This window comes from Diplotaxodon limnothrissa, linkage group LG17 (assembly GCF_057381915.1).
Source record: "Diplotaxodon limnothrissa isolate DT_005_m linkage group LG17, D_limnothrissa_male_GT1.1, whole genome shotgun sequence".
In the NCBI taxonomy this organism is placed as follows: Eukaryota; Metazoa; Chordata; class Actinopteri; order Cichliformes; family Cichlidae; genus Diplotaxodon; species Diplotaxodon limnothrissa.
The window spans coordinates 23,566,782-23,708,049 of record NC_140612.1 but is presented as its reverse complement, the minus strand read 5'-3'; the positions used below and the strand labels follow the sequence as shown (position 1 = coordinate 23,708,049).

At 39.7% G+C, this 141,268-nt stretch overlaps 11 protein-coding genes and 4 pseudogenes across 12 annotated transcripts in view; 8 read left to right on the top strand and 7 right to left on the bottom strand.

Annotated features, from left to right (window-relative positions):
- Positions 1-44,069, top strand: part of rassf3 (Ras association domain family member 3) — a 68,320-nt gene extending 24,251 nt beyond the window's left edge. Inside the window, exons 3-7 of the mRNA XM_085375904.1 lie at positions 38,415-38,522; positions 40,150-40,308; positions 40,555-40,642; positions 42,293-42,408; positions 43,204-44,069. Coding sequence (XP_085232030.1) covers positions 38,415-38,522; positions 40,150-40,308; positions 40,555-40,642; positions 42,293-42,408; positions 43,204-43,353 — 621 coding nt within the window. The 3' untranslated portion in view covers positions 43,354-44,069. The remainder of the gene's footprint in view (positions 1-38,414; positions 38,523-40,149; positions 40,309-40,554; positions 40,643-42,292; positions 42,409-43,203) is intronic.
- Positions 44,070-53,441: 9,372 nt separating this feature from the next.
- On the top strand, positions 53,442-55,805 carry LOC146615021 (serine/threonine-protein kinase pim-1-like). The gene is made up of 9 exons (XM_085376698.1): positions 53,442-53,502; positions 53,887-54,123; positions 54,249-54,374; positions 54,498-54,592; positions 54,731-54,778; positions 54,863-55,081; positions 55,171-55,351; positions 55,438-55,608; positions 55,691-55,805. The coding sequence occupies exons 1-9, from the start codon at positions 53,442-53,444 to the stop codon at positions 55,780-55,782; spliced, it is 1,230 nt and encodes a 409-aa protein (XP_085232824.1). The 3' UTR covers positions 55,783-55,805.
- A 1,826-nt stretch (positions 55,806-57,631) lies between these two features.
- LOC146615020 (uncharacterized) lies at positions 57,632-70,915 on the bottom strand (annotated as a pseudogene).
- A 2,247-nt stretch (positions 70,916-73,162) lies between these two features.
- On the top strand, positions 73,163-75,520 carry LOC146615019 (serine/threonine-protein kinase pim-1-like). The gene is made up of 9 exons (XM_085376696.1): positions 73,163-73,223; positions 73,602-73,838; positions 73,964-74,089; positions 74,213-74,307; positions 74,446-74,493; positions 74,578-74,796; positions 74,886-75,066; positions 75,153-75,323; positions 75,406-75,520. Exons 1-9 carry the CDS (start codon positions 73,163-73,165, stop codon positions 75,495-75,497), a joined length of 1,230 nt encoding a protein of 409 aa, XP_085232822.1. The 3' UTR covers positions 75,498-75,520.
- Positions 75,521-77,479: 1,959 nt separating this feature from the next.
- LOC146615018 (uncharacterized) lies at positions 77,480-82,049 on the bottom strand. The gene is made up of 11 exons (XM_085375918.1): positions 81,937-82,049; positions 80,382-80,533; positions 80,107-80,246; positions 79,856-79,986; positions 79,658-79,751; positions 79,004-79,127; positions 78,627-78,886; positions 78,356-78,542; positions 78,065-78,192; positions 77,658-77,976; positions 77,480-77,571 (listed from the first exon to the last, which is right to left on the bottom strand). Exons 1-11 carry the CDS (start codon positions 82,047-82,049, stop codon positions 77,480-77,482), a joined length of 1,740 nt encoding a protein of 579 aa, XP_085232044.1.
- A 1,680-nt stretch (positions 82,050-83,729) lies between these two features.
- On the top strand, positions 83,730-86,087 carry LOC146615017 (serine/threonine-protein kinase pim-2-like). Its single transcript, XM_085376697.1, has 9 exons — positions 83,730-83,790; positions 84,169-84,405; positions 84,531-84,656; positions 84,780-84,874; positions 85,013-85,060; positions 85,145-85,363; positions 85,453-85,633; positions 85,720-85,890; positions 85,973-86,087. The coding sequence occupies exons 1-9, from the start codon at positions 83,730-83,732 to the stop codon at positions 86,062-86,064; spliced, it is 1,230 nt and encodes a 409-aa protein (XP_085232823.1). The 3' UTR covers positions 86,065-86,087.
- A 1,826-nt stretch (positions 86,088-87,913) lies between these two features.
- Positions 87,914-92,357, bottom strand: LOC146615016 (uncharacterized; annotated as a pseudogene).
- A 1,722-nt stretch (positions 92,358-94,079) lies between these two features.
- On the top strand, positions 94,080-96,421 carry LOC146615015 (serine/threonine-protein kinase pim-1-like). Its single transcript, XM_085376699.1, has 9 exons — positions 94,080-94,140; positions 94,519-94,755; positions 94,881-95,006; positions 95,130-95,224; positions 95,363-95,410; positions 95,495-95,713; positions 95,803-95,983; positions 96,070-96,240; positions 96,330-96,421. Exons 1-9 carry the CDS (start codon positions 94,080-94,082, stop codon positions 96,419-96,421), a joined length of 1,230 nt encoding a protein of 409 aa, XP_085232825.1.
- A 1,954-nt stretch (positions 96,422-98,375) lies between these two features.
- Positions 98,376-102,905, bottom strand: LOC146615014 (uncharacterized; annotated as a pseudogene).
- A 2,243-nt stretch (positions 102,906-105,148) lies between these two features.
- Positions 105,149-107,517, top strand: LOC146615013 (serine/threonine-protein kinase pim-2-like). The gene is made up of 9 exons (XM_085376494.1): positions 105,149-105,209; positions 105,599-105,835; positions 105,961-106,086; positions 106,210-106,304; positions 106,443-106,490; positions 106,575-106,793; positions 106,883-107,063; positions 107,150-107,320; positions 107,403-107,517. Exons 1-9 carry the CDS (start codon positions 105,149-105,151, stop codon positions 107,492-107,494), a joined length of 1,230 nt encoding a protein of 409 aa, XP_085232620.1. The 3' UTR covers positions 107,495-107,517.
- A 1,826-nt stretch (positions 107,518-109,343) lies between these two features.
- Positions 109,344-113,787, bottom strand: LOC146615012 (uncharacterized; annotated as a pseudogene).
- Positions 113,788-115,509: 1,722 nt separating this feature from the next.
- On the top strand, positions 115,510-117,867 carry LOC146615011 (serine/threonine-protein kinase pim-1-like). Its single transcript, XM_085376495.1, has 9 exons — positions 115,510-115,570; positions 115,949-116,185; positions 116,311-116,436; positions 116,560-116,654; positions 116,793-116,840; positions 116,925-117,143; positions 117,233-117,413; positions 117,500-117,670; positions 117,753-117,867. Exons 1-9 carry the CDS (start codon positions 115,510-115,512, stop codon positions 117,842-117,844), a joined length of 1,230 nt encoding a protein of 409 aa, XP_085232621.1. The 3' UTR covers positions 117,845-117,867.
- Positions 117,868-119,693: 1,826 nt separating this feature from the next.
- LOC146615010 (uncharacterized) lies at positions 119,694-124,277 on the bottom strand. The gene is made up of 11 exons (XM_085376493.1): positions 124,165-124,277; positions 122,600-122,751; positions 122,323-122,462; positions 122,070-122,200; positions 121,872-121,965; positions 121,218-121,341; positions 120,841-121,100; positions 120,570-120,756; positions 120,279-120,406; positions 119,872-120,190; positions 119,694-119,785 (listed from the first exon to the last, which is right to left on the bottom strand). The coding sequence occupies exons 1-11, from the start codon at positions 124,275-124,277 to the stop codon at positions 119,694-119,696; spliced, it is 1,740 nt and encodes a 579-aa protein (XP_085232619.1).
- A 2,199-nt stretch (positions 124,278-126,476) lies between these two features.
- Positions 126,477-128,845, top strand: LOC146615009 (serine/threonine-protein kinase pim-1-like). Its single transcript, XM_085376496.1, has 9 exons — positions 126,477-126,537; positions 126,927-127,163; positions 127,289-127,414; positions 127,538-127,632; positions 127,771-127,818; positions 127,903-128,121; positions 128,211-128,391; positions 128,478-128,648; positions 128,731-128,845. Exons 1-9 carry the CDS (start codon positions 126,477-126,479, stop codon positions 128,820-128,822), a joined length of 1,230 nt encoding a protein of 409 aa, XP_085232622.1. The 3' UTR covers positions 128,823-128,845.
- A 1,959-nt stretch (positions 128,846-130,804) lies between these two features.
- Positions 130,805-140,897, bottom strand: LOC146615008 (uncharacterized). 2 transcript variants are annotated; one of them, XM_085375643.1, is made up of 11 exons: positions 140,785-140,897; positions 138,220-138,371; positions 137,725-137,864; positions 137,474-137,604; positions 137,276-137,369; positions 137,026-137,149; positions 136,708-136,908; positions 131,858-131,916; positions 131,595-131,773; positions 131,304-131,439; positions 130,805-131,215 (listed from the first exon to the last, which is right to left on the bottom strand). In XM_085375643.1, exons 1-11 carry the CDS (start codon positions 140,895-140,897, stop codon positions 130,805-130,807), a joined length of 1,740 nt encoding a protein of 579 aa, XP_085231769.1. The 2 variants fall into 2 exon arrangements, with proteins under 2 accessions (XP_085231769.1, XP_085231770.1); XM_085375644.1 differs by having other exon boundaries at positions 137,026-137,125; positions 140,785-140,855.
- Between the last annotated feature and the right edge of the window lie 371 nt (positions 140,898-141,268).

Genomic DNA, 141,268 nt, shown 5'->3' with positions numbered 1-141,268 from the left:
AAAAACATAGCTGCTTCAGTGTTTCTTCTCCAGGCCAATGAAAGACTTGAATTTCAGGATATCCCTCAGCCACCCCGTCCTTATCTCACATCTGGATTCATGCAGTTGTCCCTGTAAACAAACATCATCACAATCCGTCTTATCATCCCACTCTTCCTCTTCGTGTATCTTTCCTAATCTTCCCTTTTCTCGGCTCCTCTCCTCTAATCAGACAACTATTGTGTTAAAGAAAACACAGACGGATCTGAAGGCTTACCTGGAAACAGATTGAGACAAGGAGATGGAGGCAGAGCCTGAGAAAAGGTCAAACCTGTTGAGATAAAATATGTTTGCATAATAAGCAACTGCCATTTCAGCTGGAAGAATGAGGCAGGCAGGGAGATGCAGGCAAGCGTGAAGACGTTAATCAAAGTCGAAAAACTTCAAAGAATCATACATTTGAACAACTGTAGGACTTAAAAATAAAATGACAGATACTGCAAACCTGTGTCGGGTGAAGAATCCAAAGATTCGACAAACCAATCCTTTGAATCACATCATCTCATTCTGAATCACATTTGACAAATTATACATTGTTTGGAAGCACAAACCCTTCAGATTCAAACAATATAAACATTTTAATGATGCTAATCCTGCAGGGACAATTGTCCCTTAATTTGTAATGGAAGTGCGTACACAGCAAAATGGCAGCTTCCTTCAGTTTCTGTCTTCTATTGGGGTCACACAGGTCCTGAATCGCTGAGCTCTGGATACCATTTTCATTATCCTACAAACACAAAACAAATTATAATGGTGGTTTGTGAAATACTCAGGACATTTAATATTTCTATACACATATTTTACATTTTTTAAATTTTTCTGAGCACAAATTTTCATCAGTACTGATTTCTGTCCAAGTGAACCTTTAACGCGTGACAAAGACATCGGGAGGCTGGAGGAGTCTGTGGTGGCATGAATCAAGTTGTTGCTTTTCCACTTATCCGATTGGGGAGCTTGGAGCAGACTGGGCGTTATTCCAACTATCATAGGCGAGGTAAACTGTGGACAGGTCATCCATAACAGCAGTATTGCTGCTCATATTAAATATCAGTAACAACTGCGCTGTGATTGGTCTGGTTTAGCTGTAAGGGAAGGTGTCAGTTAAGTGTAGGGTGCAAATCTGTTAGCGATCAAAGTGATTGAAAGGAGGTTTTGTGTAGTATTTAGAAAGAAATCACTTAGAGACAGGCAGCAACCTCCAGCAAGCACCACCAACCAGTTGGGGAATATTCACTAACCGGTCTCTAGGCCTCTGTTACTGAGGCCTGTGGATGAAATAAAGCTAATAGCTCATTTTTCTTGGAAGTCAGTGATAACATGATAACACGTGTAGACTGTTGATTATTTTTTTTAAATTCACAATTCTTAACTAACAAGTTTACAGAAAACCATCTCTCACTTATTTTTTGTAAGAATTGCTCTAATTGTTTTACATTTAAGGATAAGGGGTTTATTTTTAATGGTTGCTACTAATATTTTATTTTACCTTTTTTTTTTTTTTTCAGCCAAAGGTGATGCAAAGAAAATCAGTCTAAAAACGATGATGAGGGTTTTAGATCAATAAACACAGAGACAAAGAAACTCAGGGACAGTATGGAGGCAGTGGGGGGTGAACTGTAGCAGCCAACGTCGCTCTGTAATCTTTGTGGATTGTGCAGGATTAACTCCACAGTCGGATACTGGTCTGACAGACAAAGCTCCCCCATCATCAGCTGCCTGTTGCAGAAACAGGACACCAGTCGACAGCTTAGAGACCCAACAACAGACGAGTCCCAGAGATTTCATTCATATTTGCCTCCCAGCGTGTCCTGACATGGCCAACTGTGCAGCTCATGCATTTTAGACCAAGTTAAAGAGAACACCAGCTGAGCCCCGCGCTGCTCTGTGGGGACTGTTTCTGGTAATGCATCTCAGAGAGCTTTTAAAAGATGCGCAAAGGTGGCAAATTACAAATAACATGCTTTTCTTATAAATAAAAATCTCTGCTTTTAGTGGTTTCAACCCTTATGCAAGTGATCTTTTCAAAGTGATTTCCATCCATGAAAAAGCCCAAACTGCCCAACCCTAACATATAAACTGCTTTTTTATTTATACTGTTGCCTGGCCACTCTGATCTAATTCCAAGGGTGTCAAATATTGCTGTTTTATCCAAGCTGCAGGCATCACAGTCTGTCCTTTGGCGTTGGTGTCATCAAGTTTAAATGCACAGGCTAAGCTCATCTTTCAGTGTGCAGGGTGTGTGCTGTTCTGATCCAAACCATTATCTGTTTCTATACCGAACCAGGTCATGAAAATCTAACCCACAGCAAGAGAAAATAAAAATGAAAACGTGACGGGACATTAACCACAACCCATTCAAACTCTGTTATTGACACAGCCACCAAAGGATGTTGCTTGTGGTTTGCTTTTTCTCTTATCCTGCAGGTAAAACTTGTTTTGACAGTGAATCCATTCTCTTGTTACCCCGTGTTATGTTTGCGACTAACAGAGCACTGACCTTTTTTCCCTTTTCAAGCTATTATTTGAATACAAAGCAAGAGCTCAGCGTGCCTCTCTATGTGCTGCTTCTGCTTATGTGTTTAATGTCAGTTTTGGGATTCTTTCTTTTGCCAAGCAGACAAGTACACAAGACGGGTAAAGAAGAAAGTGAAGGCAGGGTGGAGACGAGCATCATGGGTGATTGGTGCCAGAATAATAAGAATCACTTTATTTGTATGACACTTTTCAAAACACACAGTTACCTGCTTCACAGTTTGAATACAAGTCATGGGTTAAAAATAAGTGTACATGCTCGAGCATACACACACATTCATCTACACAGACACGCACACAAATGCACGAAAATCTATCTTAACCTAAGTTCTGCTCACGTTTGTTAACCTATGAACCGTGACTTGTAGTGAGCCCGATGAGCTAACGTGTCACTGGTGTTGTGATTATTGCTTCATTCAGTGTTTGGCTGCATCTTCCTGTGTGTCTCAGTGTCTCAGTCCTCTGTTTGTCCCTCAGTCTGCCTGCAGTGTATAAATAGGTCATCTTCTTCCTTATCACTCCTTCTTGTGTATGTTCGTGTCCCTCTTTACAGCCTCCCTTTGCTCCTGTGTTTTTGTGGGTGATTCTCAGCCTTTTTTCTATGTCTGGATTTCTGTTTTACCAAATAATTTAGATCTAATGATAAATATACTCATCATGTTTTGGGTTTCATGCTTTTGAACACAGTCTTTAAATCAGCCATTAAATGTCTCACTTTTCTTATTCTTTTCTCTAAACTTCGAACCATTGGGTCCTCTCTGCATTACCAACTGTACTCTGTGACCACTTTACGTGGCTGTAGACTTTGACCTTTTATCCTCATCTCTTCTCTCTACAGCACTCTCTTTAACTCACCTGTGTATTTAGAAATTACATTAAAGTGGTTCCCACTGGTTTATAAGTTTGAGCCTGCAGCTTTTAATACGGTGCCAGGATGTTTTAACTCGGGAACAAGGTTGTTAGAATTGGAAGTGTCCAAAAAGTCGGCTTCCCAGCAGATTTCTTTATCTTCTCTTGAAGATGAAGCTGATGTTTTAATGTTCATCCAGTGGAGAGGTACAAAAAAACTACAGAATTACCAACGTTTGATAGTGTCAGCCTAGAATGAACCCAACCCAAGCCCAACACTCTATTAAGAGAGGCCTGCAGCTATTTTATCACAAAATAAACCCCAGTTTTATCTTGTGCGTGTGCGCAGAAGTCAGTGGCAGAGCATCAAGGGGTAAACCGAAGCCCATTGGAAGTAATTTTTCTGCTCAGTTTGTGGGCGTTTCAAAGGAAAACACAGATCTGCATCAGGGTGGAACTCAACGTCAGACTCCTGAGTGTGTTGGTGTGTGTTTGTTTGCATTTATCTGTCCTTATCCAGGCGGACGATCTCAAACCAAGATACCAACGGGCCGAGAGGAGAGTGCACTGTAAATGACCCACATTCAGCATTCATAGAGGCCACACAGAGCAGCGGCACGGTGACCCTCCTGCCAGCAAAAAGGAAGATATGCTGTTAATCGACCAAACTCAGATTAAAACAACAGACAGAGAAAAAGAGAAAAAGGCATTTAAAGTAAACAGAAGCGTCGTTGTTAGTGTGATCATTTAAAAAAAACCCTGAATATAGACAAATTCTAAAACTAAACAATGAATGCAAGATTATATTCGTTCATTTATTTATATGAAAAGTCTGAGTGGAGGTTATTATTTTAATCTGAGTGCCTGCTGACGTCTGTGGGAAGGAGGGATGGTGAAAAAGCAGGAGAAACATTGTGTTGGCAAAGTCAGAACTTCTTATCGTACCGATGAATCTCCTCCTATTGAATTAAACTGTGTGTGTGTGCGTGTTGGACTTGTGACTCTCACAGATCTCTTATTATGCTGCTGCTGCTGCTGAAAAGCGGCTTCTTTCCGAAGTCTGGCTTTTAGACCTTCTGTTTTTCCTTATCGTGTTAGATGTGAAGTAATTTAATTTAATATCCAGCTCAAAAATATTATTTTTTATGAAAGCTCTGTTTCCTGTGATTGAACCAATGCTATTACAGCTGCCAGCAGCATGAAAATGTTGTGATTTGTGCTGTATTAATGCTCACTTAGTGCTTACGTGTAAGGAAGAGTTCATATCGTCAGAGAGCAGCTGTGTGGTTTTTAAGCTATTGCACAGTTCACATGCACAGACTGTATAAAAAGATGGATGTTGTTACGCGCAGTCCATGTTCTTTCTCAGATAATTCAATTAATAATACCTCCAGAAAATGCAAAAATAGTCAACAGGTCCAGTCACCCACCATCCAGCTGTAATGAAGGTGGCAACAACTATTGGTCTTTAATTGAACTGAAAAGTTAGACTAAGCTTGTGATTTTACTGAAGGTGCCTGAAGCTGATGGGAATGTCATTTTTGCAGATATTTGATGAAAACTGAGTAATTAACTGGATGAAAGATGGCACTACTTGACAGCTCTGAGGAGATTTCCTTGAAAAATACATGTCATATTTGCTGGAGTCAGTACAATGAGATGTGTATTTGAATACCATGGTACTCAATACCACGTAGAGTACCATAGAACACTGTTTAGCTACAACTAGCATAGCCTGAACTTGAAGCAAATAAGCAAAAGTGTCTCCGTTTTTAGTGTCTTCCCTTCATGTCCCTTCCCAGCCTGACCTGCGTTAACCTTGCTGTGTGGTTCGGATCATCCAGCTGCAGTGTAATCTACACAGCTGCTGTGTTTCAGTTTAAGCCTGCATCCCTCCTCTCGCTGTGTGTCAGTGATTATGTGATACACCGAGAGTCTCGTGATCCTCCAGCAGCATTCCTCTGCTCTTTGATCACGAGACTCTCGGTGTTTTGTCTGTCAGGATGAAGAGCTGTGGCTGCAGGGGAAAACACACACGCATGCACACAGAAGAGGCTGGGAAACACTGAAATCCACACAAAAATATACTCAGTCTTCTCATATGTATATGCTCTATGGATGATAGTCGTGAAGTGTGCCTTACACTAAAGCTTTCATACATTTGTGAATTAGTTTCACAGTCCCTGAGGCAGCATTGAGTTTGGCTGGATATTTAACACCTTTTGACACCAAAGCAAAAAGTACCGGGAAGGCCTCACGCTATGCCACATTAATGTTAACTGTCCTGCACCCTTAAGCTGTGAATCTTCTTCCTTTCCTTCCTTTTATGTAAGACGTTTGCACCTTGAGGCTTTGGCTTGATTATATCCTGTATTTTACCAGTTTGAGCGCTCCCAGACCACAGTGGAAAACCTTTAACACAAACCCTTCCTTCTTCGGGATACTGAAGTGCACTTTTGACTCACTGCAGATCTGAGCTACTTTTCTACCTGCATGTGGGGCTTTTCTCATCATCGTGGCACATAGAGTTGCAATTAGATTCACAAAATCTTTAAAATGCTCGGCCTGCCCTTTGGTCTCATGACCACTTAACTTTTATTCTTTTGGATTTATCCCTTTCATAAGTCTCAATGTGCTCCTGGGCAACTCCTAGGTGAGGTATTTCAGGCATGTGCAACTGAGTGGAGGCCCGGGGCCGGACCCAGGACACCCCGTAGAGATCACTGGAAGGATAATTTATAGGATTAATAACCCTAAACTTTAAAATCTCAGATGGGTTTCAGCACGATTTCTGTCACGTTAAAACAAAACCTGCACATTCTCCTTAAAGAGGCTTTTTAAAATTAAAATAAGAATTTATGTAAATACTTAATTTACATAAAAATATGAGGCTTTTGTGTCACTCCTGCCTTTTAAATTTTGGGGATATAAATTAAACGTGTTAGTCTTTGATCTAGCAGTGATTTTGCCCTTTTACAGAAGTTCTCTAGTTTTACAGCAGACACGCCCACCCCCTTTAAAACTCACAGTGCCTTTAAATTAGGAAACAGCTACACACCCACCACCTGCCCAAAAATAACCAATAAGCACACACCTGGACGTTTGTGCAAATAACACAAGGTGACGACATCTTCACTCAATGAGGTCATGGGAACTTTTAACACTCCTCTCTCTTCATTTGTCTTTGTCTCTTTCCACCTTGGTTTTCTAAATATGACATACTCTTCACAGTTTGACCTATCACCTTCATCTACCTGCTGGTGCCCTGATTTCTAGCCTATGTACCAACGATCGTGCACCCTGTGAAGTCAACATTAGCAGTCAGTACCCATGCTATATTGTTCTGTACATTAGACGTAAAGGAATCCTTACTTTCCCCAGGCTCCCATGGCTATGCACATTCAATATCCAGTTTTCTGGAAGTTTTTTTTCCGGTTCAGGAAGTTGTGCTGATCTGCTTCCAAATTCCTGTCAATAGCCGTTAACTTACACTTCCACAGTATTTTATAGTGCTGCTTACTGGCAATGGAATCAATGCAGTTAAAGTTGTTGAACAGTTTTTGTTTTGTTTTCAGCAGCGAACCCGTGTGCCTCAAGGCTAACGCAGAGGCCCATGTTCAAGGCTAACCCCAAGGCAATTTACTGTGAGTTTTTCTGGTCTATGAGGCTAAAAATCCTAAAGAATTTAACATAAGAATATATATAATATTATGTAATATAATATAATATACCATTTAAAAAAAAAAAAAAAAAACCCGTAGCATTTTGTTGACCCGTCCATCCTCTCCAACCTCCTCCCTAAGGCTTGGATTGTACTCAGGTGTAGATGCCATGAAACCACTAGAAGGCGCTATCATTTCAACGTAAATGTGCTGTTTGTGGTATAAGCTGCTTGCCAAAACTCTGAGTTTATACCACCGTCATCTGGCATTGTGATTTTAACTGTCAAGGGATCAAGTGACAGCTACTCAAATGTACAAGCAAACCTTTGCTATTTAGATGAAAAGCCTTCAGTTCACCTTTGATCTTCTGGTGCTGCTTTCTATCTCAGCACCCAGGATACATGTGGGATGTGGGTACTGGGTGAAGCAGGGGTCTGCAAGAGCCTGCTCCTACTTTGGAACTGGATTAATGTTTAACTTGACATTCAGCTGCACAACAGACTTTCTCATCTTATCTTTGGAGTCATGGAGTTAAAAAAAAAAAAAGCAGGTTTCTGTATGAAACATGCAAATACAAAAGCCAAGCCTCTGCTCCAGTTACATGCTATCAACTACAGTAACAGCTTGATAAAATGGGTAATTAACCTTTTGCTGTAGATGTTTCTGGTCTAGTTCAAAAAAGAAAAGTAAAAACATCTAGAAGAGAAAACTGCACCTAAAAACATAAAATCAAGACTTTAAACTGTGTTTTAAACCAGATTTAAAGGAAATATGTGATTCTGCAACATAAGCAGCACTTCCTTAACCAGTTATTATTAAGTTAATATTTATCTATACGTTTTTAAAAAGCTTTACATGCTTTGCATTCAGACTCAAAGTCATGTGAATACATGAAAACAGAAAAAGGTAGCAGTGTTAAATGAATGTAACATGTGGAATTTGGTTGCATGGAAAGAATATTGAAGTTAATTCATCAAAGCACATGCATGAAAGAAACTTCAGAGTAGATTTAGACTTTGAGCAACATATAAAGAAGAGCTGTCCATCCCAGATTCTTCCAAATAAGATCTAAAGTGAAATGGATGCTCTGAAGAACCAACCTGGAGAAAGTAATTCATGCTTTTATTTACTCTAGACACATCTCTAGTAGGTACATCTCACCTATCCTGGCTTTTCTTCATTGGCTCCCTATGTGAACTGACCCAGTTGATCTGAAGATTTTCATACTTTTAAAGAAGTCTATGTCTGGCCACAAGCCATGCAGAGGCTTAGATCCTCAGGTGGGGTCCTGCTATTCAAAAGGATAAAATTTTAAATCTGAGGATGACAGATTTATTAATTATGTTGGAAATATGCATATTTTGTTCTCTTTTTTTAAAAAACTTTCTTTGACATTATTCTGTTATATATTTGGCCCTAATATGTAACTGTCTGTCAAAGCATTTCATAAACGCTGGTTTTAATATAAATGTAAATATTACTGTTGCTTACTTTTGAATTAATGCAGAGACAGTGAATACCTCAAATACTTCCTGACTAGTTCTGTAGGCTGTATGTAATGTAGTGTAACTACGCCTGCAGTGCTGCAGATCATCCATCTCACAGACCAGCTGATAGCACTCCTCCACCAAAACCTCTCTGCTTTATCTTGTCCATGATTATATAACTGTAACCTTTCATTCACGTCATGTATGAACATAGAAACCAGTTTAACAGACCACTGTGCACACGCAACAAATTATATTTCTCTTTCTCTCATTAATTTTTCAACACTTACATGAACTAAACATTAAATTGCTGAGAGGATGCATTTCTTTATGAAGGGTTTAGCATGGATTTAACTTGACGGCCAGAAAGGAGTACATAATCCTCTAACTTATCTAGTAATTGGTTTGACCCAGTAGTAGAGGCAGTATTATGCATGCTGCATAATAACAGCTGAATTCCCAGTTTGACTCCCAATCTGTTGTTTTTTTACCGCATGCCACTTCCTCATTTCCTGTCAATGCGCACTGCGCAATCTAAACAAAATTGCCAAAAATATATTATAAACGTATCGGGAAATCTAATATATGGACAGTTTCATGTTACTGTCATTTGCTGATATTTACGTATTTTTAAGGTATTTGAGTCCTGGAGAAATTTGTGTCTTGCGTTTTTATTCAGATTGAGTGCCGTGCCCGTTTTGGTGCTGTGGGAAAGCTTTAATCTCCTAATCGCTCCACACAGTTACAGTACAGTGACTGTATGTTAGGTAGAAGCTGCCCCTACTCCTGGAATGTCAGTAATGTGTAACCAGACTGGCTCCAGGCCAAAGTGACTGGACAGCAGATTAATACCATTCACCACACGCACACATGCACATAAACAGAGCTCTGTGAGTGTTTGTCCTGGGTGTGGCTTTCAGTTCAACTCTCGTTGTTTTATTCTATTTGTATTATAGTCAACTTTTTGCAAAGTTTTTTTTATTGTATTCTTTTTACTTTGTTAATCTTTATTTATACATTTTTAAAACTTATTTTTCTGTCTAAATAATATAATTTACCCTATTGTACTATTTATTTAATTGTGTTTTTGGGTTGGCAAGTGGTTTCTGGCCGTTGCTAGGTGTAATTAGATGCAAAGAGGAGTACATTGGTGCTTTACAAACCTCTTTGTGCATTCTGAAGAAAGAAAAAAGGACTTTGATACTTGATCTTTTTCTTAAAATGTTGTTTTTTTTATCTACTTGCCAGAACAAACCATGTTCTGATAGGGTTAAGGATTAAAGGACTTATCACTGATGGTGTTTTAGACCTCACAGGTTTTACCAAATCTCAACGCCTCAGTCTCTTTAGTTTGTTTTTTGCTGGGTAGCATATATGCATTTATTAACATATATGACTCAGTATGGAAATTGCACACCTGCTGTATGATAGTAAAACACTAAATCATCGTATGAGGAAAGAAGTGCGATAAACAATGACATGTAACAAAAATCCTTGAAATTAAATCCCTGAACCTCTAGACCGGCTCGACTAGGCTAAAACACAAGGCCGTTTGATTTGATTCATAAAGGATTAGAACACAAGTTGATCTAAAGTATGTTTTTCTTTATTTACACTCGTTCTGCACCAATACACTGAAGTAAATGGCAGCATGGTGGCAAATCTGCTTATCTGTGTGTATTTGTGTGTGTTTTGGATGATCTCTACAGAATTTGAAAGGTATTTTTGGTTTGGCTGCTCCAGATGTGCCATATTTATTTTTGGTCTCTTCTCTAACTCCGCTGGTTTTAAATTAGAGCCTGTATGTCTAAAAAATCTCCCAGCTGTCCACTGGTTTTTCCCATGTGTGAGCGGGTTAGGCTTGATTTAGTGCAGATGTACTGTAGATTTCAATCTGATGCTTAACCTGCTTTGCTGATGTTTTGCACCTTTATTGCAGCTGGGTGGGCTACAAATGTACAGCATGAAGTTAACAATCTTTAACTCTGCATGCAGCAGAGTTAAAGTACCCAGGAGGTACTCCCCAAAACAGAAGGTACATAGCCCATTAATTGCCCCGCTGCTCCATAATAGTTTCCAGTTGTAGGGTGATGAAAGCAGCTTTAACACCACCCGCTCAAAACATGAGTGAAACTCCATCCATTTAACAAGCACATAAACTCAGCTGTCGGTCAGGTTTCCTTTGAGCGGAACATAATGTATAAAACGATTTTACTCTCTGACATGTTTTATGACGCTGAATGACGGCAGCATACAGGCTGTAGCTTCATTTCTGGTGAAACTCATATTTAATTAAAAACACACAGCCAAAAAGGATGCTATAAATAGCTATACCTTAATATTGCTTGCAGGTTATAGCTGTAGAATAAACATGTTCCTACATGTGAACATGGAGAAGTTGTAGGAAAGAGGAAAGAGTTTTTTGGTGTAGGGAGCCTGTTGGTTTATAATTTACTTGTGGTCAAGCAAGCAAGCAAAACACTGGTAATCATGTGATGACCGTTCAGTAGATTCCATCCATCCATCCATCCTTTGTCTTCTGCTTATCCAATTCAGGGTCACAAAAGGGAGGGTGGAGCCTAACCTGTACAGGCTGCCAGTTTATTACCGGGCAAAAGACAGACAGACAACCATTCACACTCACTTTATACTTAAAATTACAAATTAATCTTTGGACTGTGGGAGAAATGCCAGGAGAGAACCCATGCAGTCACAAAAGGAACATACAGCCTCCACACAGAAAGGCCGGGCTGGATTTGAACCCAGGACCTTCATACAGTGTGGAGGTGCTGAACACTGGACCACAGCATGTTGCAACTTCAGATTTATCTGAATTCATAAAAAAGGAAGCCACCAAATATTGATAACTGTTGATAACTGCCTGTGGAATAAACCTACGCTATAGGTATGGTACAACCACAAATCCTTCTAAAATCCTGAGACCATGGAGTAGCTTATAACAATATAAAGTAGAAAAGTCTTTGGTGCGCTGTAATTGGACCTTTGTTAGGTTCTGGCTCCAGAAACGAACCTTCAACACTGATTGAACACAGGAACTTTTTTGCTACTTTTATTTTTCAGTGACATTTCAATCCACTCTTTTTGTGAAAGATTAAATGTCTGGCTCCATCTCTCCACCAAAGACCAAGTCTTATGGTAATACCAAGACACACCCACAGAGCCTTCTCATTTGGGTTTGGCTGATTTTATTCTGAGCCTCTCATTGTCTGGGGCAAACTTTTTCCTGACCCCAAATCACATCTTGCCTCAACAGATTTATACAATTTACATATTACAGTTATTAGTAGAGATAATACTAGAGCAACTTAGTTAGTTAGGATTCTGCCATCATAGTTGTATTTCAAGGAATTTGAAGTGAGAGTAATTGCAATGGAAAACTTAACTGATGTTGAACTGGGTTTAAAAGCTGTCAGGCAGCATCTTCTCGCCTGCAGCCTTATTTCAAGTGAATTAGAAAAAGAGCAGAAGGGATAAATGTCCTTTTAACTAGGATACCTACCCCCTGAGTTTCTAGAACATTCATCACAAGAAAAATCATCTCTGGATAATCAGTTAACCCTCTCAAGGCAGGCGTTGCAGATTTGCAACAAGTAAAAGCTAACAACCTGATTACCTCACATACATATTTTATGTATGTTTTTTTTACTCAGAAGTACCACTGTAGATATTCTTTTGTGCATTAGCAACAAAAACTTAATTTGAGCCTGAGAGGGTTAAAAGGCTGAAAAGACTGGTTCCACCCAATGACGACTGGCCTTTTATTTCTCCTGCATTTAGATACTAGCTGGTACATGAGAAGCATGCTTAGAAAGCTATTGTTAATTTTCTACCTGTTGATTGAGGTAAGACACAGGGTTTTTCTTATTTATTTTTAGTGTTTAGGTAGATTAACGAGGAAAGGAAAATGTAAAAGCTCCAGCTGCAGGAATGCAGGTAACTTTATTCTTCTCTGTAAAGGGTTTTTAAGACTTTTTTTTTGCATAGTCTGTGGGTTCACAATGACAGTTTTCCTAGGTGACATTTTCAGGAACAAATGAGAGACTGTAAAAAGGCTCTCTATCTTTGCCTTTGGGTATTTTGAATATCAGCAGGTAGTGAAGAGGCTAAAAAAATGCAAATTGGAATCTGCTCTCTGTGTTGAAGTATTTTTAGAAATATGCAGCATCCTTTCACAGATTAACTTACAACTGTCAAAAAAGGAAAATAAAATAAAAAAAAAATTACCAAGTGTAGAACAAATATGCTTGTTTTGAAATACAAGAGAGGATATATATATATATATATTTTTTTTTTTTTTTTGGCCAAATTCTTTGATCCGCGCCACTCAAACTGGGCATCGGAGCGCTGATTGGCCAACCTGTTGTATTGGGCGAGGTTTTATTAACTGTCAGGCAGGGGATTGGCTGGCTGGAGTTATCGCACCTAATGGGAGTGGTCTTACTGTAGCCTCGCCTCGCTGTCACACAGACTCATGCATTTAACAGACGGCGTGTGAGTGGAACTTGTGGGATTTCTTCATTAGCACTTTCGAAATTGGTCTATTAGTTATAGTTGCTGACATTTCTGCTTCGTAGCAGTTACTAGCTTCATTTTCTGTTTATAAATGGAGAGGTTTGATTGAGTTGTTTTGACTATGCCGGTGGAGTAAAGCGAGGAGGAGAAGAGGAAGGGAAGAACGGGAGAGAGTTGAGCGGATTTGAAAGAGGAAATCATTCATTGCTGGTCGAACAGCGAAGCCTGCGGACAGAAACAGAGGGAGGTTTGGCCATTTACTGAGGCTGGAGTTTGTTTAGAGCTGATATTTGTTTTCTTTTGGGTGGTTTTTTGATGTGGCCGGTTCTCAGTGGAGAAGTTTTTCCCGCAAATGACGTGGAATAGCACGATGAGCAGTGGCTACAGTAGCTTGGAGGAGGACTCCGAAGAGTACTTTTTCACGGCCAGGACCTCTTTCTTCAAAAAACCCTCCGGAAAAATCACAGAGAAAAAGGTAAAGATTAAGAATACACACACACACTCTGTCTACACAAACTCCCTGTACGCTGCTTTTCCTTATAAATAAGTTGTTCTGTATTAGAGAAGCTTTAAAGTCCAGCTGTCTCATTCAGATATGGGCGTCGTTCCGTACTGCATTAAAAAAATCTCTCAAACCTACATTTCCCTTATTTCTAAGAGATGCTCATATGAAGAAGAAAATAAACAAACAGATTTTTCACTTACGTAGCTTTACTTAAATCCGGCATATAGCCAAAGTAAAACTAAGTAGCCCTTCAAAGTTTATCCACCACTTTTATATTTTATTCACCTGTTGTGTCCCTTTAGCTTAAAGGAGCAGAGACCCTTTCAAACCCTGCAATCCTGTGAATTGTTCTTTATGCTGAATTTGTTAGCGGGAGCAAGTTTCCACTTTATATTTTACCATGTTGAGCTGTCCCTGTAGTGTCCCTTTAGCTCGAGCTATGAAGTTGAAAACATAAAATCATCAGAATTGTTAATGGGGTTTTGTCAGTGTACAAGCAAGTTTTCGGGATATTTGCATAACAACCTCCCATTTGTGGCTTAATCCCTTTTTGACAGTTTTAGCAGCAGGTTTAACCTACATTAGATTTCATAACAGGTGTCCTTTGTTGGTTATTATATTACAGGAGGTCATTAAAATGAAAATACATGTATAATTTCAAGGATTGTATCCATTTTAATCACTGCATATGGGAGATTATTTCAGCAAAACAACTCTTAAAATACATAAGTGTGGGACTGTAATCAGCATAGTGGTGATTAGATGGTGTCAGATGAGACCACCACACCCCCAAGTCAAGTCTTTTCCCTGCAGATTGTATAAATTAGGGCTGGGCTGAGCTCAGGATTGAAGTACAACCATAAACATTCAGCTTTATCATGTCTGGAACTTAATAAACAAGGTCGCTTTTCAGATCTTTGACTTACTGCACTCCTAAAGTCACACACAGTATCACAGACAGTCCTGCAGACACAGCTGGTTTGTTCCACACTCAGCATACTGTAACATAATAGAGCTATTCTTCTTGTCTGCCCACTTAAAGTGTGTGTGTGAGAGATGAGGAGCTTGCACATTCTCCAGCAATGCATGACCCTTCACGTTTCCATAACAGGCCTTTAACACAAGCCCTCATTCCTCATGGAAGTGTGTGTGGAGTGAGAAGAGGATGCACAATGTGGCCCACAGACCGCTGCGAGAGAGTTTGGGACCTGTGGTGTCTTAAACTGGACTCGAAAAGGGGGCGCTGGCTGCTGTGTGGCGGTTTCCCACATGCCAACAGTAATTACAACTACAGCGGGGACGTGTCCCCTGAGGAAAATGTTTGCGACCTCTGTATAAAATTGCTGGTTGTGTATCGGAGAATAGATGGTTATTGAGAGAAGATGTGTATTTGTGTTCACCGCTGAGCTGTGTGGAGGTAGTAATTGATTACTTTAAATACTGGCGATGGTTACAGCTAAAGAATCTGGGGAATGTGCTCACTGCAGTAAAGACGGTAGTGTATGAAACTGGGGTTATGTCAGTATACCCAGGGGAAGCCTGTGTGTCTGAGGTAGACCTAAAGACACTCACATAATGAAAAAAATTAAACTATGCTGGTAAATATGTCATCAAATTAAACGTGGCTGCCACCCTCTTCTAAGTTGTGGCAACTCCCTGCAAGTCCTGTTCTACAAATGCATTTATTTTGGGGAGGATGCCTAAGGCAGGGATCTTCCTCAGCCTCAGACGCAAGCGGCAGGTCATTCCTGTTAGACCTCCCTTAAGTCTGCTAGGAGGGTTCATGTGTAGTTGGTGTATTTTGCACAGTCACCTCTGATGACAAAAGCTGCTACAGCGGAGTGCCAAATTTCATTACACCGCATCTCAGGTCCTTTACTCCAAATGTTCTCCCTCAAATGCCTCAGGACAGTACTGTGATACTTGGCCCAGACCTGCACGACCTTGTAAGTGTTGCACCCGTGACTCATCATGCCTTACTTCTGTCCTGGAGGCTGCTGTTTGCTCCTAGGTTTTATTCGTAGAGCCAGCTCAAATCACCATCTAAGATGTCGTTACTTTCTGGAGACAAAATATATGAAATAATGAAAGGCTTAAAGACATAAAGTGGCCCATAAAATTGGTATCTTGGCCAAAATGATGCACAAGTATAGCTCCAATTGAGCCTAAATCTGGTTTGTTATGTTGAAAATGTTATTTATGTGTAAAAAGTACTTCTTTTGCTGGTAGCAGCAATAGAACCAATTCTGCTTTTCCTATGTTTTCTATGCCTTTTCATTTTAAAATCTGCTGTATAGCAGCTGAAATGAATGCCACATTTATGTGTGTTTGTATGAATTAGAAAACGAGGAAGTCCAGTTTGAGTGCAGTTCTATCTTCAGCTCCACCACCAAGTGTGATACTTACAGTAACAGTACAAACAGTAGCAGCACTACATAGCCTCCCCATTGATAGTGATCAATCAAGAGTGGCGTTTTTCATTTGGTTTACGACAAAGTGAAGTTTAATAAGCTTGAGTTTAAACGGAGAGGAGGACGACAAATAAAGAGTGATGGACCGATTCTGGACGGCCAACCAGGGAAATGAGATGTAGCAGTCAGGCCGGAGGAAGCTTTATCTCTACACCCACGCCTGCACACATCCACCTTTTCAGTGTGTGAATGGCGTTTCTGTCGGGAAAATGTCATGCTGACCAGTGGTTCTGTGTGTCTCATTCAAAAAACACACAAGGCTAATCCCACCCCAGCCCCCAGGACGCTGACACTGGACAGCTAAAGCAGCTCATCTTTAATTCAAATCATGCTTTCAGACTGTAGGCTCACTGTGCGCTGTTTTCCGGCAGTTTCTGACTCTTCCATAATTAGTCCGATTATGAGCTGCCGTCAAATGTTTTGTAAAACCTTTACATCACTGCAGGAATATCACTTGATTTATTGAACGTCATGTCCCTTTGAGACTGGAAATAAATACACTATGGAGCTGCAAAAAAGGTGAAAATGTGAAGAAGGGCTCCCAGTTCTTGTTGGGTGAATGGTTTTGTCATTTAGATAACTGGATTATGCTTGCTTCTGTTAGGCTGTCATATTTATTTGGAACATCTTTGGGTTTGTCTTGATGGTACGGATGATCTAATACACTTTGCTCTGACAGTGGTAGCGTTGTGCTTGAGTAATGCATGGATGGATGTCAGCAGTTGGGTCTTCACTTACCCGTTTCAGCTGACCATGAATAAGTTAATATCCTGTGGGGTCAGGTATCAGTAGGCGCTCCCACATGGAAGTTCCACATTTTTAAGAATTGGGGGGTAATTCAGAGATATGATATTTGACTAGATCAGTTATTCCCGAACTGGAAAAGGCCGGGATCCAAATGGTTTTCTGAAAATCTGCATCCATCTGAAATCTTAAAAAAACAAAGAAGGAAGTAGGTACTTGTTTTTTCACTGATTCATTTTGTTGCAGTTGATTCAGATTTCCTTTGCGTCTTTCTGCCCGATTTTTTTTTTTAACTTTTATTTTATCAAATGAATTTTCCATCCTCTACATGATATGAACACACAACAGCTTACCCAATGTGAGCAAAAGAAATCTCTAGAATCCAAGTTCAAACCTTTTTATTAAATTTTTAGACTCATTATCTGTAGTTTTTAAATCATTTCATTTAGCAGGAGCCTATTATGCTTTACCTTGTTTTCTGTGGTTTATGTATACTGGTATAATAGGTTAAACATGGCCAGAGTTTCAAATAATGAATAACTAATCATAAACAAGCAGGATGAGACAACTTTTTATACTCTTGGATCTATATGATGTCACTGAAACTGCATATCCTTGTATGGTCATGAGCACAGAAGCCCCGCCCACCCCTGAGGCTGCTCAGTTATGGCAAAAATCTTAATTACAGTTGTCTCATTCAATATTGCCCTGATTATTTAGCATGATAACTGTGTGATTAATTTAATAACATTTTAAAATATGTATTATAACTGGGGATTTCCTTGATTATTAAATGTTTATTTAAATAGAAAACAAACACAACAACATACAAACATTAATAATCTCTCCACAGATTACCCCAATCAAACTTTGTGATGGTTTATCTAGATCCTAATTACTGCTGGCTAGGGCTGCCACAAACGATTATTTTGATAGTCGACTAGTCACCGATTATTTTTGCGATTAGTCGACTAATCAGATCATCATCCATTGGACATACAGCTTATTGCACCAGCAGCATCTGCTCTTATATAACTATCATTAGCTTACAGCTTTAAGTGTTTAAGGTATGTGCTAACTAAAAATAAAGACAAGATGATAGTTTATTAAATTTTAATGAAATCTGCAGATTGTTGTGGTTTAATAAACTCCTTGCTATCTAAAATATAACAGGACACCGGAGTAAATTCTTGAGCATCTCACACTTCTGATAATCAGCTGTCTGCTTGACGTTTATTCAGCTGTGTAAAAACTTTAATCTCAGCCAAACCGATTTACTCAGGAACAAATAAAATACTAAAAAAAGCCAAACAATAACATTTTGAAGTTATCTAAGTGACTTATATATATATTTAACCTGAGTAGCGAAAGACGGCGGTCGGTTTGAAAACGATTTGCCGGGAGTCCGGTGTTCTCACGGCTCTAGTTAGCCTAGCCTAGCCTCCGGCTAGCTATCAAGCTAGTGGGTAACAGACGTCTCTGAAAACGTCGGAGCACTTTTGAAAATATGTGGTGTCTTGATAAACTGAGCAGATATTTGAGGTTTACACAGCTACATTCTCGCCTAAAAATATGTTAAACATTTATTTTGTGACCCAGAAAGAATAATAAGAGTAAAACCAACTAGCTGCCACCATTGTTGGAAACTGAGCTGGGCCGCGCTATGAATTCTGGGACACAGCTTCTTCTTCTTCGGGGTTTAACGGCAGTTGGCATCCTTGTACATGCAGTGCTGCCATCTTCTGTTTCAGTCTGTTATTACACTCTTAAATCCTGCTACTTATTCCTGCGTCTTTCAGGATCTTACAAAGCTTCAAACGACACGTCGACTATTAAATCAGTCGTCGACGATTTTGATAGTCGACGTAATCGTGACTAGTCGACTAATCGTGGCAGCCCTACTGCTGGCTCCCTGTTAGTTCAGTTAATGAACAGTGAAGGAGGATGGTTAACCATCTACTGCTGTAAAAGAAACCAAAATGGCAAATAAAGACCTTATTTTGTTCTAATAATCATTGGAACCCAGCTCTGCCCACCTGCTATTTAAACCTTTTGTTTAAGAGAGGCAGCCAATCAGCACAAGCCTGGCTTACAGAAAATTATTTGAAGCTCAGTTTTCTTGTGTAATAAAGGGGGGGGGGGGGACTTTTTGGTTTTGTAAATGTTGCACTTAAAAAAAACCTTAAAAGAGATATGAGGTATACCTTAGAGAATTAACCTCATTACTTACTCATCACCACTCCTAATGCCTGAATTCCCAGCCTATAAATCATGAGTACTACATGACAACTGCAGTGTTAGACTCAGACTCATGAGAGGAACTTGAATCTTTGAATGTGCCAGTCAGAAGCAGGAAGTTGCTATTGCTCAGCTCGTGTTGATAAATATGACACTGTTGAAGGAGGTAAAGACAACAGTGCTCAGCAGTATGAGCTACATCCAGCCTGTGTCAGCGTGTTCGCCCATCAGATGAGCCTGACGTGACTTTGTATAGCACGGTGTGAGAGAATAGTATTTGTTTGTGGATCCTCCCCCTACTGTTGATCATTCACTTCCCCTGCTGATAGATTTATGGTCCAGTATATTTTCCCGGACCGCACCCTGTAGCCTTCTCCAGGTGTTTTGTTTTTTCCCCCCTCTATCTTCTTTAGAATGGCAGGTATAGTAACAATTGCTTCATATGTCTGGTTAGACCAGTATTTGTCCTGCTGGATTTACCTTCTAATCAGATGTGATTTTTATGGGAATTTCTACAGGAATCCGAGTAAACATTAAAGTAAGGCCATTTTCTGCTATTGAGCTTAGATTTTAACCACCTTATCTCGTGTGTGCGTGTGTGTGTGTGTGTGTGTGGGGGGGGGGGGGGGGTTGAATCTCATGGTTTTTGTCTTCAAGGGTACCTGATAGACAGACTGACTGACTGTTGTAGAGGTTTACAGATAAGGATTTTATCTTTCCTGTTCGTTCTCTCTCTTACTTGCTGTGAACTCCTGCTTCATATGTCTGGTTAGACCAGTATTCCTGCTGCCACAGCCCAAATTGCAAATTATTCCCACTTTATTTTGTAGACTTCTTACATTCTTTTACCTGCAAACTGAACTTCCTTTCCTCTATTGGAGAACATTTGTGTTTTTGTTATGTCTAATAGCAGGGGTTCCTAGCATTTTTTTACTTCACCGGGCCAAATATAACTAAAATGCAGTTATGACTGGTCAAATAATTACATAGATGGAAAATTAGAATATCTGTTCAGGGATAATGGGGTTCAAAGTAGAGATGTTGCTCTCACATCTGAATGAGACATTTATATTGGTTTTAGGCCTCTGAAGCGAGATATTCTAGGCATGTCTGACAGGAAGTAGACCCCGGGGCACACCCAGGGCAAGGTGGAGAGATTTTATCTCGCAGCTGTATTGAAAACCCTTCGGTGTCCCATGGAAGAGCTGAAGGAGGTGGCTGCCTCAGATCCACATCACCCACATTTTTTGGACTGCTGGCCTTAAAGAATAGTCTCCTTTAAGATTTCAGCTTATGAGTACCTTATACATTAAACAAAGAATAATAAGATACGTTTTGTCTTAGTTAACTTTAAATATAATTTGTTATCTCTTCTAAAATCTTCCCATCAGATGAGGACGGGCAGATGTACATGCATACATGCTACAGTTGCTGTCATTTGGTTTTACATGGTCTCATGTGGGATTTGAACCCAGCTTCTCCAGATGGAATTTCACAAATCAGCCCATTATATCTTACTTGTTTGGATTCAACAGATGTGGTCTTAACACTTCTGATTGGCCAAAGATCCCAGATCTCAGGTGCAGGAGTATAGTTCCTCTTTCAGACTTCTTAAATATAGTTATATACAGAGAGGTTATTATAAACTACTGTTACACACGCATTGTTTGCCTGAATTTTCATAGAATGAAAAATGACAAACAAATGTCCAACAGACTCAAGTTTAATCAAATTAAACGGTCTTTAGCCAGCCTCCTTTGTAGTATAAGATCCATGTGATGTGAGATTGTGCCGAATTGCCCAGTTTGAGAATAGTGCAGGTAACATTCAGTTGTCATCAACCCAAGGAGAACTTTCACTTAAATTAAAAAAGAGAGAAGAAAGCTAAAGTGAACTGAAGTGGAAACTTCGGCCAATCTCCTGGCCTTATCGCTATAAAATGACTATTTCTTTCCAGTTATGCCAAAAACCTTTGCCTACTCCAGCTTTTAACATACTGATAATTAAACATGAGCATGTCTGAAATGTAGCGTCCTGTATTTCCTTGTTTGGATTTTCACAGTCAGTTGATTTGACTTTAGGGAAGAAAGTAATTCTTTGGAAATTGTTTGTTTACTTTGAAACCTGACTTGATGACCGATGGCATGTCATCCAGAAAGACTTGACGTTTGTGGTTAGAGTCAGCTGGAGCGACCAGAAGAGAGGAAGTGATTATATCATAGCCGTACTTCTCTTTCAGCGTAAAAAGTCTGAATTGTTTGCACTAATTTCAGTTTAAAGTCTTTTCACTGTGTAACCAGTGGATTTTTATAAAAACGTGTATACAGAGTCAGTGATTTCTGCTGTGGATGGCCAGCGCTGATTTATTTTTAAAACGCCACCTTTGTTTTAATCCTGTGTTGTCTTTCCTGTCTGTGTGAATCCAATCCATCTTTTCTCTCATTCCCCCTCTCTAGATTTCCTTCCTCTGTCTGTCCAACATGTTCTCACCTCCTCCAACCATTACCCCTTCCTCCATCATTGTTGTATGTCACCGTGGTCTGTTCTCAACTCTATATCCTGTTCTTTCTATAACAAGGCCACCCAAGTTTTGTTGGAGTTCACTAACTGTAGCCATATTGCAGATTTAGTCTTGACTTGTTCTGTTTGTGTCAGTCTTTCTCTCTTGACGCTGCTCCAGGATTGTTTTAAATTCTTTTCATTGGCATTGCTGTCTTGTCCACCTCTCACAAGAGTTGGTGGCATGCTGCATCATAAATAATTGTAATGTCAAATTGTTTTTTCTAGCAGAGGTCATTCTACCATCAGCAAATCCTTCTTCCTTTTTTTCTGCTGCTGTCACATTTGGTTTTGAAACAGTTGTCACAGTCCAGACAGTTGCTTGTACTAGTTCTTGGTTTTGTAGTACGAGTACCCAGTTTAAGCTTCTTGTCCAATATCATGACCATTAAGTCCTAAAGGTTTTAGTTTGAATTAGAGCTGGTTTGTCCTTGGCTGTCTTTGAACCGTGCCAAAGACTACTGGGCCACATCAATAGATGCAGATTAAACTCATGGTTAGTGTTTCCCACACAGACTTTACTTTGGCGTGCTGCCTGGCTATACATATTAAAGGCTGGCCAACTGTTTTTCAAGTCATTTTGCATTTTGTAGTTTTTATTTTTCATCTCTTCAAAAGAACAAGACAACCATATTACTAGTGAGCAATCCCCTTGCTCTTATTTTGAAACTTTAGTCATTGCTAACGATCTATTGGTGGCCGTTTCCACCCCCACCTACCAGCAGACCTCAATGTCCTGCATGTCATTAGGCTTTCTCAGAAAGTCCTTCATCCGTGGTTGTGAAAACACCAAATTATGCTCAAGTTAACACAATCTTAACTATGGAGACCAATAATGATTATGTTTACCCCACAAACAGGCAGGAATAACTCTGGATAGCAATGAGGCTGCCATTATTTTTTTTTTATCATTTATTATTTCTGTGCAAGCTGCAAAAATTATTGATTTTTTCTGATCACTAATCAATATTCAGGGCTGGGGAAATACAGTAATAAAGCAAAGCAGTGCCCTGTCCATCCTTTTATTAAAAAAAAAAAAAAAAAAAAAGACAAACAAGGACTTCAGGCGTGTCTTTCGTCAGTCTGTGATTATAACTTCCTCAGCTGCCACAGTGAGAGACCTCAGGTTGGTCATCTGGCAGATCAAGCATCATGTGATTGTGTGTGAATTGCAGTTGTGTTTAAAGTCCTCTCAGTTAACCTTTAGTGTGTTTAGACTCACAGCTTTGCCATGCCAACTGTAAACACTGAGGTGGTGTTAACAGAAGGTCTCCTTTCAGTTTTGTAAATGCTGACATTGAAGGCCTCAAAGCTTTCATACAACTTGAAAAACCAGGTGCTGAAAGTTGTTTCTAAACTGCAAATTGTGTTTCTATCTCAGTGAACTAAATCTTTTGGTAAATGAAGGCTCAACATGCCCAAGAAGAATGTCATCACCTTGATGTTTAACTTTTCAAGGCTGCTTCATGAGATCAGAATATTATTTGTGATACTTTGACAGATATTAAGATTATCACTGTAGCTGATTGTCGTAAAGTTCACAGTGAATCCTTTATATGATGTAGTTGCAGGGTAGGAAGTACCTCAATAACTTATTAGATTGCCTGGAATAATATTTTGTACAGAAATTACAAAATTACAAAATCGTGTTCCCCAGAGGATTGATCATTCTCACATTCATGATCCCCTGACCTTGTCTTTCAAGGCTATAATAATGGAAATATTCATGGTTTTGAGTGCAGTATTTTAACAGCTATTACATGGATTGCAATGCAGTTTTGTACAGGCAGTCATGTTCCCCAGAGGATTGATTCTTCTGACTTTCAGGATCTACAGACTTTGCCTTTCAGGGCATTATTGGTTTAAATTGTACAGTTTTGATTTAAACGTCCCACCAGATATTGCATTGAGTGCCATGAATTAACATGTACAGGGTTCATGTTCCCCAGAGGGTTTATCATTAGGACTTTTATGATTTCCCTCAGGACCACAGCAGGTTAATCTTTACTGTTGTGAAGCTGCAAGCTGAGCCGGGGCTTGCTGAAACTAGACGTAAAGAGCATAAAAATTCACCTTGGTGTTCTATTCAATATGACTTGAAGCAACAGATTGAGCGCATACATTTGTGTGGAAAGTGTTTGCAGAGATTATAAAGTGAGGGCAGGTTTCCCATACTTTATGGAAGCTTAGACCTGGAATCCATGTCCTTCGTTTACATGGTGAACCCTTTGAGACCTGCTAGCTATGCTATTAAACCTGTCTTCACCATGCTTCGCATTTGTCTGACTTTCTTTTTTATGTTTAAATGGCCCCTCAGGGTGAATTCTTAGCTTCAGATGCTTTTAAACACTGACAGAAATAAATTGACAAGGCCCTTCTGCATACTTTACTGCAGGAGGGCCTTGTAATTATTTTAGAGTAGTTTCAAAATTGAACACATCGACTGCTTCAACTCTAAAAACTGCCCTTTAAGATATCACTAGTTGTAGTGTTGCAGCTCATTGTTCTTTGAGATCAATCTCTGTTGATTGCCTCCAGGTTATATAAAGCTTTTTATGAGACTCTTGCCTTTGCCCTCTCTTATGTTCTGCTTTTCCAAATGAAACATAAGTGATATTGTTCTCAGCCGCGTGGCCCTCGCTATCTCTTCAAACAGAACCAGAGTGCTTTTATTCCTGGAAGCACACACACTTATATACACAGACACATGCACACACAGGTCCTCTGCACAGCAGTGTTGTATAATAAGATAAATCTGCCTTTGAATCAAACCACCTGCGTCATGGAGAATATGAGGTGTTTGTCAGGATTGCGTGCATGCTGGAGACAAAGTGGAAGAGGAAAAGGATCAGAAAAAGGTCTTCATGACTTTATATATATTTAGCATATTGGAGAGTGCAATAAAGCACATTATTTATTGCCATCTGCACTATGCAATAAAAAAAACTTCTCCCATTGTTGTCCCTCAGATGTTGTAGGGGGCATAAAGTGTCCCTTAACAAAACCGGTGTTACTGAGGTTACCATTTATCAAGCATTAATGCATCCTCTCAAATGAGGACTTTCCTCTATTCTCTATATTTAGTGCATCAGTAACTAAAATAGATGAGTCCTCTGAATTTCAAGATATGTTTTTTTTTTCATTACAAAAATAATCATTAGCTGCTGCAGCTGCACAATAACTCTTTCACCCTGCTCTTTACTTGTGAGCCTGCTCATGGCTAATGATGAATCACACAACCAGCTGCCTGAAACAGACACGTTGCTGCACGGCTATCATCCAAACTCACCGAACAGGTGGTCAAGAGGATCACAAACTATCACCGCCACCACTAATTTATCATACCTCTCTGCGAAGAGACTGGCCACCTGTAGCATCACATTACAGGGTCAAAGGGCACCAGATGGAACGTGGATCTTACAATGTAAAGGTGTATTTTTTATTTTTTTTTTCAAAAGCATTTCTTAACTCAGGGGATTGGTATGCGAGCACTTCCCCCTGAACTTAAACCTGATCCCAAAGTGTACAATCAATGTAACACGATGCAAAAGCAACAGGACAATATGTCGTTATTTATACTTGTTTGTGAGAAAGTGAGCAGTGGGCTTTCGTGCCCTGTCTGCTCTGTGTTTATATGACCAGTAATGAAGCATGCGTCGGCTGGTCCCTGCTGTTACCACCGTCTCAGATAGCACCCCTCAGTCACACAAGCTCATCTGGGAGTAGTTACGCCGGCTGCGATCTCCGGGGCACCATTATCAGCAAACCACAGCACACTTTGAGGTGGTCTGGAGCCCTCTTTGATGTGCAGAAGGAGAAAGTGAGACTCAAATAATGATAAATTGTATCAGGTCTTCAGAGAATGTGTGCTGATGTGATGAAGATGGCCTTCTCTTGCAGGTTTTGAAGGTTCTCTTGTCGACAAGGATTTATTTATTTTTTATTGTTTGCACATGTTGTGGTAAATTAACGGTTACAGTTTTGGTAAGAAGAAGCTGCTTTTGGAAAGGCGGGTAATGAATAAGGACAGGATGAGTGAGCAGTGTTGTTTCTTATATAACAGAAATAAAGGCAGCATTTTAGTTGGTTGTGATTTCAGATCAAGTGTTGTGTATAAAGCTTTGAAGTTGCTAAAGGCAAGAAATCTTTTTTTGTATTGGATTTTATTGAATTTCTCTTTGAGCCAAGCTCTGCACAGCATGGAAACAGTCCCCTGCACAAAGGAGAGTAATTACACAAAGATGTCCCTTTCAGACCAACATCATGCTCGACTTTTTAGCCAGTGAACCTACCTGACCAACTCTCCCTAATAATGACCGTAATGTATAAGGTGAACTTGTTGTTTTTATTCAGTGTGTGATAAGAAACTGGCAATTGAACCCATAAGGCCATCAGAAACATTTTGTGCAACATAAAAATGATTATGAATCATGGCTGCCTCAGAGACATTTTAGATATTGAGACAGCTGAAGCTTAGAGTGGTTTACAACTAGCTGTACTTCCTAATACGAACATGTTGTGTTGTACAACTGAAACTCACCCCCAACCTGTTGCAGCAAATGGCTGAACCTCCCTGAGCCTGATGCTGTTAAAAGGCAGTTTTTCCTTCCCACTGTCACCAAGTGCTTGGTCATAGAGGGCCATCTGAAAGGGTTTTCTCTGTATTATTGTAGGGTGTTTACTTCATAGTATAAAGCATATTGAATTTTGAATTCCATGTAAAAGTCTGGGTTTCTATTTATTATGCTGCACTGTAACATTGTTTGCATACGGTGTCTTGATTCTCTGTAATTTGCTCGTTATCATCAGAGTGAAATGCAAGACATTCATGCACAACTGTCCTTATTTTCATTTCTTTTTCCAAAACAACAGACCTGCGGCATCTGCATCTGCTGCCCTTGGTACAGTAGAAAAACAAGTTCTCCTCTTGCTGCCGTTAAAGTATTGAAGTAAATTAACGCCGTACTACTTCATCACTGATCCTTGGCAGACGAGCTACCTCACCTAAGTAATCCGTTCATTAAAAAAGACGTGTTATTGGTGTGTCTGTCAGTAAATTTCCATATGCCCCACTCATCGCTCCATAACATGCATAACGTTAGGTTTAGCCCTGATGACAGTATGAAGACTCACAGACTTGTGTGTGAAGTAACCCTTCATCCTGTGTGTCATTTGAAATAGAGTAATCTTGGATCTGTCACACTGAAAACCTCCACGGTCTGTGTTTTTTTTTTTTTTTTTTTTAATGGTCTGGTGATCATTATCTTGGTGTGTGTGGTTTCAACATTTGGGTTTTTGCTGATTATAACCGAACCTGTGTTCTAGCTGATTTAACGTTGGTGTACTCTTGTATGGAGGTGGAGAGCTATTCAGACTCTTAAAAAGGATTTTCCACCATAGTGTAATTGGTGTAGGGCTGGTCTAACTATAGGGCAACATTACACTCTTCATCCATCATAACATCCACTTGGAGTTGCATATCTCACAGGTATTGTTTGCTTTCACTATAATGCCCATCCAGACCCAGCTCATTGTTTCCATTGTATTGCCACAACAATTGTTAGCACTACTTTATGTAATTTAAGACTGTTATAATAAAACAAACTATGAATCAGTTTAATGACTATGAATATGAGTAAATGATATGATTGCAACAAGCTCCTGACCTAGGTTGTGTAACTGGTTTAAACTGGAATTATAGTGATATGCTTTTCCTTATTTTCCTTCAGATATGCACTTTTGTTGGACGCTCGTATAACATGGCCAGACTTGAATGATCAGGTCAGTGTCAGGGCAGCAAATCGCTGTGATTTCCTAAACTTTTCGAAACTGTTCGCAGGTTTGGATTGTTAGGTTTGAACCAATTTTCAGCAAAGTTGTAGTGGTGCCAAAATTGTCCAAAACTCAGCTATTCGTTGGAAATCAAATCAAACCTTTTGAAGCGTTAAAGATGGATGTAGCCTCTGCCATGGCACCTATTGGCTTAGGATGTTTTACAGTTGAAGACCCAAGCTGAGTGTTGGATGTGACCAGGGAGAGGTGAGCTTGAACGACTTGTGGTTGACATGTCTGCCAATGAGCCATTGGACATCATCATAAAATGTTTAGTAGGGTCACAGTGAAGCGAAGGTGAATGACATTTTCCTATCGATTTCTATACTATTGGAAGTCTTTGTGTAACCAGGTGAGTCACTGTGTGCTGGTATTTAAATAAATAAATAAAATAAATATATAATATATGCACAGCCATTATGGATATAGTTTAGCCTTAAGCACTAAGGATTTCAGTGGGGGTTTTATTTTTAATGTTTTGCTAGCTTTATTAGCCTGTTTTTAACCATTGTTTACAAGACTGTATACTTTTACCCTTTCACTGGCAACTATTCAACTACTCAACTACTCCTTGTTCTCATATGAGCTTAGCTGTTAGTGTTATCTGGTGGAGTCTGCCCTGGACCTTGTTATTGTTTATTATCTGAAGTAGCTCCATCGAAGACTTGCCTCGTTTCTGTCTCTAATCTAATTTCACCACAACTCGCATGTTTGATTGGCTTAATATCTGCTAGTTAGCGTCACATTTGACTTTTGTGCCATTTTAATCAAAGTCAAGGTCAGGTTTATTTATACGGCACATTTCTAACAGCTCATGCTGCACAAAGTGCTTTACAAACGAAAATGCAACTAAAATAAGTAAAATGCACAACAATGATGGAATAAAATATAAAAGAGAAGGAATAATACCATAAGAAAATAAAAACAACTAAAACAATAGCATCGTCCCAACACTGTGTCCAACATGATCAGGTTGTAGCATGCTTTCCCTGTTCCCCACCAACTCTGTTTATATTCCTGTATTTATGGTGGTCTCCAGCACACTTGCAGCACTAAAATTGAATCCAGCGAACCTACACTCTGGCTTGTGTCACTGCTTAAAAATCTCACTGTTTATTCAGCACAGCATTACTGAAAAGGCTGCTGGATCTTTATTTAACATGCTTCATTTTCACTTTAATCCATCTTATCAACAGTACAACACAAAGCTAACCACAGTTGTGGTGATGGGAATGTACCTGGTCACATGGTGCTCGTGGTGGGCGTATAAATTAGACTGACGCCTACAGTATCTTCAGAAAGTCATAAACATGTGTGCTTACACACCCAACAGGGGCTCAATATAACTTTCCTGGAGGAGGAGTGTTAGACTGCCTGAGGCTGATTTAGTGTTCATGTTTTCAGATATGACTGACTCGCTGTCCTGTTGCTTCATGTGTGACTCGACTGAGGCTGCTGTGGGGGGTTTGCCAGCAGCGAACCTTGTTCCACAAACCTTCATTGCCAGCGTTGTGTTTGTTTGCTTTTGCTTTCTTTGGCCGTGTTTGTCTAAATTATGACTGTGGCTCTCAGAGAGGTTGTAACATCTCATTAGAGGATTTAATGAGGCTGGTTTGTTTGTTTTGTTTGTTTCTTTTGCATGAGAGTTGGCGATGTAGGACTCTGGAAAACTGGTTTGGGGTTCCTGTAGTCTTCCAGCTCCTCAGTAAACTTTAAACTTTTAAGTCTTATTGGTGTCTGGGTTTTTAACTCCATCAGACATCCTCACATTAGCTTTGTTATTGTCGGTCAGTAACTTGTTTTCATGACCATCAGGATGAAAATGTTTTTTGTTTTTTGTTTTTTTTAGAAATAACACTATTTTTGGGGCCGTACTGTAACTGTTGATTCAAATCAAGGATAAGCAATGTGACAGGAGATTATATTAGTTTAACCAAAACTATCAGCTATTAAGGTCTTTCCAACCCTGGGAAAATGTGAGAGAGCCCTGAAAAAGCGCTCCGTTTGTGTTCAACATCACAAATTGTCCTCTGGTTGTTGTTTTTCGTTGTAATCAGCGTGACTTTGAAACTAATTTATTTACACAGGCAGCATATTTTGTAACTGCAGCATGGATCCAACCCTTATGCTTCATTTCTAGCACTGCGGTTTAGGACGCAAGTTTACATTTATGGGACATTTGTGGTTGGGCTGTTGATGTCGATGCGATGGTGCACATCAGGTTTAACCCACAGCGTAGGAGTACAAGTCCCCTGGAACCCTATGAAAAAGGTGATAACCATTGCATTTGAACATTTTTGAAAAAATAATTTGTTGTTTTTTTATCACCTAAACCTACCCAATTAATTTACAGTTAAAAACTCCACTAAAAAAACTGTAGCAGTGAGACCATTCACACCACTGCCAACCCTTCAGCTTCCAAATGTGGATGTTTTTTTTGGGGGGGGGGGGTTGTTTTGTTTTGTTTTTTTTCCCATTTTGCTTTTCTTTTCTTTTCTTTTTTTTTTTATGTCCTAAAACATGAAAAGTGTCCAGACGTACTAATCAATAGATGACTATTTCACAAAGTTCTGTCAGATTGGGCATTTCAGTGAATGTCTTGGCCAATAGATGACAAAAAAATAATAAAATAATCAGTAATCAGAAGTACATTTTAACAAATCAGTGAAAAAAGGACAAAAAAAACCCTCCATATTGATCAGGTTCATGGGTCAGGCGATAAATGATTTATTCAGTCATCAATAATAACTGAAAATGATATTGAAAGTAATCTGCAGTTTGTTTTCAGTGGAATAAAAGTCTCGAGGGGATCTCTCCATTATCTTTGGCTCGAACACACCTCGTTTGTTTCACTGCCTTCCTCCAAGGTCAGAACTATGAAGTTTCAAAATCTCAGCCCACACATGCTTACTCACTCCCTCCCCCCAACACACACACATGAACACACCTCTTTGGGTCTGTTGCTCAATTCTTCTTGTGCAAAGCCTCGACTTCAGCCAGTGTTCCTGGGAATCGTTACGGTCTTAAAATCAAGAATAATAAGGTCCTAAAAATATATTTTATTTGTGCTGTCATGTGTGGCAAGACCAGAATAGACCAAATTATAATGCATTATTCCAACATCAGTCTTAATTTGTATCGATCGAGGGTTTGTTATAGACACGATTGCTTGTGTGAGTCTTTCCCCAGCAGTGTGTTTTCCCCTGTATGTAGCTGTGTTAATGAAAGCCATTTTCAGGCTAATGAGAACATTTCTCAGCAGGCACTTAGCAGTTTGGGCTGATGACCCAAACGGTTAGACAGCAGCGGCGTCATGCTTTCAATGTTGTATTCATCTCCAACGCAACTGTGTCAACAGCCTGAGTGTTAGCGGAGCCTGAGAAGAAAAGCGATTCGGCTTTATTAAACGTGGCGTCAGAATATGACAGCTGCTAACGACAGAAACGGTTTTGATTTATTTCATTTTTTTCTCTACTTTTTCTTTTCCTCACTCCCTGCTTTTTCTTCTAACCCTGTTCCTCCTCCATCTTCTGCACGTCTTTGTCGGTGTTGGGAGCAGAGCGCTCTCCATCTCTGGGTGGCCTGGTGGTCTCCTCACAGGCTGCTGATTGAGCTGAGGCTTAACTGTGTGTCCTGAACATGTTTTCATGGTGTACTTCCCTGACCGCACTCAGAACGCATTGTCAGCGGTCCAGTTTGGTTCACATCATTGTGCTGAAGTGATGTCTCTGTGTGGTCCTGCTGATTTAGTCTGCAGGTTTTTACCTCTTGGCATGCAGACAATAACATCATTTTCTCTTCTTTCTGACTTATTTCATATTTTGCCTGTTTTTAAACTTTATATTTGAGGTTAAAGCTGAATATTTTACTTATTATCAACTTGATTTTGGTCTATAAATAAGTGTTTGGATTGTATTTAATGATATTCTGACTCTCCTCTCTTTTGATGAGGTTTTGTAATTATCTTTACATTCATTTTAATGCGGATTATTTTTGAGCACGTTTGAATCTTCAAGAAAAAGGCAATAATATCTTTAATGATATCAGAAGAACAACAAAAAGCTAATGTTGCTCAGGTTAGTTTGAGAGTCAAAGTGATACACGTTTAATCACCTGGCAAGCATTTTTAAAGTAACTTTACTTTTTCAGTTTTGTTTCTTTTGTTTTTGTTTATTTAAGCTGAAATTGCTAAAGTTTGCTGGGGGTAGCTGTGTTATTTGCAGCTTCTCCCCCTCCCCTTTATAAATCATGTACATAATATCTTAGCTTTGGGCTGTGTTGAGGAGTAACACTGGATATTTTCACTCTTTTTTTTGAAGAGTTAACAAAGCTTAAAATAACAGCTCAGAGACTGCATCTAGCAGCTTTGTCAGCCTCGAGGCTCTGGAAATCATCCAAAGTGTGAATGAATGATAGCTAGTGGTTATAGAAAATGGATAATTGTGGTTTACAGCTACTCTGCTGGAGCAGCTTTGCAAGTTTCAGTGTTCAAAGTAATCCTTATTTGTCTTATACGTAGCCTTGATGCAGCTTCTCAAATCTTCATCATCTCAGCTCTTAAACGGATGATTTGAACAGCAGGTAGGCGGGGATATCCCCTCACTCTATGACATCATATAAAAACAAGAGTAGAAAAAAACTGTTTAGAGCAGTCTGAATCTCCCCAACCCTTACTGGGATTACTTCTGCATACGTCTGACCTTGAAGCTTTGGTCATGTTTAATATAAGTATCTGACAATGTAATATTACATAGACATGACAGAAATAAAGAAAAGAAAAATACCTCAACATGTATAGATGCACGAGTAACTCTGGAACGTGTGCGTACGACCTGTCTGTTACAGAAGAACAGTATGAGGACGTCTGTGGGACATTTAAGTGATGTTGCACATGCATGTGCACGTGCATTACTGTAGGAATGCTGAGAGGAAAGGTGTGGCTGGGCTCGACTTCCCCCCATGGATCGGCAGGAAGTAACAGAGAGAGGGAGGCTGTGGAGGGGGGAAATTAATAAAAGGTGCTTTGTTTTGTTTTGTTATCCTAGTAGAAAGTAGCCTCAGCTTTAAAAGAGAGATTGGGAATAAATTTCAGTAGTTGCTGCTAGTTTCTCTTTCTTTTTGTGTGTGCAAAGTTATTGCCAAGTATAGTTGATATAAACGTGTTCACCGTGTGGACTTTTGGTTAATTATTTCAGTTTAGTGGGAAACTAACATGATTTGTAGTCATCGAGTCAGTACAGAAATGTGAAGCTGGCCTCGAAGCAGGCAGAATTAATTTTAAAATACACCGTTTACAGTAAGAAATGAAGGCTCGTTGTTCATTTTTATAACATAAAACAGAATTTCAAACAATCTATGATTAAGCTTCTCCAGAGTGACGCTTGGCGCTTTCTTTAGTCTCATGATGATTTTCAGATGATAATGAAATCTTTAAAGATGTCCCATCAGACTTTAAAAGCTTGTAATGAACATTTATTGCTTTTTTTTTTTTTTCATTTAAGTTTTAAGAATTTGTTTAGGAAAACACAGGTGACATTAAAACTAGACCACAGATACTGGAGAATCTTCTAGAATCTGGAAAAAGTCAAGAGCTTTCCATGAAAGCGCCAGCACCACTGAAGATAAAGGAGGGATAGAGTTGAGAGAATGATGTAATATATTGCACCTATAGAGGAGTGTCCCGGTGTTAACTCCTGTCAATGTTTTGCTAAACGGACTTGCCTTTAATTATCCCAAACATACAGATCTGAGTCAAAGACAAGGGCAGAAAACTACCCAGCTGTACTCGAAGTGTCTTTGTTGTCCTTTAAAATATAGGTTCAGTTTAGGTGAATGACTGTGTTTAGTCTGCCTGTAGCACCTTTAACACACAAGTGCACAGTGTTAGTCTGAGCTAAGCGTGTTTTATCTACACATGCACACAGTGATGTCATGTGTTTACAGACAGGCGATGCAGACGAGCGTGACGGTGCTAAACAGAGACAAATGGTGTGTGCGCGATAAGATCCAGAGAAAACAAAAGACCAGTTTTCCTTCAGATTACTTCAACATAAAGCCTGATATGACTCTCCCCTTTGAGGGTTTCCTCTGTTCGCGCTTCGTTTTCTGTCTCCTCACTTTTATACAGCCTTTCTCTTCCTTTTCCCTGCTGACTCAGTTCTGTTTTTACACTTGGTCTGATGCACTGATTATTCTTCAAATATAAATACTGCCACTTTGTACTTGGAAAGCATTTTAATAGCCTGTCGTGAATGAAATACGTCACCTGTCTTGATACAATAAACTTAAAAGAACCACAACTTTTCGGTGGTTTAACTGAGCATATTATTGCCTTTATCACCTTCCACCACTCAAACCTCATTTATGCTCCATTAGCAGCATGTTTCTATATAGCTTTTGTCTTTTTCAACCTGTGGACAGAATACACTGTCTTGCATACTCACAGTATTAATAAGACATATCATGTTGATATACAAACTTAATAATATATATTGGTGCCCTGTCTGTTTAAACAAGTAATGCAGGATCTTGGACTTTAGGATTCACTCGTCTGAAAAAAATTCCAACAAATTTGGCCACAAAGCTGGAAAATATTCAGCTTTTAGTGCAAATCAATACTTCTAAAGAAGCAGTTCAGCACTTCTTTAAAACTTCTGTCTTCTGAATTGACGCAGAATCAAGACTTCCCTAGAAAACACTGAAATCACTTCCCACACATACCAACTGTAGACTTCAGTGAAGTGATAAAGGTGGAGCCTGATGTTTAAAGGCCTTTTTGTCCTTCTTTGACTCATTGTGATTAATAATGTCATGGCAGACCTCTTTTTAAAAACCTTCTTTCTGTTCTCCTCTGTCCCTTCAGTGCAGCGTTGCTCTTCCAGCTTTGGTGGGAGTGTTCGCTGCAGGCTTAAATTGGACCATGACCTCATTGTGTTGCAGCTCCGCTGTGCTCTGCTTGTCCTGTTTGTTTGGATTGTGGTCACCGTCTCCCTCCCAGTTACCTTTAACCCCGTCTACCCTGCTCAAAGTGGAGAAGCTGACACGCCCACATTCACACACACGCCTGCTTCGTACTAATGTCACTTTAATCCTGCTGTTTCTCTGCTTAAACTGGTTAATTAGGACTTTTATCGGGAAACACATTAGAGGGAAGGTGTGTGGAAGCATTGAATTGACTATTTAAGATGAGGTGAGGACAGCTGATGTAGATCAGCAGGGTTATCTACTGACCTACACGATCTCCCACAAACGAACACAAACTCTGCAGAGTCATGGAAGGAAGGATTCCCCTTGAGGAAGTATTTCTTATCATATCCCCACTCACATCTTACCTTCTCTTTCATTTTTGTCCTCTCCGTGTGCACATTGAGATGGCACATAATCTGCTTATCTGTCACTTCCTGCTAATAAGCTTTGACTCGTCTAACCTAGCAACCACTTAAAGGTGAGACCGATGGTGGAAAAACCCCAGCAGGTCAAAATCAACGTCACGACACTCAGGTAGACACAGGTATTACCAAGTAGATGAAAGCATCTGTGAAACAGGGACTCGAACTGTTGTGACTTTGTTTCTGTGCCTGTGTGACTGATCAGATCTGCTTTAATCCCAATGAGTCAGTGTCTGGACTTATTACACAGACAGATTACGATCAACAGGGTGTCAGGAGGTGACTTCAGAGGCGTGTACTGTAAAGTTCAACATAACCAGGCTTTCTTGACAAAACCTAAAACAGGTTTTGTCAAGTCTCTCACAGCACAAAAGGAGTTGACTGAGGTGGAAAACTGAGTATTTGGAGCTTTCAGCAAAAATACCAAATTGAAAGATCAGGTTGGGCAAAGAAATAAAAATAAATAAATAAAGGTTTATTTTATGTGTCACAGATTTAAGAATAAAAACTAATTATTATTATTAAGGATTGTGTTGATCATAGTGTACTAATTAATGAAGGACTATAGCAGTACCACAGTGCTAAAACTGTACATACTTAGGTGTCACTATAGAGGCTGAATAATAGCTCAGTAAACATGCATGCATGATCATTTTTATTATCTTGTTTTGTTGTTTGCAGTGATTTCAAATTGCTTATTTTTATGCAACAACTTGAAACCCCAGAAACCCTCAAAAGGTAAAACAGTAATTTCTTACTTTTGAGAACTCAAACAAATGAAGCTAAAAAACAAGCTAAATTTTCTTTTAATCCATTTAGTGACCTACTTCAACTCATAAACCATCAATAAATGCACGGGATTCATAATTTCAGGCAGTGACCGCCAAGTTCCCCCTGAAAAGATCCCCATATTTTCTTTTGTAATCAGGTAAGCATGCATTAGAAGAGTAAAGTAAATGTAGCTGCAGAGAAGTAAATCTGTCAGATTAGTGTTATCCTTAAACATAAAGCACTTTAGCGCGGACCTAAACTGGCGTTGCTGTTTTTTCTCAGAGCCATAAACCTCAGTGTTTGCACATGCTGTATTGGCACCTTGTCTTTACTTTGAGCACTGTGTGCGTGTGTTATCCATATAAGGGTGTATGTGCCTTCAAAGCCTGCCTAGATTCTGCTGTGCGTGCGTGCGTGTGTGTGTGCGTGTGTGTGTGTATGTGGTTTTTAATAGATGCTGCGGAGAGCTGCACTATGCCCATGTAAGCTCAGACTGCTGGGGAATTAAAGTCTGTCTAGAGCATCTGCACTGGCACTCTCATATATAAACAGAAAATAATAGAAATCGGGTTTAAATTCTGCTTTGAACATCTGGAATCCACTGCTTTGAGACTTAAAGTTGTAGCTTTAAAAAATTATGTGACTTGGAGTAAAAAAACAACATCTGTGGAGAGGAGCAGATTATTTACTCCGTTGTTCTATAATCTGCTGATAATTTTTTGACATTAAAATTTGAAGATGTCAAGTTCTCGGCCACACAATTAATTGGTTTTATTATAGGAAGACAATGTTTGGCTTTTTAAAGAGTTTAGATGAGCTGCAGTGAGCTTTCGATAAGTCAAAGCGGTTAGACCACAAAGGCCAGGCAGAACATCCATAGGATTTACCCCCTTATAGTTCTTATAAAGGAGGATGCTGCTCTTAGAGGATAAGACGATTTTTGTTTTACATGTTAAAATATTTTTGCCATTTTAAGATGGGAGTCTTTGGATATTGATTCACTTTAGAGTTATCCTAAAGTGGCAACTAGAGGAACTGCAGTCTATAGCCCTTATATGTAAGTTGTTGCTTGGGTACTTCCCCTGAGCCCCAATTGTAACACATGGAGGCTTTCCTGAAAGGTTTAAGGAAACATTTAAACCTTCCTCGTGGTCATTTATAACTCCAAAACATCAGTATTCAGGTTTAAAGTGGGTAACAGCTGTTATTTGAGCTACATATGAATCACTTTCTTACCTCTGAAAAGTGGCCATGTGTCTTCAGAGGCTTCTAGAAACCATTTTATTTGGCTCTGAGGTCAACATCCCTGACTTTACAACCCATTATGTAACGTATTTGTTTCATGTGACCTGAATTACAGTTTTACGCACGTAGCCTGCAGTTACATATAATGCATTCTCATTTAGGATTCATTAAAAGGGTTTGGATGTGTATGTTTGTGTTCTCATATTGGTTCTTTTTGTCTTTATTGTGAACATTTCCTATCAGCTGACCTAAGTTTGGACCTTCCCCACCCTCTGGCCTCCCCCTATCTTCTAGGGTTATTTATAAAACCACAGTGCTGATGTGTGATCTGCGACTCTCACAGTGAGGTCTGTTGTGTGGCTGACTTGTCAAACATACATGCCACACACATCACAGGCTGTTTGAATCGGTTATGCATGCTCTTCAAGTCCACGTGGCCTCCGGTCAGTCAGACGAGACGTCTCTCTCCTTAAAAACACTTTTTTTTTTCTTTTTTTTTTTGTGCTGTTTTGTTATATTTTCAAATGCAATTCTCATGAAGTGTTAGCTCTTTCCTCCAGGATGTTTTAGTCTAAAATTAGGAGTCAGTCGCTTATCATGAGACCTACACTGATGTAAAAAGGTGTTTTTGTCATGTACTCGCCCTCCAGTCAGAGCTGTTAGTTTAAAAATAAATAAAAAAGCAGACGCTTGACACCTGTTCCTGTTTATATTCACAGGAAGGTATATTTTGACAAAATATATTCATGACAAATATAAGTGGGGATTACATTTTGTCTGTTGCAGAGCACTTATATCAACAAACATGATCTTAACAAGTTTACTCTTCTCAAGCTGATATGTAATAAAAAAAAAAGCTGGCTTGTTGCACGTATAAAACTGGGCTAAATATGATTGGGTTTAATACTATTAAATAGCTTTATTTATTCATTTATCCATCCATTTTCTGCCTGGGAACACCGGATAACCAGATTATATCATCAAAATTTAATAAGCATAGTATAAAAATCAGATGATAGAGGTTAAAAAAATGCTTGATTTGATTTATGTTAGCATGACTTGTTTGTTCGAATCCTTTTTTTTAATTTTTTTGCATGATGAGAAAAATATGAAACTCTACACATTTCGAGCTGTCGGGGTGCTCGTTGCTTTCCTTAATGAACTTAAACAGAAACGAGGATTGTGCAGAAGCAGAGCTTCTTCTTGGCAGCTCTACACTCACCCTGAGCACCTTGGAGCTCTGGTTATCTGTTTTAAGGCTTGTTTATAAAGAGATCTTTTTGGTTTTAAAGTTGTCTCACCCACTTGAAACCAACAAGAGATACAGTACATTATGTCAGAGTAATGTGCACAGCTTTGTAGTATTGCCGTGTATCATCCTGTAAAATCAGAAAATAAAACGCTGGTTCTTGATTTGGATTAGAAAGAATTATTCCCTCCCTCGTTTTTGTGTCCCACCGCTGTTGTCTAAACAGAGGATGTATTGTTTTAATAGTCCTGGCTGGTTTGTGACTTATCATGTTGCGTTTCCTTTCCTTCTTTGTCCCTTTTCTTCTAAGGATGTGGAGAAGGAGAGAGAGTTGCGGACAGAGTTCAGCAAAGAGGAAATCTGGCAGAGAATCGAGCAGTACAACTTGCTAACCAAAGACCACCTTAAAATGACGCTGGTGAGTATAATATGCACACACGCACACACACTCACGCAAACACACCTTTTTAAAAAACAAAACCCATCAACCAGGGCTGTCTTAATGGTTCCACGCTCCAGACTCCTGCAGAGCTGTGCAGGCTCTAAATCTCAGATTTTGAAGTTTATAATGTTGCTGTGTTACTTCTGCCTCCCTCCTGCTCCCAGCATTCCTCAGTGCTCGCATCAGAGTGATGTGATGTTATTCCTGCTATTGTTCTCGCCCCGCAGTGTTTTCATTGGCAGCGTGACAGGTGTCTGAAGTTGTCTCTCTCCACTTCAACTCAGAGTGAATTTCAGTAGAAATGAGAGATGTCAGGTGAAACTGGGGTTTTCTGGCCGTTAAAGCACCACATGAAAGAATGCAAGCATTTTTGAAGGAGCGGCAGGTTACAGAGGATGTTTCCTGAGGTTTTTTTCCCTTAGTCATGGAAAATCATCTATTTTCAGACAAGGAGTTAAGCTGACCGCACTCTTAACAGATGGGAAACGGCACATCTAAAGGCCAGTAGATTCTAGTCTGACACTCAGAGGGGAGCCCAGACATAATAACTGAGTCTGTCCACTAAAAATCACATTTTAACTGGCCAATAAAAAGTTTACATTCATTTATACATTTGAATATATGAGTTTTTAGAATATAAAGACAATAAATGGACAAAAAAGCTGCATAGACACATAATATCAGCTTATATTGGTCACTCATGCCCAAATCAGCATGTATGTAATGAGATCAAATGCCATACTACTAGAGCATTATATAAAGATTAAAACAAAGTGTTGTCTAAGGCTAATCTGTGCAATTTTCCAGTTGATAATAAAGTCTGTTGGGAACTTGAGCTACCTTTAAACACTCCATTGTTAATTACTTGTCATTGTTTTGCTTTTTTATAACTGAGAAAAAAGACAAACTCACTGATTAAGGAAATAATGATGATACTTTCCAAAATATTTTATGCTGAAATGAGTCATAACTCAAAGTGGGTGTATTCACAAGATGCTCATCGTGAAACTTTAACTTTCACAGTCAGTTTGTTCCACAGTCATTATAATAATGTCTGTAAATGGGTTTCAGAGCTCACATTCAATCCTTTAAAAAAAAAAAGTCTAAATGTTTATTTTCATTTATATTTTTAAAAAAACTGAGAACTGAGAATATTTGTTACTTTTGCAGTTAATAGATCATCAGGACAGTTTAGAGCCGATTGCTCTGCATATTTTAAGTAGTGAGTGGATGAATGGGTAGTTTCACTATGAGAAGCCTGCATGTTTCTGTTTCAGCACACCTTTTCTGTCCAATTTCCGTCTTCATTCTTTAGGATTTGTCTTTCTTGTTCATCCCGTTTTTGTCTTTTTATCATTCCATCTTTGACGTCTACTTGTTTTTTTACTTCTCTTCATTCTTGGCCTCTTTGTCTACTCGTGACCTTCACACACACTCCTCCCAGCCCCATATGGAGTAATGAGATTAAGATAGTCTTCCTCCATCTGGGGCCATCTGTCCTGCAGGTCACACTGGGCTTATTGGGTGAACTGGGCTCACTTAGAGAGATCATGTAGCAGCTACCATAGTGGCCACATTAAAACATTAACTCTGTCTCTGTCAGGGTGCGGGCGGTGTGTACACGGGTTTCATCAAGGTCCAGATGGATTTGCGGAGGCCAATGACGGTGCAGGGAAGTCAGACAAGAGCTGGGGAGGCCTTCTATCTGCCCCAAGGAGTCTCCAACACCCTTCATGTCAGCTCTAAAACCACAGTCAAAGAGGTTGTTAATACACACGCAAACACACACATGTGAACACACTGCAGCCTGCTTAATAGGTTAATTAAGATTTGATGACAGACCGGTTGAAGTCGAGAGACAGACAGGGCTAAGTTCATTGATTTCACTCAGTTTTGTATGTTCTTTATCCTTTTAAGCAATAAATTAACGACAAAGCAACACAAAAATCTTCTAGAAGAGCTGTCAAAGTAATATTGACGGGTGTTTTTCTTTCTCGCGTGTCTTCAGGTGATCGTCGGCTTGCTGAGCAAATTCACAGTTGCAGACAACCCGGCTAAATATGCCCTGTACAAGAGATACCGGCGGGAGGAGCAGGGTAAGACTGGGTGTGAGAGACGGGGTTTCATGCCACTATTGCCACGCTCGGTATGAGGTGTGTGTGTGTGTGTGTGGGCCTCACCCTCATGTTGGATGCCAGAGGCTCTCCCTACTATAACAGCTCACCAGGGATACCCACACATGCAGATATAAATACAGCGCACATCCATGCTGTGAATGAGCAGCTGTTACAGGCTGTTGGGTGTCACACGATGTCTTTCAGTGAGGAGAAGACAGTTTATTAACCTTATGCATTGATTTAAAACTATAAACACAACCTGCAGATGCTTGTTTGAAGCTTGTGAGTCATTTCAACTCAAATTTTTATAGATTTAGAGTGTTTTTGTGTGTTTTCTCCCCCTTCTTTAAACGCTCCTGTTCTGGTTTGCATTCATGATTGGAGACGTACAGCTAATAAAAGACAGAGTCTAGACAGACGCCTGACTGCAGACACTTGAGGACTTTTAATGAACTTGTCTGGTGTTTCAGGAGAAAAGTTAAGTGTCTGAGATTTAACTGCGGTCTGGAAATGTAGAAACATCTTCGACTTTGTTTCAAATTGAGACGAGACGACTCACGATGTGGTCGAGGAGAACTTGGATATGTAAAGAAGAGAATCATTTGAACCAAAGCTTGTAGGGATGTACAGGGTGCAGAAACATCTCCTTCAATTGTTTTGCTTCTGCTCACTGTTTTTTCTTTAGCTCTTTGCTTTTATTTTAATCCCTTCTGAAAGTTAGAAATCCTTAAATTGTAAATCTTCTAAACCAATAAATGATGGTCAACATACAAATATGCAGAATTTGTTAGGAAGAGACAAAAGATGCAATTGTAAGCGACACACAGAGTCAGACTGTTTTCATCGCTGTCGGTTAGTACTGCTTTGTCAGAAAACCGGTCTTTGTTGTGTGTGCTGTGGCATGCATTAAGGCAGAAGTGATGCTGATTGGTCACTCCTTTGAGATTTTGTTAACGAGCAGGGTTACTGGTATGCCAGTGAGGGTTTTAACCCAAACTGCAATCTTTTCCTAACCCTAACTAAGTAGTTCTAAAACACAAAGTGCTCAAAAGGAGTAGAAACCAGAGTCTTCTGGCTGTTAACCCAAGAAACGATGCCCCCAGCACTCTCCAACCTCCTTACAAGGACTTTGCATCTTTGTTAAACATGAGCAATACTTTTGGGGCCAGAGGGCTAAAGGGCACCTTGCAGAAGGAACATCACAAAGTGTCACTGGGCTGAGAACACACTGATGAAGCAGGAGGTCTGTAAATGAATATACACACTACCCTGACATCCTAATTACACCGTAAGCCCTGAAAAATCGGCTTTTGTCCTCGGTTGCTGTCAGCAGACAAACCGATGAGTTTTCAGATTGAGGTTTGGAAATATGTGAATGTCAGAATAATCAAGCCTCTAGCACCTTCTACATCTTTTGCAGATGTAAATACATTGCTGGCAATAACAGAATCTGTCCCTCACTGTCTGTTCCTGTAAACTACCGCATGGTAATATGGCGCTCCCATCCTTTCATCCTTTGCCAAATCCATTTATATGTGCACAGAGGAACAGCTGCCTGTGGTTGCATGCAGCGTGCATACTGTACAGACTAATTAAATCTGTTTGTGTGTGTGTGTGTGTGTTTTGCAGTTTATACATGCAAATTGGCGGATGCTGAGAAGCCGTTGTTTCTTCGCCTGGTGGCGGGACCCGACCCAGACCTGCTCAGCTTTGTCCTGAAAGAACAGCAGACGGGAGAAGTCATGGTAACACTGATTATCACCACATTTCAGCTTTATTGACATCTTCCTGGCCTCTGTGCTCTTTCGTCTCCGAGTTCAGCCATTCCCAAACGAGACGCTGCTGTGGCCCATTTCAAAACTTTAAACTCTAATGCACAATTCTTTTGTGTTTTCATTTGATTTAGATCTTCTGAGGATTTACTTATTGAGGCTGACCTGCCATAAACTGTTTGATCTCAAGTATCTCCCAGCATTTGCTCTTAACAAACCTATGAGTTTATGATTTTTTTTTTTTAAAAAGGCAGAAAATGAACAAGTACCTTTTTTTTTTTTTTTTTTTTTTTTTTTTTTTATATATCCCCATGACTTAAATATTCAATCGCAATTTTTAAGCAAAAATGACAAAAACTGGCAAAGAAAGTGACTGTAAATTAATTCTGTAGTACCTTTACAGCCCAACAGGGGGCCACAGTGTTTGGCAATCACCATCCTAGTCTTTTTTTCCCCGTTCCTTTTAAATCTTTTACTTTAAGTTATCATTGTACATTATTGTTATCATTCTATATTCAAACCTAGCAGCTGACTATTTAAAAAAAAAAGAATTGTTTTCCTAGTGAAACTTCTACGACAAACTTTTTAAAAAACGTGTTTTTAAAAAGTAGTAAAGGTGCCATTGTTGTTATCCCAAGATGGATGCTACGCATAAAAAGAGAAATAACCACTCCTACTGTACTATCAAGCATCATCCATAGACATATACTTTATCAATTAAAAAGGAAAAAACAGAACTGAGCAAAGTTTTCTTGCTTTTCTCCTCAGTGGGATGCCTTCTCCATCCCTGAGCTGAAAAACTTCCTGCGGATCCTTGAAAAGGAGGAACAGGAGCAGAAGGACGCAGTAATTCGTCGCTATGAAACCTACCGGCAGAGACTGCAGGAGGCACTGCTGGAGGTCAGGGGGCCTTCTTAAGAGGATATAACCTCCTTGAAAAAGGACTACTGCCCCCTAGAGGGACGAAGGGGATGTTTTGTTTTGTTTTTCATTTTTAATCTCCTGGTGTACATTTTGATGGAGGGAGGGATGTGAACACAGAATCGGGAGAGAGGATCCAGCACCTGGAAGAAGGGATAATAAAGGATGACAAGAGGACAGAAAAAAGAGACTGCAAATAAAAAAGACGAACAGACAGAATTTTGGTTGCTGGATTCAAGATTTCAAACTGCTTCCCGCTCGGCTCCGTCTGCCTGCAAACACCAAAGATTCACTCACTGTGCCATATCCGTTCATCCTCTTCCCTGTTCGCCGTCCATCCCTCTCTTCTTCTTCTTCTCTCACTCTGTCCTGCTGTCACATAATTTATGCAGTTCATCCTTTTTGTTTCCCTCACCTTTTTATCCTTTGAACTTGTGAAAGACTCAAGGCCATATGTTGAATTATTTTTATTTAACTTGTGTGTTTTAGAGGTCTGTACATTTTTTTTTTTTTTTTAATTTATATGGGTGAAGCTTTTTATTGCTTTTTGTTTTTCTTTTTAAAACAAAGTCTTATTTTTGTTTTATTGTAGAGGCGGAGCAACAATCTGCTTGTTGACACAGATGCTGAGAATAGTTTTTTCAGACTTCAGCAGGACACAGAAAATCCAAACATCAGAGCATGACAGACCATTTAAAAAAAAGTTATTATCATAAAATGGAGTTATTTTAACTCACAGCAGTTGTAAAAGTAAATACTGATTCCAATAATAATAGCTCTAATTACAAAGAATGAAAATGGATTGGAGTTCTTCTGGATTTATCCGTTCCAAAAACATGTCCAATCAAAATATATGAATCTGAGAAGAAATTCTTATTATATTTGTTATCCATTTATATGGAATTTAATTATCTGTTCATATTTTTTGGCACATTTAGGACTCCATAAAAGCCAGCCTGAGATTGTTTGCATGAAAGAAAGGAGAAATGAAAGGTGATGTAACGGAAAACAGATGCAGGAACTCTAGAGAGATTTTTAATAGGAAGAGTAAAAGAACGATAAGATGAGTCTTAACTGGAACTTAACAGGAAGTAGTTTAGTTTTGGTTGCAGTTTGTAAAAAACTAAAAAAAAAACGCTGTTTGTTTTTTCATGTGGAGTGAAGATGAACTGGTGGGATCTGAAGCCTTTGTGTTTTTTCCACCACCAGCAGAGTTTCGTGAACCATGAGCTGAATAGACTAAAGCAAACTGCTTGAACTTTGACCCCCCCCCCCACCCACCATGTGGTCAGTGTGGAGATTTGACAGGTTTCTGGAAGTTGACTGAGCGGTTCAGAGGAAGTAGAAAAGAAACATTAGATGCAGGAAAGACAAAAACTAGGGGAAGATAAATGGCACGAGGAGCTAATACATGGGAAAGACTGTCATACAAGCAATGTGACCGTGGCCTTGAGGACCGTGACGGGGGTTTCCTCCAACCGCAAGTCACTTTGATTAACTGCTTGTTCACTTTTTGCATCACGTGAGCTCCTCGAATCAATGAGTGCAAGAAAAGGAGGTCTGTGAGTGCTGATAGCTGCTGAGACCAGAGAGGAAAAACAGCGGCATTGTGTGCGTTTCAACCCGTCTGTCAGCAGGCATTCATTTAAAACGCAACTTTTTGATACGCTTATCTTGAACTAAAATGTGCAGCCTTGACCTCATAAACCTCTCTTAAGGATAAAATAAGAGTGGGACACAAATCAAGGCACGCAGGACTGTAGTAAACATGAGGGTTTAAAGGCAGAAAAACTAAAGAAATGCATCAGAGTGCAAAAGAAGGCTCAACGAGAAAAGGGTTTTCTTAAGAAAAGGCCTTAAAAACCTGTGATATATATATATGCAATATTTTTTGTGACGATGTAATCTATCAGTTAAAAGTCAAAGAGGCTTTTTCTTGTTTGCGTGGAATTTTTTTATTTATTTTTTTTTTGGGGGGGGGGGGGGTAATTTTAAAGAAAACAGTCAATAATCTGGACAAACAAGTCAAAACATTAATGTTCATTGCATTTTATCTTTATGTTGCAAAATGCTGTTTGCTGTTTGAGCTGCAGGTACTAAATGATGTCAAACTGAGGGTGCTGCAGGGCGTTTCTGTAGGAGACTGTCGCCATCTAGTGGTCAAACACGCCAACTGTTCTCTTGCTTCTGTGTCAAACTTGATTTATCTTATAGAGTTATTTTGTTTTTATTTTTGTTATAACCAAAGATATTTTTTTGTGTTGTTGCCTGGAGCAAAACATCTATTAGGGGCCTCATCCCACCAGAGGGAAAAACATACAGTATATATAGTTTAGAGGTTTTATTTAAAGGGGTTTTAACCCCAGTTTCTTCTATTATTAAACACTGGGTTAATATTATGGAAGCAAAAAAGGGCCTTTAGAATTTAAATTAATTAATTTTATATATAATCTCTGGGTTATCATGGGCAAAAGTCCAGCATTATAAACTTTAACACGCAAGGTTTAAAAGAGAAGGCGGCCAACTGGAATATGTTAGAAAATGTTGGATTATGGGAAATGTAGTATCTATTGATTTGGAGCGTTTCTTGGTAAAAGTTGAAACACCCTGACCCTTTCCTTCTCAGAATATCAGCATTTTTTTTTAAATTCCTTTTTCAGTGTCTTGTAGAAATTCCCAACTTTTATGTAATTTCCAAAGACAAAACTCATTTAATAACTTAATGGTTACATGTAAATACAAGAAATTAAAATTTGGAGGTCTTTTTAAATATTAATTAATTAATATTAATTAATTTTTAGTATGTCATTTGAAAACTTTGAGTATATAATTTTAATTATTGGTGGTTTTACTTTTTCAAGGTTAACAAATTCAGAAAACAAAATACAATTATTTTGGCCCTCTTTTGCTTCCATACTTTATAGTTGAAAGTGATGCGAAAGTCTGAATGGAAACAGTAACTGAATCTTGAAGCCATGTTGTTGCTTTTTGTGTATCTCATAAACAACTTTAGCTGTTAAAACACATCATCCCCGACTATTTGCATGAAATTTAATTTTTGGGGCACTTTAACTTTGAATTCAGGGAAAACGGGTTTTTAAAATTTAATTTTTTCTCCTGTGTACCGCGATCACATGCTCTACTTTATCTTAACATCTAACACACTATAATCTTATTATTCTTTTTCTGTTTTAACTGATGAAAGTATAGTGTGGCAGAAGTCGACGATTGTGAGGTCATTTAATAAGTTTTGGTCTCAGTGAGCTTCCGTAGAATTTCGCTCAGAGTTGGCTGTGAAATATTTTGCTTACTGTAAACAATCCTGGGCTGTTCAACATTAAAAGCATGCGTTATTTTAGATAAAACAGCAGTCGGACAGCGTCTGGAAAATAGTTTTCAGATGCCGTGTACCTGCTGCTGATAGAAATTAGGATTTCTGAGGAATTATGTCATGGAAAGCTTTTTGGGCCAGTAGTGTTCATGTATGAAGATCAGATATAATACCTTGTATGTATTCAGAGATGTTGTTTTTAAGGCTGTTCAAACATACCTAGAGTCTGATAGCGTGCAAACCATTGGCTCCTTAGTCTTAATTGAAATATTCTTATACTTTCTGTCATTTTACACTATTTAAACCTGTTTTCCTTGTTAGCATATGTTTTATTTCTTTAGATGTTGCTGAAATTTGACTATTGTTCTGATTGTTAGGCTAATTTGGATTAATTCTTTATAAAAACATCACAAAATCATCAAGCCTGTTGAATGTTAATATTTTTACGCTTCATGCGTATTTAAGAGCTTTCAGCCTTCCCTTTGCTTTTCTTTGAAACTAGCTTCACATTTTCACTTTTAGTATTTTTTTTGTCCCCAAACTGGATATAAATTTATATAGGATAATATAGTGTAAAATGACAGCTCAGAAAACATTCACGAACTTTACATGTAAGAATATGTATTACTTCATTGTTTTAAATCTTTAAATCTTGTTCTTTAAAGACAAACGAAAAAACCCAAACAAACTAAACTAAATTCGTTCACAAGCTTAATTTTCTGAGCAGTTTTGAAGCTTCTCTTCTCAGATTTGTGCGCTTGGGTCTGAGGTTTGAACATCCACAAACTGTTGTGTTAAATGCCAAAGACCTGTGTTGTTGAAGCTCTTCCTGATTTTTCCCAGTGATGCTGTTTTTGTTGTTGTTGTTGTTGTTCACCCAGACTCACTATAGAGAAGCGATACACCTTTTCAGGTTTATGACGAGCTTGAAAACACAACGCTAACTCTGTTGTTCTACACTTGAGTTAAAAAAAAAATCTAAAGGGTTTTCTGGGTAAAGGTTTCAGATCTGAGCTGCAGTTGGAGCTCGGTCTGAAATGTCCCGATCTCTGTGCCTTTGTACAGTTCAACAGCTGCGGACAAACCTGAAGGAGAGGCTGAAGGTCTCATCGTGTTCTCTCTCCGTAGGCTGAGGCGGGTTTATTTTTGTAGGTGATTTCAATCGTTACCAAATGTGGCCTTTCCTCACGGCAAGGCGGGCTTCATCTATTAAAGGTGAAATTATAAAAGAAACTTAAAGGGTTGTGTGATTTTTGTCTTCTGTTTCAGTTGTTTACTCATTATTTTACTCAGTTTTACTAAGAATGTGACCCCATTCCTTTTGAATTATCTGAGCGTACCTACTTGTTCTTCAAATGGTCTCACTTCAGACTTTTTATTTACAAATAAGCCATGTTGTTCAGGGCTGTGGACAAGTATTTGTCCACTTCCTGATTTCTTTGGGGTTTTTTGTGTGTATTTGTCACACTTAAATGTTTTAGATCAGGGGTGTCAAACTCAATTGCACAGGGGGCCAAACCTCAAGGCACACTTTAGGTCGTGGCCCAGTTAAGAAAAACATTCATTGAACACACTAAAACAATGTTTTTCTTTAAAACATAAATATGAATAAAAACACTGGAATATAATTCAAGAATAAATAAACTTTAACTTTAAATATTTTGCTCTCCATAAAAATATATCCTGTCAAAATTATGCAAGTTAGAAATATGAACATGCTGCCAAAACCCCAGAAAAAATAAATGAAAACATATACAAGGTTCGAGCCGCATGCAGACAGAGCTGGGGCATTGCTTCAGGAATAGAACTAATAAACTCTGAAGACCATTCAGTGTCGTGCTTTCCCTTGAGTGTCCCATTAGAATGCAGCTCCATCTGAATCTGCACAGGTGCAGTTTCCACGTCAACTGTAAATGGATTGTGAAGCAGCTCGAAATTCTCATTTTGTGCTTCAAAGTCACCAAAGCGCCACGCGAACTCAGTGCGCTCCGTTTATCAGCAAAGTGCGCATTTGTGAACACTGTTGCGCTGACTTGGTTCAACATTACTTGGCAACAGGGAAAGTGAGGCAGGTTGCACTGGTGCATTTGTGATAGCTTCACTTGAAATGCCTTCATCGCATCATGCCATGCCCATGAACTGACAGATTTCCTTGCTGAGTTCAAAAACCCTATTGAGAATTTTTCCCCAACTCAGCCAACGGACCTCTGTATGATGGCATGTCGGCAAACTCTGAATCTATTTCCCACACAAAAGACTGAAATTGACGGTGATTTAAACCTTGATCTCAGATAAAATTTACGGTTTGCGTCACGGTGATCATTACATGTTCCATTTTTAGGACTTTACCACACAGCGTTTCCTACCGCGGTAAAGTGAGCCAGCCGCCTCTTACGGTGTGTTCACACCGAACGCGATGGACGCGAATAGAGCGTCAGGTTTACATGTAAAGTCAATGGAAAGGCGCGATGACGCGCGATTGCGGGTCCCGCGAAAATTCGGAAGCAGATTTGCGTCGCAAAAACGCGTGAAACGCGCGTCAGTGTAGCGCGTTTGACGCGCGAATAAAACCACGCGCGTCAGTTTTTGTGTTGCATTTTGTGCATACGCGCGTTCCGCCGCATAAATTTCCTTGCGCTTTTACACCAGTCTTTACGGTAGTGCCTTTTCGCTTTATATCCTGATTGAATCCGATAGAAAGCCTAGACCCGCGCACGCGTGCACAGTCACACGCACGCGCGCACCTCAGGTCAAAGTATCTCACGCTCTAATGTATCTGTTTTTCTTTTCTGTGCTTTAACTTTCTACAAAGTGAAAATAACTTAAAGAGTTGGTGCCTGAGATGCCAAATTCCAACATCCTCATTCCCGCCATTGAGATAACACTCACACAGGCCCAGAGAGCAGATGTTGCTGCATTGCAGATGTGTTATACCCCCTGCCCAGCCGAGTGACTCTCAAAAAGAAAATTTTGCAGAAAATCAGTGTGCTCGCTTGGCTCACTGGAATTATCATCTCGATATCTCTTGTCCTTCTTTCATTTTAGACGTCTTGAAAACAAGTTTTAACAAAGTCCTGGAGAAGTACCCAATGCTGGAGGACCTCCTGGCTCAGATAAACTCCTCTCTGACACAAACACACATGCATACTGAATTCACATCTTGCCATACAAATGTGATACAGTAACCAACTTTCTTTCTTTCAGAAAAAAAGAAAATTGGGAGATTCAAAATTTTCCTCACAGTAATGTTTGCATCAGTCTATCAGATGAATCCCCTCCAAGTCCAATATTTACATCAGTTACAGTGATAATGCTTGGTGTCTACTTTCAGCCACCGCAGTATGCCAGGAATGAATCTCATTGAAATTGTAGTTGCATTTGCTATTTAGTTTAATTGTCATGGATGATACACAGACAACCCAACAGCAAACAGAGGAAAACAATGGGCTTAAATACACAGAGGGATAAATGAGGGAATAAGACACAGGATGAGAGCACAGCTGCGAGAAATCACAAACAACAAGAACATGGGGAAGGAAAACTGAAAACACTAACATAGTCTAAGGAGCTTAGAAAGAAAACGTCTGGACTTCTTTAAGTTGCTTGAAGATGTTCAAGCAAAGTTTAAGTTCTTTTCATCCGAGAAGGTGAAACATCTTCAAGCAACTTCAAGTCCAGACGCTTTCTTTCCAAACTCCTTAGACTACGATGACCTAGATGACTGAGAACCTTCACAGACATGACACTAACATAGCACACATGACTATCAAAGTAAAACAGCAAACAAGAGACTTTTACAAAGACACAGAGTTGACACAGAGACATGACTGACTGGGGAGAAATTGGGGAACATGGAAACAAGAGTGACTAGACATGACATGTGGGACACAGGGGCAAGGCAAAGTAACAGAAACCTAAAGCCTAAGAATATAACACAAGAAGAAAACGATAAAGAGAACCAAAATCATACATAAGAATAATCAATGAATATAAATGAACAAACACAAAACACTGGGTCACAGACTCCGTACCATGACAGTTAAATGTACATAATAAATACTTTAAATCAGATGACAATGTAGCTGACACAGTGTTTACAGGGAGTGCAGAATTAAGATAAGATAAGATAAGATAACTCTTTATTGTCATTGCACAGTCATACATAGTACAGTAGTACAATGAAATTGGAAAAACTGTCCTACGTCGGCACTACATATAACACAACACGACACGATATGACACATCACAACGTAACAAACAACACAACACAGTATATTAACTTAGTATAAAAAAGAAGAATAAGTGTATGTGGCAAATGTATTAGGCAAATGAGTATTTTGTCCACATCATCCTCTTCATGCATGTTGTCTTACTCCAAGCTGTATAGGCTCGAAAGCTTACTACCAATTAAGCATATTAGGTGATGTGCATCTCTGTAATGAGAAGGGGTGTGGTCTAATGACATCAACACCCTATATCAGGTGTGCATAATTATTAGGCAACTTCCTTTCCTTTGGCAAAATGGGTCAAAAGAAGGACTTGACAGGCTCAGAAAAGTCAAAAATAGTGAGATATCTTGCAGAGGGATGCAGCAGTCTCAGAATTGCAAAGCTTCTGAAGCGTGATCATCGAAGAATCAAGTGTTTCATTCAAAATAGTCAACAGGGTCGCAAGAAGCGTGTGGAAAAACCAAGGCGCAAAATAACTGCCCATGAACTGAGAAAAGTCAAGCGTGCAGCTGCCAAGATGCCACTTGCCACCAGTTTGGCCATATTTCAGAGCTGCAACATCACTGGAGTGCCCAAAAGCACAAGGTGTGCAATACTCAGAGACATGGCCAAGGTAAGAAAGGCTGAAAGACGACCACCACTGAACAAGACACACAAGCTGAAACGTCAAGACTGGGCCAAGAAATATCTCAAGACTGGTTTTTCTAAGGTTTTATGGACTGATGAAATGAGAGTGAGTCTTGATGGGCCACATGGATGGGCCCGTGGCTGGATTGGTAAAGGGCAGAGAGCTCCAGTCCGACTCAGACGCCAGCAAGGTGGAGGTGGAGTACTGGTTTGGGCTGGTATCATCAAAGATGAGCTTGTGGGGCCTTTTCGGGTTGAGGATGGAGTCAAGCTCAACTCCCAGTCCTACTGCCAGTTTCTGGAAGACACCTTCTTCAAGCAGTGGTACAGGAAGAAGTCTGCATCCTTCAAGAAAAACATGATTTTCATGCAGGACAATGCTCCATCACACGCGTCCAAGTACTCCACAGCGTGGCTGGCAAGAAAGGGTATAAAAGAAGAAAAACTAATGACATGGCCACCTTGTTCACCTGATCTGAACCCCATTGAGAACCTGTGGTCCATCATCAAATGTGAGATTTACAAGGAGGGAAAACAGTACACCTCTCTGAACAGTGTCTGGGAGGCTGTGGTTGCTGCTGCACGCAATGTTGATGGTGAACAGATCAAAACACTGACAGAATCCATGGATGGCAGGCTTTTGTTCAGACTACTTCCATCAGGAAGGAGGTTCTGCAGCATCCGGTCCCGTACCAGCAGACTGAGAGACAGCTTTTTCCATCAGGCCATCAGACTGCTGAACACTTCATAGACACCTCAGCTTCACTACTGGAACTTTAACATTATGCACTCCATACTGTACAGCAACGCCACTGTTTTGCACATGTCTCACTCTGTATATTTTATTTTATATATTTTATTTATTGTTTACTCTATTTAATTTGTAAAATATGTGTACACACACACACACACACACATACACACGTAGAAAAATATTTAGTATACACATCCAGAAATGCATATACTATTATATATTGTACATATATTTATTAGTTTCAGATGTAGCCATTCTTGTATTTTGCTTGTTTACATTATTGTATTTTGCACAACTCTGTTGCTTGTGAAGCTCGCACACAAGAATTTCACTCACATGTGCTGTACCAATGTACCTGCACATGTGATGTGACAATAAAAGTGATTTGATTTGATTTGATTTTGAGTGTCCTTGCAAAGAAAGGTGGCTATATTGGTCACTGATTTGTTTTGTTTTTGTTTTTGAATGTCAGAAATGTATATTTGTGAATGTGGAGATGTTATATTGGTTTCACTGGTAAAAATAAATAATTGAAATGGGTATTTATTTGTTTTTTGTTACGTTGCCTAATAATTATGCACAGTAATAGTCACCTGCACACACAGTTATCCCCCTAAAATAGCTCAAACTAAAAACAAACTAAAAACTACTTCCAAAAACATTCAGCTTTGATATTAATGAGTTTTTTGGGTTCATTGAGAACATGGTTGTTGTTCAATAATAAAATTATTCCTCAAAAATACAACTTGCCTAATAATTCTGCACTCCCTGTATTAGTGTGTGGTCAACCACAAATCTTCATACTGTCATCCATACATGAGGTCTTTATACAAACGATGAAAGATAATGAAAGAAACTGTTTAACTGATATGAAATGATTGAATTATATGAAATATTATGGCTTTGTTTGCCAGAGTGTTTTTCTGTAAACTACTTTGAACTGCTGGCAGTCAGTGAAGTCACTGAAAGGCAAGATTCTATGTTGTGTTGCCGTAGTTTCCAGAGTTTACTTATAAAGCTCACTTACAGAATTCAGTTAGAAAAGTCAAGCATTTGAAAGGTGCACATTTGAAGGAATATTAACTCAATCTTATTAACTCATTACGGTTTACATTTTCGATTTTAAAAGTTCTCCAAAATTACAATGAAAAAGGAAACAAGAAAAATGACCACTCCAGCTGATAAGAAAGATTCAGGAGATCAAGGTAAGTAAAATAATAAAATCCTGGTAAAATCCAAATCCTAGAAATGTTGACACTATGTGAATCATTTTTAGAGTATTTGAATCATATGTTTGATTGAAAATAGCTTTAATACAAGATGTCTAATCAAAGAAAGGTTACCGGTCTTTTGGTAAAATAATGTAATAAGTTTATTCTTGGACTCAACAGTAAAAACAGACCAACAAGTGTCATCAAGATCTAAGACTTAGTGAACCTAGTATCAATTCGCACTGGTCAGTTTTTTTTATCCCAAGAATAAACTTGTGATAATTTAAGCAAAAGCAATTTCAAATTCTTTGCCATCAAACTGCTTCCAGTCCTGATGTCGGGGACTCTTTTTCACCACTGTGTTGTTGTCGTTTATAGATTGTAAGAGCAGGACTGCTAAAAGAAAGGCCAGTCCTGAAAAGAAGACCCCAATAAAAAGGAGGAGGGTCGCTGAGCAGGCTGGTCCTTCCACCAGCTCAGATGTGGTCAAAGGTGTGAAGCGCAAGGTTGTGCAAGATGAAGAGGGCACAACAAAGAAAGCAAAGAAGGCTAAACTTCTCGACCATATGAGCGGTGACGAGGAGCAAGCATCCTTCTCGTTGGACTCTGGTAAAGGTAGGCTAATTAGTTGAATAAGGGGGTAGATTAAGTGTGGTTGCTAGGTTTAAGATATTGGTGTTTAGTGTTTGTGTCTATCATCCAGTGAGCTGATGTGCTTTTGGTGTTTTCCACATCTCCAGACTTGAACAACAAACAGGAGTGTGCAAAAAATGGCAAAAGAAAGGCCGCGGGAGACAACAGAGAGCCACTCAAGAAAAAAAAAAGGAATGTGGACCAGGGCAAAAAATCAGTGGCAGACCAAAAACGTAAGTAGCAAGCAGCTTGGGTTTTATATTCAGGGGAAGGGCAGAAGGAACATTTAGGCTACAGAGGAGAGTAATTTGTGTCACAGCTGTAATAAAACCAGATTTGCTGTTTTGTCTGTTCAGGTGAATTCCAAGCCAGATATGTGGAGGAGCACCAGCTCGGAGAAGGAGGCTGCGGAGCAGTGTTTGCTGGCTACCGGATAGAAGATCGTTTTCCAGTAAGTGTTCAGATGATGGTAGTAACACAGGCAGTGACGCAGATAATGGATAATATCGTAAACTGAGACGTCTGCTGTGTTTCCACCTTTCATTATGTCATACTGAGGAAATGCTCACCAATGCTCTGTGTCTTCTAGGTTGCCATCAAACACATTCCCAAAAATAAAGTCTACTGCAAAGTGGCGGTAAGCGTCCAACACTTGAATTAGTTTCACATTACTGGATTGAATGCGGCGTTCCTCATCATCCACTTTGTTGTAATATTTCAGGATGAAAATGGGAAGATGCTCTCGGTGGAAGTGGCCATTATGCTTAAACTTGCAGGTGAAGCAGAAGGGTCAGTGGGAATATCAGCACCTGTGTCCTTGCTGGAGTGGTTCGACCTTGGCAAAGAGCTGATCCTGGTGCTGGAGAGACCTGTCCCCGCTGTGGACCTGCAAAAATACAAAGCAGAAAATGGAAGAACTTTAACAGAGGACACGGCCAAGGTAAGTTGACTGGAAGAGCCTTAGACTGTACAGCATTCAATCAAGGCAGAAAAGCATTAACTCATTATTGTGTTTTTCATCTTTTCCAGGTCATTCTGAAGCAACTAGTTGATGCTGTAAAGGAACTTGAGGAAAAACACATCTTTCATCGGGACATCAAGGGACAAAACATTCTGATTGAGACCGGCTCAGATGTGCCTCGAGTTCGCATCATTGACTTTGGACTGAGCTGCTTTGTTAAACAGCGATCTCTGTATCGCATCTTCTATGGTAACATATTCTGCTCTTGCTTTTCACAGATGTAACAATTTGTGTCTTTTGTTTTAGAAGAAATTGTAATTGTGTCTGTTTGTTAGGCACTCCTCTTCACATCCCTCCCGAGTGGTACATTAGGAGCTGCTACAGGTGTGGACCCACCACGGTGTGGCAAATGGGAGTGGTGTTGTATGAAGCGCTTCATGCACGATACTTTAGTACTGCGAGGTTCCTCACAAAGCAACTGAGCATCAAAAAGCGTCTGTCCACAGGTAAGAAAACTTCACACTTCACTGCTGCCTTGGATCACTAGAACTATCATCTTCATCTTTTTGATCTTTTCTTTCTTTCAAGAATGCCGGAATTTCTTGGACGCATGTTTAGCTTTAGCCCCGGAGAAGCGCCCAACACTGGAGGAGCTCCAGCTTCACCCCTGGCTAAGATAACACACACAAACACACAATTCACACCTTATCATGCAAGTGTGATACATTGTAGTAACTTCCTTTCTTTTTTCTGTTGGACAGGAATAGATAGAGTGGGTCAATCTTAAAAAGAAAATAAATAAAAATTTAGCTTTTTTGGAGTTCCTGTAACCCCCCCAGCCATCCCAGGAAAGGGGATCTCTCTTTGAATGGGCTTTCCCGAGGTTTCTTCCCATCGATCTGGCCCCCTGGGGAGTTTTTCCTCGTCTTCATAGAGAGCTTGGGCTGGGTCAGGAGCTCCATCAAAACTGTCTTTATTTGATGACTTCAATGTCATCAAATAAAGATGTGTTTTACTTAAAGTAAAATTTGATCAAAATAAAACTTGTTTAATTCATCTTTGCTGAGGATTCTCCTTCATTACTATTTTGTTTTGTTTTGTTGTTTTGTTTTTACCCATGGTGCATTTTGACAAATAAGAAAACTGAATCAGGTTAAAGTGTGCACAAAGACAGTCACACTGCAAATGATCTGAAGACTTGCATCTGTTGCTCTAACCCCCAACTAGTTTAGACAGATTTCCTGGTTCTACCAGAGGTTTTTTCCTTCAAGAAGGGAGTTTTTCCTTCCCACTGTTGCTGAGTGTTTGCTCATAGTGGGTTGTAAAAGCATAAAAGTTAATAAGAGGCATTCATAGCAGAGTTATCACAGAGGGAACTATATAGCTTAAATGTACACAGTAAAATTTGCAGTGTCAAACTAACACTTAAAGAGTTAAATTTAACACTGTTTCCGAGTCTATTTGGTGCCATTCAGAATTGGTGTTAAATCAACTCTTTCTATAGTGTTAAAATTTTAGAGTAAATTTAACTCTAAATAGAGTAAAAATTTAACACTGAGTAACACCGTATAGTGTTAAATCAACTTAACACTACTAGTAGTGTCATGTTACTCTATACTGTGTTATTCATACACTAATCTCTAGTGAAAAATTAGCTCTCATAGAGTAAAATTTGTAATTAATTTTACACCAAGTAATGTTACTAAAACTCTTCCTGTAGTGTTACCTTTACACTCAATTCACTGTTTTGCAGCATGAAAACCTGGTTTTTAATAATGCTTTTACATATAAAACAAGTGAGCAAAAACCACAACTAGATAATACATTTAACAGCTTTATTTTTATGTCAGGCTCAAAATATAAAAACATCTCATGTAGTGTATAAAACACTTTAAAACAATGAATTTAGTTCGGCATAAAACGGCAATATACAGGGAGGAATCTGAAATGCCATATTTGATTTGAAGAAGCAACACAGCTCATTTATGTTCAACACCTTCAGCACCATATTGGGATGCAGTCTGACCCTAAATGCATGATGATGGTCATCAAAACACAGGGTTTCCATCAGTTTTCCGCAGAGCAACACAATGTCATCTTTCACAACAATACTTTTGATCTTACAAAAAAGCAGAATCTCAGACACTACATCTGTACAGATGATAAAGTCAGGGCGGTACTCTGTACTGTGTGTTATTATCCACTTAGCTGAAAACAAACTGGTAGACAACACAGCTCCAAGCAAATTCTGGACCTTCTTCCAGCTCTCCAAGTGTCACCATCTTTCCTGGTCCTAAAGCTAATCTTTCCAGGCTAAAGGACTCCCAATGCTTTATTTTATTACTATTATATTTATTTTTACTTGTGGTGTACTGTAAAGGTACACTCTGTAAGGCTGCATCTTTAGCCTGAGTATGAATCTCAAAAAACACTTCCTCCATTGAGGAGACAAAACTACTCACAGTAGATTGGCTTAATCCAGCTGCCCTGAGCTGTGCAACAGCAGAGGCACACCTATCCAAAGTGCTCTTATTTGACCTTTTCAGATGTTGTGGGTGTTTCTTCTACATTAGTTGACATCACCTCCCCTGTAGTGCTAACTTCTTTAACTGCCACATCAGGCTGTAGATTAACATCAGTGTCAGCCTGCTGGTCAAAATAGTTAAGGTGTTTGGTATTTAAATATTTACTAAAACCTGTGGTCTGGATGAACATGTACATGTTGTGAAGCATAGTGTTTGTAAGATGTGCCAAACACAAAATGTGCTTTAAACAGTTCATCAACAGTACCAAGTGAAGAGGTAGACTTGCATGGCATGGCATTCTTGTCAAGAATAATGAAGAACCGGTGGATGTCATTCTTTTTCACCCCAACAGCCAGGAGGTAGGGTTGAGTGCTGGTAGTGATGGAATCAAGGTGCTCTTGGATATTTGTTCCAGTCTGAAAAGACAAATACAGACAGGCAATAAGAATCAAGTGTTTCTTAAACTGGTAATTCATAACATAAAAATAGAAAAGAAACACAAACCTTCTTGAAGACCACAAGACGCCTTTCTGCTTGAGAAGCTGACACCTTTCCTGGTCTCTTCCGACCCTGACCAGATGGTGGAATCAGATGTAATAGCAATAGAATTACTGAGAGGTCACTGTCCCAGCCTGCAAAAATTATTTGTTTTTAATAAAGTTGAGTCATCATCAACAACATATTTCAATGCATTGATAAAATGTTTGAGTAGACCCAAAAGACAAAAAGGATAACTGTTCTGTGACAAACATTATATATGCTATGAATGTGCTAATCAAAGAAACAACAGCTCACCAATGTCAGCATTAACTTCAGTGGCATCCTCAGGTGAGTCAGCTGCCAGCAAGAGTTCTTCCAGGTCACTGGTAGAAGGAAGCTTTCTGCCTTGTTGGATAATCTTTCTTTTGAATGTTGTTGGCCACCTCTCCAGCAACCTGCCTGATACATCCTCACCAAACATCAGTACAAAATCCTGTTCGATCTGTAACAGGGATAGAGAATTATATCTGCTATCTACAAAATATTAAAGTGTGTTTACATTGTCAAAGTAATGACAAATATTCACCAAGCCTTTGATATCTTTGAAACGTGGAAAAACAGACAGTATGTTGCTTGACAGCAGGAGGCCAAGGACCATGTTGTGTCGATAAACAAATGTCAACTTCATCTTCTTCTTGACTGTGTCTTCATCAGCTGAATGTTTCATCAGAGAGATTGCTTCCTTGCACTCATCCTCACTCAGTAACTTCTCTGTAACAAACTGCAACTCTCGTCTGACAGTTGGTCCACCACACTGGTCTTCACTCGATGATCCATCTCCTGGTGCTAGACAATATGAAATACATCTTTATCAAAACTAATAACAACATTTAATAACCATTATTAATGGTGTTGGCAAGATGGCGTCGTAGCGCGAACACCCGTCTCGCTGTGCTCCGGTGAGGTCCCCCGATTATCCGTCTAAAATACGTGTTCACCTGGTGAAACGTTACAAATGTGCGTGGGAGTAACTCTATAATGAGTCTGGACGACTATTTTTCTAAAATGCCTAACGTCAGGTCTAAGAAAAAGACAGCTCCGGTTGTGCAGGCTAGCGACATTGTGGGTCCTATGGCGGCTGAGCCTGAAGAAGCTAACGCCAGCGACACAGAAATCTCCGCTGACGCTGAGGAAACTGGGAGTGATATCGACCCGAATATCCTTGCGGCTCTGAGTAAGATAACTGACAGCATTACAACTTTATTGGATGTTAAAGTTGATACTGTGCTGGCCGCAATCCGTGAACAGACGTCTCGGATCCAGGCTCTGGCGACACGGGTGGGAGACGCCGAGATACGGATTTCAGGCGTGGAAGACACGGCAGGTGTATTGCAGGCGAAAGTGGCTCGACTCGAAAAACAAGTAACTGACATGGCAGACCACATGGACGATTTAGAGAACCGCAGCCGCAGATGTAACCTTCGCCTGGTCGGGCTTCCCGAGGGCACGGAGGGAAATGATGTTGTCGCCTTCATGGAGTCATGGCTCCCCTCCTATCTCGAGCTCACAACTAAAAATGGGAAGATCAAACTAGACCGCGCTCACCGCTCTCTAGCACCGAGGCCGGGCCCCAGCCAGCGCGCCAGACCCATCATTATGAAGCTTCACAACTTTGCTGATAAACAACGTGTGATGGCCGCAGCTCGGCGCCTGGCTACGCAGCCGAACCAACCAAGAGGTCGGATCAAAGTCTCCTTCTTTAATGATTATTCAGCGGCGGTAGCCAAGAAACGCAAGGCTTTCGACGAGGTGAAAAGCTGCCTGAGGAAGAAGAATGTGGATTATGCGCTTCTCTACCCCGCCACACTGAGGCTGTTTGCCAACGGCAAGGAGAAGAGATTTAACACACCGGAGGCAGCTGCGTCCTACGCGGACTCGCTGCCCTGAATCCCCGTAACCACCGGAGTACTCCTTTTCTTCACACTATGCCTTAATTAACCGGTGTGAGTACTTACCGAATCTAGGCGTATATGACTCTTTTTTTTTTCGTCCTCGCTGCTTATAAGCGACCAGGTGAAATCTTCCACCCCATCGGGCACCGGACGGACTGTGTTTTCGTCTATGGGTAGGCGTGAGTTACGCGCGTGCAATGCCCTTCGGCTTTCCCGACGGGCAGGAGGAGATTGGTTTTTCCCTACATGTTTAGTAGGGCTGTTGCCAAATCACTGTTCTTTGAATGTTCCGTCACACAGCTCTTTCATGCCTTTTTTATTTTTATTTTATTTATTTATTTTTTCAACCAGGGTGTGGTGAACCCTTTGGCTCAATATGCTTTGTGTGATACATGAATAAGTCTAATAATGAGTAGGCTGCGAATATGCACCTGGAATGTACGAGGGGTTCACAGCCCTATTAAGAGGAGGAAGATATTTACTTGTCTAAGAAAGGACGGTGTAGATGTTGCTATGTTACAAGAGACACATCTTGATAATAATGAACACTTGAAGTTGCAACAAGGATTATATGGACAAGTGTTTTTTTCATCCTTCACTACAAGAAGTAGAGGAGTGGCAGTGTTGATTAGGAAAAATGTACCTTTTGTAGTAACTGATTGCGTTAAGGATCTGAAGGGCCGCTACGTGATAGTCAAAGGGATTTTGCAAGGCCAAAATATCTTATTACTGAATGTTTATTTTCCACCTGCCCACCCAACTACCTTTCTTACCAAAATGTTTCTGGAATTAGCCCCATTTCTTCCTAACTCTACCGTTATTATTGGTGGTGATTTCAACTTAATGTTAAATCCGCTTATGGACAGATTTCCGCACAGCATTGCAACTCCTTCTCCTCAGGCCAAAGCGCTTCATGCTCTATGCGACGAGTTTGGACTTGTGGATGCTTGGAGATATACTCACCCCTCCGATAAGCAATACACATTTTTTTCGGCTCCGCATAGGTCCCAAACTAGAATTGATTACTTTTTTCTCCCGAAAACTGACTTAGGTTCAGTAGTATCGTGCGACATAACAAGTATAATCATCTCAGATCACGCTAGGGTAATCATGGATCTCGATCTTAAAGCTGCGCTTCATAGGTCCCGCCACTGGAGGCTTAATACCATTATTCTTAAGGATGAGGAATTTACCTCTCACTTCTCTGCAGAATTTAAAGCGTTTTTGGATATCAACACCCCCTCAGCTACTACTGCCTCTGTTTTGTGGGAAACATGCAAAGCTTATGCGAGGGGCCTAATTATTTCGTATTCTGCGACAAAGAAGCGACAACGGATGGAGGAACAAAAATCTTTAGAGAGCGAATTGATGGATAAGGAGAAAACATATATTGCCTCCCCATCACCACCATTATGGCAAGAAATAACCGCACTCAGGTCAGCGCTGAATTGCCTTCTTACCAGAGATGCAGAGAAGAAACTTAAATACACCAGACAGAGGTTCTACGAGCATGGAGATAAGGCCGGTAAATGTCTGGCGTACTATGTTAAGAAGCGCGCAGAATCGAATACCATTGCAGCGATATCTGATGAAGGTGGCCACAAGATATATGAAAACAAACTGATAAATGACTGTGTTAAGAAGTTCTACGAAGCCTTGTACTCTTCTCAACAAGTCCCGGAGGGGGTGCAGCTGATGCATAATTTCTTCACCCAATTCGACTTACCAAATTTGTCAGAGGAACAGAAGACTGCCCTTAACAGCCCTATAACTAAGACCGAAGTGTTTAAGGCTATTAAATCACTGCGAAGTGGAAAGTCGCCAGGGCCTGATGGCTTCTGTTGTGAATTTTATAAACAGTTTCGGGATATTATTGTGGAACCGCTTCTTGATATGTTCAACCACTCCTTCATTACGGGTGAATTCCCGCAGACACTGAAGGAAGCCAACATTTCCCTAATTCTAAAGAAAGGGAAGTGTCCTGATTTGTGCGGATCCTATAGACCTATAGCCCTCTTGAATGTAGATAGGAAACTGCTTTCTAAAATTCTGGCCACCCGCTTAGAAAATTTTTTACCTGTGCTGATAAGGGAGGACCAGACAGGCTTTATAAAGGGTCAAAACTCAGCCACCAATGTTAGACGCTTACTGAACGCTATTGTAGCTTTCAAGCAAAAATCTATTGACGGCCTGGTGCTTTCTCTCGATGCGGAGAAAGCATTTGACAGAATTGAGTGGTCTTATTTGTTGTATACTCTGGGCAAATTCGGCTTAGGGGAGAATTTTATAAAATGGGTCAAAGTTATCTACAATAATCCACAGGCAGCAGTCCTGACTAATGGACTTAGGTCTGATTACTTCAACACTCATAGGGGAGTTATGCAGGGCTGCCCCTTATCGCCCCTTCTATTCGCTCTGGCCATAGAGCCTCTTGCTGAGGCCATAAGGGCGACGCCCACAATACGTAGTTTAGAGATTGGACAGCTGTGTCATAAGATAACCTTATACGCAGACGACATCTTGATTCTTTTGACTAACCCTGTAACATCCGTACCCAGTCTCATTGAGGTGATTGACAGGTTTAGCCATTTCTCTGGCTATAGAATCAATTTGGCTAAGTCAGAGGCCATGCCTCTCGGTACTCTTTTCACAATGCCGGCTACTGTTCCTTCCTTTCCTTTTAAATGGTCTCATAATGGATTTGTGTATTTGGGGATCTTTATTACCCCGTCTCTCGACCAATTGTACAAAGCCAACTTCACACCCTTATTTGGCAAACTCAAACAGGACCTAGAGCGGTGGGCGTCACTTCCTGTCTCCTGGCTAGGACGCATTGCCCTGATCAAAATGAATGTGCTGCCCAGGCTATTGTATCCTATCCAAATGATCCCCGTCTTGTTCTCTAAGAGAGTACTGAAGGACATAAATGGTTGGCTCACCTCTTTCATCTGGAACAAGCGCAGACCCAGACTCAAGATGGCAGTGTTGCATCTGCCAAGCTCCAGGGGCGGCTTGGATCTACCTAATATTAGATTGTATCAGCTTTCTGCCCATTTAAGATTTGTGAGCGACTGGGTTAGGGGTAAAACCTCAATCTGGTCGGATATTGAGACAGCTCTGTCACAATGCAAACTGAGCGATCTATTATTTTGTAATGATTTTAACGGAATTAAGGCCCTTTGTACAAATCCTGTAACAATCAACACCCTAAAAGCGTGGCGAATTGTCCGCTGTCTTGAGGGAAGATCGAGAATAACATCAACCTTTACCCCTATAATGAATAACCCTGCTTTCCCTCCGGGTTCTTTGGACCCCGGCTTTCAACGATGGTCTGATAAGAATATTAAGTCTCTTGGTGACCTTTTCTCGGGTGGTGAACTCATGTCGTTTGAACAGCTTACCAACAGTTACGGCTTGCCTAGACAGGATTTCTTTCGTTTTTTGCAAATACGACACTATATCACTCACAATACAACCCTTGCTGAGCACCCTGAAGTATCTGATGTTGAGAGGGTTTTGTTTGGGCAACAGCTGACGGTGTCTCTGAGTTCATTTTACCATGTGCTTAATGCTTTGACTACCACTGATGCGCAGGGGATTAGAGGTGTGTGGGAGAGGGAACTGTCGGTAACCATAGATGAAGATAAGTGGGATACCATTTGGTCTCTCGCAAAAAGGATTTCAATTTGTACTCGGACAAGAGCAATCCAATTTAAGATTTTACACAGATTACACGTATCCCCTCACCGCAGACACCTCTTCAGCCGCTCTCTTTCCCCTGTGTGTCTTAAGTGCAAAACTGATGTAGGGACTTTAACTCACTGTTTTTGGTCCTGTTATAAGCTTCAAGAATACTGGGCTGACATTACAGGTGAACTGGGGAAAATCTTCCACGTTGATATAGAGATGGACCCTTTGTCCCTGATTCTAGGTCTTCCAAGTGACCGCCTAAAAGCGGCGGCCAACAAAAGATTGTATAACACTCTAACATTTGCAGCCAGGAAAAATATCCTCTTACAATGGATCAACGATAGCACTCCCACTGTCTGTGGCTGGCGCAAAATAGTTTTTGAACTGATTCCTCTGGAATACCTCACACACGTTATACACCACAGTGTGGGTCAGTTCTATGGGATGTGGCACCCCTTTTTGGACTATATTGGACCGGACCTTTCCGCTATCTTATTCAAAGGACTACTACACACGTGATCACCACCCGGGCGCTGTAAGACTGACTCACCACCTCTTGTATGTTATATTTTGTATTTTGTATCTTGTATTATGCCTTATTTAAGAGCTGTTGTGTACGTTTTGTGTTTGTACTGTTTTGTTGTTCTGTGTCTACTGTCGAGACACTGTCGTGTTAAAGGAAAATCTGCAATAAAAACAATGATGAAAAAAAAAAAATAACCATTATTAATAAAGAACCACAATGTGGAACTGTATTATGTATTTCCACTGAATTATAAATGTTACCTCCAGATGATAATCGCCTCCCTTTAGCAGTGCATCTCTGTATGGCTTTAATCCTCCAGGCCAAGTACCCAGTGCTACCCTCGCCATCATAATAATGTTCCTTGGAGAGTGACATGTACAGACACTGATAAATGAATAAACAAAATAAGTTATGTAACAATGAAGAGTTGATAAGAACATACATTTTAGCAGGATTTAAAATGTCCATCCATCCATTCGCTTCCGCTTATCCTTTTCAGGGTCGCGGGGGGCGCTGGAGCCTATCCCAGCTGTCATAGGGCGAGAGGCAGGGTACACCCTGGACAGGTCGCCAGTCTGTCGCAGGGCCAACACACAGGGACAGACAACCATTCGCACTCACATTCATTCACACATTCACACCTAGTGACAATTTGGATTATCCGATTAACCTATCCCCATAAGCTGCATGTCTTTGGACGGTGGGAGGAAGCCGGAGTACCCGGAGGGAACCCACGCAAACACGGGGAGAACATGCAAACTCCACACAGAAAGACCCTGGCCTGGTGTTGGAATTGAACTCAGGACCTTCTTGCTGTGCGGCAACAGTGCTAACCACCGTGCCACCATGCTGCCCGGATTTAAATCAGAATCAGAATCAGAATCAGAATACTTTATTGATCCCTGGGGGAAATTATTTTTTGTTACAGCGCTCCATTTTAAACCAACATTAAGACAAGACAGACAATACGCTAACTAAGAATAGTACAATATATACATATATATACATACATACATACATACATAAGTCACTTATAAATAAATATTTGGAAAAGAAACATGTGTAGTTGTAGCAGCAAACAGTGTGTTAAGTGGATGCGTTGTACAGGGAGATGGCCACAGGCAGGAATGATTTCCTGTGTCGTTCAGTGGTGCTTTTCGGTAATCTCAGTCTCTCACTGAACGAGCTCCTGTGACTGACCAACATGTCATGGAGTGGGTGGGAGGTGTTATCCAACATTGTCTTTATCTTGGACAGCATCCGCCTCTCCGACACCACCTTGAGGGAGTCCAGCTCCATCCCCACAACATTGCTGGCCTTACGGATCAGTTTATTAAGTCTGTTGGCATCTGCGACCCTCAGCCTGCTCCCCCAGCATGCAACAGCATAGAGGATCGCACTGGCCACCACAGACTCATAGAAAATCCTCAGCATTTTCTGGCAGATGTTGAAGGACCTCAGTCGCCTCAAAAAATAGAGACGACTCTGGCCCTTCCTGTAAAGTGCTGTGGTGTTTTTAGCCCAGTCCAGTTTATTGTCAATGTGTACTCCAAGGTATTTATAGTCCTCCACAATGTCAACACTGACCCCCTGGATTGAAACAGGGGTCAAGTGTTTCCTGGTCTTCCTGAAGTCCACGATCAGTTCCTTGGTCTTTGCCACGTTGAGCTGCAGATGATTCTGCTCACACCACGTGACAAAGGAGTCGACCACAGCCCGGTACTCTGTCTCATCATCCCTGCTGATGCATCCAACCACCGCAGAGTCATCAGAAAACTTCTGAAGATGGCAGGTCTCTGTGCAGTGGCTGAAGTCTGTAGTGTAGAGGGTGAAGAGGAAGGGGGAGAGGACAGTCCCCTGTGGTGCCCCTGTGTTGCTAATCACCTTGTCAGACACACACTGTGGGAGACGTACATATTGTGGTCTTCCTGTCAGGTAATCAACAATCCAGGACACCAGAGAAGCATCCACCTGCATCGCTGCTAACTTATCACCCAGGAGGGTCGGCCTGATGGTGTTGAAAGCACTGGAAAAGTCAAAAAACATGACCCTCACAGTGCTCGCCGGCTGGTCCAGATGGGTGTAGACACGATTGAGCAGGTAGATGATGGCGTCCTCTGTTCCGAGACGAGGCTGATAAGCGAACTGAAGGGGATCCAGATGTGGTCTTACTATGGGTCGCAGCTGGTCCAGGATGAGCCTTTCCAGGGTCTTCATGATGTGGGAGGTCAGTGCCACGGGCCTGTAATCCTGGGGGCCACTGGGACGAGGCGTCTTTGGTACAGGGACGAGGCATGATGTCTTCCACATCACCGGGACCCTCTGCAGACTCAGACTCAGCATAAACAGTTTATGAAAGACTCCACACAGCTGGGGGGCACAGGCCTTGAGGACAAGGGGACTCACTCCGTCTGGTCCAGCAGACTTGCCTGAGTGAAGTCTCCTCATTTGCATCTCAACCTGGTATTGAGTGAAGGTGATGGGTGGGGGAGGGGTGTCAGGAATCTCACAGGAGGCAACATGTGAAGAGAGAGGCTGGCACAGTGGTGTGGCTCTGGATTCCAGGCTGACTACAGGTGAGGTTGTGGGGGTGGGAGCAGACACTGTGGTGTCGAATCTATTGAAAAACAGATTCAACTCGTCGGCTCTATTCTCACCTCCCTCAGCTCCCCTGCTGTTGGTTGGCCTGAATCCAGTGATGGTCTTCATGCCCCTCCACACCTCTCTCATGCTGTTCTGCTGGAGTTTCCACTCCAGCTTCCTCCTGTAATTGTCCTTAGCCTCTCTGATCTTGTCCTTTAGTAACACCTGGACCTTCCTCACCTCCTCTTTGTTGCCCCCTCTGAAAGCCCTCTTCTTGTTGTTGAGGAGGGCTTTGATGTCCTTAGTCACCCACGGCTTGTTATTTGGGTAACAATGAACAGTCTGAGCTGGAACAATGGAGTCGGTGCAGAAAGTTATGTAGTCTGTGATACACTCAGTAAGCCCATTGATGTCCTCGGCGTGAGGCTCACAGAGTGTTTCCCAGTCGGTCACCTCGAAACAGCCCTGTAGTTCCGCTATTGCCTCCTCTGACCACCTCCTAACAGTCCTGGTGGTCACAGGTTCCCTCCTCACAATTGGCACATAGCGGGGGGTGAGGTGAATCAGGTTATGATCTGACCTACCAAGTGGGGGGAGGGAGGAGGAGCTGTATGCATCCTTGACGTTAGCATACAGTAAGTCTAAAGTTTTCTCTCCCCTGGTGGGACAGTCCACATATTGTTTGAATGTTGGTAGTGTATTGTCCAGTGATACATGGTTGAAGTCACCCGAGATCACAATAAAGGCACTCGGGTGCTGAGTCTGTAGCCGAGCTATGGCAGAGTGGATAGTGTCACATGCAGCTGTGGGGTTAGCAGAGGGGGGAACATAAACAGCCACCAAGATGACGTGAGAGAATTCCCTGGGTAAATAATACGGCCTGAGTCCAACAGCACACAGTTCAGTGTCCGGGCAACAAATCCTTTCTTTGATTGTTATGTTGGCAGGGTTACACCACCGGTTGTTAACTAAAACAGCAAGCCCACCTCCTTTACGCTTACCGCTAGCGATGCTGTCCCTGTCCGCCCGAACAGTGTGGAAGCCTTCCACGGAAGCATTCTCATCGGGAATGACCTGGTGCAGCCATGATTCGGTGAAACACATCAGGCTACACTCTCGGTATTCCCTCTGACTCCGTACCAGTGCTGAGAGCTCGTCGATTTTACTTGCCAACGATCGCACATTTCCCATCACGATAGACGGCAGACACGGTTTAAACCTCCTCCTCGCTTCGAGCCTCCGCTGTCTCACCGTCACCTTTTTTCTTCTCTTCTGTCCTTGACCTCTGCATCCCCGATGTGTTTTCCTCCAAATTTCAGCTGGTACTTCTGCGGGCACTTCTGCGGGCCTGGCCAGCGAGCCGGCCGGCATCAGGGCGATCAGCTGATCTCTGGAGTAAACAGTCCGTGCGTGTAGGAGATGTGCCGCGGTCCCGTTCCATGATAAAAGTAACAGTTCCACGGCCACCAGAAGAACAAAAACTCTCTCAATCCACATGATTGAGTAAGAGATAGAAAACGGAGGAAAATACAAGTCAGAAAAAAAAAAAGAATACGTAAGAAAAAAGAGCTAAACTAAGAGAAAAGCAGGAGCGACTGTAACAGGCTGCACGCTGGTTGGCGCATGCGCACTTTTTAAACTTTTAAAATGTTTAAACGTGATTTTGGTTGTATCAGTTATTACTATGGGCTACCTACATAGCCATTTTTGGAGTACAGGCCACTGAGGTAAGAGAAAAAGGTTACAATTCCTCTGGCATACATTTCTTTTACCTGTCGTGGTGGTGATGTACTGCAAGATCAAAAGGAAAAGAACTAGTCAGCTTCCCTGGAATTCATAGAGATTTAAAATAATTTGAAAATGATAGTAAAATCACAGGGCCAGAAATAGATTACCCATTTTTTTCTGTCAAGTCTGTCAAGTATGTTGACCAGTATGTTTTTCTTCTGGTTTCATCCACCAGGGACTTGGTCCGATTGTATTCATTTATTATACGTTCTCCACCAGGTTTGCTGGTGAGAATCGATTCCACCAACTGGAAAACACAATAAAAAAAAACATTCTACATGTTGATATAACCACTGCAGTTCAGAGCACTTAAACTACAAACAAAAATGACACTGTTAGAAGAATGTGGAAATCTGCTAACTCTTACTTGCTTAACTTCTGCATCCAGCTTCTGATGTTTCCTCAAAGGGCTGTCTGAAAGGATGACCATATCCTGTGAATCTGATGAATGTGGCAATGATAACTGGGACTGCTCAGGAGACACTTCTGCAGCAGCTGTTTCCAGACCTCAAAAACAGGAGCAAAACAAATGAGTTTACATGGTCCCTCTATAGACACATTTTATAAACTCTTTTTAATAAACAATGTAATAATGATATTAAAAAAATGACATCCAGTGAAACACACATCACTCAAACAAACCTTTTTCATATTTGATGGTTAATACCCCAGTTGAGGGATCTGTTACTATATCCTCAAATATATCATCATCCAACTCAGTCCCTGAACTATCAAAAACTTTCACTCCTTTTGTTACAGCTGGCACACCAAACTTTGCAAATGCTGGAAACAAGCACACAAGTTTGAGTAAACAAAAAGATTACATGACATTAGGGCTGCTCGATTATGGCAAAAATGATAATCATGATTATTTTCACTGAAATTGAGCTCTCGATTATTTGACGATATTTATTTAACCCTTACGACCTACTATAGAACCAAGAGCTTATGTTATTTTTTTACATGTTGTAGTGCCATTTGTAGGAGCATTTCAAGTTGCTATACAACTGTTATAGCCCATATTTTAATAATATGTATGCATTAAGTCCATAGTAACTACATTAATTGCAAAAAAGTGCAATAAACTACAAAAAAATTGAAAATCGTTTTTGTTTTGTTTTTTACATACATTTCTACTTGGAGAAATTTAAGAGGTTTATCCCTCAAAACTTTAAATACAAAAAAGTTGCAAAAAATAGTTTACAACAACAGGAAATTTATTTTGAGTGTCTTCATAGTTTTATTTTGGAGATACACCAATTTTTATATACTGCAGGAAAAACGAAAAAACAATCCTATGATGCAAATTCGCAAAGAAAACAGCAGGTGCATCAAAATAAACTATTTCCAGCAGTGCAATTCGAGTTCTAAGCAGAAACTATTCAGAAAAGTCAAACGTGACTTATAAAAACACCAGTATAAGCTTTTAAGGCCTATAAGTAAAAAACTACATTTTCCACGAAAATGACGTCACTTCCGGTTTTGGGCAGGAAATGGCGGACATGCTATAATTCGTGCTGACGTCTGTTTCACTGTGGGAAGTGTTAGGAACAGCTGATCGGATCGGCAAAGCGTGTTTCTGGAATATTATGTTTTTGTTCCTGCAAGCGCTTTTTATGCAGTTTTTGCAAAGCTATATGTGGAAGGAAAACGTGACCGAGGACAAGCTGATGGCATAAGATGTAAGTACAACTCCTCTGGTTTCATATGCAAAAAAATTTATTGCACTAGCTTACACGGTTCAGGTTCTACAGGGATTTAAAAATAGTTACACAAAACTGAGCGTGCAGCTCTGACGCTTTAAAGGGTTAACAATAACAACGTATTGAATAATGACTTTAAAAAATAATATAAAATGGTGTGCAACACCACTGAAGTTTTTTTTACCTCTCTTTTCAACCAACGGCAGTCACTGTCGTCTCCAAATAACTTCTGCTTAGCTTTTTCAAAAGTGACTCAAACAAATAAAAACTAAATTATTAAGCGCCAGTAACATGCTTGATAAGTGGTAGATTAGGAGTTACACTCACATTATACAGTTTTTCCACTAAATATACATTCGTAGCTAAGATGATTCCAAAACGTAGATCATTTTCAATTAATCATAAAATGCAGTTTGAAGAGACTAAATAACAAAAAGAACTTAAAGCACATTGAACACCTTTTTTATACCATGTTGGTTTCTTACCGGCAATCAAAATTCCTTAAGGCTTGGCTCAGATACTCTAGCAAATTTCTGCACACCTCCCAGTTTTGCTTTAAGCAGCATGCTTCCTGTAGACAGTAATTTCTTATAGTCAGTGCTCTTCATTGAACTACTGTAAACAGAAAATGTGAATATTAAACCAGTCCCATAAATACCGGTAAAACAGCCTTGCATTGTTATTTCTTACACTGTATGTATTCAAAATAGTCAACAGGGTCGCAAGAAGCGTGTGGAAAAACCAAGGCGCAAAATAACTGCCCATGAACTGAGAAAAGTCAAGCGTGCAGCTGCCAAGATGCCACTTGCCACCAGTTTGGCCATATTTCAGAGCTGCAACATCACTGGAGTGCCCAAAAGCACAAGGTGTGCAATACTCAGAGACATGGCCAAGGTAAGAAAGGCTGAAAGACGACCACCACTGAACAAGACACACAAGCTGAAACGTCAAGACTGGGCCAAGAAATATCTCAAGACTGGTTTTTCTAAGGTTTTATGGACTGATGAAATGAGAGTGAGTCTTGATGGGCCAGATGGATGGGCCCGTGGCTGGATTGGTAAAGGGCAGAGAGCTCCAGTCCGACTCAGACGCCAGCAAGGTGGAGGTGGAGTACTGGTTTGGGCTGATATCATCAAAGATGAGCTTGTGGGGCCTTTTCGGGTTGAGGATGGAGTCAAGCTCAACTCCCAGTCCTACTGCCAGTTTCTGGAAGACACCTTCTTCAAGCAGTGGTACAGGAAGAAGTCTGCATCCTTCAAGAAAAACATGATTTTCATGCAGGACAATGCTCCATCACACGCGTCCAAGTACTCCACAGCGTGGCTGGCAAGAAAGGGTATAAAAGAAGAAAAACTAATGACATGGCCACCTTGTTCACCTGATCTGAACCCCATTGAGAACCTGTGGTCCATCATCAAATGTGAGATTTACAAGGAGGGAAAACAGTACACCTCTCTGAACAGTGTCTGGGAGGCTGTGGTTGCTGCTGCACGCAATGTTGATGGTGAACAGATCAAAACACTGACAGAATCCATGGATGGCAGGCTTTTGTTCAGACTGCTTCCATCAGGAAGGAGGTTCTGCAGCATCCGGTCCCGTACCAGCAGACTGAGAGACAGCTTTTTCCATCAGGCCATCAGACTGCTGAACACTTCATAGACACCTCAGCTTCACTACTGGAACTTTAACATTATGCACTCCATACTGTACAGTAACGCCACTGTTTTGCACATGTCTCACTCTATATATTTTATTTTATATATTTTATTTATTGTTTACTCTATTTAATTTGTAAAATATGTGTACACACACACACACACACACACACACACACACACACACGTAGAAAAATATTTAGTATACACATCCAGAAATGCATATACTATTATATATTGTACATATATTTATTAGTTTCAGATGTAGCCATTCTTGTATTTTGCTTGTTTACATTATTGTATTTTGCACAACTCTGTTGCTTGTGAAGCTCGCACACAAGAATTTCACTCACATGTGCTGTACCAATGTACCTGCACATGTGATGTGACAATAAAAGTGATTTGATTTGATTTGATTTTGAGTGTCCTTGCAAAGAAAGGTGGCTATATTGGTCACTGATTTGTTTTGTTTTTGTATTTGAATGTCAGAAATGTATATTTGTGAATGTGGAGATGTTATATTGGTTTCACTGGTAAAAATAAATAATTGAAATGGGTATTTATTTGTTTTTTGTTACGTTGCCTAATAATTATGCACAGTAATAGTCACCTGCACACACAGTTATCCCCCTAAAATAGCTAAAACTAAAAACAAACTAAAAACTACTTCCAAAAACATTCAGCTTTGATATTAATGAGTTTTTTGGGTTCATTGAGAACATGGTTGTTGTTCAATAATAAAATTATTCCTCAAAAATACAACTTGCCTAATAATTCTGCACTCCCTGTATTAGTGTGTGGTCAACCACAAATCTTCATACTGTCATCCATACATGAGGTCTTTATACAAACGATGAACGATAATGAAAGAAACTGTTTAACTGATATGAAATGATTGAATTATATGAAATATTATGGCTTTGTTTGCCAGAGTGTTTTTCTGTAAACTACTTTGAACTGCTGGCAGTCAGTGAAGTCACTGAAAGGCAAGATTCTATGTTGTGTTGCCGTAGTTTCCAGAGTTTACTTATAAAGCTCACTTACAGAATTCAGTTAGAAAAGTCAAGCATTTGAAAGGTGCACATTTGAAGGAATATTAACTCAATCTTAACTCATTACGGTTTACATTTTCGATTTTAAAAGTTCTCCAAAATTACAATGAAAAAGGAAACAAGAAAAATGACCACTCCAGCTGATAAGAAAGATTCAGGAGATCAAGGTAAGTAAAATAATAAAATAAAATCCAAATCCTAGAAATGTTGACACCGTGTGAATCATTTTTAGAGTATTTGAATCATATGTTTGATTGAAAATAGCTTTAATACAAGATGTCTAATCAAAGAAAGGTTACCGGTCTTTTGGTAAAATAATGTAATAAGTTTATTCTTGGACTCAACAGTAAAAACAGACCAACAAGTGTCATCAAGATCTAAGACTTAGTAAACCTAGTATCAATTCGCACTGGTCAGTTTTTTTTATCCCAAGAATAAACTTGTGATAATTTAAGCAAAAGCAATTTCAAATTCTTTGCCATCAAACTGCTTCCAGTCCTGATGTCGGGGACTCTTTTTCACCACTGTGTTGTTGTCGTTTATAGATTGTAAGAGCAGGACTGCTAAAAGAAAGGCCAGTCCTGAAAAGAAGACCCCAATAAAAAGGAGGAGGGTCGCTGAGCAGGCTGGTCCTTCCACCAGCTCAGATGTGGTCAAAGGTGTGAAGCGCAAGGTTGTGCAAGATGAAGAGGGCACAACAAAGAAAGCAAAGAAGGCTAAACTTCTCGACCATATGAGCGGTGACGAGGAGCAAGCATCCTTCTCGTTGGACTCTGGTAAAGGTAGGCTAATTAGTTGAATAAGGGGGTAGATTAAGTGTGGTTGCTAGGTTTAAGATATTGGTGTTTAGTGTTTGTGTCTATCATCCAGTGAGCTGATGTGCTTTTGGTGTTTTCCACATCTCCAGACTTGAACAACAAACAGGAGTGCGCAAAAAATGGCAAAAGAAAGGCCACGGGAGACAACAGAGAGCCACCCAAGAAAAAAAAAAGGAATGTGGACCAGGGCAAAAAATCAGTGGCAGACCAAAAACGTAAGTAGCAAGCAGCTTGGGTTTTATATTCAGGGGAAGGGCAGAAGGAACATTTAGGCTACAGAGGAGAGTAATTTGTGTCACAGCTGTAATAAAACCAGATTTGCTGTTTTGTCTGTTCAGGTGAATTCCAAGCCAGATATGTGGAGGAGCACCAGCTCGGAGAAGGAGGCTGCGGAGCAGTGTTTGCTGGCTACCGGATAGAAGATCGTTTTCCAGTAAGTGTTCAGATGATGGTAGTAACACAGGCAGTGACGCAGATAATGGATAATATCGTAAACTGAGACGTCTGCTGTGTTTCCACCTTTCATTATGTCATACTGAGGAAATGCTCACCAATGCTCTGTGTCTTCTAGGTTGCCATCAAACACATTCCCAAAAATAAAGTCTACTGCAAAGTGGCGGTAAGCGTCCAACACTTGAATTAGTTTCACATTACTGGATTGAATGCGGCGTTCCTCATCATCCACTTTGTTGTAATATTTCAGGATGAAAATGGGAAGATGCTCTCGGTGGAAGTGGCCATTATGCTTAAACTTGCAGGTGAAGCAGAAGGGTCAGTGGGAATATCAGCACCTGTGTCCTTGCTGGAGTGGTTCGACCTTGGCAAAGAGCTGATCCTGGTGCTGGAGAGACCTGTCCCCGCTGTGGACCTGCAAAAATACAAAGCAGAAAATGGAAGAACTTTAACAGAGGACACGGCCAAGGTAAGTTGACTGGAAGAGCCTTAGACTGTACAGCATTCAATCAAGGCAGAAAAGCATTAACTCATTATTGTGTTTTTCATCTTTTCCAGGTCATTCTGAAGCAACTAGTTGATGCTGTAAAGGAACTTGAGGAGAAACACATCTTTCATCGGGACATCAAGGGACAAAACATTCTGATTGAGACCGGCTCAGATGTGCCTCGAGTTCGCATCATTGACTTTGGACTGAGCTGCTTTGTTAAACAGCGATCTCTGTATCGCATCTTCTATGGTAACATATTCTGCTCTTGCTTTTCACAGATGTAACAATTTGTGTCTTTTGTTTTAGAAGAAATTGTAATTGTGTCTGTTTGTTAGGCACTCCTCTTCACATCCCTCCCGAGTGGTACATTAGGAGCTGCTACAGGTGTGGACCCACCACGGTGTGGCAAATGGGAGTGGTGTTGTATGAAGCGCTTCATGCACGATACTTTAGTACCGCGAGGTTCCTCACAAAGCAACTGAGCATCAAAAAGCGTCTGTCCACAGGTAAGAAAACTTCACACTTCACTGCTGCCTTGGATCACTAGAACTATCATCTTCATCTTTTTGATCTTTTCTTTCTTTCAAGAATGCCGGAATTTCTTGGACGCATGTTTAGCTTTAGCCCCGGAGAAGCGCCCAACACTGGAGGAGCTCCAGCTTCACCCCTGGCTAAGATAACACACACAAACACACAATTCACACCTTATCATGCAAGTGTGATACATTGTAGTAACTTCCTTTCTTTTTTCTGTTGGACAGGAATAGATAGAGTGGGTCAATCTTAAAAAGAAAATAAATAAAAATTTAGCTTTTTTGGAGTTCCTGTAACCCCCCCAGCCATCCCAGGAAAGGGGATCTCTCTTTGAATGGGCTTTCCCGAGGTTTCTTCCCATCGATCTGGCCCCCTGGGGAGTTTTTCCTCGTCTTCATAGAGAGCTTGGGCTGGGTCAGGAGCTCCATCAAAACTGTCTTTATTTGATGACTTCAATGTCATCAAATAAAGATGTGTTTTACTTAAAGTAAAATTTGATCAAAATAAAACTTGTTTAATTCATCTTTGCTGAGGATTCTCCTTCATTACTATTTTGTTTTGTTTTGTTGTTTTGTTTTTACCCATGGTGCATTTTGACAAATAAGAAAACTGAATCAGGTTAAAGTGTGCACAAAGACAGTCACACTGCAAATGATCTGAAGACTTGCATCTGTTGCTCTAACCCCCAACTAGTTTAGACAGATTTCCTGGTTCTACCAGAGGTTTTTTCCTTCAAGAAGGGAGTTTTTCCTTCCCACTGTTGCTGAGTGTTTGCTCATAGTGGGTTGTAAAAGCATAAAAGTTAATAAGAGGCATTCATAGCAGAATTATCACAGAGGGAACTATATAGCTTAAATGTACACAGTAAAATTTGCAGTGTCAAACTAACACTTAAAGAGTTACATTTAACACTGTTTCCGAGTCTATTTGGTGCCATTCAGAATTGGTGTTAAATCAACTCTTTCTATAGTGTTAAAATTTTAGAGTAAATTTAACTCTAAATAGAGTAAAAATTTAACACTGAGTAACACCGCATAGTGTTAAATCAACTTAACACTACTAGTAGTGTCATATTATTTACTCTATCCTAGTGATAAATTAACTCTATTTGAGTAAAATCCCGCTGATTTTTAACACTGAATTGTGTTATTTGAAATTAACACTGGGGGTTCAAAGAACTCTGATGGGAGTTGATGTTACTCTATACTGTGTTATTCATACACTAATCTCTAGTGAAAAATTAGCTCTCATAGAGTAAAATTTGTAATTAATTTTACACCAAGTAATGTTACTAAAACTCTTCCTGTAGTGTTACCTTTACACTCAATTCACTGTTTTGCAGCATGAAAACCTGGTTTTTAATAATGCTTTTACATATAAAACAAGTGAGCAAAAACCACAACTAGATAATACATTTAACAGCTTTATTTTTATGTCAGGCTCAAAATATAAAAACATCTCATGTAGTGTATAAAACACTTTAAAACAATGAATTTAGTTCGGCATAAAACGGCAATATGGAACGACACACAGGGAGGAATCTGAAATGCCATACTTGATTTGAAGAAGCAACACAGCTCATTTATGTTCAACACCTTCAGCACCATATTGGGATGCAGTCTGACCCTAAATGCATGATGATGGTCATCAAAACACAGGGTTTCCATCAGTTTTCCGCAGAGCAACACAATGTCATCTTTCACAACAATACTTTTGATCTTACAAAAAAGCAGAATCTCAGACACTACATCTGTACAGATGATAAAGTCAGGGCGGTACTCTGTACTGTGTGTTATTATCCACTTAGCTGAAAACAAACTGGTAGACAACACAGCTCCAAGCAAATTCTGGACCTTCTTCCAGCTCTCCAAGTGTCACCATCTTTCCTGGTCCTAAAGCTAATCTTTCCAGACTAAAGGACTCCCAATGCTTTATTTTATTACTATTATATTTATTTTTACTTGTGGTGTACTGTAAAGGTACACTCTGTAAGGCTGCATCTTTAGCCTGAGTATGAATCTCAAAAAACACTTCCTCCATTGAGGAGACAAAACTACTCACAGTAGATTGGCTTAATCCAGCTGCCCTGAGCTGTGCAACAGCAGAGGCACACCTATCCAAAGTGCTCTTATTTGACCTTTTCAGATGTTGTGGGTGTTTCTTCTACATTAGTTGACATCACCTCCCCTGTAGTGCTAACTTCTTTAACTGCCACATCAGTTGCATTTCGTTGCCCTGTACCTGTGCATGTGCAATGACAATAAAGTTGAATTCTATTCTAATTCTATTCTATTCTATTCTATCAGGCTGTAAATTAATATCAGTGTCAGCCTGCTGGTCAAAATAGTTAAGGTGTTTGGTATTTAAATATTTTCTAAAACCTGTGGTCTGGATGAACATGTACATGTTGTGAAGCATAGTGTTGTAAGATGTGCCAAACACAAAATGTGCTTTAAACAGTTCATCAACAGTACCAAGTGAAGAGGTAGACTTGCATGGCATGGCATTCTTGTCAAGAATAATGAAGAACCGGTGGATGTCATTCTTTTTCACCCCAACAGCCAGGAGGTAGGGTTGAGTGCTGGTAGTGATGGAATCAAGGTGCTCTTGGATATTTGTTCCAGTCTGAAAAGACAAATACAGACAGGCAATAAGAATCAAGTGTTTCTTAAACTGGTAATTCATAACATAAAAATAGAAAAGAAACACAAACCTTCTTGAAGACCACAAGACGCCTTTCTGCTTGAGAAGCTGACACCTTTCCTGGTCTCTTCCGACCCTGACCAGATGGTGGAATCAGATGTAATAGCAATAGAATTACTGAGAGGTCACTGTCCCAGCCTGCAAAAATTATTTGTTTTTAATAAAGTTGAGTCATCATCAACAACATATTTCAATGCATTGATAAAATGTTTGAGTAGACCCAAAAGACAAAAAGGATAACTGTTCTGTGACAAACATTATATATGCTATGAATGTGCTAATCAAAGAAACAACAGCTCACCAATGTCAGCATTAACTTCAGTGACATCCTCAGGTGAGTCAGCTGCCAGCAAGAGTTCTTCCAGGTCACTGGTAGAAGGAAGCTTTCTGCCTTGTTGGATAATCTTTCTTTTGAATGTTGTTGGCCACCTCTCCAGCAACCTGCCTGATACATCCTCACCAAACATCAGTACAAAATCCTGTTCGATCTGTAACAGGGATAGAGAATTATATCTGCTATCTACAAAATATTAAAGTGTGTTTACATTGTCAAAGTAATGACAAATATTCACCAAGCCTTTGATATCTTTGAAACGTGGAAAAACAGACAGTATGTTGCTTGACAGCAGGAGGCCAAGGACCATGTTGTGTCGATAAACAAATGTCAACTTCATCTTCTTCTTGACTGTGTCTTCATCAGCTGAATGTTTCATCAGAGAGATTGCTTCCTTGCACTCATCCTCACTCAGTAACTTCTCTGTAACAAACTGCAACTCTCGTCTGACAGTTGGTCCACCACACTGGTCTTCACTCGATGATCCATCTCCTGGTGCTAGACAATATGAAATACAGCTTTATCAAAACTAATAACAACATTTAATAACCATTATTAATAAAGAACCACAATGTGGAACTGTATTATGTATTTCCACTGAATTATAAATGTTACCTCCAGATGATAATCGCCTCCCTTTAGCAGTGCATCTCTGTATGGCTTTAATCCTCCAGGCCAAGTACCCAGTGCTACCCTCGCCATCATAATAATGTTCCTTGGAGAGTGACATGTACAGACACTGATAAATGAATAAACAAAATAAGTTATGTAACAATGAAGAGTTGATAAGAACATACATTTTAGCAGGATTTAAAATGTCCATCCATCCATTCGCTTCCGCTTATCCTTTTCAGGGTCGCGGGGGGCGCTGGAGCCTATCCCAGCTGTCATAGGGCGAGAGGCAGGGTACACCCTGGACAGGTCGCCAGTCTGTCGCAGGTCCAACACACAGGGACAGACAACCATTCGCACTCACATTCATTCACACATTCACACCTAGTGACAATTTGGATTATCCGATTAACCTATCCCCATAAGCTGCATGTCTTTGGACGGTGGGAGGAAGCCGGAGTACCCGGAGGGAACCCACGCAAACACGGGGAGAACATGCAAACTCCACACAGAAAGACCCTGGCCTGGTGTTGGAATTGAACTCAGGACCTTCTTGCTGTGCGGCAACAGTGCTAACCACCGTGCCACCGTGCTGCCCGGATTTAAAATGTTTAAACGTGATTTTGGTTGTATCAGTTATTACTATGGGCTACCTACATAGCCATTTTTGGAGTACAGGCCACTGAGGTAAGAGAAAAAGGTTACAATTCCTCTGGCATACATTTCTTTTACCTGTCGTGGTGGTGATGTACTGCAAGATCAAAAGGAAAAGAACTAGTCAGCTTCCCTGGAATTCATAGAGATTTAAAATAATTTGAAAATGATAGTAAAATCACAGGGCCAGAAATAGATTACCCATTTTTTTCTGTCAAGTATGTTGACCAGTATGTTTTTCTTCTGGTTTCATCCACCAGGGACTTGGTCCGATTGTATTCATTTATTATACGTTCTCCACCAGGTTTGCTGGTGAGAATCGATTCCACCAACTGGAAAACACAATAAAAAAAAACATTCTACATGTTGATATAACCACTGCAGTTCAGAGCACTTAAACTACAAACAAAAATGACACTGTTAGAAGAATGTGGAAATCTGCTAACTCTTACTTGCTTAACTTCTGCATCCAGCTTCTGATGTTTCCTCAAAGGGCTGTCTGAAAGGATGACCATATCCTGTGAATCTGATGAATGTGGCAATGATAACTGGGACTGCTCAGGAGACACTTCTGCAGCAGCTGTTTCCAGACCTCAAAAACAGGAGCAAAACAAATGAGTTTACATGGTCCCTCTATAGACACATTTTATAAACTCTTTTTAATAAACAATGTAATAATGATATTAAAAAAATGACATCCAGTGAAACACACATCACTCAAACAAACCTTTTTCATATTTGATGGTTAATACCCCAGTTGAGGGATCTGTTACTATATCCTCAAATATATCATCATCCAACTCAGTCCCTGAACTATCAAAAACTTTCACTCCTTTTGTTACAGCTGGCACACCAAACTTTGCAAATGCTGGAAACAAGCACACAAGTTTGAGTAAACAAAAAGATTACATGACATTAGGGCTGCTCGATTATGGCAAAAATGATAATCATGATTATTTTCACTGAAATTGAGCTCTCGATTATTTGACGATATTTATTTAACCCTTACGACCTACTATAGAACCAAGAGCTTATGTTATTTTTTTACATGTTGTAGTGCCATTTGTAGGAGCATTTCAAGTTGCTATACAACTGTTATAGCCCATATTTTAATAATATGTATGCATTAAGTCCATAGTAACTACATTAATTGCAAAAAAGTGCAATAAACTACAAAAAAATTGAAAATCGTTTTTGTTTTGTTTTTTACATACATTTCTACTTGGAGAAATTTAAGAGGTTTATCCCTCAAAACTTTAAATACAAAAAAGTTGCAAAAAATAGTTTACAACAACAGGAAATTTATTTTGAGTGTCTTCATAGTTTTATTTTGGAGATACACCAATTTTTATATACTGCAGGAAAAACAAAAAACAATCCTATGATGCAAATTTGCAAAGAAAACAGCAGGTGCATCAAAATAAACTATTTCCAGCAGTGCAATTCGAGTTCTAAGCAGAAACTATTCAGAAAAGTCAAACGTGACTTATAAAAACACCAGTATAAGCTTTTAAGGCCTATAAGTAAAAAACTACATTTTCCACGAAAATGACGTCACTTCCGGTTTTGGGCAGGAAATGGCGGACATGCTATAATTCGTGCTGACGTCTGTTTCACTGTGGGAAGTGTTAGGAACAGCTGATCGGATCGGCAAAGCGTGTTTCTGGAATATTATGTTTTTGTTCCTGCAAGCGCTTTTTATGCAGTTTTTGCAAAGCTATATGTGGAAGGAAAACGTGACCGAGGACAAGCTGATGGCATAAGATGTAAGTACAACTCCTCTGGTTTCATATGCAAAAAAATTTATTGCACTAGCTTACACGGTTCAGGTTCTACAGGGATTTAAAAATAGTTACACAAAACGGAGCGTGCAGCTCTGACGCTTTAAAGGGTTAACAATAACAACGTATTGAATAATGACTTTAAAAAATAATATAAAATGGTGTGCAACACCACTGAAGTTTTTTTTACCTCTCTTTTCAACCAACGGCAGTCACTGTCGTCTCCAAATAACTTCTGCTTAGCTTTTTCAAAAGTGACTCAAACAAATAAAAACTAAATTATTAAGCGCCAGTAACATGCTTGATAAGTGGTAGATTAGGAGTTACACTCACATTATACAGTTTTCCCACTAAATATACATTCGTAGCTAAGATGATTCCAAAACGTAGATCATTTTCAATTAATCATAAAATGCAGTTTGAAGAGACTAAATAACAAAAAGAACTTAAAGCACATTGAACACCTTTTTTATACCATGTTGGTTTCTTACCGGCAATCAAAATTCCTTAAGGCTTGGCTCAGATACTCTAGCAAATTTCTGCACACCTCCCAGTTTTGCTTTAAGCAGCATGCTTCCTGTAGACAGTAATTTCTTATAGTCAGTGCTCTTCATTGAACTACTGTAAACAGAAAATGTGAATATTAAACCAGTCCCATAAATACCGGTAAAACAGCCTTGCATTGTTATTTCTTACACTGTATGTATTCAAAATAGTCAACAGGGTCGCAAGAAGCGTGTGGAAAAACCAAGGCGCAAAATAACTGCCCATGAGCTGAGAAAAGTCAAGCGTGCAGCTGCCAAGATGCCACTTGCCACCAGTTTGGCCATATTTCAGAGCTGCAACATCACTGGAGTGCCCAAAAGCACAAGGTGTGCAATACTCAGAGACATGGCCAAGGTAAGAAAGGCTGAAAGACGACCACCACTGAACAAGACACACAAGCTGAAACGTCAAGACTGGGCCAAGAAATATCTCAAGACTGGTTTTTCTAAGGTTTTATGGACTGATGAAATGAGAGTGAGTCTTGATGGGCCAGATGGATGGGCCCGTGGCTGGATTGGTAAAGGGCAGAGAGCTCCAGTCCGACTCAGACGCCAGCAAGGTGGAGGTGGAGTACTGGTTTGGGCTGATATCATCAAAGATGAGCTTGTGGGGCCTTTTCGGGTTGAGGATGGAGTCAAGCTCAACTCCCAGTCCTACTGCCAGTTTCTGGAAGACACCTTCTTCAAGCAGTGGTACAGGAAGAAGTCTGCATCCTTCAAGAAAAACATGATTTTCATGCAGGACAATGCTCCATCACACGCGTCCAAGTACTCCACAGCGTGGCTGGCAAGAAAGGGTATAAAAGAAGAAAAACTAATGACATGGCCACCTTGTTCACCTGATCTGAACCCCATTGAGAACCTGTGGTCCATCATCAAATGTGAGATTTACAAGGAGGGAAAACAGTACACCTCTCTGAACAGTGTCTGGGAGGCTGTGGTTGCTGCTGCACGCAATGTTGATGGTGAACAGATCAAAACACTGACAGAATCCATGGATGGCAGGCTTTTGAGTGTCCTTGCAAAGAAAGGTGGCTATATTGGTCGCTGATTTGTTTTTGTTTTGTTTTTGAATGTCAGAAATGTATATTTGTGAATGTGGAGATGTTATATTGGTTTCACTGGTAAAAATAAATAATTGAAATGGGTATTTATTTGTTTTTTGTTACGTTGCCTAATAATTATGCACAGTAATAGTCACCTGCACACACAGATATCCCCCTAAAATAGCTCAAACTAAAAACAAACTAAAAACTACTTCCAAAAACATTCAGCTTTGATATTAATGAGTTTTTTGGGTTCATTGAGAACATGGTTGTTGTTCAATAATAAAATTATTCCTCAAAAATACAACTTGCCTAATAATTCTGCACTCCCTGTATTAGTGTGTGGTCAACCACAAATCTTCATACTGTCATCCATACATGAGGTCTTTATACAAACGATGAACGATAATGAAAGAAACTGTTTAACTGATATGAAATGATTGAATTATATGAAATATTATGGCTTTGTTTGCCAGAGTGTTTTTCTGTAAACTACTTTGAACTGCTGGCAGTCAGTGAAGTCACTGAAAGGCAAGATTCTATGTTGTGTTGCCGTAGTTTCCAGAGTTTACTTATAAAGCTCACTTACAGAATTCAGTTAGAAAAGTCAAGCATTTGAAAGGTGCACATTTGAAGGAATATTAACTCAATCTTAACTCATTACGGTTTACATTTTCGATTTTAAAAGTTCTCCAAAATTACAATGAAAAAGGAAACAAGAAAAATGACCACTCCAGCTGATAAGAAAGATTCAGGAGATCAAGGTAAGTAAAATAATAAAATAAAATCCAAATCCTAGAAATGTTGACACCGTGTGAATCATTTTTAGAGTATTTGAATCATATGTTTGATTGAAAATAGCTTTAATACAAGATGTCTAATCAAAGAAAGGTTACCGGTCTTTTGGTAAAATAATGTCATAAGTTTATTCTTGGACTCAACAGTAAAAACAGACCAACAAGTGTCATCAAGATCTAAGACTTAGTGAACCTAGTATCAATTCGCACTGGTCAGTTTTTTTTATCCCAAGAATAAACTTGTGATAATTTAAGCAAAAGCAATTTCAAATTCTTTGCCATCAAACTGCTTCCAGTCCTGATGTCGGGGACTCTTTTTCACCACTGTGTTGTTGTCGTTTATAGATTGTAAGAGCAGGACTGCTAAAAGAAAGGCCAGTCCTGAAAAGAAGACCCCAATAAAAAGGAGGAGGGTCGCTGAGCAGGCTGGTCCTTCCACCAGCTCAGATGTGGTCAAAGGTGTGAAGCGCAAGGTTGTGCAAGATGAAGAGGGCACAACAAAGAAAGCAAAGAAGGCTAAACTTCTCGACCATATGAGCGGTGACGAGGAGCAAGCATCCTTCTCGTTGGACTCTGGTAAAGGTAGGCTAATTAGTTGAATAAGGGGGTAGATTAAGTGTGGTTGCTAGGTTTAAGATATTGGTGTTTAGTGTTTGTGTCTATCATCCAGTGAGCTGATGTGCTTTTGGTGTTTTCCACATCTCCAGACTTGAACAACAAACAGGAGTGCGCAAAAAATGGCAAAAGAAAGGCCGCGGGAGACAACAGAGAGCCACTCAAGAAAAAAAAAAGGAATGTGGACCAGGGCAAAAAATCAGTGGCAGACCAAAAACGTAAGTAGCAAGCAGCTTGGGTTTTATATTCAGGGGAAGGGCAGAAGGAACATTTAGGCTACAGAGGAGAGTAATTTGTGTCACAGCTGTAATAAAACCAGATTTGCTGTTTTGTCTGTTCAGGTGAATTCCAAGCCAGATATGTGGAGGAGCACCAGCTCGGAGAAGGAGGCTGCGGAGCAGTGTTTGCTGGCTACCGGATAGAAGATCGTTTTCCAGTAAGTGTTCAGATGATGGTAGTAACACAGGCAGTGACGCAGATAATGGATAATATCGTAAACTGAGACGTCTGCTGTGTTTCCACCTTTCATTATGTCATACTGAGGAAATGCTCACCAATGCTCTGTGTCTTCTAGGTTGCCATCAAACACATTCCCAAAAATAAAGTCTACTGCAAAGTGGCGGTAAGCGTCCAACACTTGAATTAGTTTCACATTACTGGATTGAATGCGGCGTTCCTCATCATCCACTTTGTTGTAATATTTCAGGATGAAAGCGGGAAGATGCTCTCGGTGGAAGTGGCCATTATGCTTAAACTTGCAGGTGAAGCAGAAGGGTCAGTGGGAATATCAGCACCTGTGTCCTTGCTGGAGTGGTTCGACCTTGGCAAAGAGCTGATCCTGGTGCTGGAGAGACCTGTCCCCGCTGTGGACCTGCAAAAATACAAAGCAGAAAATGGAAGAACTTTAACAGAGGACACGGCCAAGGTAAGTTGACTGGAAGAGCCTTAGACTGTACAGCATTCAATCAAGGCAGAAAAGCATTAACTCATTATTGTGTTTTTCATCTTTTCCAGGTCATTCTGAAGCAACTAGTTGATGCTGTAAAGGAACTTGAGGAAAAACACATCTTTCATCGGGACATCAAGGGACAAAACATTCTGATTGAGACCGGCTCAGATGTGCCTCGAGTTCGCATCATTGACTTTGGACTGAGCTGCTTTGTTAAACAGCGATCTCTGTATCGCATCTTCTATGGTAACATATTCTGCTCTTGCTTTTCACAGATGTAACAATTTGTGTCTTTTGTTTTAGAAGAAATTGTAATTGTGTCTGTTTGTTAGGCACTCCTCTTCACATCCCTCCCGAGTGGTACATTAGGAGCTGCTACAGGTGTGGACCCACCACGGTGTGGCAAATGGGAGTGGTGTTGTATGAAGCGCTTCATGCACGATACTTTAGTACCGCGAGGTTCCTCACAAAGCAACTGAGCATCAAAAAGCGTCTGTCCACAGGTAAGAAAACTTCACACTTCACTGCTGCCTTGGATCACTAGAACTATCATCTTCATCTTTTTGATCTTTTCTTTCTTTCAAGAATGCCGGAATTTCTTGGACGCATGTTTAGCTTTAGCCCCGGAGAAGCGCCCAACACTGGAGGAGCTCCAGCTTCACCCCTGGCTAAGATAACACACACAAACACACAATTCACACCTTATCATGCAAGTGTGATACATTGTAGTAACTTCCTTTCTTTTTTCTGTTGGACAGGAATAGATAGAGTGGGTCAATCTTAAAAAGAAAATAAATAAAAATTTAGCTTTTTTGGAGTTCCTGTAACCCCCCCAGCCATCCCAGGAAAGGGGATCTCTCTTTGAATGGGCTTTCCCGAGGTTTCTTCCCATCGATCTGGCCCCCTGGGGAGTTTTTCCTCGTCTTCATAGAGAGCTTGGGCTGGGTCAGGAGCTCCATCAAAACTGTCTTTATTTGATGACTTCAATGTCATCAAATAAAGATGTGTTTTACTTAAAGTAAAATTTGATCAAAATAAAACTTGTTTAATTCATCTTTGCTGAGGATTCTCCTTCATTACTATTTTGTTTTGTTTTGTTGTTTTGTTTTTACCCATGGTGCATTTTGACAAATAAGAAAACTGAATCAGGTTAAAGTGTGCACAAAGACAGTCACACTGCAAATGATCTGAAGACTTGCATCTGTTGCTCTAACCCCCAACTAGTTTAGACAGATTTCCTGGTTCTACCAGAGGTTTTTTCCTTCAAGAAGGGAGTTTTTCCTTCCCACTGTTGCTGAGTGTTTGCTCATAGTGGGTTGTAAAAGCATAAAAGTTAATAAGAGGCATTCATAGCAGAGTTATCACAGAGGGAACTATATAGCTTAAATGTACACAGTAAAATTTGCAGTGTCAAACTAACACTTAAAGAGTTAAATTTAACACTGTTTCCGAGTCTATTTGGTGCCATTCAGAATTGGTGTTAAATCAACTCTTTCTATAGTGTTAAAATTTTAGAGTAAATTTAACTCTAAATAGAGTAAAAATTTAACACTGAGTAACACCGTATAGTGTTAAATCAACTTAACACTACTAGTAGTGTCATGTTACTCTATACTGTGTTATTCATACACTAATCTCTAGTGAAAAATTAGCTCTCATAGAGTAAAATTTGTAATTAATTTTACACCAAGTAATGTTACTAAAACTCTTCCTGTAGTGTTACCTTTACACTCAATTCACTGTTTTGCAGCATGAAAACCTGGTTTTTAATAATGCTTTTACATATAAAACAAGTGAGCAAAAACCACAACTAGATAATACATTTAACAGCTTTATTTTTATGTCAGGCTCAAAATATAAAAACATCTCATGTAGTGTATAAAACACTTTAAAACAATGAATTTAGTTCGGCATAAAACGGCAATATACAGGGAGGAATCTGAAATGCCATATTTGATTTGAAGAAGCAACACAGCTCATTTATGTTCAACACCTTCAGCACCATATTGGGATGCAGTCTGACCCTAAATGCATGATGATGGTCATCAAAACACAGGGTTTCCATCAGTTTTCCGCAGAGCAACACAATGTCATCTTTCACAACAATACTTTTGATCTTACAAAAAAGCAGAATCTCAGACACTACATCTGTACAGATGATAAAGTCAGGGCGGTACTCTGTACTGTGTGTTATTATCCACTTAGCTGAAAACAAACTGGTAGACAACACAGCTCCAAGCAAATTCTGGACCTTCTTCCAGCTCTCCAAGTGTCACCATCTTTCCTGGTCCTAAAGCTAATCTTTCCAGGCTAAAGGACTCCCAATGCTTTATTTTATTACTATTATATTTATTTTTACTTGTGGTGTACTGTAAAGGTACACTCTGTAAGGCTGCATCTTTAGCCTGAGTATGAATCTCAAAAAACACTTCCTCCATTGAGGAGACAAAACTACTCACAGTAGATTGGCTTAATCCAGCTGCCCTGAGCTGTGCAACAGCAGAGGCACACCTATCCAAAGTGCTCTTATTTGACCTTTTCAGATGTTGTGGGTGTTTCTTCTACATTAGTTGACATCACCTCCCCTGTAGTGCTAACTTCTTTAACTGCCACATCAGGCTGTAGATTAACATCAGTGTCAGCCTGCTGGTCAAAATAGTTAAGGTGTTTGGTATTTAAATATTTACTAAAACCTGTGGTCTGGATGAACATGTACATGTTGTGAAGCATAGTGTTTGTAAGATGTGCCAAACACAAAATGTGCTTTAAACAGTTCATCAACAGTACCAAGTGAAGAGGTAGACTTGCATGGCATGGCATTCTTGTCAAGAATAATGAAGAACCGGTGGATGTCATTCTTTTTCACCCCAACAGCCAGGAGGTAGGGTTGAGTGCTGGTAGTGATGGAATCAAGGTGCTCTTGGATATTTGTTCCAGTCTGAAAAGACAAATACAGACAGGCAATAAGAATCAAGTGTTTCTTAAACTGGTAATTCATAACATAAAAATAGAAAAGAAACACAAACCTTCTTGAAGACCACAAGACGCCTTTCTGCTTGAGAAGCTGACACCTTTCCTGGTCTCTTCCGACCCTGACCAGATGGTGGAATCAGATGTAATAGCAATAGAATTGCTGAGAGGTCACTGTCCCAGCCTGCAAAAATTATTTGTTTTTAATAAAGTTGAGTCATCATCAACAACATATTTCAATGCATTGATAAAATGTTTGAGTAGACCCAAAAGACAAAAAGGATAACTGTTCTGTGACAAACATTATATATGCTATGAATGTGCTAATCAAAGAAACAACAGCTCACCAATGTCAGCATTAACTTCAGTGGCATCCTCAGGTGAGTCAGCTGCCAGCAAGAGTTCTTCCAGGTCACTGGTAGAAGGAAGCTTTCTGCCTTGTTGGATAATCTTTCTTTTGAATGTTGTTGGCCACCTCTCCAGCAACCTGCCTGATACATCCTCACCAAACATCAGTACAAAATCCTGTTCGATCTGTAACAGGGATAGAGAATTATATCTGCTATCTACAAAATATTAAAGTGTGTTTACATTGTCAAAGTAATGACAAATATTCACCAAGCCTTTGATATCTTTGAAACGTGGAAAAACAGACAGTATGTTGCTTGACAGCAGGAGGCCAAGGACCATGTTGTGTCGATAAACAAATGTCAACTTCATCTTCTTCTTGACTGTGTCTTCATCAGCTGAATGTTTCATCAGAGAGATTGCTTCCTTGCACTCATCCTCACTCAGTAACTTCTCTGTAACAAACTGCAACTCTCGTCTGACAGTTGGTCCACCACACTGGTCTTCACTCGATGATCCATCTCCTGGTGCTAGACAATATGAAATACAGCTTTATCAAAACTAATAACAACATTTAATAACCATTATTAATAAAGAACCACAATGTGGAACTGTATTATGTATTTCCACTGAATTATAAATGTTACCTCCAGATGATAATCGCCTCCCTTTAGCAGTGCATCTCTGTATGGCTTTAATCCTCCAGGCCAAGTACCCAGTGCTACCCTCGCCATCATAATAATGTTCCTTGGAGAGTGACATGTACAGACACTGATAAATGAATAAACAAAATAAGTTATGTAACAATGAAGAGTTGATAAGGACATACATTTTAGCAGGATTTAAAATGTCCATCCATCCATTCGCTTCCGCTTATCCTTTTCAGGGTCGCGGGGGGCGCTGGAGCCTATCCCAGCTGTCATAGGGCGAGAGGCAGGGTACACCCTGGACAGGTCGCCAGTCTGTCGCAGGGCCAACACACAGGGACAGACAACCATTCGCACTCACATTCATTCACACATTCACACCTAGTGACAATTTGGATTATCCGATTAACCTATCCCCATAAGCTGCATGTCTTTGGACGGTGGGAGGAAGCCGGAGTACCCGGAGGGAACCCACGCAAACACGGGGAGAACATGCAAACTCCACACAGAAAGACCCTGGCCTGGTGTTGGAATTGAACTCAGGACCTTCTTGCTGTGCGGCAACAGTGCTAACCACCGTGCCACCGTGCTGCCCGGATTTAAAATGTTTAAACGTGATTTTGGTTGTATCAGTTATTACTATGGGCTACCTACATAGCCATTTTTGGAGTACAGGCCACTGAGGTAAGAGAAAAAGGTTACAATTCCTCTGGCATACATTTCTTTTACCTGTCGTGGTGGTGATGTACTGCAAGATCAAAAGGAAAAGAACTAGTCAGCTTCCCTGGAATTCATAGAGATTTAAAATAATTTGAAAATGATAGTAAAATCACAGGGCCAGAAATAGATTACCCATTTTTTTCTGTCAAGTATGTTGACCAGTATGTTTTTCTTCTGGTTTCATCCACCAGGGACTTGGTCCGATTGTATTCATTTATTATACGTTCTCCACCAGGTTTGCTGGTGAGAATCGATTCCACCAACTGGAAAACACAATAAAAAAAAACATTCTACATGTTGATATAACCACTGCAGTTCAGAGCACTTAAACTACAAACAAAAATGACACTGTTAGAAGAATGTGGAAATCTGCTAACTCTTACTTGCTTAACTTCTGCATCCAGCTTCTGATGTTTCCTCAAAGGGCTGTCTGAAAGGATGACCATATCCTGTGAATCTGATGAATGTGGCAATGATAACTGGGACTGCTCAGGAGACACTTCTGCAGCAGCTGTTTCCAGACCTCAAAAACAGGAGCAAAACAAATGAGTTTACATGGTCCCTCTATAGACACATTTTATAAACTCTTTTTAATAAACAATGTAATAATGATATTAAAAAAATGACATCCAGTGAAACACACATCACTCAAACAAACCTTTTTCATATTTGATGGTTAATACCCCAGTTGAGGGATCTGTTACTATATCCTCAAATATATCATCATCTAACTCAGTCCCTGAACTATCAAAAACTTTCACTCCTTTTGTTACAGCTGGCACACCAAACTTTGCAAATGCTGGAAACAAGCACACAAGTTTGAGTAAACAAAAAGATTACATGACATTAGGGCTGCTCGATTATGGCAAAAATGATAATCATGATTATTTTCACTGAAATTGAGCTCTCGATTATTTGACGATATTTATTTAACCCTTACGACCTACTATAGAACCAAGAGCTTATGTTATTTTTTTACATGTTGTAGTGCCATTTCTAGGAGCATTTCAAGTTGCTATACAACTGTTATAGCCCATATTTTAATAATATGTATGCATTAAGTCCATAGTAACTACATTAATTGCAAAAAAGTGCAATAAACTACAAAAAAATTGAAAATCGTTTTTGTTTTGTTTTTTACATACATTTCTACTTGGAGAAATTTAAGAGGTTTATCCCTCAAAACTTTAAATACAAAAAAGTTGCAAAAAATAGTTTACAACAACAGGAAATTTATTTTGAGTGTCTTCATAGTTTTATTTTGGAGATACACCAATTTTTATATACTGCAGGAAAAACGAAAAAACAATCCTATGATGCAAATTCGCAAAGAAAACAGCAGGTGCATCAAAATAAACTATTTCCAGCAGTGCAATTCGAGTTCTAAGCAGAAACTATTCAGAAAAGTCAAACGTGACTTATAAAAACACCAGTATAAGCTTTTAAGGCCTATAAGTAAAAAACTACATTTTCCACGAAAATGACATCACTTCCGGTTTTGGGCAGGAAATGGCGGACATGCTATAATTCGTGCTGACGTCTGTTTCACTGTGGGAAGTGTTAGGAACAGCTGATCGGATCGGCAAAGCGTGTTTCTGGAATATTATGTTTTTGTTCCTGCAAGCGCTTTTTATGCAGTTTTTGCAAAGCTATATGTGGAAGGAAAACGTGACCGAGGACAAGCTGATGGCATAAGATGTAAGTACAACTCCTCTGGTTTCATATGCAAAAAAATTTATTGCACTAGCTTACACGGTTCAGGTTCTACAGGGATTTAAAAATAGTTACACAAAACGGAGCGTGCAGCTCTGACGCTTTAAAGGGTTAACAATAACAACGTATTGAATAATGACTTTAAAAAATAATATAAAATGGTGTGCAACACCACTGAAGTTTTTTTTACCTCTCTTTTCAACCAACGGCAGTCACTGTCGTCTCCAAATAACTTCTGCTTAGCTTTTTCAAAAGTGACTCAAACAAATAAAAACTAAATTATTAAGCGCCAGTAACATGCTTGATAAGTGGTAGATTAGGAGTTACACTCACATTATACAGTTTTCCCACTAAATATACATTCGTAGCTAAGATGATTCCAAAACGTAGATCATTTTCAATTAATCATAAAATGCAGTTTGAAGAGACTAAATAACAAAAAGAACTTAAAGCACATTGAACACCTTTTTTATACCATGTTGGTTTCTTACCGGCAATCAAAATTCCTTAAGGCTTGGCTCAGATACTCTAGCAAATTTCTGCACACCTCCCAGTTTTGCTTTAAGCAGCATGCTTCCTGTAGACAGTAATTTCTTATAGTCAGTGCTCTTCATTGAACTACTGTAAACAGAAAATGTGAATATTAAACCAGTCCCATAAATACCGGTAAAACAGCCTTGCATTGTTATTTCTTACACTGTATGTATTCAAAATAGTCAACAGGGTCGCAAGAAGCGTGTGGAAAAACCAAGGCGCAAAATAACTGCCCATGAGCTGAGAAAAGTCAAGCGTGCAGCTGCCAAGATGCCACTTGCCACCAGTTTGGCCATATTTCAGAGCTGCAACATCACTGGAGTGCCCAAAAGCACAAGGTGTGCAATACTCAGAGACATGGCCAAGGTAAGAAAGGCTGAAAGACGACCACCACTGAACAAGACACACAAGCTGAAACGTCAAGACTGGGCCAAGAAATATCTCAAGACTGGTTTTTCTAAGGTTTTATGGACTGATGAAATGAGAGTGAGTCTTGATGGGCCAGATGGATGGGCCCGTGGCTGGATTGGTAAAGGGCAGAGAGCTCCAGTCCGACTCAGACGCCAGCAAGGTGGAGGTGGAGTACTGGTTTGGGCTGATATCATCAAAGATGAGCTTGTGGGGCCTTTTCGGGTTGAGGATGGAGTCAAGCTCAACTCCCAGTCCTACTGCCAGTTTCTGGAAGACACCTTCTTCAAGCAGTGGTACAGGAAGAAGTCTGCATCCTTCAAGAAAAACATGATTTTCATGCAGGACAATGCTCCATCACACGCGTCCAAGTACTCCACAGCGTGGCTGGCAAGAAAGGGTATAAAAGAAGAAAAACTAATGACATGGCCACCTTGTTCACCTGATCTGAACCCCATTGAGAACCTGTGGTCCATCATCAAATGTGAGATTTACAAGGAGGGAAAACAGTACACCTCTCTGAACAGTGTCTGGGAGGCTGTGGTTGCTGCTGCACGCAATGTTGATGGTGAACAGATCAAAACACTGACAGAATCCATGGATGGCAGGCTTTTGAGTGTCCTTGCAAAGAAAGGTGGCTATATTGGTCGCTGATTTGTTTTTGTTTTGTTTTTGAATGTCAGAAATGTATATTTGTGAATGTGGAGATGTTATATTGGTTTCACTGGTAAAAATAAATAATTGAAATGGGTATTTATTTGTTTTTTGTTACGTTGCCTAATAATTATGCACAGTAATAGTCACCTGCACACACAGATATCCCCCTAAAATAGCTCAAACTAAAAACAAACTAAAAACTACTTCCAAAAACATTCAGCTTTGATATTAATGAGTTTTTTGGGTTCATTGAGAACATGGTTGTTGTTCAATAATAAAATTATTCCTCAAAAATACAACTTGCCTAATAATTCTGCACTCCCTGTATTAGTGTGTGGTCAACCACAAATCTTCATACTGTCATCCATACATGAGGTCTTTATACAAACGATGAACGATAATGAAAGAAACTGTTTAACTGATATGAAATGATTGAATTATATGAAATATTATGGCTTTGTTTGCCAGAGTGTTTTTCTGTAAACTACTTTGAACTGCTGGCAGTCAGTGAAGTCACTGAAAGGCAAGATTCTATGTTGTGTTGCCGTAGTTTCCAGAGTTTACTTATAAAGCTCACTTACAGAATTCAGTTAGAAAAGTCAAGCATTTGAAAGGTGCACATTTGAAGGAATATTAACTCAATCTTAACTCATTACGGTTTACATTTTCGATTTTAAAAGTTCTCCAAAATTACAATGAAAAAGGAAACAAGAAAAATGACCACTCCAGCTGATAAGAAAGATTCAGGAGATCAAGGTAAGTAAAATAATAAAATAAAATCCAAATCCTAGAAATGTTGACACCGTGTGAATCATTTTTAGAGTATTTGAATCATATGTTTGATTGAAAATAGCTTTAATACAAGATGTCTAATCAAAGAAAGGTTACCGGTCTTTTGGTAAAATAATGTCATAAGTTTATTCTTGGACTCAACAGTAAAAACAGACCAACAAGTGTCATCAAGATCTAAGACTTAGTGAACCTAGTATCAATTCGCACTGGTCAGTTTTTTTTATCCCAAGAATAAACTTGTGATAATTTAAGCAAAAGCAATTTCAAATTCTTTGCCATCAAACTGCTTCCAGTCCTGATGTCGGGGACTCTTTTTCACCACTGTGTTGTTGTCGTTTATAGATTGTAAGAGCAGGACTGCTAAAAGAAAGGCCAGTCCTGAAAAGAAGACCCCAATAAAAAGGAGGAGGGTCGCTGAGCAGGCTGGTCCTTCCACCAGCTCAGATGTGGTCAAAGGTGTGAAGCGCAAGGTTGTGCAAGATGAAGAGGGCACAACAAAGAAAGCAAAGAAGGCTAAACTTCTCGACCATATGAGCGGTGACGAGGAGCAAGCATCCTTCTCGTTGGACTCTGGTAAAGGTAGGCTAATTAGTTGAATAAGGGGGTAGATTAAGTGTGGTTGCTAGGTTTAAGATATTGGTGTTTAGTGTTTGTGTCTATCATCCAGTGAGCTGATGTGCTTTTGGTGTTTTCCACATCTCCAGACTTGAACAACAAACAGGAGTGCGCAAAAAATGGCAAAAGAAAGGCCGCGGGAGACAACAGAGAGCCACTCAAGAAAAAAAAAAGGAATGTGGACCAGGGCAAAAAATCAGTGGCAGACCAAAAACGTAAGTAGCAAGCAGCTTGGGTTTTATATTCAGGGGAAGGGCAGAAGGAACATTTAGGCTACAGAGGAGAGTAATTTGTGTCACAGCTGTAATAAAACCAGATTTGCTGTTTTGTCTGTTCAGGTGAATTCCAAGCCAGATATGTGGAGGAGCACCAGCTCGGAGAAGGAGGCTGCGGAGCAGTGTTTGCTGGCTACCGGATAGAAGATCGTTTTCCAGTAAGTGTTCAGATGATGGTAGTAACACAGGCAGTGACGCAGATAATGGATAATATCGTAAACTGAGACGTCTGCTGTGTTTCCACCTTTCATTATGTCATACTGAGGAAATGCTCACCAATGCTCTGTGTCTTCTAGGTTGCCATCAAACACATTCCCAAAAATAAAGTCTACTGCAAAGTGGCGGTAAGCGTCCAACACTTGAATTAGTTTCACATTACTGGATTGAATGCGGCGTTCCTCATCATCCACTTTGTTGTAATATTTCAGGATGAAAATGGGAAGATGCTCTCGGTGGAAGTGGCCATTATGCTTAAACTTGCAGGTGAAGCAGAAGGGTCAGTGGGAATATCAGCACCTGTGTCCTTGCTGGAGTGGTTCGACCTTGGCAAAGAGCTGATCCTGGTGCTGGAGAGACCTGTCCCCGCTGTGGACCTGCAAAAATACAAAGCAGAAAATGGAAGAACTTTAACAGAGGACACGGCCAAGGTAAGTTGACTGGAAGAGCCTTAGACTGTACAGCATTCAATCAAGGCAGAAAAGCATTAACTCATTATTGTGTTTTTCATCTTTTCCAGGTCATTCTGAAGCAACTAGTTGATGCTGTAAAGGAACTTGAGGAGAAACACATCTTTCATCGGGACATCAAGGGACAAAACATTCTGATTGAGACCGGCTCAGATGTGCCTCGAGTTCGCATCATTGACTTTGGACTGAGCTGCTTTGTTAAACAGCGATCTCTGTATCGCATCTTCTATGGTAACATATTCTGCTCTTGCTTTTCACAGATGTAACAATTTGTGTCTTTTGTTTTAGAAGAAATTGTAATTGTGTCTGTTTGTTAGGCACTCCTCTTCACATCCCTCCCGAGTGGTACATTAGGAGCTGCTACAGGTGTGGACCCACCACGGTGTGGCAAATGGGAGTGGTGTTGTATGAAGCGCTTCATGCACGATACTTTAGTACCGCGAGGTTCCTCACAAAGCAACTGAGCATCAAAAAGCGTCTGTCCACAGGTAAGAAAACTTCACACTTCCAGATTAACTGCTGCCTTGGATCACTAGAACTATCATCTTCATCTTTTTGATCTTTTCTTTCTTTCAAGAATGCCGGAATTTCTTGGACGCATGTTTAGCTTTAGCCCCGGAGAAGCGCCCAACACTGGAGGAGCTCCAGCTTCACCCCTGGCTAAGATAACACACACAAACATACAATTCACACCTTATCATGTAAGTGTGATACATTGTAGTAACTTCCTTTCTTTTTTCTGTTGGACAGGAATAGATAGAGTGGGTCAATCTTAAAAAAAAAATTAATAAAAATTTAGCTTTTTTGGAGTTCCTGTAACCCCCCCAGCCATCCCAGGAAAGGGGATCTCTCTTTGAATGGGCTTTCCCGAGGTTTCTTCCCATCGATCTGGCCCCCTGGGGAGTTTTTCCTCGTCTTCATAGAGAGCTTGGGCTGGGTCAGGAGCTCCATCAAAACTGTCTTTATTTGATGACTTCAATGTCATCAAATAAAGATGTGTTTTACTTAAAGTAAAATTTGATCAAAATAAAACTTGTTTAATTCATCTTTGCTGAGGATTCTCCTTCATTACTATTTTGTTTTGTTGTTTTGTTTTGTTTTTACCCATGGTGCATTTTGACAAATAAGAAAACTGAATCAGGTTAAAGTGTGCACAAAGACAGTCACACTGCAAATGATCTGAAGACTTGCATCTGTTGCTCTAACCCCCAACTAGTTTAGACAGATTTCCTGGTTCTACCAGAGGTTTTTTCCTTCAAGAAGGGAGTTTTTCCTTCCCACTGTTGCTGAGTGTTTGCTCATAGTGGGTTGTAAAAGCATAAAAGTTAATAAGAGGCATTCATAGCAGAGTTATCACAGAGGGAACTATATAGCTTAAATGTACACAGTAAAATTTGCAGTGTCAAACTAACACTTAAAGAGTTAAATTTAACACTGTTTCCGAGTCTATTTGGTGCCATTCAGAATTGGTGTTAAATCAACTCTTTCTATAGTGTTAAAATTTTAGAGTAAATTTAACTCTAAATAGAGTAAAAATTTAACACTGAGTAACACCGCATAGTGTTAAATCAACTTAACACTACTAGTAGTGTCATATTATTTACTCTATCCTAGTGATAAATTAACTCTATTTGAGTAAAATCCCGCTGATTTTTAACACTGAATTGTGTTATTTGAAATTAACACTGGGGGTTCAAAGAACTCTGATGGGAGTTGATGTTACTCTATACTGTGTTATTCATACACTAATCTCTAGTGAAAAATTAGCTCTCATAGAGTAAAATTTGTAATTAATTTTACACCAAGTAATGTTACTAAAACTCTTCCTGTAGTGTTACCTTTACACTCAATTCACTGTTTTGCAGCATGAAAACCTGGTTTTTAATAATGCTTTTACATATAAAACAAGTGAGCAAAAACCACAACTAGATAATACATTTAACAGCTTTATTTTTATGTCAGGCTCAAAATATAAAAACATCTCATGTAGTGTATAAAACACTTTAAAACAATGAATTTAGTTTGGCATAAAACGGCAATATACAGGGAGGAATCTGAAATGCCATACTTGATTTGAAGAAGCAACACAGCTCATTTATGTTCAACACCTTCAGCACCATATTGGGATGCAGTCTGACCCTAAATGCATGATGATGGTCATCAAAACACAGGGTTTCCATCAGTTTTCCGCAGAGCAACACAATGTCATCTTTCACAACAATACTTTTGATCTTACAAAAAAGCAGAATCTCAGACACTACATCTGTACAGATGATAAAGTCAGGGCGGTACTCTGTACTGTGTGTTATTATCCACTTAGCTGAAAACAAACTGGTAGACAACACAGCTCCAAGCAAATTCTGGACCTTCTTCCAGCTCTCCAAGTGTCACCATCTTTCCTGGTCCTAAAGCTAATCTTTCCAGACTAAAGGACTCCCAATGCTTTATTTTATTACTATTATATTTATTTTTACTTGTGGTGTACTGTAAAGGTACGCTCTGTAAGGCTGCATCTTTAGCCTGAGTATGAATCTCAAAAAACACAAAACTACTCACAGTAGATTGGCTTAATCCAGCTGCCCTGAGCTGTGCAACAGCAGAGGCACACCTATCCAAAGTGCTCTTATTTGACCTTTTCAGATGTTGTGGGTGTTTCTTCTACATTAGTTGACATCACCTCCCCTGTAGTGCTAACTTCTTTAACTGCCACATCAGTTGCATTTCGTTGCCCTGTACCTGTGCATGTGCAATGACAATAAAGTTGAATTCTATTCTAATTCTATTCTATTCTATTCTATCAGGCTGTAAATTAACATCAGTGTCAGCCTGCTGGTCAAAATAGTTAAGGTGTTTGGTATTTAAATATTTTCTAAAACCTGTGGTCTGGATGAACATGTACATGTTGTGAAGCATAGTGTTTGTAAGATGTGCCAAACACAAAATGTGCTTTAAACAGTTCATCAACAGTACCAAGTGAAGAGGTAGACTTGCATGGCATGGCATTCTTGTCAAGAATAATGAAGAACCGGTGGATGTCATTCTTTTTCACCCCAACAGCCAGGAGGTAGGGTTGAGTGCTGGTAGTGATGGAATCAAGGTGCTCTTGGATATTTGTTCCAGTCTGAAAAGACAAATACAGACAGGCAATAAGAATCAAGTGTTTCTTAAACTGGTAATTCATAACATAAAAATAGAAAAGAAACACAAACCTTCTTGAAGACCACAAGACGCCTTTCTGCTTGAGAAGCTGACACCTTTCCTGGTCTCTTCCGACCCTGACCAGATGGTGGAATCAGATGTAATAGCAATAGAATTGCTGAGAGGTCACTGTCCCAGCCTGCAAAAATTATTTGTTTTTAATAAAGTTGAGTCATCATCAACAACATATTTCAATGCATTGATAAAATGTTTGAGTAGACCCAAAAGACAAAAAGGATAACTGTTCTGTGACAAACATTATATATGCTATGAATGTGCTAATCAAAGAAACAACAGCTCACCAATGTCAGCATTAACTTCAGTGGCATCCTCAGGTGAGTCAGCTGCCAGCAAGAGTTCTTCCAGGTCACTGGTAGAAGGAAGCTTTCTGCCTTGTTGGATAATCTTTCTTTTGAATGTTGTTGGCCACCTCTCCAGCAACCTGCCTGATACATCCTCACCAAACATCAGTACAAAATCCTGTTCGATCTGTAACAGGGATAGAGAATTATATCTGCTATCTACAAAATATTAAAGTGTGTTTACATTGTCAAAGTAATGACAAATATTCACCAAGCCTTTGATATCTTTGAAACGTGGAAAAACAGACAGTATGTTGCTTGACAGCAGGAGGCCAAGGACCATGTTGTGTCGATAAACAAATGTCAACTTCATCTTCTTCTTGACTGTGTCTTCATCAGCTGAATGTTTCATCAGAGAGATTGCTTCCTTGCACTCATCCTCACTCAGTAACTTCTCTGTAACAAACTGCAACTCTCGTCTGACAGTTGGTCCACCACACTGGTCTTCACTCGATGATCCATCTCCTGGTGCTAGACAATATGAAATACAGCTTTATCAAAACTAATAACAACATTTAATAACCATTATTAATAAAGAACCACAATGTGGAACTGTATTATGTATTTCCACTGAATTATAAATGTTACCTCCAGATGATAATCGCCTCCCTTTAGCAGTGCATCTCTGTATGGCTTTAATCCTCCAGGCCAAGTACCCAGTGCTACCCTCGCCATCATAATAATGTTCCTTGGAGAGTGACATGTACAGACACTGATAAATGAATAAACAAAATAAGTTATGTAACAATGAAGAGTTGATAAGGACATACATTTTAGCAGGATTTAAAATGTCCATCCATCCATTCGCTTCCGCTTATCCTTTTCAGGGTCGCGGGGGGCGCTGGAGCCTATCCCAGCTGTCATAGGGCGAGAGGCAGGGTACACCCTGGACAGGTCGCCAGTCTGTCGCAGGGCCAACACACAGGGACAGACAACCATTCGCACTCACATTCATTCACACATTCACACCTAGTGACAATTTGGATTATCCGATTAACCTATCCCCATAAGCTGCATGTCTTTGGACGGTGGGAGGAAGCCGGAGTACCCGGAGGGAACCCACGCAAACACGGGGAGAACATGCAAACTCCACACAGAAAGACCCTGGCCTGGTGTTGGAATTGAACTCAGGACCTTCTTGCTGTGCGGCAACAGTGCTAACCACCGTGCCACCGTGCTGCCCGGATTTAAAATGTTTAAACGTGATTTTGGTTGTATCAGTTATTACTATGGGCTACCTACATAGCCATTTTTGGAGTACAGGCCACTGAGGTAAGAGAAAAAGGTTACAATTCCTCTGGCATACATTTCTTTTACCTGTCGTGGTGGTGATGTACTGCAAGATCAAAAGGAAAAGAACTAGTCAGCTTCCCTGGAATTCATAGAGATTTAAAATAATTTGAAAATGATCGTAAAATCACAGGGCCAGAAATAGATTACCCATTTTTTTCTGTCAAGTATGTTGACCAGTATGTTTTTCTTCTGGTTTCATCCACCAGGGACTTGGTCCGATTGTATTCATTTATTATACGTTCTCCACCAGGTTTGCTGGTGAGAATCGATTCCACCAACTGGAAAACACAATAAAAAAAAACATTCTACATGTTGATATAACCACTGCAGTTCAGAGCACTTAAACTACAAACAAAAATGACACTGTTAGAAGAATGTGGAAATCTGCTAACTCTTACTTGCTTAACTTCTGCATCCAGCTTCTGATGTTTCCTCAAAGGGCTGTCTGAAAGGATGACCATATCCTGTGAATCTGATGAATGTGGCAATGATAACTGGGACTGCTCAGGAGACACTTCTGCAGCAGCTGTTTCCAGACCTCAAAAACAGGAGCAAAACAAATGAGTTTACATGGTCCCTCTATAGACACATTTTATAAACTCTTTTTAATAAACAATGTAATAATGATATTAAAAAAATGACATCCAGTGAAACACACATCACTCAAACAAACCTTTTTCATATTTGATGGTTAATACCCCAGTTGAGGGATCTGTTACTATATCCTCAAATATATCATCATCTAACTCAGTCCCTGAACTATCAAAAACTTTCACTCCTTTTGTTACAGCTGGCACACCAAACTTTGCAAATGCTGGAAACAAGCACACAAGTTTGAGTAAACAAAAAGATTACATGACATTAGGGCTGCTCGATTATGGCAAAAATGATAATCATGATTATTTTCACTGAAATTGAGCTCTCGATTATTTGACGATATTTATTTAACCCTTACGACCTACTATAGAACCAAGAGCTTATGTTATTTTTTTACATGTTGTAGTGCCATTTCTAGGAGCATTTCAAGTTGCTATACAACTGTTATAGCCCATATTTTAATAATATGTATGCATTAAGTCCATAGTAACTACATTAATTGCAAAAAAGTGCAATAAACTACAAAAAAATTGAAAATCGTTTTTGTTTTGTTTTTTACATACATTTCTACTTGGAGAAATTTAAGAGGTTTATCCCTCAAAACTTTAAATACAAAAAAGTTGCAAAAAATAGTTTACAACAACAGGAAATTTATTTTGAGTGTCTTCATAGTTTTATTTTGGAGATACACCAATTTTTATATACTGCAGGAAAAACGAAAAAACAATCCTATGATGCAAATTCGCAAAGAAAACAGCAGGTGCATCAAAATAAACTATTTCCAGCAGTGCAATTCGAGTTCTAAGCAGAAACTATTCAGAAAAGTCAAACGTGACTTATAAAAACACCAGTATAAGCTTTTAAGGCCTATAAGTAAAAAACTACATTTTCCACGAAAATGACGTCACTTCCGGTTTTGGGCAGGAAATGGCGGACATGCTATAATTCGTGCTGACGTCTGTTTCACTGTGGGAAGTGTTAGGAACAGCTGATCGGATCGGCAAAGCGTGTTTCTGGAATATTATGTTTTTGTTCCTGCAAGCGCTTTTTATGCAGTTTTTGCAAAGCTATATGTGGAAGGAAAACGTGACCGAGGACAAGCTGATGGCATAAGATGTAAGTACAACTCCTCTGGTTTCATATGCAAAAAAATTTATTGCACTAGCTTACACGGTTCAGGTTCTACAGGGATTTAAAAATAGTTACACAAAACGGAGCGTGCAGCTCTGACGCTTTAAAGGGTTAACAATAACAACGTATTGAATAATGACTTTAAAAAATAATATAAAATGGTGTGCAACACCACTGAAGTTTTTTTTACCTCTCTTTTCAACCAACGGCAGTCACTGTCGTCTCCAAATAACTTCTGCTTAGCTTTTTCAAAAGTGACTCAAACAAATAAAAACTAAATTATTAAGCGCCAGTAACATGCTTGATAAGTGGTAGATTAGGAGTTACACTCACATTATACAGTTTTTCCACTAAATATACATTCGTAGCTAAGATGATTCCAAAACGTAGATCATTTTCAATTAATCATAAAATGCAGTTTGAAGAGACTAAATAACAAAAAGAACTTAAAGCACATTGAACACCTTTTTTATACCATGTTGGTTTCTTACCGGCAATCAAAATTCCTTAAGGCTTGGCTCAGATACTCTAGCAAATTTCTGCACACCTCCCAGTTTTGCTTTAAGCAGCATGCTTCCTGTAGACAGTAATTTCTTATAGTCAGTGCTCTTCATTGAACTACTGTAAACAGAAAATGTGAATATTAAACCAGTCCCATAAATACCGGTAAAACAGCCTTGCATTGTTATTTCTTACACTGTATGTATTCAAAATAGTCAACAGGGTCGCAAGAAGCGTGTGGAAAAACCAAGGCGCAAAATAACTGCCCATGAGCTGAGAAAAGTCAAGCGTGCAGCTGCCAAGATGCCACTTGCCACCAGTTTGGCCATATTTCAGAGCTGCAACATCACTGGAGTGCCCAAAAGCACAAGGTGTGCAATACTCAGAGACATGGCCAAGGTAAGAAAGGCTGAAAGACGACCACCACTGAACAAGACACACAAGCTGAAACGTCAAGACTGGGCCAAGAAATATCTCAAGACTGGTTTTTCTAAGGTTTTATGGACTGATGAAATGAGAGTGAGTCTTGATGGGCCAGATGGATGGGCCCGTGGCTGGATTGGTAAAGGGCAGAGAGCTCCAGTCCGACTCAGACGCCAGCAAGGTGGAGGTGGAGTACTGGTTTGGGCTGATATCATCAAAGATGAGCTTGTGGGGCCTTTTCGGGTTGAGGATGGAGTCAAGCTCAACTCCCAGTCCTACTGCCAGTTTCTGGAAGACACCTTCTTCAAGCAGTGGTACAGGAAGAAGTCTGCATCCTTCAAGAAAAACATGATTTTCATGCAGGACAATGCTCCATCACACGCGTCCAAGTACTCCACAGCGTGGCTGGCAAGAAAGGGTATAAAAGAAGAAAAACTAATGACATGGCCACCTTGTTCACCTGATCTGAACCCCATTGAGAACCTGTGGTCCATCATCAAATGTGAGATTTACAAGGAGGGAAAACAGTACACCTCTCTGAACAGTGTCTGGGAGGCTGTGGTTGCTGCTGCACGCAATGTTGATGGTGAACAGATCAAAACACTGACAGAATCCATGGATGGCAGGCTTTTGTTCAGACTACTTCCATCAGGAAGGAGGTTCTGCAGCATCCGGTCCCGTACCAGCAGACTGAGAGACAGCTTTTTCCATCAGGCCATCAGACTGCTGAACACTTCATAGACACCTCAGCTTCACTACTGGAACTTTAACATTATGCACTCCATACTGTACAGTAACGCCACTGTTTTGCACATGTCTCACTCTATATATTTTATTTTATATATTTTATTTATTGTTTACTCTATTTAATTTGTAAAATATGTGTACACACACACACACACACACACACACACACACACGTAGAAAAATATTTAGTATACACATCCAGAAATGCATATACTATTATATATTGTACATATATTTATTAGTTTCAGATGTAGCCATTCTTGTATTTTGCTTGTTTACATTATTGTATTTTGCACAACTCTGTTGCTTGTGAAGCTCGCACACAAGAATTTCACTCACATGTGCTGTACCAATGTACCTGCACATGTGATGTGACAATAAAAGTGATTTGATTTGATTTGATTTTGAGTGTCCTTGCAAAGAAAGGTGGCTATATTGGTCACTGATTTGTTTTGTTTTTGTTTTTGAATGTCAGAAATGTATATTTGTGAATGTGGAGATGTTATATTGGTTTCACTGGTAAAAATAAATAATTGAAATGGGTATTTATTTGTTTTTTGTTACGTTGCCTAATAATTATGCACAGTAATAGTCACCTGCACACACAGATATCCCCCTAAAATAGCTCAAACTAAAAACAAACTAAAAACTACTTCCAAAAACATTCAGCTTTGATATTAATGAGTTTTTTGGGTTCATTGAGAACATGGTTGTTGTTCAATAATAAAATTATTCCTCAAAAATACAACTTGCCTAATAATTCTGCACTCCCTGTATTAGTGTGTGGTCAACCACAAATCTTCATACTGTCATCCATACATGAGGTCTTTATGCAAACGATGAAAGATAATGAAAGAAACTGTTTAACTGATATGAAATGATTGAATTATATGAAATATTATGGCTTTGTTTGCCAGAGTGTTTTTCTGTAAACTACTTTGAACTGCTGGCAGTCAGTGAAGTCACTGAAAGGCAAGATTCTATGTTGTGTTGCCGTAGTTTCCAGAGTTTACTTATAAAGCTCACTTACAGAATTCAGTTAGAAAAGTCAAGCATTTGAAAGGTGCACATTTGAAGGAATATTAACTCAATCTTAACTCATTACGGTTTACATTTTCGATTTTAAAAGTTCTCCAAAATTACAATGAAAAAGGAAACAAGAAAAATGACCACTCCAGCTGATAAGAAAGATTCAGGAGATCAAGGTAAGTAAAATAATAAAATAAAATCCTGGTAAAATCCAAATCCTAGAAATGTTGACACTATGTGAATCATTTTTAGAGTATTTGAATCATATGTTTGATTGAAAATAGCTTTAATACAAGATGTCTAATCAAAGAAAGGTTACCGGTCTTTTGGTAAAATAATGTCATAAGTTTATTCTTGGACTCAACAGTAAAAACAGACCAACAAGTGTCATCAAGATCTAAGACTTAGTGAACCTAGTATCAATTCGCACTGGTCAGTTTTTTTTATCCCAAGAATAAACTTGTGATAATTTAAGCAAAAGCAATTTCAAATTCTTTGCCATCAAACTGCTTCCAGTCCTGATGTCGGGGACTCTTTTTCACCACTGTGTTGTTGTCGTTTATAGATTGTAAGAGCAGGACTGCTAAAAGAAAGGCCAGTCCTGAAAAGAAGACCCCAATAAAAAGGAGGAGGGTCGCTGAGCAGGCTGGTCCTTCCACCAGCTCAGATGTGGTCAAAGGTGTGAAGCGCAAGGTTGTGCAAGATGAAGAGGGCACAACAAAGAAAGCAAAGAAGGCTAAACTTCTCGACCATATGAGCGGTGACGAGGAGCAAGCATCCTTCTCGTTGGACTCTGGTAAAGGTAGGCTAATTAGTTGAATAAGGGGGTAGATTAAGTGTGGTTGCTAGGTTTAAGATATTGGTGTTTAGTGTTTGTGTCTATCATCCAGTGAGCTGATGTGCTTTTGGTGTTTTCCACATCTCCAGACTTGAACAACAAACAGGAGTGCGCAAAAAATGGCAAAAGAAAGGCCACGGGAGACAACAGAGAGCCACCCAAGAAAAAAAAAAGGAATGTGGACCAGGACAAAAAATCAGTGGCAGACCAAAAACGTAAGTAGCAAGCAGCTTGGGTTTTATATTCAGGGGAAGGGCAGAAGGAACATTTAGGCTACAGAGGAGAGTAATTTGTGTCACAGCTGTAATAAAACCAGATTTGCTGTTTTGTCTGTTCAGGTGAATTCCAAGCCAGATATGTGGAGGAGCACCAGCTCGGAGAAGGAGGCTGCGGAGCAGTGTTTGCTGGCTACCGGATAGAAGATCGTTTTCCAGTAAGTGTTCAGATGATGGTAGTAACACAGGCAGTGACGCAGATAATGGATAATATCGTAAACTGAGACGTCTGCTGTGTTTCCACCTTTCATTATGTCATACTGAGGAAATGCTCACCAATGCTCTGTGTCTTCTAGGTTGCCATCAAACACATTCCCAAAAATAAAGTCTACTGCAAAGTGGCGGTAAGCGTCCAACACTTGAATTAGTTTCACATTACTGGATTGAATGCGGCGTTCCTCATCATCCACTTTGTTGTAATATTTCAGGATGAAAGCGGGAAGATGCTCTCGGTGGAAGTGGCCATTATGCTTAAACTTGCAGGTGAAGCAGAAGGGTCAGTGGGAATATCAGCACCTGTGTCCTTGCTGGAGTGGTTCGACCTTGGCAAAGAGCTGATCCTGGTGCTGGAGAGACCTGTCCCCGCTGTGGACCTGCAAAAATACAAAGCAGAAAATGGAAGAACTTTAACAGAGGACACGGCCAAGGTAAGTTGACTGGAAGAGCCTTAGACTGTACAGCATTCAATCAAGGCAGAAAAGCATTAACTCATTATTGTGTTTTTCATCTTTTCCAGGTCATTCTGAAGCAACTAGTTGATGCTGTAAAGGAACTTGAGGAAAAACACATCTTTCATCGGGACATCAAGGGACAAAACATTCTGATTGAGACCGGCTCAGATGTGCCTCGAGTTCGCATCATTGACTTTGGACTGAGCTGCTTTGTTAAACAGCGATCTCTGTATCGCATCTTCTATGGTAACATATTCTGCTCTTGCTTTTCACAGATGTAACAATTTGTGTCTTTTGTTTTAGAAGAAATTGTAATTGTGTCTGTTTGTTAGGCACTCCTCTTCACATCCCTCCCGAGTGGTACATTAGGAGCTGCTACAGGTGTGGACCCACCACGGTGTGGCAAATGGGAGTGGTGTTGTATGAAGCGCTTCATGCACGATACTTTAGTACTGCGAGGTTCCTCACAAAGCAACTGAGCATCAAAAAGCGTCTGTCCACAGGTAAGAAAACTTCACACTTCACTGCTGCCTTGGATCACTAGAACTATCATCTTCATCTTTTTGATCTTTTCTTTCTTTCAAGAATGCCGGAATTTCTTGGACGCATGTTTAGCTTTAGCCCCGGAGAAGCGCCCAACACTGGAGGAGCTCCAGCTTCACCCCTGGCTAAGATAACACACACAAACACACAATTCACACCTTATCATGCAAGTGTGATACATTGTAGTAACTTCCTTTCTTTTTTCTGTTGGACAGGAATAGATAGAGTGGGTCAATCTTAAAAAGAAAATAAATAAAAATTTAGCTTTTTTGGAGTTCCTGTAACCCCCCCAGCCATCCCAGGAAAGGGGATCTCTCTTTGAATGGGCTTTCCCGAGGTTTCTTCCCATCGATCTGGCCCCCTGGGGAGTTTTTCCTCGTCTTCATAGAGAGCTTGGGCTGGGTCAGGAGCTCCATCAAAACTGTCTTTATTTGATGACTTCAATGTCATCAAATAAAGATGTGTTTTACTTAAAGTAAAATTTGATCAAAATAAAACTTGTTTAATTCATCTTTGCTGAGGATTCTCCTTCATTACTATTTTGTTTTGTTTTGTTGTTTTGTTTTTACCCATGGTGCATTTTGACAAATAAGAAAACTGAATCAGGTTAAAGTGTGCACAAAGACAGTCACACTGCAAATGATCTGAAGACTTGCATCTGTTGCTCTAACCCCCAACTAGTTTAGACAGATTTCCTGGTTCTACCAGAGGTTTTTTCCTTCAAGAAGGGAGTTTTTCCTTCCCACTGTTGCTGAGTGTTTGCTCATAGTGGGTTGTAAAAGCATAAAAGTTAATAAGAGGCATTCATAGCAGAGTTATCACAGAGGGAACTATATAGCTTAAATGTACACAGTAAAATTTGCAGTGTCAAACTAACACTTAAAGAGTTAAATTTAACACTGTTTCCGAGTCTATTTGGTGCCATTCAGAATTGGTGTTAAATCAACTCTTTCTATAGTGTTAAAATTTTAGAGTAAATTTAACTCTAAATAGAGTAAAAATTTAACACTGAGTAACACCGTATAGTGTTAAATCAACTTAACACTACTAGTAGTGTCATGTTACTCTATACTGTGTTATTCATACACTAATCTCTAGTGAAAAATTAGCTCTCATAGAGTAAAATTTGTAATTAATTTTACACCAAGTAATGTTACTAAAACTCTTCCTGTAGTGTTACCTTTACACTCAATTCACTGTTTTGCAGCATGAAAACCTGGTTTTTAATAATGCTTTTACATATAAAACAAGTGAGCAAAAACCACAACTAGATAATACATTTAACAGCTTTATTTTTATGTCAGGCTCAAAATATAAAAACATCTCATGTAGTGTATAAAACACTTTAAAACAATGAATTTAGTTCGGCATAAAACGGCAATATACAGGGAGGAATCTGAAATGCCATATTTGATTTGAAGAAGCAACACAGCTCATTTATGTTCAACACCTTCAGCACCATATTGGGATGCAGTCTGACCCTAAATGCATGATGATGGTCATCAAAACACAGGGTTTCCATCAGTTTTCCGCAGAGCAACACAATGTCATCTTTCACAACAATACTTTTGATCTTACAAAAAAGCAGAATCTCAGACACTACATCTGTACAGATGATAAAGTCAGGGCGGTACTCTGTACTGTGTGTTATTATCCACTTAGCTGAAAACAAACTGGTAGACAACACAGCTCCAAGCAAATTCTGGACCTTCTTCCAGCTCTCCAAGTGTCACCATCTTTCCTGGTCCTAAAGCTAATCTTTCCAGGCTAAAGGACTCCCAATGCTTTATTTTATTACTATTATATTTATTTTTACTTGTGGTGTACTGTAAAGGTACACTCTGTAAGGCTGCATCTTTAGCCTGAGTATGAATCTCAAAAAACACTTCCTCCATTGAGGAGACAAAACTACTCACAGTAGATTGGCTTAATCCAGCTGCCCTGAGCTGTGCAACAGCAGAGGCACACCTATCCAAAGTGCTCTTATTTGACCTTTTCAGATGTTGTGGGTGTTTCTTCTACATTAGTTGACATCACCTCCCCTGTAGTGCTAACTTCTTTAACTGCCACATCAGGCTGTAGATTAACATCAGTGTCAGCCTGCTGGTCAAAATAGTTAAGGTGTTTGGTATTTAAATATTTACTAAAACCTGTGGTCTGGATGAACATGTACATGTTGTGAAGCATAGTGTTTGTAAGATGTGCCAAACACAAAATGTGCTTTAAACAGTTCATCAACAGTACCAAGTGAAGAGGTAGACTTGCATGGCATGGCATTCTTGTCAAGAATAATGAAGAACCGGTGGATGTCATTCTTTTTCACCCCAACAGCCAGGAGGTAGGGTTGAGTGCTGGTAGTGATGGAATCAAGGTGCTCTTGGATATTTGTTCCAGTCTGAAAAGACAAATACAGACAGGCAATAAGAATCAAGTGTTTCTTAAACTGGTAATTCATAACATAAAAATAGAAAAGAAACACAAACCTTCTTGAAGACCACAAGACGCCTTTCTGCTTGAGAAGCTGACACCTTTCCTGGTCTCTTCCGACCCTGACCAGATGGTGGAATCAGATGTAATAGCAATAGAATTGCTGAGAGGTCACTGTCCCAGCCTGCAAAAATTATTTGTTTTTAATAAAGTTGAGTCATCATCAACAACATATTTCAATGCATTGATAAAATGTTTGAGTAGACCCAAAAGACAAAAAGGATAACTGTTCTGTGACAAACATTATATATGCTATGAATGTGCTAATCAAAGAAACAACAGCTCACCAATGTCAGCATTAACTTCAGTGGCATCCTCAGGTGAGTCAGCTGCCAGCAAGAGTTCTTCCAGGTCACTGGTAGAAGGAAGCTTTCTGCCTTGTTGGATAATCTTTCTTTTGAATGTTGTTGGCCACCTCTCCAGCAACCTGCCTGATACATCCTCACCAAACATCAGTACAAAATCCTGTTCGATCTGTAACAGGGATAGAGAATTATATCTGCTATCTACAAAATATTAAAGTGTGTTTACATTGTCAAAGTAATGACAAATATTCACCAAGCCTTTGATATCTTTGAAACGTGGAAAAACAGACAGTATGTTGCTTGACAGCAGGAGGCCAAGGACCATGTTGTGTCGATAAACAAATGTCAACTTCATCTTCTTCTTGACTGTGTCTTCATCAGCTGAATGTTTCATCAGAGAGATTGCTTCCTTGCACTCATCCTCACTCAGTAACTTCTCTGTAACAAACTGCAACTCTCGTCTGACAGTTGGTCCACCACACTGGTCTTCACTCGATGATCCATCTCCTGGTGCTAGACAATATGAAATACAGCTTTATCAAAACTAATAACAACATTTAATAACCATTATTAATAAAGAACCACAATGTGGAACTGTATTATGTATTTCCACTGAATTATAAATGTTACCTCCAGATGATAATCGCCTCCCTTTAGCAGTGCATCTCTGTATGGCTTTAATCCTCCAGGCCAAGTACCCAGTGCTACCCTCGCCATCATAATAATGTTCCTTGGAGAGTGACATGTACAGACACTGATAAATGAATAAACAAAATAAGTTATGTAACAATGAAGAGTTGATAAGGACATACATTTTAGCAGGATTTAAAATGTCCATCCATCCATTCGCTTCCGCTTATCCTTTTCAGGGTCGCGGGGGGCGCTGGAGCCTATCCCAGCTGTCATAGGGCGAGAGGCAGGGTACACCCTGGACAGGTCGCCAGTCTGTCGCAGGGCCAACACACAGGGACAGACAACCATTCGCACTCACATTCATTCACACATTCACACCTAGTGACAATTTGGATTATCCGATTAACCTATCCCCATAAGCTGCATGTCTTTGGACGGTGGGAGGAAGCCGGAGTACCCGGAGGGAACCCACGCAAACACGGGGAGAACATGCAAACTCCACACAGAAAGACCCTGGCCTGGTGTTGGAATTGAACTCAGGACCTTCTTGCTGTGCGGCAACAGTGCTAACCACCGTGCCACCGTGCTGCCCGGATTTAAAATGTTTAAACGTGATTTTGGTTGTATCAGTTATTACTATGGGCTACCTACATAGCCATTTTTGGAGTACAGGCCACTGAGGTAAGAGAAAAAGGTTACAATTCCTCTGGCATACATTTCTTTTACCTGTCGTGGTGGTGATGTACTGCAAGATCAAAAGGAAAAGAACTAGTCAGCTTCCCTGGAATTCATAGAGATTTAAAATAATTTGAAAATGATAGTAAAATCACAGGGCCAGAAATAGATTACCCATTTTTTTCTGTCAAGTATGTTGACCAGTATGTTTTTCTTCTGGTTTCATCCACCAGGGACTTGGTCCGATTGTATTCATTTATTATACGTTCTCCACCAGGTTTGCTGGTGAGAATCGATTCCACCAACTGGAAAACACAATAAAAAAAAACATTCTACATGTTGATATAACCACTGCAGTTCAGAGCACTTAAACTACAAACAAAAATGACACTGTTAGAAGAATGTGGAAATCTGCTAACTCTTACTTGCTTAACTTCTGCATCCAGCTTCTGATGTTTCCTCAAAGGGCTGTCTGAAAGGATGACCATATCCTGTGAATCTGATGAATGTGGCAATGATAACTGGGACTGCTCAGGAGACACTTCTGCAGCAGCTGTTTCCAGACCTCAAAAACAGGAGCAAAACAAATGAGTTTACATGGTCCCTCTATAGACACATTTTATAAACTCTTTTTAATAAACAATGTAATAATGATATTAAAAAAATGACATCCAGTGAAACACACATCACTCAAACAAACCTTTTTCATATTTGATGGTTAATACCCCAGTTGAGGGATCTGTTACTATATCCTCAAATATATCATCATCTAACTCAGTCCCTGAACTATCAAAAACTTTCACTCCTTTTGTTACAGCTGGCACACCAAACTTTGCAAATGCTGGAAACAAGCACACAAGTTTGAGTAAACAAAAAGATTACATGACATTAGGGCTGCTCGATTATGGCAAAAATGATAATCATGATTATTTTCACTGAAATTGAGCTCTCGATTATTTGACGATATTTATTTAACCCTTACGACCTACTATAGAACCAAGAGCTTATGTTATTTTTTTACATGTTGTAGTGCCATTTCTAGGAGCATTTCAAGTTGCTATACAACTGTTATAGCCCATATTTTAATAATATGTATGCATTAAGTCCATAGTAACTACATTAATTGCAAAAAAGTGCAATAAACTACAAAAAAATTGAAAATCGTTTTTGTTTTGTTTTTTACATACATTTCTACTTGGAGAAATTTAAGAGGTTTATCCCTCAAAACTTTAAATACAAAAAAGTTGCAAAAAATAGTTTACAACAACAGGAAATTTATTTTGAGTGTCTTCATAGTTTTATTTTGGAGATACACCAATTTTTATATACTGCAGGAAAAACGAAAAAACAATCCTATGATGCAAATTCGCAAAGAAAACAGCAGGTGCATCAAAATAAACTATTTCCAGCAGTGCAATTCGAGTTCTAAGCAGAAACTATTCAGAAAAGTCAAACGTGACTTATAAAAACACCAGTATAAGCTTTTAAGGCCTATAAGTAAAAAACTACATTTTCCACGAAAATGACGTCACTTCCGGTTTTGGGCAGGAAATGGCGGACATGCTATAATTCGTGCTGACGTCTGTTTCACTGTGGGAAGTGTTAGGAACAGCTGATCGGATCGGCAAAGCGTGTTTCTGGAATATTATGTTTTTGTTCCTGCAAGCGCTTTTTATGCAGTTTTTGCAAAGCTATATGTGGAAGGAAAACGTGACCGAGGACAAGCTGATGGCATAAGATGTAAGTACAACTCCTCTGGTTTCATATGCAAAAAAATTTATTGCACTAGCTTACACGGTTCAGGTTCTACAGGGATTTAAAAATAGTTACACAAAACGGAGCGTGCAGCTCTGACGCTTTAAAGGGTTAACAATAACAACGTATTGAATAATGACTTTAAAAAATAATATAAAATGGTGTGCAACACCACTGAAGTTTTTTTTACCTCTCTTTTCAACCAACGGCAGTCACTGTCGTCTCCAAATAACTTCTGCTTAGCTTTTTCAAAAGTGACTCAAACAAATAAAAACTAAATTATTAAGCGCCAGTAACATGCTTGATAAGTGGTAGATTAGGAGTTACACTCACATTATACAGTTTTCCCACTAAATATACATTCGTAGCTAAGATGATTCCAAAACGTAGATCATTTTCAATTAATCATAAAATGCAGTTTGAAGAGACTAAATAACAAAAAGAACTTAAAGCACATTGAACACCTTTTTTATACCATGTTGGTTTCTTACCGGCAATCAAAATTCCTTAAGGCTTGGCTCAGATACTCTAGCAAATTTCTGCACACCTCCCAGTTTTGCTTTAAGCAGCATGCTTCCTGTAGACAGTAATTTCTTATAGTCAGTGCTCTTCATTGAACTACTGTAAACAGAAAATGTGAATATTAAACCAGTCCCATAAATACCGGTAAAACAGCCTTGCATTGTTATTTCTTACACTGTATGTATTCAAAATAGTCAACAGGGTCGCAAGAAGCGTGTGGAAAAACCAAGGCGCAAAATAACTGCCCATGAGCTGAGAAAAGTCAAGCGTGCAGCTGCCAAGATGCCACTTGCCACCAGTTTGGCCATATTTCAGAGCTGCAACATCACTGGAGTGCCCAAAAGCACAAGGTGTGCAATACTCAGAGACATGGCCAAGGTAAGAAAGGCTGAAAGACGACCACCACTGAACAAGACACACAAGCTGAAACGTCAAGACTGGGCCAAGAAATATCTCAAGACTGGTTTTTCTAAGGTTTTATGGACTGATGAAATGAGAGTGAGTCTTGATGGGCCAGATGGATGGGCCCGTGGCTGGATTGGTAAAGGGCAGAGAGCTCCAGTCCGACTCAGACGCCAGCAAGGTGGAGGTGGAGTACTGGTTTGGGCTGATATCATCAAAGATGAGCTTGTGGGGCCTTTTCGGGTTGAGGATGGAGTCAAGCTCAACTCCCAGTCCTACTGCCAGTTTCTGGAAGACACCTTCTTCAAGCAGTGGTACAGGAAGAAGTCTGCATCCTTCAAGAAAAACATGATTTTCATGCAGGACAATGCTCCATCACACGCGTCCAAGTACTCCACAGCGTGGCTGGCAAGAAAGGGTATAAAAGAAGAAAAACTAATGACATGGCCACCTTGTTCACCTGATCTGAACCCCATTGAGAACCTGTGGTCCATCATCAAATGTGAGATTTACAAGGAGGGAAAACAGTACACCTCTCTGAACAGTGTCTGGGAGGCTGTGGTTGCTGCTGCACGCAATGTTGATGGTGAACAGATCAAAACACTGACAGAATCCATGGATGGCAGGCTTTTGAGTGTCCTTGCAAAGAAAGGTGGCTATATTGGTCGCTGATTTGTTTTTGTTTTGTTTTTGAATGTCAGAAATGTATATTTGTGAATGTGGAGATGTTATATTGGTTTCACTGGTAAAAATAAATAATTGAAATGGGTATTTATTTGTTTTTTGTTACGTTGCCTAATAATTATGCACAGTAATAGTCACCTGCACACACAGATATCCCCCTAAAATAGCTCAAACTAAAAACAAACTAAAAACTACTTCCAAAAACATTCAGCTTTGATATTAATGAGTTTTTTGGGTTCATTGAGAACATGGTTGTTGTTCAATAATAAAATTATTCCTCAAAAATACAACTTGCCTAATAATTCTGCACTCCCTGTATTAGTGTGTGGTCAACCACAAATCTTCATACTGTCATCCATACATGAGGTCTTTATACAAACGATGAACGATAATGAAAGAAACTGTTTAACTGATATGAAATGATTGAATTATATGAAATATTATGGCTTTGTTTGCCAGAGTGTTTTTCTGTAAACTACTTTGAACTGCTGGCAGTCAGTGAAGTCACTGAAAGGCAAGATTCTATGTTGTGTTGCCGTAGTTTCCAGAGTTTACTTATAAAGCTCACTTACAGAATTCAGTTAGAAAAGTCAAGCATTTGAAAGGTGCACATTTGAAGGAATATTAACTCAATCTTAACTCATTACGGTTTACATTTTCGATTTTAAAAGTTCTCCAAAATTACAATGAAAAAGGAAACAAGAAAAATGACCACTCCAGCTGATAAGAAAGATTCAGGAGATCAAGGTAAGTAAAATAATAAAATAAAATCCAAATCCTAGAAATGTTGACACCGTGTGAATCATTTTTAGAGTATTTGAATCATATGTTTGATTGAAAATAGCTTTAATACAAGATGTCTAATCAAAGAAAGGTTACCGGTCTTTTGGTAAAATAATGTAATAAGTTTATTCTTGGACTCAACAGTAAAAACAGACCAACAAGTGTCATCAAGATCTAAGACTTAGTGAACCTAGTATCAATTCGCACTGGTCAGTTTTTTTTATCCCAAGAATAAACTTGTGATAATTTAAGCAAAAGCAATTTCAAATTCTTTGCCATCAAACTGCTTCCAGTCCTGATGTCGGGGACTCTTTTTCACCACTGTGTTGTTGTCGTTTATAGATTGTAAGAGCAGGACTGCTAAAAGAAAGGCCAGTCCTGAAAAGAAGACCCCAATAAAAAGGAGGAGGGTCGCTGAGCAGGCTGGTCCTTCCACCAGCTCAGATGTGGTCAAAGGTGTGAAGCGCAAGGTTGTGCAAGATGAAGAGGGCACAACAAAGAAAGCAAAGAAGGCTAAACTTCTCGACCATATGAGCGGTGACGAGGAGCAAGCATCCTTCTCGTTGGACTCTGGTAAAGGTAGGCTAATTAGTTGAATAAGGGGGTAGATTAAGTGTGGTTGCTAGGTTTAAGATATTGGTGTTTAGTGTTTGTGTCTATCATCCAGTGAGCTGATGTGCTTTTGGTGTTTTCCACATCTCCAGACTTGAACAACAAACAGGAGTGCGCAAAAAATGGCAAAAGAAAGGCCACGGGAGACAACAGAGAGCCACTCAAGAAAAAAAAAAGGAATGTGGACCAGGGCAAAAAATCAGTGGCAGACCAAAAACGTAAGTAGCAAGCAGCTTGGGTTTTATATTCAGGGGAAGGGCAGAAGGAACATTTAGGCTACAGAGGAGAGTAATTTGTGTCACAGCTGTAATAAAACCAGATTTGCTGTTTTGTCTGTTCAGGTGAATTCCAAGCCAGATATGTGGAGGAGCACCAGCTCGGAGAAGGAGGCTGCGGAGCAGTGTTTGCTGGCTACCGGATAGAAGATCGTTTTCCAGTAAGTGTTCAGATGATGGTAGTAAGACAGGCAGTGACGCAGATAATGGATAATATCGTAAACTGAGACGTCTGCTGTGTTTCCACCTTTCATTATGTCATACTGAGGAAATGCTCACCAATGCTCTGTGTCTTCTAGGTTGCCATCAAACACATTCCCAAAAATAAAGTCTACTGCAAAGTGGCGGTAAGCGTCCAACACTTGAATTAGTTTCACATTACTGGATTGAATGCGGCGTTCCTCATCATCCACTTTGTTGTAATATTTCAGGATGAAAATGGGAAGATGCTCTCGGTGGAAGTGGCCATTATGCTTAAACTTGCAGGTGAAGCAGAAGGGTCAGTGGGAATATCAGCACCTGTGTCCTTGCTGGAGTGGTTCGACCTTGGCAAAGAGCTGATCCTGGTGCTGGAGAGACCTGTCCCCGCTGTGGACCTGCAAAAATACAAAGCAGAAAATGGAAGAACTTTAACAGAGGACACGGCCAAGGTAAGTTGACTGGAAGAGCCTTAGACTGTACAGCATTCAATCAAGGCAGAAAAGCATTAACTCATTATTGTGTTTTTCATCTTTTCCAGGTCATTCTGAAGCAACTAGTTGATGCTGTAAAGGAACTTGAGGAGAAACACATCTTTCATCGGGACATCAAGGGACAAAACATTCTGATTGAGACCGGCTCAGATGTGCCTCGAGTTCGCATCATTGACTTTGGACTGAGCTGCTTTGTTAAACAGCGATCTCTGTATCGCATCTTCTATGGTAACATATTCTGCTCTTGCTTTTCACAGATGTAACAATTTGTGTCTTTTGTTTTAGAAGAAATTGTAATTGTGTCTGTTTGTTAGGCACTCCTCTTCACATCCCTCCCGAGTGGTACATTAGGAGCTGCTACAGGTGTGGACCCACCACGGTGTGGCAAATGGGAGTGGTGTTGTATGAAGCGCTTCATGCACGATACTTTAGTACCGCGAGGTTCCTCACAAAGCAACTGAGCATCAAAAAGCGTCTGTCCACAGGTAAGAAAACTTCACACTTCACTGCTGCCTTGGATCACTAGAACTATCATCTTCATCTTTTTGATCTTTTCTTTCTTTCAAGAATGCCGGAATTTCTTGGACGCATGTTTAGCTTTAGCCCCGGAGAAGCGCCCAACACTGGAGGAGCTCCAGCTTCACCCCTGGCTAAGATAACACACACAAACACACAATTCACACCTTATCATGCAAGTGTGATACATTGTAGTAACTTCCTTTCTTTTTTCTGTTGGACAGGAATAGATAGAGTGGGTCAATCTTAAAAAGAAAATAAATAAAAATTTAGCTTTTTTGGAGTTCCTGTAACCCCCCCAGCCATCCCAGGAAAGGGGATCTCTCTTTGAATGGGCTTTCCCGAGGTTTCTTCCCATCGATCTGGCCCCCTGGGGAGTTTTTCCTCGTCTTCATAGAGAGCTTGGGCTGGGTCAGGAGCTCCATCAAAACTGTCTTTATTTGATGACTTCAATGTCATCAAATAAAGATGTGTTTTACTTAAAGTAAAATTTGATCAAAATAAAACTTGTTTAATTCATCTTTGCTGAGGATTCTCCTTCATTACTATTTTGTTTTGTTTTGTTGTTTTGTTTTTACCCATGGTGCATTTTGACAAATAAGAAAACTGAATCAGGTTAAAGTGTGCACAAAGACAGTCACACTGCAAATGATCTGAAGACTTGCATCTGTTGCTCTAACCCCCAACTAGTTTAGACAGATTTCCTGGTTCTACCAGAGGTTTTTTCCTTCAAGAAGGGAGTTTTTCCTTCCCACTGTTGCTGAGTGTTTGCTCATAGTGGGTTGTAAAAGCATAAAAGTTAATAAGAGGCATTCATAGCAGAATTATCACAGAGGGAACTATATAGCTTAAATGTACACAGTAAAATTTGCAGTGTCAAACTAACACTTAAAGAGTTAAATTTAACACTGTTTCCGAGTCTATTTGGTGCCATTCAGAATTGGTGTTAAATCAACTCTTTCTATAGTGTTAAAATTTTAGAGTAAATTTAACTCTAAATAGAGTAAAAATTTAACACTGAGTAACACCGCATAGTGTTAAATCAACTTAACACTACTAGTAGTGTCATGTTACTCTATACTGTGTTATTCATACACTAATCTCTAGTGAAAAATTAGCTCTCATAGAGTAAAATTTGTAATTAATTTTACACCAAGTAATGTTACTAAAACTCTTCCTGTAGTGTTACCTTTACACTCAATTCACTGTTTTGCAGCATGAAAACCTGGTTTTTAATAATGCTTTTACATATAAAACAAGTGAGCAAAAACCACAACTAGATAATACATTTAACAGCTTTATTTTTATGTCAGGCTCAAAATATAAAAACATCTCATGTAGTGTATAAAACACTTTAAAACAATGAATTTAGTTTGGCATAAAACGGCAATATACAGGGAGGAATCTGAAATGCCATACTTGATTTGAAGAAGCAACACAGCTCATTTATGTTCAACACCTTCAGCACCATATTGGGATGCAGTCTGACCCTAAATGCATGATGATGGTCATCAAAACACAGGGTTTCCATCAGTTTTCCGCAGAGCAACACAATGTCATCTTTCACAACAATACTTTTGATCTTACAAAAAAGCAGAATCTCAGACACTACATCTGTACAGATGATAAAGTCAGGGCGGTACTCTGTACTGTGTGTTATTATCCACTTAGCTGAAAACAAACTGGTAGACAACACAGCTCCAAGCAAATTCTGGACCTTCTTCCAGCTCTCCAAGTGTCACCATCTTTCCTGGTCCTAAAGCTAATCTTTCCAGACTAAAGGACTCCCAATGCTTTATTTTATTACTATTATATTTATTTTTACTTGTGGTGTACTGTAAAGGTACACTCTGTAAGGCTGCATCTTTAGCCTGAGTATGAATCTCAAAAAACACTTCCTCCATTGAGGAGACAAAACTACTCACAGTAGATTGGCTTAATCCAGCTGCCCTGAGCTGTGCAACAGCAGAGGCACACCTATCCAAAGTGCTCTTATTTGACCTTTTCAGATGTTGTGGGTGTTTCTTCTACATTAGTTGACATCACCTCCCCTGTAGTGCTAACTTCTTTAACTGCCACATCAGTTGCATTTCGTTGCCCTGTACCTGTGCATGTGCAATGACAATAAAGTTGAATTCTATTCTAATTCTATTCTATTCTATTCTATCAGGCTGTAAATTAACATCAGTGTCAGCCTGCTGGTCAAAATAGTTAAGGTGTTTGGTATTTAAATATTTTCTAAAACCTGTGGTCTGGATGAACATGTACATGTTGTGAAGCATAGTGTTGTAAGATGTGCCAAACACAAAATGTGCTTTAAACAGTTCATCAACAGTACCAAGTGAAGAGGTAGACTTGCATGGCATGGCATTCTTGTCAAGAATAATGAAGAACCGGTGGATGTCATTCTTTTTCACCCCAACAGCCAGGAGGTAGGGTTGAGTGCTGGTAGTGATGGAATCAAGGTGCTCTTGGATATTTGTTCCAGTCTGAAAAGACAAATACAGACAGGCAATAAGAATCAAGTGTTTCTTAAACTGGTAATTCATAACATAAAAATAGAAAAGAAACACAAACCTTCTTGAAGACCACAAGACGCCTTTCTGCTTGAGAAGCTGACACCTTTCCTGGTCTCTTCCGACCCTGACCAGATGGTGGAATCAGATGTAATAGCAATAGAATTACTGAGAGGTCACTGTCCCAGCCTGCAAAAATTATTTGTTTTTAATAAAGTTGAGTCATCATCAACAACATATTTCAATGCATTGATAAAATGTTTGAGTAGACCCAAAAGACAAAAAGGATAACTGTTCTGTGACAAACATTATATATGCTATGAATGTGCTAATCAAAGAAACAACAGCTCACCAATGTCAGCATTAACTTCAGTGGCATCCTCAGGTGAGTCAGCTGCCAGCAAGAGTTCTTCCAGGTCACTGGTAGAAGGAAGCTTTCTGCCTTGTTGGATAATCTTTCTTTTGAATGTTGTTGGCCACCTCTCCAGCAACCTGCCTGATACATCCTCACCAAACATCAGTACAAAATCCTGTTCGATCTGTAACAGGGATAGAGAATTATATCTGCTATCTACAAAATATTAAAGTGTGTTTACATTGTCAAAGTAATGACAAATATTCACCAAGCCTTTGATATCTTTGAAACGTGGAAAAACAGACAGTATGTTGCTTGACAGCAGGAGGCCAAGGACCATGTTGTGTCGATAAACAAATGTCAACTTCATCTTCTTCTTGACTGTGTCTTCATCAGCTGAATGTTTCATCAGAGAGATTGCTTCCTTGCACTCATCCTCACTCAGTAACTTTTCTGTAACAAACTGCAACTCTCGTCTGACAGTTGGTCCACCACACTGGTCTTCACTCGATGATCCATCTCCTGGTGCTAGACAATATGAAATACAGCTTTATCAAAACTAATAACAACATTTAATAACCATTATTAATAAAGAACCACAATGTGGAACTGTATTATGTATTTCCACTGAATTATAAATGTTACCTCCAGATGATAATCGCCTCCCTTTAGCAGTGCATCTCTGTATGGCTTTAATCCTCCAGGCCAAGTACCCAGTGCTACCCTCGCCATCATAATAATGTTCCTTGGAGAGTGACATGTACAGACACTGATAAATGAATAAACAAAATAAGTTATGTAACAATGAAGAGTTGATAAGGACATACATTTTAGCAGGATTTAAAATGTCCATCCATCCATTCGCTTCCGCTTATCCTTTTCAGGGTCGCGGGGGGCGCTGGAGCCTATCCCAGCTGTCATAGGGCGAGAGGCAGGGTACACCCTGGACAGGTCGCCAGTCTGTCGCAGGTCCAACACACAGGGACAGACAACCATTCGCACTCACATTCATTCACACATTCACACCTAGTGACAATTTGGATTATCCGATTAACCTATCCCCATAAGCTGCATGTCTTTGGACGGTGGGAGGAAGCCGGAGTACCCGGAGGGAACCCACGCAAACACGGGGAGAACATGCAAACTCCACACAGAAAGACCCTGGCCTGGTGTTGGAATTGAACTCAGGACCTTCTTGCTGTGCGGCAACAGTGCTAACCACCGTGCCACCGTGCTGCCCGGATTTAAAATGTTTAAACGTGATTTTGGTTGTATCAGTTATTACTATGGGCTACCTACATAGCCATTTTTGGAGTACAGGCCACTGAGGTAAGAGAAAAAGGTTACAATTCCTCTGGCATACATTTCTTTTACCTGTCGTGGTGGTGATGTACTGCAAGATCAAAAGGAAAAGAACTAGTCAGCTTCCCTGGAATTCATAGAGATTTAAAATAATTTGAAAATGATAGTAAAATCACAGGGCCAGAAATAGATTACCCATTTTTTTCTGTCAAGTATGTTGACCAGTATGTTTTTCTTCTGGTTTCATCCACCAGGGACTTGGTCCGATTGTATTCATTTATTATACGTTCTCCACCAGGTTTGCTGGTGAGAATCGATTCCACCAACTGGAAAACACAATAAAAAAAAAAACATTCTACATGTTGATATAACCACTGCAGTTCAGAGCACTTAAACTACAAACAAAAATGACACTGTTAGAAGAATGTGGAAATCTGCTAACTCTTACTTGCTTAACTTCTGCATCCAGCTTCTGATGTTTCCTCAAAGGGCTGTCTGAAAGGATGACCATATCCTGTGAATCTGATGAATGTGGCGATGATAACTGGGACTGCTCAGGAGACACTTCTGCAGCAGCTGTTTCCAGACCTCAAAAACAGGAGCAAAACAAATGAGTTTACATGGTCCCTCTATAGACACATTTTATAAACTCTTTTTAATAAACAATGTAATAATGATATTAAAAAAAAATGACATCCAGTGAAACACACATCACTCAAACAAACCTTTTTCATATTTGATGGTTAATACCCCAGTTGAGGGATCTGTTACTATATCCTCAAATATATCATCATCCAACTCAGTCCCTGAACTATCAAAAACTTTCACTCCTTTTGTTACAGCTGGCACACCAAACTTTGCAAATGCTGGAAACAAGCACACAAGTTTGAGTAAACAAAAAGATTACATGACATTAGGGCTGCTCGATTATGGCAAAAATGATAATCATGATTATTTTCACTGAAATTGAGCTCTCGATTATTTGACGATATTTATTTAACCCTTACGACCTACTATAGAACCAAGTCCGCCAGAGCTTATGTTATTTTTTTACATGTTGTAGTGCCATTTGTAGGAGCATTTCAAGTTGCTATACAACTGTTATAGCCCATATTTTAATAATATGTATGCATTAAGTCCATAGTAACTACATTAATTGCAAAAAAGTGCAATAAACTACAAAAAAATTGAAAATCATTTTTGTTTTTTGTTTTACATACATTTCTACTTGGAGAAATTTAAGAGGTTTATCCCTCAAAACTTTAAATACAAAAAAGTTGCAAAAAAATAGTTTACAACAACAGGAAATTTATTTTGAGTGTCTTCATAGTTTTATTTTGGAGATACACCAATTTTTATATACTGCAGGAAAAACGAAAAAACAATCCTATGATGCAAATTCGCAAAGAAAACAGCAGGTGCATCAAAATAAACTATTTCCAGCAGTGCAATTCGAGTTCTAAGCAGAAACTATTCAGAAAAGTCAAACGTGACTTATAAAAACACCAGTATAAGCTTTTAAGGCCTATAAGTAAAAAACTACATTTTCCACGAAAATGACGTCACTTCCGGTTTTGGGCAGGAAATGGCGGACATGCTATAATTCGTGCTGACGTCTGTTTCACTGTGGGAAGTGTTACGAACAGCTGATCGGATCGGCAAAGCGTGTTTCTGGAATATTATGTTTTTGTTCCTGCAAGCGCTTTTTATGCAGTTTTTGCAAAGCTATATGTGGAAGGAAAACGTGACCGAGAACAAGCTGATGGCATAAGATGTAAGTACAACTCCTCTGGTTTCATATGCAAAAAAAATTATTGCACTAGCTTACACGGTTCAGGTTCTACAGGGATTTAAAAATAGTTACACAAAACGGAGCGTGCAGCTCTGACGCTTTAAAGGGTTAACAATAACAACGTATTGAATAATGACTTTAAAAAATAATATAAAATGGTGTGCAACACCACTGAAGTTTTTTTTACCTCTCTTTTCAACCAACGGCAGTCACTGTCGTCTCCAAATAACTTCTGCTTAGCTTTTTCAAAAGTGACTCAAACAAATAAAAACTAAATTATTAAGCGCCAGTAACATGCTTGATAAGTGGTAGATTAGGAGTTACACTCACATTATACAGTTTTTCCACTAAATATACATTCGTAGCTAAGATGATTCCAAAACGTAGATCATTTTCAATTAATCATAAAATGCAGTTTGAAGAGACTAAATAACAAAAAGAACTTAAAGCACATTGAACACCTTTTTTATACCATGTTGGTTTCTTACCGGCAATCAAAATTCCTTAAGGCTTGGCTCAGATACTCCAGCAAATTTCTGCACACCTCCCAGTTTTGCTTTAAGCAGCATGCTTCCTGTAGACAGTAATTTCTTATAGTCAGTGCTCTTCATTGAACTACTGTAAACAGAAAATGTGAATATTAAACCAGTCCCATAAATACCGGTAAAACAGCCTTGCATTGTTATTTCTTACACTGTATGTATTCAAAATAGTCAACAGGGTCGCAAGAAGCGTGTGGAAAAACCAAGGCGCAAAATAACTGCCCATGAACTGAGAAAAGTCAAGCGTGCAGCTGCCAAGATGCCACTTGCCACCAGTTTGGCCATATTTCAGAGCTGCAACATCACTGGAGTGCCCAAAAGCACAATGTGTGCAATACTCAGAGACATGGCCAAGGTAAGAAAGGCTGAAAGACGACCACCACTGAACAAGACACACAAGCTGAAACGTCAAGACTGGGCCAAGAAATATCTCAAGACTGGTTTTTCTAAGGTTTTATGGACTGATGAAATGAGAGTGAGTCTTGATGGGCCACATGGATGGGCCCGTGGCTGGATTGGTAAAGGGCAGAGAGCTCCAGTCCGACTCAGACGCCAGCAAGGTGGAGGTGGAGTACTGGTTTGGGCTGGTATCATCAAAGATGAGCTTGTGGGGCCTTTTCGGGTTGAGGATGGAGTCAAGCTCAACTCCCAGTCCTACTGCCAGTTTCTGGAAGACACCTTCTTCAAGCAGTGGTGCAGGAAGAAGTCTGCATCCTTCAAGAAAAACATGATTTTCATGCAGGACAATGCTCCATCACACGCGTCCAAGTACTCCACAGCGTGGCTGGCAAGAAAGGGTATAAAAGAAGAAAAACTAATGACATGGCCACCTTGTTCACCTGATCTGAACCCCATTGAGAACCTGTGGTCCATCATCAAATGTGAGATTTACAAGGAGGGAAAACAGTACACCTCTCTGAACAGTGTCTGGGAGGCTGTGGTTGCTGCTGCACGCAATGTTGATGGTGAACAGATCAAAACACTGACAGAATCCATGGATGGCAGGCTTTTGTTCAGACTACTTCCATCAGGAAGGAGGTTCTGCAGCATCCGGTCCCGTACCAGCAGACTGAGAGACAGCTTTTTCCATCAGGCCATCAGACTGCTGAACACTTCATAGACACCTCAGCTTCACTACTGGAACTTTAACATTATGCACTCCATACTGTACAGTAACGCCACTGTTTTGCACATGTCTCACTCTATATATTTTATTTTATATATTTTATTTATTGTTTACTCTATTTAATTTGTAAAATATGTGTACACACACACACACACACACACACACACACACGTAGAAAAATATTTAGTATACACATCCAGAAATGCATATACTATTATATATTGTACATATATTTATTAGTTTCAGATGTAGCCATTCTTGTATTTTGCTTGTTTACATTATTGTATTTTGCACAACTCTGTTGCTTGTGAAGCTCGCACACAAGAATTTCACTCACATGTGCTGTACCAATGTACCTGCACATGTGATGTGACAATAAAAGTGATTTGATTTGATTTGATTTTGAGTGTCCTTGCAAAGAAAGGTGGCTATATTGGTCACTGATTTGTTTTGTTTTTGTATTTGAATGTCAGAAATGTATATTTGTGAATGTGGAGATGTTATATTGGTTTCACTGGTAAAAATAAATAATTGAAATGGGTATTTATTTGTTTTTTGTTACGTTGCCTAATAATTATGCACAGTAATAGTCACCTGCACACACAGTTATCCCCCTAAAATAGCTAAAACTAAAAACAAACTAAAAACTACTTCCAAAAACATTCAGCTTTGATATTAATGAGTTTTTTGGGTTCATTGAGAACATGGTTGTTGTTCAATAATAAAATTATTCCTCAAAAATACAACTTGCCTAATAATTCTGCACTCCCTGTATTAGTGTGTGGTCAACCACAAATCTTCATACTGTCATCCATACATGAGGTCTTTATACAAACGATGAACGATAATGAAAGAAACTGTTTAACTGATATGAAATGATTGAATTATATGAAATATTATGGCTTTGTTTGCCAGAGTGTTTTTCTGTAAACTACTTTGAACTGCTGGCAGTCAGTGAAGTCACTGAAAGGCAAGATTCTATGTTGTGTTGCCGTAGTTTCCAGAGTTTACTTATAAAGCTCACTTACAGAATTCAGTTAGAAAAGTCAAGCATTTGAAAGGTGCACATTTGAAGGAATATTAACTCAATCTTAACTCATTACGGTTTACATTTTCGATTTTAAAAGTTCTCCAAAATTACAATGAAAAAGGAAACAAGAAAAATGACCACTCCAGCTGATAAGAAAGATTCAGGAGATCAAGGTAAGTAAAATAATAAAATAAAATCCTGGTAAAATCCAAATCCTAGAAATGTTGACACTATGTGAATCATTTTTAGAGTATTTGATTCATATGTTTGATTGAAAATAGCTTTAATACAAGATGTCTAATCAAAGAAAGGTTACCGGTCTTTTGGTAAAATAATGTAATAAGTTTATTCTTGGACTCAACAGTAAAAACAGACCAACAAGTGTCATCAAGATCTAAGACTTAGTAAACCTAGTATCAATTCGCACTGGTCAGTTTTTTTTATCCCAAGAATAAACTTGTGATAATTTAAGCAAAAGCAATTTCAAATTCTTTGCCATCAAACTGCTTCCAGTCCTGATGTCGGGGACTCTTTTTCACCACTGTGTTGTTGTCGTTTATAGATTGTAAGAGCAGGACTGCTAAAAGAAAGGCCAGTCCTGAAAAGAAGACCCCAATAAAAAGGAGGAGGGTCGCTGAGCAGGCTGGTCCTTCCACCAGCTCAGATGTGGTCAAAGGTGTGAAGCGCAAGGTTGTGCAAGATGAAGAGGGCACAACAAAGAAAGCAAAGAAGGCTAAACTTCTCGACCATATGAGCGGTGACGAGGAGCAAGCATCCTTCTCGTTGGACTCTGGTAAAGGTAGGCTAATTAGTTGAATAAGGGGGTAGATTAAGTGTGGTTGCTAGGTTTAAGATATTGGTGTTTAGTGTTTGTGTCTATCATCCAGTGAGCTGATGTGCTTTTGGTGTTTTCCACATCTCCAGACTTGAACAACAAACAGGAGTGTGCAAAAAATGGCAAAAGAAAGGCCACGGGAGACAACAGAGAGCCACTCAAGAAAAAAAAAAGGAATGTGGACCAGGGCAAAAAATCAGTGGCAGACCAAAAACGTAAGTAGCAAGCAGCTTGGGTTTTATATTCAGGGGAAGGGCAGAAGGAACATTTAGGCTACAGAGGAGAGTAATTTGTGTCACAGCTGTAATAAAACCAGATTTGCTGTTTTGTCTGTTCAGGTGAATTCCAAGCCAGATATGTGGAGGAGCACCAGCTCGGAGAAGGAGGCTGCGGAGCAGTGTTTGCTGGCTACCGGATAGAAGATCGTTTTCCAGTAAGTGTTCAGATGATGGTAGTAACACAGGCAGTGACGCAGATAATGGATAATATCGTAAACTGAGACGTCTGCTGTGTTTCCACCTTTCATTATGTCATACTGAGGAAATGCTCACCAATGCTCTGTGTCTTCTAGGTTGCCATCAAACACATTCCCAAAAATAAAGTCTACTGCAAAGTGGCGGTAAGCGTCCAACACTTGAATTAGTTTCACATTACTGGATTGAATGCGGCGTTCCTCATCATCCACTTTGTTGTAATATTTCAGGATGAAAATGGGAAGATGCTCTCGGTGGAAGTGGCCATTATGCTTAAACTTGCAGGTGAAGCAGAAGGGTCAGTGGGAATATCAGCACCTGTGTCCTTGCTGGAGTGGTTCGACCTTGGCAAAGAGCTGATCCTGGTGCTGGAGAGACCTGTCCCCGCTGTGGACCTGCAAAAATACAAAGCAGAAAATGGAAGAACTTTAACAGAGGACACGGCCAAGGTAAGTTGACTGGAAGAGCCTTAGACTGTACAGCATTCAATCAAGGCAGAAAAGCATTAACTCATTATTGTGTTTTTCATCTTTTCCAGGTCATTCTGAAGCAACTAGTTGATGCTGTAAAGGAACTTGAGGAGAAACACATCTTTCATCGGGACATCAAGGGACAAAACATTCTGATTGAGACCGGCTCAGATGTGCCTCGAGTTCGCATCATTGACTTTGGACTGAGCTGCTTTGTTAAACAGCGATCTCTGTATCGCATCTTCTATGGTAACATATTCTGCTCTTGCTTTTCACAGATGTAACAATTTGTGTCTTTTGTTTTAGAAGAAATTGTAATTGTGTCTGTTTGTTAGGCACTCCTCTTCACATCCCTCCCGAGTGGTACATTAGGAGCTGCTACAGGTGTGGACCCACCACGGTGTGGCAAATGGGAGTGGTGTTGTATGAAGCGCTTCATGCACGATACTTTAGTACCGCGAGGTTCCTCACAAAGCAACTGAGCATCAAAAAGCGTCTGTCCACAGGTAAGAAAACTTCACACTTCACTGCTGCCTTGGATCACTAGAACTATCATCTTCATCTTTTTGATCTTTTCTTTCTTTCAAGAATGCCGGAATTTCTTGGACGCATGTTTAGCTTTAGCCCCGGAGAAGCGCCCAACACTGGAGGAGCTCCAGCTTCACCCCTGGCTAAGATAACACACACAAACACACAATTCACACCTTATCATGCAAGTGTGATACATTGTAGTAACTTCCTTTCTTTTTTCTGTTGGACAGGAATAGATAGAGTGGGTCAATCTTAAAAAGAAAATAAATAAAAATTTAGCTTTTTTGGAGTTCCTGTAACCCCCCCAGCCATCCCAGGAAAGGGGATCTCTCTTTGAATGGGCTTTCCCGAGGTTTCTTCCCATCGATCTGGCCCCCTGGGGAGTTTTTCCTCGTCTTCATAGAGAGCTTGGGCTGGGTCAGGAGCTCCATCAAAACTGTCTTTATTTGATGACTTCAATGTCATCAAATAAAGATGTGTTTTACTTAAAGTAAAATTTGATCAAAATAAAACTTGTTTAATTCATCTTTGCTGAGGATTCTCCTTCATTACTATTTTGTTTTGTTTTGTTGTTTTGTTTTTACCCATGGTGCATTTTGACAAATAAGAAAACTGAATCAGGTTAAAGTGTGCACAAAGACAGTCACACTGCAAATGATCTGAAGACTTGCATCTGTTGCTCTAACCCCCAACTAGTTTAGACAGATTTCCTGGTTCTACCAGAGGTTTTTTCCTTCAAGAAGGGAGTTTTTCCTTCCCACTGTTGCTGAGTGTTTGCTCATAGTGGGTTGTAAAAGCATAAAAGTTAATAAGAGGCATTCATAGCAGAATTATCACAGAGGGAACTATATAGCTTAAATGTACACAGTAAAATTTGCAGTGTCAAACTAACACTTAAAGAGTTAAATTTAACACTGTTTCCGAGTCTATTTGGTGCCATTCAGAATTGGTGTTAAATCAACTCTTTCTATAGTGTTAAAATTTTAGAGTAAATTTAACTCTAAATAGAGTAAAAATTTAATACTGAGTAACACCGCATAGTGTTAAATCAACTTAACACTACTAGTAGTGTCATATTATTTACTCTATCCTAGTGATAAATTAACTCTATTTGAGTAAAATCCCGCTGATTTTTAACACTGAATTGTGTTATTTGAAATTAACACTGGGGGTTCAAAGAACTCTGATGGGAGTTGATGTTACTCTATACTGTGTTATTCATACACTAATCTCTAGTGAAAAATTAGCTCTCATAGAGTAAAATTTGTAATTAATTTTACACCAAGTAATGTTACTAAAACTCTTCCTGTAGTGTTACCTTTACACTCAATTCACTGTTTTGCAGCATGAAAACCTGGTTTTTAATAATGCTTTTACATATAAAACAAGTGAGCAAAAACCACAACTAGATAATACATTTAACAGCTTTATTTTTATGTCAGGCTCAAAATATAAAAACATCTCATGTAGTGTATAAAACACTTTAAAACAATGAATTTAGTTCGGCATAAAACGGCAATATGGAACGACACACAGGGAGGAATCTGAAATGCCATACTTGATTTGAAGAAGCAACACAGCTCATTTATGTTCAACACCTTCAGCACCATATTGGGATGCAGTCTGACCCTAAATGCATGATGATGGTCATCAAAACACAGGGTTTCCATCAGTTTTCCGCAGAGCAACACAATGTCATCTTTCACAACAATACTTTTGATCTTACAAAAAAGCAGAATCTCAGACACTACATCTGTACAGATGATAAAGTCAGGGCGGTACTCTGTACTGTGTGTTATTATCCACTTAGCTGAAAACAAACTGGTAGACAACACAGCTCCAAGCAAATTCTGGACCTTCTTCCAGCTCTCCAAGTGTCACCATCTTTCCTGGTCCTAAAGCTAATCTTTCCAGGCTAAAGGACTCCCAATGCTTTATTTTATTACTATTATATTTATTTTTACTTGTGGTGTACTGTAAAGGTACACTCTGTAAGGCTGCATCTTTAGCCTGAGTATGAATCTCAAAAAACACTTCCTCCATTGAGGAGACAAAACTACTCACAGTAGATTGGCTTAATCCAGCTGCCCTGAGCTGTGCAACAGCAGAGGCACACCTATCCAAAGTGCTCTTATTTGACCTTTTCAGATGTTGTGGGTGTTTCTTCTACATTAGTTGACATCACCTCCCCTGTAGTGCTAACTTCTTTAACTGCCACATCAGGCTGTAGATTAACATCAGTGTCAGCCTGCTGGTCAAAATAGTTAAGGTGTTTGGTATTTAAATATTTTCTAAAACCTGTGGTCTGGATGAACATGTACATGTTGTGAAGCATAGTGTTGTAAGATGTGCCAAACACAAAATGTGCTTTAAACAGTTCATCAACAGTACCAAGTGAAGAGGTAGACTTGCATGGCATGGCATTCTTGTCAAGAATAATGAAGAACCGGTGGATGTCATTCTTTTTCACCCCAACAGCCAGGAGGTAGGGTTGAGTGCTGGTAGTGATGGAATCAAGGTGCTCTTGGATATTTGTTCCAGTCTGAAAAGACAAATACAGACAGGCAATAAGAATCAAGTGTTTCTTAAACTGGTAATTCATAACATAAAAATAGAAAAGAAACACAAACCTTCTTGAAGACCACAAGACGCCTTTCTGCTTGAGAAGCTGACACCTTTCCTGGTCTCTTCCGACCCTGACCAGATGGTGGAATCAGATGTAATAGCAATAGAATTGCTGAGAGGTCACTGTCCCAGCCTGAAAAAATTATTTGTTTTTAATAAAGTTGAGTCATCATCAACAATATATTTCAATGCATTGATAAAATGTTTGAGTAGACCCAAAAGACAAAAAGGATAACTGTTCTGTGACAAACATTATATATGCTATGAATGTGCTAATCAAAGAAACAACAGCTCACCAATTAACTTCAGTGACATCCTCAGGTGAGTCAGCTGCCAGCAAGAGTTCTTCCAGGTCACTGGTAGAAGGAAGCTTTCTGCCTTGTTGGATAATCTTTCTTTTGAATGTTGTTGGCCACCTCTCCAGCAACCTGCCTGATACATCCTCACCAAACATCAGTACAAAATCCTGTTCGATCTGTAACAGGGATAGAGAATTATATCTGCTATCTACAAAATATTAAAGTGTGTTTACATTGTCAAAGTAATGACAAATATTCACCAAGCCTTTGATATCTTTGAAACGTGGAAAAACAGACAGTATGTTGCTTGACAGCAGGGCCCTGTTTCAGAAAGCCGGTTTAGTGCAAACTCTGAGTAAGTATACCCTGAGTTAACGAAAACTCTGGGTTTTCGGTTTCACAAAGCGAGTTCAGCTGAAGCCTGAGTGAGTCACTATGACGACACACTCCGTGAAGCTAACCTGCCCCCTAGCAGGTTTACTACAACTAACCCTGACTGTCCCCGCCTCTTTGTCGGAAACCTGACAGTAGGAAGTGTCAGACATGGCGTGTCCCTTCCTTGAAGAGCCAGTAGATCTTGAAGCCCAAATACTCCGCAGAGCTCTCCGCCGGGAGAGAGTGATCAGAGCGCGTATGGACATTTTATCATTACCTGATGATTTCCTGTGCGAACGTTACCGTTTCTCAGCACAATCAATAAGTTATTTGGATAACATCCTCAGGCCATATATTGCGCATGTGACACATCGCGGACATTCTCTCAGTTCTGTACATATTATTTGTATTGCACTTCGGTTTTTTGCAAACGGGAGCTTTCTGTATAATATTGGTGATGCTGAGCACGTTCCCAAGGCTACCGTCTGTCGGGCAGTCAGGAATGTTACAGTTGCACTGAAACGTCTCCTGTACTCGTCTGTGGTGTTCCCCGGTCATAGACCCACAAGATTTATCAAAGAGGGATGCCACAAAATTGCAGGTAGCAGGATGAACAAAACTTAATACATGATGTGGTGATACTTGAACTACTACTTAAATTTTACATTTATTTTCACGGTTCCCAGGCGTGATTGGCTGTATAGATGGCACTCACATTCCAATCATTGCTCCTTCAGTAAATGAAGGAGACTATGTGAACAGGAAGTCTTTCCACAGCATTAATGTACAGGTACATAGTTCCCTGTAGCATTTCAAACTAACAAATTATTTCATTATAGTAATGGATGCTAATTTGTGTTCTCTGCACTGTGAAGATCATATGTGATGCTGCCAACATTATCACAAATGTGGAAGCCAAGTGGCCAGGCTCTGTGAGTGGTGGTGGTGGAGGACCCCCACCTGTTTTTCGGGCCTCCGCTTTTTTTCTAGTGGCCATAATGGGTCACATTTGAGCATACAGAGTAAGCAAATATGTACTTATAATGTGCTCAGATAATTTCAATAAGTGCTTACAGAGGGGAAATTAATGTAGCCTCTAACTGCAATTGATTTACATCGGACAAACAGACCAAGCACTATGGCTCATAATACAATTACACCTTACCTGTTTGGACTATATTTTTATATTTCATTTTTACTTGCTGCCAGGAACGTTGGGGGCCTGTTGGGTTGCACCTGCGCTCAAATCACATCACAAAATAAAAGGTATAAAATACAAAATAAAATATAATAAAATAACGTGTTAAATGGGTGGAAATCCCTAGATCAATGTTTAAATTAACACTCACGCATTGACTCTGTCGGCTATGTTTTGCCATGCATGCTCCCTTTCTTTTGCAGCTGAGGCTGTGTTACTTTTTTTCTGCAAAATTTGCATGTTATCAGCATATGCTGCCATCAGAATTTCGGCCTCAAGCGCTGTAAAATACATTGACCGCGCCTTCTTTCCCTCCTTCTCCATGGTAATTCGCTTAATCTGTGCTCCACTAATCAGGGCTTTATGTATCCTCGTGCGTGCGCTTAACTTGGGGTTAAAGCAACTCCGCGTTGATTGAACTAATTGTTATCAGCCTTTCTGAAACCGAATATTCCGAGTTGGACAGTTCGGGGTTACTCAACCCTGAGTATCGTTTTTCACTCTGAGTTTTCTAAACCGGCTTCCTGAAATAGGGCCCAGGGCCCTGTTTCAGGAAGCCGGTTTGGAAAACTCAGAGTGAAAAACGACACTCACGGTTGAGTAACCCCGAACTGTCCAACTCGGAATATTCGGTTTCAGAAAGGCTGATAACAATTAGTTCAGTCAACGCGGAGTTGCTTTAACCCCAAGTGAAGCGCGCGGACGAGGATACATAAAGCCCTGATAAGCGGAGCACAGATTAAGCGAGTCACCATGGAGACGGAGGGAAAGAAGGCGCGGTCAATGTATTTCACAGCGCTTGAGGCCGAAATTCTGATGGCAGCATATGCCGATAACATGCAAATTCCGCGGAAAAAAGTAACACAGCCACAGCTGCAAAAGAAAGGGAGCATGCATGGCAAAACATAGCCGACAGAGTCAATGCGTGAGTGTTAATTTAAACATTGATCGAGGGATTTCCACCCATTTAACACGTTATTTTATCATATGTTATTTTATTTGTTATTTTATACATTTTATTTTGTGATGTGATGTGAGCGCAGGTGCAACCCAACAGGCCCCAAACGTGCCTGGCAGCAAGTAAAAATGAAATATAAAAATATAGTCCAAACAGGTAAGGTGTAATTGTATTATGAGCCATAGTGCTTGGTCTGTTTGTCCCATGTAAATCAATTGCAGTTAGAGGCTACATTAATTTTCTTTCTGTAAGCACTTATTGAAATTATCTGAGCACATTACAAGTACATATTTGCTTACTCTGTATGCTCAAATGTGGCCCGTTATAGCCAACAGAAAAAAAGCGGAGGCCCGAAAAACAGGTGGGGGTCCTCCACCACCACCACTCACAGAGGCTGAGCAGTTGGCCCTCAGCCAAAACAGTGGGCGCCCTGTGGCCGAAGGCATCTCTGCGGGGACATCCTCTGAGTCAATAACCCCGCAAGACACAAGTGCCTACATAAGGGGTAAATTCAAAATAATACATGATGTGCATACATCCTTTCTTCACAGTCACCTTTGCAGTGCTACTCATTCATTTGATAAACTCTTTACCATAATGGATTATTTTGTAGAGAAGTTATTTTCCGACTGATTTTGCCTTCCCTCAGCCTTGGTTGTCTTTGAGAGCATAATGACAATGAAGTGTAAGGTGCTTGGTATGTTTGTTAATTGCCATTTGGTCCCTTGTAAGTTATAAGTGACCTGTATAAACCTCATATTCTATCAGTTGATGGTGATGGTGTACTGCATCTGGTGCAGCCTCCTGTTGAGCCAGACCAACATGCAGTTGTGAGTAATACTCCACAGATTATATGAGTTTACAGTAGAACAGCAATGTTGTTTATTTCTTTACTACAGGAAAATAATGAAGAAACATTGACAGCTGTTACAGAGGAGGAAGCAACAGAGACACTTTATGAGGTTTACATCTTTTAATACTTTGTGTACAGGAAATACAGGCGACCAATAAAGCCAGTTGAACAAAAAATCTGTTTATTCTTCTTTCAACATGTTGAGGTGATGGGTCAAAAGAAATGATTGTGACATATGGTGTCTCTGACTGCTCTTCCATCTTGTATGTCCGTGGGAGGGTCAGGATGTTCATGGTTTGGATCACTGCTGATGTTTGGTTCAGAAGGACAGTGTTCTCCTCTAATTGTGGCAATGTTGTGAAGAATCACACATGCCACAATAATGTCACATGCCCTTTCTGGGGTGACCCTGAGTCTTTGCAGGCACTGGAACCGGGCCTTAAGCATTCCGATAGTCATTTCAATTCTGGCTCTTGTCCTGCAATTAGCCAGATTATATCGCTGCTGTGGGCCCGGTTCAGGGTCAGGGTAAGGGGTAAGCAAATAGGGTAAACATGGATACCCCCTATCACCAAGCAAGTAGCCAGTGAACTCTCCTAAGACAGAAGGATACACTTCAGTTCAAATGTCCCTGAAGCAATTGGTCTTTATATATTTTAAAGTATTCTCAACTCACCATGTCCAAATTTTGTGCTCAGTGTACATTCACGGAATATTTGTGAGTCATGGACAGAGCCTGGCCACTTGGCTTCCACATTTGTGATAATGTTGGCAGCATCACATATGATCTTCACAGTGCAGAGAACACAAATTAGCATCCATTACTATAATGAAATAATTTGTTAGTTTGACATGCTACAGGGAACTATGTACCTGTACATTAATGCTGTGGAAAGACTTCCTGTTCACATAGTCTCCTTCATTTACTGAAGGAGCAATGATTGGAATGTGAGTGCCATCTGTACAGCCAATCACGCCTGGGAACCCTGAAAATAAATGTGCAATTTAAGTAGTAGTCCAAGTATCACCACATCATAAATTAAGTTTTGTTCATCCTGATACCTGCAATTTTGTGGCATCCCTCTTTGATAAATCTTGTGGGTCTATGACCGGGGAACACCACAGACGAGTACAGGAGACGTTTCAGTGCAACTGTAACATTCCTGACTGCCCGACAGACGGTAGCCTTGGAAACGTGCTCAGCGTCACCAATATTATACAGAAAGCTCCCGTTTGCAAGAAACCGAAGTGCAATACAAATAATATGCAATGAACTGAGAGCATGTCCGCGATGTGTCACATGCGTAATATATGGCCTGAGGATGTTATCCAAATAAATTATAGATTGTGCTGAGAAACGGTAACGTTCGCACAGAAAATCATCAGGAAATGATAAAATGTCCAAACGCGCTCTGATCACTCTCTCCCGGCGGAGAGCTCTGCGGAGAATTTGGGCTTCACGATCTACTGGCTCTTCAAGGAAGTGGCACGCCATGTCCGACACTTCCTACTGTCAGGTTTCCGACAAAGGGGCGGAGACAGTCAGGGTTAGTTGTAGTAAACCTGCTAGGGGGCAGGTTAGCTTCACGGAGTGTGTCGTCATAGTGACTCACTCAGGCTGCAGCTGAACTCGCTTTGTGAAACCGAAAACCCAGAGTTTTCGTTAACTCAGGGTATACTTACTCAGTTTTTCCACTAAACCGGCTTCCTGAAACAGGGCCCAGGAGGCCAAGGACCATGTTGTGTCGATAAACAAATGTCAACTTCATCTTCTTCTTGACTGTGTCTTCATCAGCTGAATGTTTCATCAGAGAGATTGTATCCTTGCACTCATCCTCACTCAGTAACTTCTCTGTAACAAACTGCAACTCTCGTCTGACAGTTGGTCCACCACACTGGTCTTCACTCGATGATCCATCTCCTGGTGCTAGACAATATGAAATACATCTTTATCAAAACTAATAACAACATTTAATAACCATTATTAATAAAGAACCACAATGTGGAACTGTATTATGTATTTCCACTGAATTATAAATGTTACCTCCAGATGATAATCGCCTCCCTTTAGCAGTGCATCTCTGTATGGCTTTAATCCTCCAGGCCAAGTACCCGGTGCTACCCTCGCCATCATAATAATGTTCCTTGGAGAGTGACATGTACAGACACTGATAAATGAATAAACAAAATAAGTTATGTAACAATGAAGAGTTGATAAGAACATACATTTTAGCAGGATTTAAAATGTTTAAACGTGATTTTGGTTGTATCAGTTATTACTATGGGCTACCTACATAGCCATTTTTGGAGTACAGGCCACTGAGGTAAGAGAAAAAGGTTACAATTCCTCTGGCATACATTTCTTTTACCTGTCGTGGTGGTGATGTACTGCAAGATCAAAAGGAAAAGAACTAGTCAGCTTCCCTGGAATTCATAGAGATTTAAAATAATTTGAAAATGATAGTAAAATCACAGGGCCAGAAATAAATTACCCATTTTTTTCTGTCAAGTATGTTGACCAGTATGTTTTTCTTCTGGTTTCATCCACCAGGGACTTGGTCCGATTGTATTCATTTATTATACGTTCTCCACCAGGTTTGCTGGTGAGAATCGATTCCACCAACTGGAAAACACAATAAAAAAAAACATTCTACATGTTGATATAACCACTGCAGTTCAGAGCACTTAAACTACAAACAAAAATGACACTGTTAGAAGAATGTGGAAATCTGCTAACTCTTACTTGCTTAACTTCTGCATCCAGCTTCTGATGTTTCCTCAAAGGGCTGTCTGAAAGGATGACCATATCCTGTGAATCTGATGAATGTGGCGATGATAACTGGGACTGCTCAGGAGACACTTCTGCAGCAGCTGTTTCCAGACCTCAAAAACAGGAGCAAAACAAATGAGTTTAATGAACTGAAGCTCTGCCATCACGTAATGTCGCATACTGCTGTTTCTGATGTCATTTAAAAAAAAAAAATTTAAAAAAAAGAATTTTGTTTTACATTGTTTGGAAAAAGTTGAAAAGTTTTGTAATTTAAACATTCTTCTTTAAGTTTTGCACAATAAATGTTCTCGAAATGGCAAAACAACAAAAAAACAAAAAAAACAAAAAAAAACAAATGAGTTTACATGGTCCCTCTATAGACACATTTTATAAACTCTTTTTAATAAACAATGTAATAATGATATTAAAAAAATGACATCCAGTGAAACACACATCACTCAAACAAACCTTTTTCATATTTGATGGTTAATACCCCAGTTGAGGGATCTGTTACTATATCCTCAAATATATCATCATCCAACTCAGTCCCTGAACTATCAAAAACTTTCACTCCTTTTGTTACAGCTGGCACACCAAACTTTGCAAATGCTGGAAACAAGCACACAAGTTTGAGTAAACAAAAAGATTACATGACATTAGGGCTGCTCGATTATGGCAAAAATGATAATCATGATTATTTTCACTGAAATTGAGATCTCGATTATTTGACGATATTTATTTAACCCTTACGACCTACTATAGAACCAAGAGCTTATGTTATTTTTTTACATGTTGTAGTGCCATTTGTGGGAGCATTTCAAGTTGCTATACAACTGTTATAGCCCATATTTTAATAATATGTATGCATTAAGTCCATAGTAACTACATTAATTGCAAAAAAGTGCAATAAACTACAAAAAAATTGAAAATCGTTTTTGTTTTGTTTTTTACATACATTTCTACTTGGAGAAATTTAAGAGGTTTATCCCTCAAAACTTTAAATACAAAAAAGTTGCAAAAAATAGTTTACAACAACAGGAAATTTATTTTGAGTGTCTTCATAGTTTTATTTTGGAGATACAGCAATTTTTATATACTGCAGGAAAAACGAAAAAACAATCCTATGATGCAAATTCGCAAAGAAAACAGCAGGTGCATCAAAATAAACTATTTCCAGCAGTGCAATTCGAGTTCTAAGCAGAAACTATTCAGAAAAGTCAAACGTGACTTATAAAAACACCAGTATAAGCTTTTAAGGCCTATAAGTAAAAAACTACATTTTCCACGAAAATGACGTCACTTCCGGTTTTGGGCAGGAAATGGCGGACATGCTATAATTCGTGCTGACGTCTGTTTCACTGTGGGAAGTGTTACGAACAGCTGATCGGATCGGCAAAGCGTGTTTCTGGAATATTATGTTTTTGTTCCTGCAAGCGCTTTTTATGCAGTTTTTGCAAAGCTATATGTGGAAGGAAACCGTGACCGAGGACAAGCTGATGGCATAAGATGTAAGTACAACTCCTCTGGTTTCATATGCAAAAAAAATTATTGCACTAGCTTACACGGTTCAGGTTCTACAGGGATTTAAAAATAGTTACACAAAACGGAGCGTGCAGCTCTGACGCTTTAAAGGGTTAACAATAACAACGTATTGAATAATGACTTTAAAATAATGACTTTTGTCGCATGGAGTCACACAAACCACCTGCAACTCAACACCTCAAAGACTAAGGAACTGGTTGTGGACTTCGGGAGGTCCAGAGAACGTCCACTGCCGGTTCAGATAGAGGGGGAGGAGGTGGAGGTGGTCAACAAGTACAAGTACCTCGGGCTGTGGGTGGACAATAAACTGGACTGGTCATGCAACACAGAGCACCTGTATAAAAAAGCCCAAAGCCGACTGTACTTCCTCAGGAGGCTGAGGTCTTTTAACATCTGCAGGAAGCTCCTGAGGATGTTTTACCAGTCGGTGGTTGCTGGAGTACTTTTCTATGCTGTGGTGTGCTGGGGGAGCAGCACAGCAAAGAGGGACTCATCCAGGCTGGAGAAACTGATCAGGAAGGCTAGCTCTGTGGTCGGCATGAAGCTGGACACTCTGGTGACAGTGGCAGAGAAAAGGACATTAAAGAAACTGATGGACATTATGAACAATGCTGGGCATCCTCTGCACACGGCCATAAACAATCAGAAGAGTCTGTTCAGTGACAGGTTGCTTCTCCCCAAGACAAGAACTAACAGACTTAAAAACTCCTTTGTCCCACACGCCATCAAACTGTTTAACTCCTCTCTGGAGGGGAGAGGGAGGGGAAACAGGAGGACAAAGGAGGGGGGAACAACTAAGCTGTAGTGCCTCTTCACCTCACTGTACAATACCTTGTGCAATACTTTTTGTAAATAGTCAACAGTGCAATAGACTCAATACTTGAAATATGCAATTCACTTGTATTTTTATTTTTTATTCCTATTTATTCTATTTATCCCCTTTGTATATTTTATTTATATTTGTCTCTGTATTTATATATGTGTGTGTGTGTATATATATATATATATATATATATAACAATTCTGTAACTGTAACTTCGGTCGTTGCTGTGCTTTTTGGAAGTCGAATTTCCCAGAGGAACCCACCCGAGGGATTAATAAAGTTCTATCTTATCTTATCTTATCTTATCTTAAAAAATAATATAAAATGGTGTGCAACACCACTGAAGTTTTTTTTTACCTCTCTTTTCAACCAACGGCAGTCACTCTCGTCTCCAAATAACTTCTGCTTAGCTTTTTCAAAAGTGACTCAAACAAATAAAAACTAAATTATTAAGCACCAGTAACATGCTTGATAAGTGGTAGATTAGGAGTTACACTCACATTATACAGTTTTTCCACTAAATATACATTCGTAGCTAAGATGATTCCAAAACGTAGATCATTTTCAATTAATCATAAAATGCAGTTTGAAGAGACTAAATAACAAAAAGAACTTAAAGCACATTGAACACCTTTTTTATACCATGTTGGTTTCTTACCGGCAATCAAAATTCCTTAAGGCTTGGCTCAGATACTCTAGCAAATTTCTGCACACCTCCCAGTTTTGCTTTAAGCAGCATGCTTCCTGTAGACAGTAATTTCTTATAGTCAGTGCTCTTCATTGAACTACTGTAAACAGAAAATGTGAATATTAAACCAGTCCCATAAATACCGGTAAAACAGCCTTGCATTGTTATTTCTTACACTGTATGTATGTCAACCCCTTGGCTGTAGTTTTTAAGCCCTGTACTAAATGAGTATTTCACCTACATGAAATATATTCCTCAATACAAAACTAAAATAATTACTAGTACTTTTACCATTTGTCTGATCTAACTTAGCACTAGGGAGTCAGTATTTTGTTCATCTTTAGTTTAACATACTGAACAGTCTGCTAACCAAAATAATGATAATGGATTGGATTTATATAGCGCTTTTCAAGGCACCCAAAGCGCTTTACAATACCACTATTCATTCACTCTCACATTCACAC

Coding starts and splice junctions, on each gene's coding strand:
- LOC146615013 (XM_085376494.1), top strand. CDS start 105,149: ATGAAAAAGGAAACAAGAAAAATGACCACTCCAGCTGATAAGAAAGAT. Junction 105,210..105,598: donor GAAAGATTCAGGAGATCAAG/GTAAGTAAAATA, acceptor TGTCGTTTATAG/ATTGTAAGAGCAGGACTGCT. Junction 107,064..107,149: donor TCTGTATCGCATCTTCTATG/GTAACATATTCT, acceptor TCTGTTTGTTAG/GCACTCCTCTTCACATCCCT.
- LOC146615015 (XM_085376699.1), top strand. CDS start 94,080: ATGAAAAAGGAAACAAGAAAAATGACCACTCCAGCTGATAAGAAAGAT. Junction 94,141..94,518: donor GAAAGATTCAGGAGATCAAG/GTAAGTAAAATA, acceptor TGTCGTTTATAG/ATTGTAAGAGCAGGACTGCT. Junction 95,225..95,362: donor GGATAGAAGATCGTTTTCCA/GTAAGTGTTCAG, acceptor TGTGTCTTCTAG/GTTGCCATCAAACACATTCC.
- LOC146615009 (XM_085376496.1), top strand. CDS start 126,477: ATGAAAAAGGAAACAAGAAAAATGACCACTCCAGCTGATAAGAAAGAT. Junction 128,122..128,210: donor TAACAGAGGACACGGCCAAG/GTAAGTTGACTG, acceptor CATCTTTTCCAG/GTCATTCTGAAGCAACTAGT. Junction 128,649..128,730: donor CAAAAAGCGTCTGTCCACAG/GTAAGAAAACTT, acceptor CTTTCTTTCAAG/AATGCCGGAATTTCTTGGAC.
- LOC146615010 (XM_085376493.1), bottom strand. CDS start 124,277: ATGAAGAGCACTGACTATAAGAAATTACTGTCTACAGGAAGCATGCTG. Junction 122,752..124,164: donor GAGCCAAGCCTTAAGGAATT/TTGATTGCCGGT, acceptor CAAACTTGTGTG/CTTGTTTCCAGCATTTGCAA. Junction 122,463..122,599: donor AACCATCAAATATGAAAAAG/GTTTGTTTGAGT, acceptor CCTGTTTTTGAG/GTCTGGAAACAGCTGCTGCA.
- LOC146615019 (XM_085376696.1), top strand. CDS start 73,163: ATGAAAAAGGAAACAAGAAAAATGACCACTCCAGCTGATAAGAAAGAT. Junction 73,224..73,601: donor GAAAGATTCAGGAGATCAAG/GTAAGTAAAATA, acceptor TGTCGTTTATAG/ATTGTAAGAGCAGGACTGCT. Junction 74,797..74,885: donor TAACAGAGGACACGGCCAAG/GTAAGTTGACTG, acceptor CATCTTTTCCAG/GTCATTCTGAAGCAACTAGT.
- LOC146615008 (XM_085375643.1), bottom strand. CDS start 140,897: ATGAAGAGCACTGACTATAAGAAATTACTGTCTACAGGAAGCATGCTG. Junction 138,372..140,784: donor GAGCCAAGCCTTAAGGAATT/TTGATTGCCGGT, acceptor CAAACTTGTGTG/CTTGTTTCCAGCATTTGCAA. Junction 137,150..137,275: donor TGTACTCCAAAAATGGCTAT/GTAGGTAGCCCA, acceptor TTCATTTATCAG/TGTCTGTACATGTCACTCTC.
- LOC146615021 (XM_085376698.1), top strand. CDS start 53,442: ATGAAAAAGGAAACAAGAAAAATGACCACTCCAGCTGATAAGAAAGAT. Junction 55,082..55,170: donor TAACAGAGGACACGGCCAAG/GTAAGTTGACTG, acceptor CATCTTTTCCAG/GTCATTCTGAAGCAACTAGT. Junction 55,609..55,690: donor CAAAAAGCGTCTGTCCACAG/GTAAGAAAACTT, acceptor CTTTCTTTCAAG/AATGCCGGAATTTCTTGGAC.
- LOC146615017 (XM_085376697.1), top strand. CDS start 83,730: ATGAAAAAGGAAACAAGAAAAATGACCACTCCAGCTGATAAGAAAGAT. Junction 83,791..84,168: donor GAAAGATTCAGGAGATCAAG/GTAAGTAAAATA, acceptor TGTCGTTTATAG/ATTGTAAGAGCAGGACTGCT. Junction 85,634..85,719: donor TCTGTATCGCATCTTCTATG/GTAACATATTCT, acceptor TCTGTTTGTTAG/GCACTCCTCTTCACATCCCT.
- LOC146615018 (XM_085375918.1), bottom strand. CDS start 82,049: ATGAAGAGCACTGACTATAAGAAATTACTGTCTACAGGAAGCATGCTG. Junction 78,193..78,355: donor TGAAGTTAATGCTGACATTG/GTGAGCTGTTGT, acceptor TAATTTTTGCAG/GCTGGGACAGTGACCTCTCA. Junction 77,977..78,064: donor GTCTTGTGGTCTTCAAGAAG/GTTTGTGTTTCT, acceptor TTGTCTTTTCAG/ACTGGAACAAATATCCAAGA.
- LOC146615011 (XM_085376495.1), top strand. CDS start 115,510: ATGAAAAAGGAAACAAGAAAAATGACCACTCCAGCTGATAAGAAAGAT. Junction 116,655..116,792: donor GGATAGAAGATCGTTTTCCA/GTAAGTGTTCAG, acceptor TGTGTCTTCTAG/GTTGCCATCAAACACATTCC. Junction 117,144..117,232: donor TAACAGAGGACACGGCCAAG/GTAAGTTGACTG, acceptor CATCTTTTCCAG/GTCATTCTGAAGCAACTAGT.